This window comes from Elephas maximus, chromosome 23, assembly GCF_024166365.1.
Source record: "Elephas maximus indicus isolate mEleMax1 chromosome 23, mEleMax1 primary haplotype, whole genome shotgun sequence".
Classification (NCBI taxonomy): domain Eukaryota; kingdom Metazoa; phylum Chordata; class Mammalia; order Proboscidea; family Elephantidae; genus Elephas; species Elephas maximus.
Window position 1 is genome coordinate 14,220,517 of NC_064841.1, and position 121,896 is coordinate 14,342,412.

The 121,896-nt window shown below is 36.7% G+C and overlaps 1 long non-coding RNA gene across 1 annotated transcript; it reads left to right on the forward strand.

The window, feature by feature from the left end:
* Window positions 1-29,459: 29,459 nt before the first annotated feature.
* Window positions 29,460-114,562, forward strand: LOC126066293 (uncharacterized). Its single transcript, XR_007515055.1, has 3 exons — window positions 29,460-29,498; window positions 106,034-106,098; window positions 114,480-114,562. It is a non-coding gene; the product is annotated as an uncharacterized LOC126066293 (long non-coding RNA).
* The last annotated feature ends 7,334 nt before the right edge of the window (window positions 114,563-121,896 follow it).

Below are 121,896 nucleotides of genomic sequence, written 5' to 3' on the forward strand. Positions count from 1 at the left end.
AAGTTCCTCAGAATTGAAATATTTTAAAATAAGGATGAAATGACGTATCACTAAATAAAATTATAGATTAAGTGGAGAAATATTATTTTAAAAGATGAGGTAGATATTCATCTCTTAAATAATAATGTTCAGTGATCTAACACTATATTAGTCCATAAAATGATATCTTGCAAATACAAGTCAAAACATGTAATATTTTGAAGCATCTTAAGAACTGGTACAGTTACCTTCTCTTTTAACTTCAGCTATAATTAACTTTGCTACATATTTTCTTTTTTAATGACCTAATTTAATGTTGAATGTCACATTCCTTATACCTAGAGCGTAAATTATGATAATCCAATTAATGGAACAAAAGTGAGATTTATGATAGTGAAATCATCCAAACATACAGTGATTCTTATTTTTTCATATTTAATATAAAATAGAAATTTTGGAATTACTGTCAGACTACATCCATTTTAGAAGAATGCAATAAACACAAAGTGAAGATTAAGAAACAATAAAGAATCCTCAATGAAATAGGAAAAAAGGGAAATTGTTCAACAGAATAAATGGCATCTATTATATGCAAAACCAAAAAAAAAAAATTTTTTTTTTTATACAAAACCAACAGCTAACATCATTCTCAACTGACAGAGACTGAAAGCATTCCCCCTGAGAATGGGAATAAGACAAGGATGCCCTTTATCACCACTCATATTTAACATTGTATTGGATCTCCTAGCTAAAGCAGTAAGGCAAGAAAAAGAATTAAAGGATCTCCGAATTGGAAAGGAAGAAGTAAAAGTATCCCCAAAGATTCCACAGGAAAACTACTGGAACTAATAGCCCCTAAAAATATAAAATACTTAGGAATAAATCTAACCAGGAACGTAAAAGACCTAATACAAAGAAAATTACAAAACACTATTGCAAAAAACCAAGAGACGTACATAAATGGAAAAACATACCATGCTCATGGATAGGAAGACTCAACATTGTGAAAACGTCAGTTCTACTCAAAATGTTCTATAGATATAATGCAATCCTGATCCAGAAACCAACAGCAATCTTAAACAAGATGGAAAAACTAATCACCAACTTTATATGGAAAGGAAAGAGGCCCTGGATAAGCAAAGCATTACTGAAGAAAAAGAACAAAATAGGAGGCCTCACACTGCCTAATCTCAGAACCTACTTATACAGCTACAGCAGTCAAAACAGCATAGTACTGGCACAACAACAGATACATAGACCAATGGAACAGAATCAAGAAACCAGAAGTAAATCCATCCACTTACGATTGACTGATCTTTGACAAAGAACCAAAGTCCATCAAATGGGGAAAAGACAGTTTTTTAACAAATAGTGCTAACAAAAGCAGATGTCCATCTGTAAAAAAATGAAATAGAACCCATACCTCACACCATACACCACAATTAAAAATTAATCAAAGACCTAAATATAAAACCTGAAATGATAAAGATCATGGAAGAAAAAATAGACACAAGGCCATGGGCCCTAATACATGGCATAAATTCAGTATAAACCATAACCAATAATGTACAAACAACAGAAGAGAAATTAGGTAACTACAAGCTCCTAAAAATTAAACACTTATGCTCATCAAAAGACTTCTCCAAAAGAGTAAAAAGAGAATCCACAGACTGGGAAAAAATTTTTGGCTATAACATATCTGATGAAGGTCTAATCTCTAAAATCTATAGAGTACTTCACATCAATAACAAAAAGACAAATAATCCAGTTAAAAAATGGGCAAAGGATATGAACAAACACTTCAACAAAGAAGACATTCAGGCGGCTAACAGACACATGAGGAAATGCTCATAATCATTAGCCATTAGAGAAATGCAAATCAAAAGTACAATGGGATACCATTCTCCCTGACATTACTGGCACAAATAAAAAAAAAAAAAAACAGAAAACAACAAATGTTTTAGAGGTTGTGGGGAATTTGGAACTCTTATGCACTGCTGATGGGAATGTAAAATGGTACAACTACTATGGAAAACAATAAAGCACCTCCTTAAAAAGCTAGAAATAAAATTACCCAAAGATCCAGCAATCCTACTCCTAGGAGTATATCCTAGAGAAATAAGAGTTGTCACACGAATAGACATATGCATTGTTGCAATGGCCACACAGAACTCACAGACCATACTCACAGTTACAGGGTTTATTAGGGAAGTAATACATTGCAATTCAGGTTCAGGAATGCTCAGGATATAGTTCTTTGATCTGGACAGCCCTTGGCCCCTCGGGTCTGATGGGCTGGTTTGGCTTCCACCCTTCTTGGGCAAGTGTCACAAAGTTCTTTATCTCCACCAGTAGTGCCCAGAGGCACCCCACTCTACAGGTACTCCTTGGCTCAAAGGTGCTCAGCTCTTTCACTTCATGGGTTGCTAAGCCTAGCTCTGAAGACAAGTGCTCAGAGGTACCCCACTCAGTCAGCAAGCCTCCTGCCTGAAAGCACTCAGCTTTGTTGCTCAGTAGACCAGGAAGCTCACCACATGGTCTCCTGCTGTTCTCCAGGTTCTGCTGCTGCCATTTCTTTGCTGTTACTTCTTGCTGTCTTGCCATCTTCGGTGTTACAGCTCTTTGTCTCTGTCTCCTGGGTCTAGGAGGGTCTCAGTGCAGGAATTCTGGTTCCAAAGGATGCACTCCACTCCTGTGTCATCTTCTTGGTGGTAATCAAGTTTCCCTCTGCTCTGGGTTTGCTCCTTTTTAAGTGCAACGGGATGGCAAAACTGACCAATTCCCACATAACTTATTTGCATGGTCCAACCCCACAAGTGTACCATGCACCTTATTTACATTACTAGCAAGCTGTCCAATCCCCTTCATGGGCCATGAGTGCCTCATTTGCATAGTTACTCTCAGTCATTTGGTGGAAGTTAATAAAGACTAAGGCTAGAAGGACCACATTAAGTAATCCACCGCACCACACATAGCAAAACTCCTGTTCTTTGGCAGGTTTTCCACTGGAGACTGGCTTTCCAAAAAAGACTGTGCTCTTCCACAATTTTTTAAACTATTTACTGCAGACCACATGTGTTATAAGCACATGTGGGCTGCTGTAAATAGTTCAAAAATCTGAATATGTGGAAATTGAAAAATCATATAAAATGGGAAAGAACTTATTTTGATTATTATCTGTATACTCCATAATGAATCTTTTGTTTAACTTATAAATCAAATTTCTGTTAAAAATATACTTTAACCCTTCAGCCAAAGATTAGGCAGGCCCATAAAACAAAAAGAGACTAAATGGGCACACCAGCTCAGGGGCAAGGAGGAGAAGGCAGGAGGGGACAGGAAAGCTGAGAATGGAGTACCCAAAGGGAGAGTGTTGACGTGTGGTGGGGTTGGCAACCAGTGTCACAAAACAATATGTGTATTAATTGTTTAATGAGAAACTAATTTGCTCCGTAAACCCTCATCTAAATTACAATTAAAAAAAAAAAAAAAGGCTCCTGGCCTAACAAATGAAATTGTGTTGTGTCATTTAAAACTGAATTTTCTCAGCAAGAATAAAGAGCATGCTCCCCAGTTAAAAAAAAACAAAACTTTACGTCCATTTCTATAAACACACAGAATTTGTTTCCTCACAACTCACCTTATTCTCATATCTCTTGGCTGACTTTGGCTTACATTGGAGCACTGTTGCTCAAATGCATATCTCAACTTATGTATAACATAAGTTGAGATATGCAGTGTATGAATAAGCTTGAAAACAAAGAAATATTAATCCCGAAAATGACGTCAGAGTGAACAATTGTGAATCACTTTCTCAGCATCAGGTGCTGTGCTAAGCAGTTTGCCCACATTATTTCATTCACTATATTAACAAAGTAAAACAAATACCTTAATTTAATAAATTATGCCTAAGAATCAGTGCCCTTATTTGAAATCCACTTTATACCACAGTGTGATAACGGGCTAAAATGTTTAATGAACATTTACCCTGATGGTATTTTCCAACTCATTTACCCTTATAAATAAAAGAGTAAGACGATTTTTCACCACAAGTGAAAATTTTCGAAAGCTCTAACATTTACATCCTTCATCATGTTAAGTGATCAAAATTACTTACATATTGCTCCTGTATTACATTTATAAAATGACTTAAATGAATGCTGTTTTATTTAGATACCTCAGGGAGAAGCATTAATGAATTAGGGTTAATTTGAATACACATTTACTTTAAAAGCACTAAGTACTCTGGGTGCTTCCACACACGCTACGCCCCTGCAGAACGCATGTTAACTGCACTCCACGAGCTTTTTCTGGAAACAAGCAGGCATTTTAGAGTATGGTGCCTCAATTGCTTCCTGCCTGGGTTGATCTGGGTCACTTTCCTTTTATCCTAGAGGAATGTGGAGTGCCTACCAGAAAGTTTAATTAACAGAAATACAAAATAATGTAAAAAGGTGCCAGAGCTTTAATCATTAAGCTTCATAAGGAGAGAGAGCAAGAGGGGGAAAAAAAAGTAATAAAAGGCTGCTAATGAATGTTTCGTATTTGAAGCCAGCTCTTAATTGCCTCTGCTAATGAATGGGATTTGGGTGGTAATAAGCAATAAAAAAAATCATTCATATTTGGCTTTGGAATGCCATTTCTTAGAGCAAGCTAGCATCCTCAATTATGTTTTGCTATGTATGACTTAAAAATTGATTTGTTGTCCGTAAACGCTCAGTTTATAATATCAGGAGGAGGCTGAGAAACATCCTGAAGGACAACAAGGTAATAACCTAAACTCAAAGCTTTGCTGCCAGTAGTAGGCAGACTGCTCAGACTGTGGGAGGCCTGGGTTTGATTCCGCCAGTACACCTCAAAGGACCCACCGCCCGTCTGTCAGTGGGGGCTTGTGTATTACGATGGTGCCGAACAGGTTTCAGTGGAGCTTCCAGACTGAGAGTAGGAAGAAAAGCCTGGAGATCTACTTCAGAAAAATCGTCGTATAAAAACCGTGTGGATCACAAAGGTCCAATCCTGTTGTGCATGGTGTGCGTCACTATTGCAAAGTTGCAGTACAAAGAATGGAACATGGAATGTGAAGTCTAGATAATGCAAGTTCGCATGATAACCAATAATAGGGTATGTAGACATATGGGGTTATTTTTTGTCTATTAAAGATAGGTAGATGAGATAGATAGATGCGTTTAAAAAAATCATGATTGAGTCAATTCTTTCTCATGAAAATCCCATGGGATACAGAGTAGAACTGAGCTCCCTAGGATTTTCTTAGCTGTAATCTTTTTTTTTTTTTTTTAAATAATTTTTATTGAGCTTTAAGTGAACGTTTACACATCAAGTCAGTCTGTCACATATAAGCTTATATACGCCTTACTCCATATTCCCACTTAATCTCCGCCTAATGAGTCAGCCCTTCCAGTCTCTCCTTTCGTGACATTTTTGCCAGTTTCTAACCCTCTCTACCCTCCTATCTCCCCTCCAGACAAGAGATGCGAACACAGTCTTAAGTGTCCACCTGATACAAGTAGCTCACTCTTCATCAGCATCTCTCTCCAACCCATTGTCCAGTCCCTTCCATGTCTGATGAGTTGTCTTCGGGAATGGTTCCTGTCCTGGGCCAACAGAAGGTTTGGGGACCATGACTGCTGGGATTCTTCTAGTCTCAGTCAAACCATTAAGTATGGTCTTTTTGTGAGAATTTGGGGTCTGCATCCCACTGTTCTCCTGCTCGCTAAGGGGTTCTCTGTTGTGCTCCCTGTCAGGGCAGTCATTGGTTGTGGCCGGGCACCATCTAGTTCTTCTGGTCTCAGGATGATGTAAGTCTCTGGTTCACGTGGCCCTTTCTGTCTCTTGGGCTCATAGTTATTGTGTGACTTTGGTGTTCTTTATTCTCCTTTGATCCAGGTGGGTTGAGACCAATTGATGCATCTTAGATGGCTGCTTGTTATTGACTGTAATCTTAACAGAAGCAGATTGCTAGGCCTTTCTTCCGTGGTACTGCTGGATGGATTTGAACTGCCAACCTTTAGATCAGTAGCCATATAAGGGTTCCATATGCATTTTTGTCCAATTCATGCCTCTGTTTCCATAGATTGGTGTATCTATGCATGCACAGATTTCCAATAGTTGTAAGATACATTTTAACATTTTCAGCATATTCCTGTTTTTCTTTTTCATAAATGCCCTTTTTTCCAATGTAATTTCTCCAGAACTGCAGCACCATTATGTCTAATCCTAACAGATAATTCAATACACTTTTTTTTTGGTGGCTAAATTTATAGATTGATTTAGGGACAATAGATACTTTTATAATATTCCTACTCAAGAGCGAGGATTGTCTTTTGATTAAATTAAGGCTTCCTTTTTTTTTTTTTTTTTTAGGTCACTTGTATAGTGTTACTATCTTATTGGCAAAAATATCCTGCACACTTATGGTTAAATTTATTCTTAATTATTTTAAAATTTGTACTGCTGTCATAAATAGGATCTTTTATTATATTTTACTTTAAATTTTGTGCAGAAATGTACTTATTTATTATATAGTAATTTGCTCCTTGTTACTAAGTGATTTTTATTATTCCCTCCCCAAATTTTTCTAATGAATTTTCTGCTTTTTAGTTTTAAAATCATGTTAAATGAAAATATTGATTCTTGTCTTCTCTTTTCTAAGTTTTGTATGCCATTAATTTCTTTAATTGCATGGGTACTACAGAGCCCTGGTGGCACAGTGGTTTTAAGAACTTGGCCACTAACCAAAAGGTTGGCAGTTCGAATCCACAAGCTGCTCCTTGGAAACCCTATGGGGCAGTTCTACTCTGTCCGACAGGGCTGCTATGAGTTGGAATCAACTCTACAGCAGTGGGTTCGTTTTTTGGTTTTATGGCTACTACTTTCAGAAAATTATGCTATACTAGGGATGAGAAAAACTATTTTTTAATTGCTTCTACCTCAAAGGAAGTATTTCATTATCAAATATATTAATCCAAGTAAATTCTTTATTAAATGGTATATTACATAGAAAAAGTGTAGAAAGCAAAAGTATGCATCTTCCTAAATGTTCATAAAGTAAATGTTGCAATACATAGTACCCAGATTGATGTCGGTTCCAACTCATAGTGACACTATCTATGTACAACAGAACAAAACACTGCCTGGTCCTGGGCCGTCCTCATGATTAGTTATTATGCTTGAGCCCATCGTTGCAGCCACTGTGCCAGTTCATCTCCTTGAGGGTCTTCCTCTTTTTTGCTGACCCTTTACTTTACCAAGCATGATGTCCTTCTCTAGGGACTGATCCCTCCTGGTACCATGTCTGAAGTGATGAAGTTTCGCCAAACGCAGTTCTAAGGGGCATTCTGGTTGTACTTCTTCAAACACAAATTTGTTCATTCTTTTGGAAGTCCATGGTATATTCAATATTCTTTGCGAACACCATAACTCAAAGGTGTCAATTCTCCTTCAGTCCTCCTTATTCATTGCTCAGCTTTCACAAGCATATGAAGTGATTGAAGAAAACACCATGGGTACCCAGATTAAGAACGAGAAAATACCTAGCACCTCGGTAGCCCACTGCATGCTCCTTCCCAGTTACTGCCCATGACAGGAGTATTCACTATTCTAACTTTTAATGTCAAAGTGTAGTGTGCTTTAGTGAATGAAATCACACAGGTTTTCTTTTGTGTCTGCCTCATTTTGCCCAACATTACCTTTGTATGATTTATCTGAGTTTTTGTGTGTAATTACACTGTGTTTAGTCCCACAGTATAGATCGTATTATATGAACTAGGTTTATCGGGCTATTATGAATTGAGCAGTTATAGACGTTCTTATACTTTCCTTTTTGGTGCATATGTTTATATGTGTACATATCATCTGTGAATAGTGAAGGTGTTTTTTCTATCTTTTTTTAAACCATTCAAATTTTTATTTTTCCTTGCCTTATTATACTGACTAGAACTTCCATGAAGTATCTTGTATGACAGTGTGATGGCAGACATACTTGAGTTATTCGTGTTCTCAGGGAGGAAACTGTCAGTAATTCTCCATAATTCATGACACGATGAAGGAATTTTGTAGATACTTTTTATCAGAGTAAAGAAGTTGGCTTTTATTCCTAATTTGCTAACAGTTTTGTCGTGAAATGGCATGGCACTTTATGTAAAATATTGTGTTGTTTGGTTGTTGGGTGCCATTGAGTTGGTTCCGATTCATAGTGACCCTGTGTACAACAGAATGAAACACTGCATGGTTCTTCACCATCCTTGCAATCATTATAACAATGATTGATCCCGTTGCGTCAGCCACTGTGTCAGTCCATCTCATTGAGGATCTTCCTCCCTTTCACTGACTGTTTACTTTATTAAGCATGATGTCCTTCTCTGGGGACTGGACCCTCCTGATAACTTGGCCAAAGTACGTGCGACAAAGTCTCTCCATCCCTGCTACGTCTAAGGAGTACTCTGGCTGTACTTTTTCCAAAACAAATTTGTTCATTTTTCCTTTCAGTCCATGTTATATTCAATATTCTTTGACAGCATGATATTTCAAGGGTGTCAATCCTTCTTCAGTCTTCCTTATTCATTGTCTAGCTTTCACATGCATATGAGGCAACTGAAAACACCTTGGTTTGGATCAGGTGCACCTTAGTCCTTAAAGTGACATCTTTGCTTTTTAACAGTTTAAAGAGGCCTTTTGATGCTGTGTTCTTCTTCATGTAGTCCAGCTTCTCAAAAATGCCAGTATTCAAACTAGCTCACACAACCAGCCTATTTGGGCATATCATGGCGACCCTGTAGGGCAGAGCAGAACTGCCCCATAGAGATTCCAAGGAGTGCCTGGCGGATTTGCACTGCCAACCCTTTGGTTAGCAGCCATAGCACTTAACTTATATGCCACCACGGTTTCCTCCAAATCAGAACAAAACGGAACAAGAAGCTGGGACACGGTAAGCAAACATAAAATAAATAAATATAATTACTTATTGATGGCTCAGAGACAACAGTCAATATCAAATCACATAAAGAGGCAGACCAAGATGGCTTCAGCAAGCAACCAAAACAAAGAACCAAGACACCTCCTGGAGGAAGAAAAATTCTTGGAATTACCAGTGGTAGAATTCAAAAGATTAATATACAGAGCTCTTCAAAAGATGAGGAAGGAAACTGGGCAAAATGCAGTATATAGGTGATGTTTATGTTGTTGAAAAATATACTTCCAATGAATAAGTTGTTGGTCTTGCAAAATTCTGTTATGTGAGTTCCTGTGTCATTTCTGTCACCAAGGCCATATTTTCCTACTACTGATCCTTCTTGTTTCCAACATTTTCATTCCAATCACCAGTAATTATCAATACATCTTGATTGCATGTTTGATCAATTTCAGACTTTAGAAGTTGGTAAAAATCTTCTATTTCCTCATTTTTGGCCTCAGTGGTTGTGCATAAATTTGAATAATAGTCGTATTAACCGGTCTTCCTTGTAGGTGTATAGATGTTATCCAATCACTGACAGAGCTGTAGTTGAGGATAGATCTTGTAATGTTCTTTTTTTGATGAATGCCGCACCATTCCTCTTCAAGTTGTCATTCCTGGCATAGTAGACCATATGATTTTCCAATTCAAAATGGCCAATACCAGTCCATTTCAGCTCACTATTGCCTAGGATATCAATATTTCTGCATTCCATTTCTTTTATGACAACTTCTGATTTTCCTAGGTTCTTATTTTGTACATTCCACATTCCCATTAATAATGGATGTTTGCAGCTTTTCCTTCTCATTTTGAGTCATGCCACATCAGCACATGAAGGTCCATCCACTTCATTAGGCCAATTTTACTTTGAGGAGGCAACTCTTCCCCAGTTGTATTTTGAGTGCCATCCAACCTGAGGGGCTCATCCTCCAGCAGCATATTAGACAATATTCCATGGCTATTCATAAGCTTTTCACTGGCTGTTTTTTTTTTTTTTTTTCAGAAATAGACTTTCAGGTCCTTATTCCTAGTCTGTCTTAGTCTGGGAGCTCCACTGAAACCTGTTCACCAAGGGTGACCCTGCTGGTATTAGATATAACGGTGGAATAGCTTCCAGCATCACAGCAACACACAAGCCCTCACAATATGACAAAATGACAGACAGGTGGTGGATAAAATATTATATAGATCTGTGGTAATAGCTTCAGATTTTCAGAATATTTGTTTTAGAATAGAACCGGAAGGATAAGGGTGGCAAAAGAGAATGTAAGTGGAAGAAAGAGCAGAGAAGTTTGAAAATAGAATAAGCTTATTGATTAGCTATTATAAGAGCTTGAATTCAAAGGATTTAAATTAGATAAATCAAGTAGTAAAAGTATAAATGCAATTGTCAATACAAAGGTACACACTAAAATATATACTGTTTATTTTTTTAAAAAATTTAACGGAGGAAAAGGAAGGAGAAAAAAACGGAAGAGTATACATGATTTTTATGTCATTATCCATACTACAGATCTAATGGATACTATTTAAAAAATGGAACTTTAAAGTGCTAGTTATAGAGGCACTTTTTAGAAAAAAAATAAAGGCCTTAATAAATATCAGAAAAGCTATAATCAAAATGCAGAGAAAATTGACCACACAGTGAAAGAACACAGAATAGATGAAATAAAATGGCCTTTAACTGGAACACTAAGAACATATAATTATAACAAATACATTTTTTTACTAAACATAGAAACCTAAATCAATTTACTTTTTATGCTCAAGTTAATTTCTAATTAACATGTGAATACATATTTGAGAATTAATCATAGTATCATATATTCATTTTAAGTGGCATAGTGATTAACTGACCATCTGTCTGTTTTTCAGCAGAAAATATATTTTACTATTTTATTGGCCTTTAATTTAAATGGCTGATGTCCAGTTAGTATGACATGTTTTTTCAATGATTTATGCACTACCATTCAAGCCTTTAAAAAAAAAACAAAAAACTTGGGAACAAAAAATATATAATTTGGGGGATTTTATGAGTAGGTCCAAAATTACAAACATGATTTGCCTGATTTAAATTATGAACAAATAATTAAATCGACTAATTTTAAGAGTAAAAATAAATTGCATTATAAATCAAAACATATAAGTTTTTTTAGCTCTTCTGTATATGACAGGTAGGTAGATGGACAGATAGAAAAATAGATGACAAATGGGCAAATTTACAGATTTAGAGGATCTCTTAATATTTAAATAAGACTGAAATTTCAATCATTTAGATATTCTCTAAATTTCACTACTTCCTCTCTGTGGGACCAGTGACAGTCTATTTGGTCTATGTAAATCTCAGGTGCCGCATATATAAAATGGAAATAGTAATAAGCTCAAAACCTGTTGTGGTCATGTTGGTTTCAACTCAGAGTGGCCCCGTAAGACAGGGTAGAACTTCCCCATAATGTTTCCAAGGCTGTAATCTTTGTAGAAGTAGCCTGTCACATCTTTCTCCCATGTAGCTGCTGGTAGGTTCGAACCACTGACCTTTCAGTTAGCAACTGAGAGCTTAATGACTGTGCCACCAGGGCTCCTGTAATACCTACCCCAAAGATAAAATAGTACACACAATAAATGGTAGTTGCTGTTTTAATATTATTAATCACCATATGAAATGACTAACTTATATTCCCTATTAGAATACACACACAACACTGACATATTTGTTCATAACAGCTGTAAGAAGTTAAAACTTTAACATTAGAATTTAATTTTAGGTATCTGTTTAAAAGCTGGAAGTTCTGGTGGTGCAGTGGTTAAGAACTTGGCTGCTGACCAAAAAGTTAGCAGTTCAAATCCACTAGCTGCTCCTTGGAAACCCTATGGGGCAGTTCTGCTCTGTCCTACAGGGTCACTATGAGTTGGAATTGACTCAACAGCAATGGGTTTGAGTTTGTTTGTTTAAAGGCTCACTTCACATCATATTACACTTTTACAAACATCTACCTGTGATGGAAGTAAGGCTAATAATAACATTATTAAAAGTAATAACTCACTGAGTATTCTCTATGTGCTATATTTTTTAAGTATTTTCCTTTTAATAATTCATTTCATTCTAACAGTGAAAGTCTATTATTTTCATTTTCCCTTACTGATGAGGACAGTGAGGAAAAAAGATATTGAGAAAATTTCCCAAAACTATTCAGAAATAAATAAACGAGAAACTAGTTCATGACGACATAAGTAGACTTACTGCAAAGCCCTCACCATATATGACCACGATCTATAGGAAGATGAGTAGATGTGTTTAACTTGAGAATCTCAGGTGTCTGAGCCACTAGTAGTACAATTAGGAAGTAGTGAAAAGAAGGTATGGAATAAAAAGGCTGAATACTTCAGGTACTTAAGGCAAGCTACATCAAAATCCTGTATTTGTCAAAAAATGTATGCCATATAATGAATATCTTTGAGAACTTTTTACTTTCATCTTTTTTTCCAAACTCAAAGTAATTTAGTTTCACAAAAAATGACATAGGAGAAAGAGGACTTAACTAAAAATAGCCAAGTATTGGTCTAGACACTCTTAATCCTGGCTAATTTATGGACTCTATGGACCGAGACTTCCTTCAACACACTCTCCCTTGATGATTTCCTTAATTTCTATGGTGTAGTAATTTCTCACAGAGTAGAAACTTTACAAAATAAATCTCTGTTTTAAAGACCAGGCCATGCAGCAAACTACTCATTGCCCGTAAACACCTCTTAGACATTTGAACATTTTTAAATCAGATACTGCATCAGATACTGAATGTAGAAACCATGCAAGTTATTTGCTCAGAAATCATTTAATGTATAATCATTTTTTAATTGAGAGTGATATTGAAAGACTGAAGGGGCAAACAGAATATTGAGGTATCGTAGAGATGTTAAGTACAATGGTAATGGAAATACAACTAAGCAGAGCTTTGAACTGGTTCGTCCACCCCTTGCTGAGAATTTGCCTTTCTAACAAGTTCCTTGCTGAGAATTTGCATTTCTGATAAGTTCCCAGGAAGTTATACGTAAGAATCACTCAGGGATCTTGTTAAAATGTAGATTCTGATTCAGTACGTCTGAGTGGAAATGCAATTTCAACAGGGAACTTGTTAGAAAGGCAAATTCTTAGCAGGGGGTTGAATTGAGCACACCAGTGAAAGCCCTGAAACTTAAGTTAAAATATATTTAGGAGGCGGAATCGAAGGAGGTTGTTATTTGTTTAGATGTGGGTAAGAGGGGAAGACATGGTAAGTAAAGAGGTGTTTAAATTTTGTCTTAAACAGCTGATTCATGGATTAACAAAAGAGGAACAGATGATTGTATTTGCTTCTACATATAAGGGATTCCAGATATTTAGCTTGGTCTGAGTCCACCCAGATGTCCTTATTCCAGATTATACTCTTTACATCCTAAATTTCACATGGATGCTAGAGAAGGCAGTGAATTCAACGTAAGTAATTCTGTACCCAGCACAATTAAAACTTGGGTCTGCTTTTCATTGAGTTTATGCCTTTTGTTGTTAGATGCTGTCGAGTTGACTCCGACTCATAGCAACCCCACGTGATGGAGTAGGACTGTCGCGTAAAGTTTTCTAGGATATAATCTTTATGGGAGCAGATTGCCAGGTCTTTCTCCCACAGAGAAGCTGGTGGGTTCAAACTCTTGCCCCACCAGGACCCTCTGTGTTTACAAGACAGAAACGATTATTTTACCACCATCAGGTAAGTTCTCTTGTTCTCTGATGTTTTAAGCTGAGAGTTTAAAGCTCTGGGCTGTTTATTTTCTTTCTATTAGTTCTCCTATGAGGTTAGGAACAACCATCCCCTTCCAGGCCACCAGATTTTACAAAGTATAAAAGGACCCCCTTCTCTTATGTAATTAAAAAAATATATAATCAGAGGAGAATTAGAGACTTATGAGAAAAGGGGGCTACAATTAAGGGTTGCAATTATCAACAGAGAATTATTTTTCTCTGAACTATTTGTATTTTTAGTAAGTGTTGATTCTTGTATCATGAATACCGCTAGATTAATATTTCCATTTTATTTACATACAAGTGCATGAAAATTTGAAATAATTGTTATATAATAGATTATCTCTTGAACACAATGCCACAAAAATCAGTGGCCTATTCAAACAGGCATGAGAGATGAGCCTGGTTTAACTGAGATCTGTGCTATATTTTTTCTATTACTGAGAAGAATTTCAGGGAAGTAATTTGTTAATTCCTGGTATCAAGACGATAGGCATTTATCATTTATTTTTTGTCTGATTTTTATGTTTTTGAGTAACCATGCTTATGTTTTAATTTTCTCTAATTACTTTCAGAAGTACGTGGTGTAAAAACTTTATGTATGTGAATATAGCCATGCGAATATTTTTCTCATTCTCTGTCTCTATAATTCATCTCACTAGAATGCACACGTATCGGTTCTTTTTAGAAAGGAATCAGTAATCAGCCTCTGTCTCTGGCCTCTTCCGTTTGATCACAAGTATGCTAAAGTCCCGCTTGTAAAAAAAATAACCAACATTTTCCTAAGTACTTAGTATATATCCAACATAGGGCCATGTGCCTCCTATATGATCTCTGTCATCTAACATTAGTTAGAGATACCAGTTGAAAGAAAGTGGTGTTGGAATTGGTTAGAAACCTAGTAAGGTGGCGAAAGTACAATTTCAGCAGTGAACGTAACCTTCACCTCTAAAGAATCACTGAGAATGGGTAGAAAAGACCACTAAGAGAAATGCAATAAAATTCTTTTGGAAGAGAGATGGTAGATCTGAACTATTACCTTAATTATGTAGCACTTTCCTCCAGAAAATCTCAGCTATTAGACTCTCATTTCTGCGCTTTACCCACTTTACTTAATTAAATATGATGGCATGGCTTTCAGTAGGTTTCAGGTACTACTACCCAATTGAGTAGAAAAGGAAATGGAAAGACAGAGGGCTGTATAACTTAACCAAGCTCAGGACATTTCAGTGGCAAGTCTGAAAATGAAACTCTCAACCCATTACCCCAGGTTCCTTTCATAAACCCAGAAGACAAACAGGCACTTTTAAAATATTTCCATTTAAATAGCATATCCAAGAGACAGTTCATATGCTACTTAAATGGGCTCTTAGTGCTTTTACTTGCTTTCTGTGTTTATGTATATATTTTTACAGAGATTCAAATTGTCAGATGCCATTAGCCTAGAAACTCATATCTGTGACTTATATGTCATCATGTGTACGTACGTACGTCAATTTGACTGTACTTTCCCTTTGTCACTGATTCTTCATGTACTTCTAGTTGCTTGACCCAATGTCGGCAGCAGCTTTTCAAAAATTCAAAATAACGAAATTAATTAAATTTCCTTTCAGGTATGTTATTAACTGATGCAATTCTGCTGGCATTTCTATTGGCTTGAGCTAGTTACAAAATAGTAGAGACAGAGAGGTTATTAGGACTGGCTGGCCTGCAGATTCATAAATATTAGCTTATTGGGTCAATAAATATAATTTTTTTCTGAAGGATCCTTTTAGGCAACAGTCCAGGTCAGTCAGTATTGCCTGTAGATAGTGAATATAGATACTCAGCAGTTAGGAATGGGAAACCTACTTGCTAGGTTAGAAGTTAACTAGAAAAGAAAGATTGTGGGGCTAATAACATTGTGTTCTGTCCAAAAATACCACCTAGAAACACATTTTGAACATCAGGAGAAAGAAGGAAAAAGCAAGGATTATTAAAGAATATAGAAAATTCTTACACACTTACTTAAAATAATGCAAACTTTCTAAAGCTGGATAGAATTGAGTGTAATGATGAAATGCAATATCAAGAGTAGAAGAAAAACTATGAAAAAGCAAGTCAACATTAAGGGAATGGAATCAAAGCTAGAAAGTACAAATGCCAGAAAGAGATTTTGAATGTAAATCTTTGTTATTCGTGTGTTTAGATATTTAAGCTTTCTCTCACCTAACCTACCACAAAGTAAATGAAAATCAAATATTTATAGCTATTTAATTGATGCTGAATTTCAAGAATTATATAAACCCTTGTAACTTTTGGTTTTAACAGAGAGTGATAAATAGGTGATTAACATTCAAACAGTAAGTCTTATGTTCATAAGCTTATTGAATATTGTTATAATTGTAATCAAAACGACAAGGTAGAGAGCTTGAGTCACTTGTTCTAGCAAGCCAGTGACTAATAATTACAGCATTATATGAATCACATAACATCTCTTCCAAGTGATTTATTTTGTGAAGTTTTCCTGCAAAGATATTTTTATATTTATTTATATTATAGAATATTCTGACAGCTAATCTTGTACAGTATGAATCAGAAGCAGAAATATGTGTGTCGTGTGTAAAATAAGGAGTTAGATATTATTAGTAAACAGAAGACTATAATTTAATACATTTCCAGGGTGCGTGTATGTATTACTAAAAAAAAATGTATTGTGTGGCTATGATTATATATACCATTGTATGATTGCATTCTTAAAACATCTAAAGACAAAGATTCATCATCCTATTTTGAGGGGTTAGTTAATGGGTTCATGATTCACTCTGAGGAAAACCTTATTTATAAGTGACTTATTACTCAAATGCCAAGTACTATGTCATGCTACTAATCCTGAATGGCACAAATTAAACTTTCAAAATATTTAATAATATTCTTGAGAGCTACTGCTTAGAGCAGATTGGATCATCTACTCTCTGACTAATGACTTAATATCTCCATATGTCAGCAGCATTAGGTACTGGTGTTCACTCCATTCTCTTTGATGCCCTCTGATTCTTGATTTCTCTTGGGCCATCTCGCCTGATATTCTTGCTTCTTCTCTTTCCATTTTTTTTTTTTTCTGCTTAATTTTTATTCTTTATTGCCTTCTGCTTGCTTTAGGCTTAAATTTCTCTTTTTATTTTTTCAGTTTTCTAAGTTGGAAATTTAGTTTATTGATTTTTAGATTTTTCTTCTTTTTTTAATATGTGCATTTATTGATATTTATTGCATTTTTTCAATCCTACATATCTTATTTCATTTTATTTTATGGTGAAAATATACACTGCAAAATATACACAATTTCAACAAATTCTACATGTACAATTCAGTGAGATTGTTTACATTCTTCAGGTTGTGTAACTGTTCTCATCATCCTTTTCCAAATTATCCTACCACCATTAACATAAACTCACTACCCGCTAAGCTTCTCATATAACCTTTAGAGACGCTGTTGTCAGTTTGATCCTATATGGATAATTCTTTGAAAGAGCACAGTGCTTAAGGCAGACATGCTTTACTAATTAGGTTAAACTATTGTTTGGTTCAAAGCAGACTTCAGTGCATAGTTTTGGTTTGAGGTTTAAGGTTTAAAGATTATCTCAGGGCAATAGTTTTAGAAGTTCCTCCAGCCTCAATGGCTCCAGAAAATCTGGATTCCACTGAGCATTTGAAATTCTATTCTACTTTTTTGTCCCTTTTGTTAGGGATTCTCACATAGAATCTTAAAACATTCGGTGATAGTAGCTGGGCACCATCCAGCTCTTCTGGTCTCATGGCATAGAAGGCAGTTAGTTGATTGTGGAGGCAACCAGGCATACATTTTATTTCCTCCTCTGATTCCTGACTCTCCTTCTTCCTCTGCTATTCCGTGGGAATGGAGACCAATTTTAACTTGGATGGCTGCTTACAAGCTTTTAAGACCCCAGGTACTATGCAACTGAACTAGGAGATAGAACCCAAACCCTTTGAGATAGAGTCGATTCTGACTCATAGAGACCCTATAGAACAGAGTAGAACTGCCCCATAGAGTTTCCAAGGAGCGCCTGGTGAATTCAGATTGCCAACCTTTTGGTTAACAGCCTTAGTTCTTAACCACTGTGCCAGCAGGTTTTCCAGGAGATAGAATAGTAGTATTGAAAAAACAGTATTAGGCCAATTGACTAGGATACCTCATAAAATCACGACCTTAAACCTCCAAACCAAGAAAATAAATTCTGTGAGCTGTTTGTTTGTACATAGGCAGCATTAGCGGCTACTTTTTTTTTTGGTAAAATGCAACATTTGCCGATTGAACATTTTTCTGGTATGCAGCTTAGTGGTATCAGTGATATTGTTTATGCAACTGTTACCCCTAATCTGGGCCAAGATTCTAGTCACCACATACAAAAACTCACTGCTTCTCAAACAAAGCTCCCCTTTACACCCTTCCTCCCAACCCTAGTATTGACCAATGAACTTTGGTTTCTATATACATTTGCCTGTTTTTTCATGTTCGGTAAGTGAGATCATACAATATTTGTCCTTTTGATATTTTCACTGTGCTGTGAATTCCTAACCCACAGAATATTTGAGCAAAACAAAATGGTTGCCATTTTATACCCTTATAAGTAGTGGTGCAATGATTAAGAGCTTGGCTTCAAACCAAAAGGTCGGCAGTTCGAATCCAGTAGCCGCTCCTTGGAAACCCTGTTGGGCAGTTCTCCTCTGCCCTATAGAGTTGCTGTGGATTGGAAATGACTTGACGGCAATGTGTTTGGGTTTTGGGTTATGAGTAGTTTGTAATACAACAAGACGTACCACAACTATAATTTTAAAGAATCATTGACTATTATTAACAAAAGATAAATATTTTCTTCTAGAGCAAAACGATTCAAATTATTCTCAGATGGACAGTACAGTTAAATTAAAAAAATAAGAAGTAGTAATTTAAAATGCATGAAGATGTCAAAATATACCTATGCCACAATGTAACAGATGCGTGTTTCCAAAAAAAAGTGTTTAAAGCCATCAGCTTCATAATCAATATGCAAAATCAATTTTTTAAAATCATTAAATAAGTTTGCTATTTATTTATGCTTATTTAAATAAACAACACTGGGCTATGATTATAAATTGTAATGGCCAAACTCCTTATGATCCAGGAAAATTGCAAAGTTCCTCTATTTCAGGAAAGACCCTTTTTCGATTTGATATGTGAGAATTTGAAAAGGACTTTACTAACTCTACAGTAAAATATTAGCTCAGTAAATTATCCTGTATAATTCCTAAGAAAACAAACACACACACTCACACCAAAAACAAAGAAACAAGCAAAAAACAAAAAACATAGTATATGCTCTAGAAATAGTTATTGGTAAGTATGAAATTACATGCTGCTCTGAAAAGAGGTCAAATGAGATCATTCATAAGATGAGACATTTTTAGATCAAAATTCTGCAGAAAAAGAATTACTAATATTTCATAAATAACCACTTTCAACATTGGTCCCTACAGGGCAAATGCTTTCCCTTAAATTGAGTATCAGAAATTTAATAAGCGAGTCAAATGATATGAATACTTTTAAAATATAACTATTGCCAAATTATTCTCTACAATGGGCTATACCATATTTTACTCCTACCAGTAATGTATTTATTTCTCACAAAATGATTATAAGCATTGAGAATTGGAAATTAGTTTTAATTTTTTGCCAAGTAAAAATCTAAAAATATATATTAATGTATTTATCCATTAATTAATTGCATGAGTACCAACCAGGTGTTCCAGGCACTGGTCTAACAGTTGGAGTCAAAGAGCCAGATTGATAAAAATTCCTGCCCTCACAGAGGTTGCATTCGGTTGGGAACAGATGAACAATATACATATTAGTTAAATTGTATGGTGTGATAGATGTGTTGTTATGGGAAAAATAGAAAAGTGTAAGTACTTCTGGTGGAGTTATGGAGGTTTCAGTATTAAATAGAAAGGTAAGGATAAATGTGCATTTAAAGATGACCTTGAGCAAAGGCTTGATGGAATTAAGAGAATTAACTAAGGAATATCTAAAGTAGAACATTCCAGATGAAGCAAAGAACCAGTGAAAAAAACCTGAGGTGGTAGTACATCTATGTATATTTCAGGAGCAGTGAAGAAACCAGTGAGCCAAAGAAGAATGAATAACAAAGTAGTAGGAGACAAAGTCAGAAAAGGAATAGGGGTGGTTGGTGTAGGGGCTGTAAACCACTGTAAGAATTTTGCTAGTATTCTCAGGGACATGAATAGGGTACCATTAGAGGAGAGTGACATGAGCTGACACAGTGATGAGCTCCATCTGGGTACTGTCTCGATTTTCATGGTAATTTATTTCACTGATTTTAATGAGTATTTCTTTTTGTGTGTATAGGTTGGGTAGAAAATTGCCTTAGTGCAATGGTGGTCTCCTAGTATGCTACCTAGTAAGCTATCCCAGGGGTGACCAAGCAATGAAGCTCATGGTCCGAATTACAATGCTCAAATCATACCAGTATTAAATCAATTTAAAATATATACTGATAAGCAAGGGAAAGTGGACGAAGTGGGTTAGCATTCTTAGGATAGGGTGCCAGCAGGGAGGAAGGGCCCCAATACCTGAATAAGGAGGTGCCCAACGTCCTCTGTTCTGTCTCACTCTGTGCTGCATCAGACTTCCCTGCTTAAGGTGTGGTTTTGAGGGCCAGAGCTGAAGTTTCAGCATGGGTGCTCAGCAAGCAGAAGGTGCTGGAACCCATACATGCTTGTTATATTGGGACACATAGGGACAAGTGTGCCTGGCTGGTAGCTGTAGCTCAGCAATGGCACTATGATCAGCTCTGGTTTTATTTGCGTTTCTTACATAGAGTATTCGTGGGGCTACAGTGGCTGACGCCATGAGGTAGCCAGTCTATTATCTCATCAATTTTGAGTGGCTCAATTAATATATTAAGTGTATCATGAATATTTGGGGACTTCTGGTTCTTCCATTCCTTTTTATCTGTGTTCAGCAAAGATATTATCTACTTAATTCATGTCTGCTAAACATGTCTCACAGATTACCAAATTAATTATGTCTAACATGTCTTAGGAAACCCTGGTAGCATAGTAGCTAAGAGCTACGGCTGTTAACCAAAAGGTTGGCAGTTCAAATCCACCAGGTGCTCCTTGGAAACCCTCTGGGGCAGTACTACTCTGTCCTGTAGGCTCGCTATGAGTTGGAATGTGTTTTTTTTTTTTTTTTTTAACATCCCTTATGGGTTACTAATTACATTATTTACGGCTATCTGCCTTGTAACCAACTTACTTTTCTGCACCTAATATGTTTAATGATTCTGCCCACATCTCACAAGTTACCTGCTTACTCTTTACACATATGTAATGCATTTTTTAAAATTTATTCAACAGTTTGTACATTACAATTCTGTGGCATTGATTACATTCTTTGAGTTGTGCACAAGGCTTCAAATTCGTTCCTCTTGGTTCAGTCATGGCTGAGAAAGTGAAACCAGAACAGACCCGAATTTTTAAAATTTGGGTGAACCAGAACAATAACCAGAATGGGAAAAATTATAGGTTGAAGCTCTTCTAGAAACCTAATCTCCCTCTTAAAAAGCAAGGGGAGCATACTCATTGCATAGCAACCAAATCTCTTGCCCGTCAGATTTTGAACAGAGTCAGAAATGGTAGTACCCCACTAAAAGATGGCAGCCAAACGTGCTGCTTTGAATGTATGTCATTCTCCACAGTCCTGCCATTAATTCAGTCACATGCATTAGGCTCCTGAAAGGGCTCACTATACCTCTTCCGAGTCTCCCATTCCAGGGCTTCAATCCATTATTTTTCCCATTCTGGCAATCATTCCAGATCACTCAAACCATAAAATAATTTGGTCTGTTTGGTTTTGCTTCATCAGCCATGACTGAGCCGGTTGAAACTGGTGCAAAGCCCTTTTTGTGCAGCCATTCTCACCCTTCTTTTCTGAGTTGTTCCTCCCTCATTAACATAAACTCACTGCCCCCTAAGGTTCCTATCTAACCTTTTGAGTTGCTGTTGTCAATTTGATCCTATGTACAAAAACCTGTAGCTGTCGTATCGATCCCGTGTAGATAGTTCTTAAAAGTGCGTAATACTCAAGGCAGATATTTTTTTACTAGTTAGGCTAACCTATTGTTTGGTTTTAAGAAGATGTCAGGGGATATTTTTGGTTTAAGGTTTAAAGATTATCTCAGGACAGTAGTTTCAGGGGTTCGTTCAGCCTCCATGGCTGTAATAATTCTGGTTCCATAAGAATTTGAAATTCTGTTCTGGATTTCCCCACTTTTCATTAGGATTTTTCTATAGACTCTTTGATCAAAATGTTCAGTAATGTTAGCTGGGCACCATCCAATTCTTCTGGTTTCATGACAAAGGAGACATTTGTTCATGGAGGGAATTAGCCACACATTTCATTTCTTCCTACTATTCCTGACTCTTCTTCCTTCGTTACTCAGGGGAACACGGACCAGTTGTTGTGCCTCGGATGGCTGCTTGCAAACTTTTAAAACCTCAGGAATTAGACAATGAACTAGAAGGTAGAACAGAAGCACTAACACATTATTAGGCCAATTACCTGGGATGTCCCATGAAACCATGACCCTAAAACTCCAATCCAAGGAACTAAACCTCATGAGGTGTTTGGTTGTACCTAAGCCATATTTAATGCATCTTGTGAGTTTCATCCATTCTATTTGTTTTTTTGTCTTTGATAGCAAAATAGAATATTCTCAAACAAGATATCAAATACACATTATAATTCATTTCCAGAATATTCAGATTTCTAATACATCTTACATATAATTTTAAAACTGTAAGTCACTAATATTGTATCAGGCAATAGAAAACCAGCACCTCAGAAGAATACCCACATTACCATGAGTTCAATCAATCCAGTTATTTTAAAAGGACAATCCAAGGGTAAAATCTGCAATCTACTTCTGTAAACCTCAGAAGACGTAGCTCCAGACACTAAGTATTTCTTTCGTCTATTCTAATTGACTTCCCAACATTAAAGTTCTTCTTTTCATGATGGCCATAATTCGTTCATTTATCTTTCATGATTACTTGTCAGAGGCATTATTCTTTATATTTTTGTATATGTCCACCTATTTAGACTAATCATTTCTTCTGAGAGGTCCTACTATCAGCACATTGAGACAGCACCATTCAAAAGTACTTAAAAGTAGGTAAATGAGTAGAGTTATGATTAATATAAATATTATGTTTATGACAAACTCTAACTTTTATTCTCTGAAAATATCAAGAAATCAAGACCAAGCGTTTTTATTAATCATGGCCAGGTCCCTGTACAGGGACTTTCTTATTTAGTATAATACATAACCACTGTCTTGTATATTTTTTTTAACGTGACTGTTATGGATTAAATTGTGTTCCCCAACAATATTTTTCAACTTGGCTAGGCCATGATTCCCAGTATGGTGCGATTTTCCACCATTTTGTCATCTGATGTGATTTTCTTATGTGTTCTAAATTCTACCTCTACGATGTTGATGAGGTATAATTAGTGGTAGTTAGGTTAATGAGGCAGGACTCAATCTATAAGATTAGATTGTGTTTTAAGCCAATCTCTTTTGAGATATAAAAGAGAGAAGGGAGCAGAGAGACAGGGGAACATCATACGACCAAGAAACAAGAGCCAGGAGAATAGTGTTTCCTTTGTATTCGGGGTCCCTGTGCTGAGAAGCTTCTTGACTGGGGAACATTGATGACAAGGACCTTCCTTCAGAGCCGACAGGGAGAGAAAGCCTTCTCCTGGCAGGCACCCTCAGTTCAGACTTCTAGCCTCTTAGACTGTGAGAGAATAAATTTCTCTGTGTTAAATTCATTCACTTGTATTTCTGTTACAGCAGCACTAGATAACTAAGACAGTGGCCAGTCAAACAATCAGTATATAGATACCACTTACAAGTATGTTAAATTACATACAGGCAGTCCCCGGCTTACAAATGTCCAACTTAGTACAACCTGTAGTTATGAACCAATCCCCATAAAGCCTATTATATTAAAAATTTGGGGTACACATAATATTTCATAGTAACAAACAGGCCCTGCTTTATGACCTGCATTGAAACATTGTTATTATTACTGTATTGTGTTAAAGACATTTTAGTGTATCTGACATGTTTCCTTAATGTTTTTTATGCATAGAAGGGTACACTATGTACTATATAGTAAGACAAACATTTGACTGACGTTAAATACAAATTGTACCTTAACTGTTCTGGCTTATGTACAAATTCGATTTAAAGACAGACGTAGGAACGGAACTCATTTGTAATCCTGGGACTGCTTGCTTGTATTAGGAAGCCATAATTAAATCATTTCATTTAGTCCTAGGGAAATTTTGGTTTTTGCATCTTGAGTTATGAAGTACTTTCACTACAAAGTTGTCGGCCTCCATACTGAGAGCTCACTTGATAGAATCTGACTGGAGGCTCTTTGTGCGAATGAGGTAGAAGACTTAAATGGTGACTCTTTTGCCTCTTCTTACAGAAAATACAAGTCGGACCTTCATTTTGTAGCAGGGACCTTTATTTGCCGAAAGGATAAAAGCAGAAACCACTTGCTGGTGACAAATATGAATACCTCTTGTTAGTTAGTTTTATCAACCCACATTGTTATAATAGAAAACAGTGAAAAGCTGCATTTGGGAATATTCAGTGAATGATTATCCTGAAAGCAGGAAGCATATGACCAAGGAGGGTGCTGTCTAATTTCCATGGCCTTTTGATTTATTATAAAGTGATATTATAAGCCTATTGCTGTCAAGTCAGTTCTGACTCATAGCGACCCTATAGAACAGAGTAGAACTTCCCCATAGAGTTTCCAAGGAGCGCCTGGTGGATTCAAACTGCCAACCTTTTGGTTAGCAGCCGTAGCACTTAACCACTATGCCACCAGGGTTTCCAAGGTGATACTATAGTCACCATGAATGACAAGGATATCTGTGCTTAGGAAAAAGTGTGTTTACGGCTGTGTGTGTGTCACTCTTTGTTCATGAACGTAAATATGGTCTATCCAACCCGGCAAGTACACAGTTGTTGGAACATATATGGTGATGACATTTACTTCTAATCAACCTAGGGAGGTTTACACTGTCTTTTGATTTGCAGTGATTTTTAAAAGTTGATAAAAGGGAAGAAAAACCATTGCGTAGAGCTAAATAAAGCACAGAATATTCATTTTATGAAGTAAGGAAAGAGATCTGCTGTGTGGCCCATTGCATGGGAATCCCGAGATATTTTTAGATGTAAATAGTATCTTGAAATTTTACCGTTTAGGATTTCAGACCTGTATTTGGAAAGGAACAATATCAAAGAGCTGCCAAACATTTTATTACGTCAAGAGATAAACATACATTATAGTTGTTCCAAGAAAAACAATTATTTATTAAACCTACTGCTGACTTATTAACTATCTCCTTATCTGACATTTCACATGTACAGACAATAGTAAAAAATCTATTTTGTGCATTAATGACCTCACTGACTGGCACACTCACGCTGCCTGCCACTCTTAAAGGATGTCTGGAGTGAGGAGCACCCCGCTAGGGTATTTAACGCCAGTCTGGAACCCATGGGGCACTGGACACTCTGGATCCTCCCAGTTTCACCTCCCCTCCCTCCTCCCAGTTGTCTCTGAGTGCTCCACCCTCTGCCACTGCTCCACCCTCTGCCACTGCTCCACCCCCTTCAGTGCCCCACCCTCTGCCACTGCTCCACCCTCTGCCACTGCTCCAACCTCTGCCACTGCTCCACCCTCTGCCACTGCTCCACCCTCTGCCACTGCTCCACCCCCTTCAGTGCTCCACCCTCTGCCACTGCTCCACCCTCTGCCACTGCTCCACCCCCTTCAGTGCTCCACCCTCTGCCACTGCTCCACCCTCTGCCACTGCTCCACCCTCTGCCACTGCTCCACCCCCTTCAGTGCCCTACTCTCTGCTACTGCTCCACCCTCTGCCACTGCTCCACCCTCTGCCACTGCTCCACCCTCTGCCACTGCTCCACCCTCTGCCACTGCTCCACCCCCTTCAGTGCCCTACCCTCTGCTACTGCTCCACCCTCTGCCACTACTCCACCCTCTGCCACTACTCCACCCTTTGCCACTGCTCCACCCCCTTCAATGGTCCACCCTCTGGTAGTGCTCCCTTCCATGCAGGCACCACCCTGCAGGTGCCAGGAGCGGGGTCCAGAGGGTGGGCGGGGCCTTCATCGGTGGAGCAGCCCCTGGCCGAGGCCGTTGTGTACCACCCAGTCTGCACACCACCCCACTTCTCGCATAGCATGCACCACTGAGCCTGAACTGGGACTACTGAGGGCGCCCCACCCGCAGCCCGTAGCATGGATTCGGATTCCGGAGAGCAGAGCGAGGGCGAGCCCATGATGGTCCCCATTACAGAGGGGCCGCGGCTGTCCAGCTGATTTTCACATAATGGACCTGGTCTTTGGAACCATGTCGATAAGTGAAGAGTGGGGGTAGAAGCTGTAAATTTTTTTTTTTTTAACGTGAGTGACATCTGTCAAAAGTAATATGAGATCAGTGCACACCTATAAATAAATAACATTCTTTCAGAAAAATTACCTTTTGGTGAGATAAAAGAATTCTCTTCTTCACACAGTACAAAGAACAATTTATTTCCTGTTATGGTAAGAAAAAACTATATTCAAAAATGAATTATTTTGATTATTTTTCTGATTATTATTTTTTCTTTATTTCTCAAAAGCTTTTTCAATGACCAAATTTACCATATTAGCTGAAACTTTCAGACGCAAATATGTTTCCCTTGAATGAAAGAATCATTAACTGAAACTAGGACATACATGTCATGAAATCAGAAATTTTTACTGTTTTGTCTGTGTACTTCTAATAGGGCATGGCCTGTAGTAAGTTCTCAATAAAATATTTCAAATGGGTGAATTTTTTTTAATCAATTAGTTACAGAGCAATTGAGAAAATAACACTTGAGAGAAGAGGACTTCAGCATTCATCTGTATACGTACATAAAATAATACATAAATAAAAGGAATGCACCTCGGGGGAAAAGAGTTGTCCAAAATAAGAAGAGAGAATTAAGGGACATCCACGTTTAGGAAGAGAGGACTTTAAAGAAACGTGATGTAGCTTTAATTGCAGTCAGAGAAGTAGTTTGAGAATCAGGTGAGTAAAATGCTACATAAGCAATGGAAGAAAGAATTTCAAATATCAGGTTGATTACATTATTCATAACTGTGATAAAGTTTGGAGCCCTGGTGGCATAGTGGTTAAGAGCTCGGCTGCTAACCAAGATGTCGGCAGTTCGAATCCACCAGACACTCCCTGAAAACCCTATGGGGGCAGTTGTACTCTGTCCTATAGGGTTGCTGTGAGTTGGAATGGACTTGACTGCAACTGGTTTGGTTTTTTTTGTTGATAAAGGTTTTTTTTTTAAAGGCCATGTTTATACAATGTTTTATATCTTGGGTTGTGGAGGCCGATTGTGAATTTTAAGAGTGCAGTTAAAATGCATATAAGCCAAAACCCAGACCCACTGCTGTTAAGCCAATTCTGACTCATATCGACCCTATAGGACAGAGTAGAACTGCTCCATAGAGTTTCCAAGGAGCGCCTGGTGGATTCAAACTGCCGACCTCTTGGTTAGCAGCCGTAGCACTTAACCACTATGCCACCAGGGTTTAGGGTAGAAAATTCAGTGTATGAAATTAAAGCATAAAAATATAAGGAGTTGGAGTAAGTATGCATAGATAACTCATTTGAAATTTGAATATCTGAAAATTTAATAATTCTGTAAGATGCTTTTATGGTGAATTATTAATTTTAATGCTCTCAATCAAGATTCTTAAGTATTCAAGGTGCGATAAAAGGCATTTTGATAATATTTTGTGAATGTGTGGATTTTCTTATCATTCAACACAATTGTTTGAGACTTGTTATATTTCTGTCCCTACGTACAGGCAACTAAAATTACAATCTTCAATCGCATGTCATATGATATTAATGTTTAAAATGCATGTCATCCCAGTCTGCTTTGGACAGAAGACATTATAGGAAGCTAGATATAATTGCTCTGTCAATATATGAAAATAATATAATTGCCAGCCAGCCCTACTTAATGTAACCTTTGAAGGGCATGTTTCTGTACTATCATCTCCAGAGCCTGTAGAAAATCTGTCAGCCTGTCAGTGCTTCCTCAGCCTGGTCTGTTCTTATTCTTTATTACATTTGAAATGTATTATGTAAATGAACACTAATATCTACCATGGGATAATTACAGTAAAAAAGATATGTAAATAACTAAAATTGTGAATTAGACAATTTGAAATATTCCTTGTTATGGATTGAATTGTGGTCCCCCAAAATAAGTGTTGTAAATCCTAACCCTTAAACCTGTGGTTATAATCCCATTTGGGAATGGGTTTTCTTTTTACGTTAATGAGGCGATGTTAGTGTAGGGTGTGTCTTGAGTCAATCTCTCTTGAGATATAAAGGAGCAGATTAAGCAAGCAGAGATGGGGGAAGAAAGATGGCATGCCACATGAAGATCACCAAGAAGCCAAGGAATAGAAGATGAAAAGAGACAAGGACTTTCCTCCAGGGCTGACAGAGAGAGAAAGCCTTCCCTAGGGCTGGCAGCCTGAATTTGGCCGTCTAGCCTCCCAGACTGTGAGAAAATAACTTTGTTTGTTAAAGCCACCCATTTTTGGTCTTTCTGTTATAGCAGCACTAGATAACTAAAATACTCACTAATATCTAAAATCTATACACTGTCAGTATAGTTGAATCTATGTAGCATTAAATTAACCAGTTATTTAATTGACTGCCCTTACAAAGACATGCTTAAGGAGATAGTGGAGATATGTGTGTTATCTAATTTAATTCTAGATTCTGTTCAACAGTTAAGGAGCCCTAGTGGTGCAGCGATTAAGCACTTGACTGCTCACAGAAAGTTCGGCAGTTTGAACCCACCAGCCTGTGGAAGAGTAAAAACTGTGCATTCTGTTAAACCTAAAGTAGAGGTTTATTAAAGGCAAGACACAGCTTAAACTGGGGAAACGTTAGATTTCACAGAGTAGAATTAAACGCTCTGAAGAGTTACAGGGATACGTGCAATATTTATATTGTTAAACCAGGAAGTAGCAGCCTAATATCCTGATTGGTGCTTGGTGAGGTAAGATAGTTCAGGGCAGGATATCTGGAAATGAGGAACCTTCTGTGATTTGTTTAAAGGCTGCCTGTGGGTTTTCTTTTGAGAACAGGTGGTAGAGATTGACTTGCATAAGGGAAAATTCTTTGAGAGCATTTTACACAGTGGGTTTTGTTAGCTTCCTCTGCCTGATTTCACATAATATACTTTTGACATTGGTAGCCTAGCCATGGCTTAGAGGAGAGCAGTATGTGCTCAAACATTATAAAGAAGAGAAAAACGGAAACTTTGAGAGACAATTGCAAGATCAGTCAGCCATGACTTTAAAACCTCTGGAGCCTTATACACTGGACATGTTCGTTAATCTTCTGTTGTTTTTTGAAAGAGCAAATTTCAAGTGCTTCAGCGAGCCTGATTACCTAAATACAATTATATGTGAAACTAGGCAAGCTGCTTCTAAAGGTTAACTGTTGCTAAGGAAAAAAGCAGGAAAAGTAAAATGGAGCCTTAAGAGACACAAGATGGAGTGGAGTTACACCTGAGCCAGTCCATTTTAGAAGTACCAGGTACCTTAATTTTAATATGCCTTACACAAGCCATTCTAAGAGAGAAAGATGTGGTGGTCTGCTTCTGTGAAGATTACAGACTTAGAAACCCTATGGGGCAGTTTTGGTCTGTCCTGTCAGGTCACTGTGAGTCACAGTTGACTTGATGGCAACAGGTTTGTGTGTATGTGTTCAACAGTTCGGTAAAGTAGTCATTACTCTTGTCTTATAAGTGAGGGGATTATGGCTTCCCCATGGTTGTGTAGACAGCAAGTGGTAGAGGTAGGTTTCAATCATATATCAGTCATTGTTGTTGTTAGGTGCCATTGTAGTGAGTGTATGCACAACAGAACGAAACACTGCCTGGTCCTGTGCCATCATCACAATTGTTGCTATGCTTGAGCCCGTTGTTGCAGCCTCTGTGTCAGCTCATCTTGTTGAAGGTCTTCCTCTTTTTCACTGACTCTCTACTTTACCAAGCATGATGTCCTTCTCCAGGGACTGATTCCTCCCCATCACATGTCCAAAGTATGTGAGATTCAGTCGCACCATCCTTGCTTCTAAGGAGCATTCTTGTTGTACTTCTTCCAAGACAGATTTGTTTGTTCTTTTGGCAGTCCGTGGTATATTCAGTATTCCTCGCCAATACCACAATTCGAAGGCATCAATTCTTTGGTCTTATTCATTGTCCAGCTTTCGCATGCATATGATGCGATTGAAAATACCATGGCTTGGGTCAGGCGCACCTTAGTCTTCAAGGTGACATCTTTGTTTTTCAACGCTTTAAAGAGGTCTTTTGCAGCCAATTTGCCCAGTGCAATGTGTCTTTTGATTTCTTGACTGCTGCTTCCACGACTGTTGATTGCAAATCCACGTAAAGTGAAATCTTTGACAACCTCAGTCTTTTCTCCACTTATTATGATGCTTATTGGCCCAGTTGTGGGAATTTTTGTTTTCTTTATGTTGGCATGTAATCCATACTGAAGGCTGTGGTCTTTGATCTTCATTAGTAAGTGCTTCAAGTCCTCACTTTCAGTAAGCAAGTCTGTGTCATCTGCATAACACAGGTTGTTAATGAGTCTTCCTTCAATCCCAGTGCCCTGTTCTTCATATAGTCCAGCTTCTTGGATTATTTGCTCAGCATACAGGTTGAACAGGTATGGTGAAAAGATACAGCCCTGACACACACCTTTCCTGACTTTAAACCGTGCATCATCCCCTTGTTCTGTTTGAAGACTTCCTCTTGATCCATGTACAGATTCCTCATGAGCACAGTTAAGTGTTGCAGAATTCCCATTCTCCACAATGTTATCCATAATTTGTTATGATCCACACAGTCGAATGCCTTTGCATAGTCAATAAAACACAAATAAACATCTTCCTGGTATTCTCTGCTTTCAGCCAGGATCCATCTGACATCAGCAAGGATATCCCTGATTCCACTTCCTCTTCTAAATCCACTTTGAATTTCTGGCAGTTCCCTGTTGATATACTGCTGCAACTGCTTTTGAATGATCTTCTGCAAAATTTTGCTCACATGTGATATTAATGATATTGTTTGATAATTTCTGCATTTGATTGGATCACCTTTCTTGGAAATAGGAATAAATATGGCTCTCCTCCAGCCAATTGGCCTGGTAGCTGTCTTCCAAATTTCTTGGCACAGAAGAGTGAGCACTTCCAGGGCTGCATCTGTTTGTTGAAACATCTCAGTTGGTATTCTGTCAATTCCTGGAGCCTTATTTTTCGCCAATGCCTTCAGTGCAGCTTGGACTTCTTCCTTCAGTACCATTGTTTCCTGATCATATGTTACCTAGTGAAATGGTTGAATGTCGACCCGTTTTTTCTGGTATAGTGGCTCTGTGTTTTCCTTCCATCTTGTTGTGATGCTTCCAGTGTTGCTTAATATTTTCCCCGTAGAATGCTTCAGTATTGCAACTTCAGGCTTAGATTTTTTCTTCAGTTCTTTCAGCTTGAGGAATACTGAGGGTATTCTTCTTTTGGTCTTCTATCTCCAGGTCTTTACACGCATCATGATAATACTTAGTCTTCTCGAGCCACCCTTTAAAATCTTCTGTTCAGGTCTTTTACTTATCATTTTGCTTTAGCTACTTGATGTTCAAGAGCAAGTTTCGGAGTCTCTTCTGACATCCATTCAGGTCTTTTCTTTCTTTCTTTCTTTCTTGTCTTTTTAATGGTCTCTTGCTTTCTTCATGTATGATGTCCTTGATGTCATTCCACAACTCGTCTGGTGTTTGGTCAATAGTGTTCAATGTGGCTAATCTATTCTTGAGAAGGTCTATAAATTCCAGTGGGATATACTCAAGGTCATACTTTGATTCTCATGGACTTCTTCTAATTTTCTTCAGTTTCACCTTGAACTCGTATATGAGTAATTAATGGTCTGTTCCACAGTTGGCCCCTGGGCTTGTTCTGACTGATGATACTAAGCTTTTCCATTGTCTCTGAGTTGTTCCTCCTCCATTAACATAAACTCACTGCCCTCTAAGTTTCCTATCTCCTCTTTTGAGTTGCTGTTGTCAATTTTATCCCATAGAGATGGTTCTTGAAAGAGCAGAATACTCAAGGCAGACCTTCTATACTAGTGAAGCTAAACTGTTTAAAGAAGACTTCTGGGAATATTTTTGGTTTAAAGTTTAAAGATTACTCAAGGCAGTGGTTTTGGGTGTTCATCCAGCCTCCATGGCTCCAGTTATCCTGAATTCTATAAGAATTTAATCTCTGTTCTCTATATCCACCCTTTTGATCAGAATTTTTCTATAGAACCTTTGATTAAAATGTTCAGAAGCTAGCCAGGCATCATCCAGGTCTGGTCTCATGGCAAAGGGGAAGTTATTCATGGAGGCACTTAGCCACACATTCCATTCCCTACTCCTGTCTCTGACTCTCCATCTTCCTCTGTTGCTCCAGGTGAATAGAGACCAATTTTTGTGCCTTGGATAATTGCTTGCAAGGTTTTAAAACCCCAGGCAGTACAGAACAAACTAGGAGGTGGAAGAGAAGCACTAAACACGATAGGCGAGTTAACTGGGACCTCATAAAACCACAACCCTAAATCTCCAAACCAAGGAACTACATCCTGTGAGGTGTTTGGTTTGTTTGTACATAAGCAACCTCAACAGCGACTTCTTTTTTGTTTTTGGTTGTTCTTGTTGTAAATATACCTATTGCACAACATTTGCAATTTTCTTTTTTAAATCTCCCTAAAAAAAATGTTCCTGAAGTTAAATCTTTGTGTGTATGTGTATAGATTTAATATTTGGATGATTCTATTTTTTATTTATCACATATAACAACACATATAGGAGTATATTATATGTGTACTTGCATTTTTTTTACACTTAATATATCATGGGAAGCACTGAGTATTGCACATTAAAATCTATTTCAAATCATATGTACATTTTGAATTTTGGTAAAAAATGCCATATGGCTTCCTAAGTGGTTTTTGCAGTTGACCTTTTAACCAAAAATGTAGGAGAGGTCTTGTTTACCCATACCCTGGTTTACACTATGGATTGACAAGAATTTAAATTCTTGCCAATCTAATATTCCCAATGTAATAAAATATGTATAGTATATCAAATTAATAAATGTAATTTTTATATGCAATTATATATGATAGGCTTAAGTATTTTTCATATGATAGTCAACTATTTGTGATTTTCCTGTGACTGTTTTGTATGTCTTCCCTTTATCTTGTTTTAATAAAATTGATGCATGGAAATCATTTAAAAAATAAAATTGACCAATGAACTTATAATACAATGCAATAGCACAGTGTCCCCATACTTCCCTTACCCATTTTTAGTAATTTATATTTTTAGGGTCTTTTCTGTGGTTATCTTACTTTATATTGCATCTATCATACTTTACGCATGAATTAGGCATTTTTTAGCCAATGTTTTAAAATTAATGATATGACAGAAGAAGATTTAGTCTGTCTCACAACTTTCTTCCCTGGTCTCTTCAATATTGCAGTGTAACTATTCTCATTTGCAATTCCCATAACCAAATTACTTTCCTAAACCACTATTTATTGTTTCAGTATATTTGGATGGTGATGAAATTACTCTTCCCATATTTACACTAATTCTCCTCCCCCTAATTTTAACTGCATTATTTTTATCTGTCAATAAGGCTTATCTTTGCGCTTGCATATGCATTGTCAATGTGGGCAGAACAAATGCTAATTTTGGCAATATAATTTTTCAGTGTATTGTCTATAAATTAATTTCCCAGGGAGGAATGAACTGGAATTCTCTTCAGTTCTGCTCAAATTTCACAATTCCCAAACTGCTTAAAGGAGAATTTGCTGGAATTATGTTTGAATGGCTTTGTATTTTATGCTCCAGTAATCACTAGTCATGCAGTGTTTTGTTTCCTGGTTGCATCAGACCTTTATTGGTTGTTTTATTTTGCCACTTTTTTCTTGCCTTCTAACCCTTTATTGTGTCCTCAAGTTTCACCAACATTTAGCTCGTTATTTGCTTTATTAAATCCCTGTTATTCCATGGAATTTTCTCACCTAAATTCCTCTGGTATCTAGTTCTGATCTGGGCAGAATGTTTTCTAAATATCCTTTGCAGCTGGTATCCTAGAAAAGTTTTCAAAGACATGTTTGTATCCTGTGTTTTCTTTTGCCTGGTTTACTCCCTGATTTTACTTTTGGAGTAAATTTCTAAGGAGTGCTTGAGTGCAAATTTTCTGGGTACTAGCATGTCTAAAGGAAAAAATACATATTTGTTTAGTCATCATATGTGATCGATCATTTAGTTCCAAATAATTCTCACTCAGAACTTCGAAGAGATCTGTTTTCTTCTAACATGCAATGTTGCTGAAGCGAATGTGTCACCCTCCTGCCTCCCAGATGCCACCAGGATATTCCCTTGTCCATGCGGTTATAAAATCCCATCAGGCTGTGTGAATATGAGGGATTTTTACATTCATCCTTCCGTAATGTATCCTTAGCTAATTTTATCGCTCTCACTTTCTATTTCATTTTTATATAATCTTTATTATTTGTTATGGTGGTTGTTCCCTTAGTGAAAGTTCTTTGGTTTCAATTAAGGAAAACAGACCTGGCTGTCTTAAGTAATATGTGAATGTAATGAAAAAATAAAGGGTATATTGCTGGGAAACTTTTGGAGTTGAATGAAGATTGAAGAAGCTGGCTCAGAAATGACAGAAATCATCCTGCTCCATGATCTTGTTCAGTTGCCAGCATAGGAATAATAAAAAAAAAAAAAAGAGGAAAACAAAAACATTAATTATTGTCACATGTGTGTCCCTTTGCTCGTGATTCTTTTACTAGAGGGGAAGAATTAAAATTAACTTTGTGTGGAGCTCATGCCCACCAGTTGTCTAGACAAGGGCAGAAGAAGTTACTTAGGGGTCCCACCAGCTTGTATCCAGTAGCAAATGTAGGTAATTCCACAAAGATGAATGAGAGTACAAAATTGCCAAAATGAGGTCGAATGGATGATGGTAGCCAACAATCAAGTAACCCTGGTAAAAGCCCATCAAGCTCTTCATAGGAAATGTGTACCGACCTTCCTTCCATGTCTCCTGTGTTTTCGTTCATACTTTCCATTCCCTTCTCATTTGGTGCAGCATTTTGATAGATTTCTTTTTACTTTCTTTTCTAGTCCTTCTATTGTTTTGTCTTGTTTTATTTAAACAATCATATTAATTTATAACTTTCTTAAACTTTAATATATATTAATTAAACAAGTAATACACAAATAATGTCTCCTTTAAACATTTAAAGTATAAAGGATTAGGCCGATTCATTTGACTACTGCTGTCCATGTTAACCCATTATCTTAACCCCCACCATAAATTCTAACCAATTTTTTAAGTTTATAGGTCCTTCACATCATTTTCTATGCAGCCTTAGCAACTATGTAGTAGTATTTGGGGGAAATATTTTTACATAAATGGAATCATACTGTACATTATTGTTCTGCAAGTTACTTCTTTCTCAAAATTGTTTCTTATGGAAACCATACTAGTTTATATATATATAATTTTCATATTTTAATATATTTCTATATTGTATAACTATGTATAGTCATATATACTATATATGTACAATATATATGTATTTTGGCATATATAGTTATATATAAATATATATATTTTGGCATATGTAATTATACAGGTATGTATATAATTTAGTATATATAGTTATATATATATATGCCAAATTTTTAGTATTTTTAAAATTGAGTTGTAACCTATATAATGTGAAGGGCATAGATCTTATGTGGAAAACAAAAATTTGTAATTACCCCAAATTGAAATATACAACATTTTCATCACCTCAGAGATTCTGCATTTATAGCCCTTGTACACACACCTCTCACGCAGAGGTAACTGTATTCTGATTTCTGTCATCATAGTTCAGTTTTGCCCTGTTTGAATATAGTAAGTATAGCATCATGCAGTGTGTAGTCTTGTGCGTTTGGCTTCTTTCAGTCATCAGTTTTACTCTGAGATTCACCCATCTTTTAAAACAAATAACTGTGTATATATTACATGGAATGAATATACCGCAATTTTGCTGCTTTTGTGGATGTACATTGGTAGGCCATTATAGTTATAATTTATATTTCCCTGATGACTGATGATGTTAAACATATTTTTCCAAAATCTCGTTGACCATATTTTTCCCCATTTAAAAAAGTCTTTTTAATTTTTTCTCTCATTGACCTATAGGATATTCTAGATATGATTATACATTGAGATATATTAATTGTGAATATCTTCTCTCAATCTATGTCTTAATTTCATTCTCTCAAATCATCTTTTGATGAATTCCAAACTCCAAAACTAAACTCTTTACTGTCCAGTTGATTCTGACTCATAAAGACCCTATAGGACAATGTAGAACGACCCTATAGGGTTTCCAAGGCTGTAATCTTTATGAAAGCAGACTACCATGTCTTTCTCCCACAGAGCAGAGCTGGTGGGTTCAAACCACAGACTTCTTGGTTAGCAGCTGAGTGCCTTAACCACTTTGCCACCAGGGCTCCTTCTTTTGATGAATGGGTCTTAATTTTAAATAAGAGCAGTTAATCTATTCTTTTTATGCTTAATGTTAAAAAAAAAAAAATACTGATCTCAATTTCATGAATTTAGTAGCATTTATTTCTTCCAGACATTTTATTTTTAAGTTCTACAATAAGGTCAGTGATCCATTTTAAATTAGCATTTGTGTATAATGAATAGTAGTGATCTAAGTTCATATCTTTTCATGTGGCTGTTTGACTTGCAGTGGGCCACTTTGTTGTAAATTTGGTTATTGAATATATGTGCGACTCTGTTTCTTGACTTTATATTTATCCCAATACTATTCTGTCTTCATTACTGTAATTTTCTGATTCTTTTAGTATAAATTTAAATCTTCTTAAGATTGTTTCATCTAGTCTAGATTTGTCCAATTTTATTTGGATTTAAAAATCTGATTCACAATTTCCAGAAAATATTCCTGCTACGATTTTGATGAGATTTGCACTGAAAAATATACTACTTTTAGGTAAATGAGCCTTTTGGCATTATGGAATCTTAAATGTTATCAACACAGTGTATGTCTTCATTAGTTCTTTACTTCCTCTCATTGTCGTTGGTATTTTATAGTTTTAACTGAAGTGATCCTGCATATGTCCCAGTGGATATATTACTGGGTATTCAATGGGTTGTTCTGCTAATATTAAGCTGTCTGTAAATTTATATCCTAAGTATTTGTTGCTAATATACAGACACAATGGTATATAGAAGCAATTAAAAAATTGTATATTGATCTAGTATCCTGAAATCTTACTAAATTCCCTTGCTATCATTGATAGTTTTTAAAAATATTATGTGGATTTCCTATCTATACAATCATGCCCCCTGTAGATTATGAGGTTTATTTTATTGCTTTCCAACTTCCATATGCTGTTACGGTTTTCATGTTGAATTTTTTTTTTTTTTTAATCAAAGGGAGATGTCCTTTCTCTGTCTTAGTAATACTTGCTCAAATTCTTTTTATTTTTTCTATTATTACAGATGAAAAACTTTTTTTATAGGTTAGGACTCCATGGAACATATTTTCTGTTGTTGTTAGGTGTCTTTGAATCAGTTCTGACTCATAGCGACCCTGTGTACAACGGAACGGAACACTGCCTGGTCCTGTGCCATTTTCACAATCTGTGCTGTGTTTGAGCCCATCGTTACAGCCACTATGTCAGTCCATGTCGTTGGAGGTCTTCCTCTTTTTTACTGACCCTCTACATTTTCTACACATTTCCTGTCCTTTCATATTCAACCTACCTATGTCCTTTTTTAGACTATTTCTCTTGTAAACAACACATATTTGTTAGGTATGAATCCAGTCTATTAATGTTCTCTTTAACTCGTGTATTTAGTTCTTTCACATTCAATGCAGTTCCTGATACCTTTGGATAAGTTTTTCTGTTTATAATCTTGGCCTTTATTATTTATCTATTAATAAATGGTTGTCCATTCATATTAAGCAATGTGGTAGAGGGACGCTGTGTATTTGTCTGGGGCATTTCCACTGGAGGGCATTGTAAGAGAACCAGGCATTATCCCGAGGCTTACTAAATACTCAAATGCAGACACTAAGCCCCGTATCAGCTATCCTAGTTAAACTCATCCAGTTAAGTTCAGTTTTGGGGGAAGCACTTGTAATTTCCTTTCTCTTTTGGTCCACTGATAAATATCTGTATATTGACTATTATTGTTGAAGGAATGGTAGAGACAGGAAAGAATATCAACTGTTTTGTATGTAAATCTTCAAATTATGCCACTGATATATGCTATGTTTCTCAGTCTTGTTCATTGATGACTGAAGTATTCCAGCCCTAGGGTTCTCCTAGGTAGGAGATCTCAGTCCCATTTTCATCAATATTTGTGGTCTGTGCCAGTCTTATTTATTTTTCAGTCGTATTTCTTTGTAGGAGTTATTTCAGTCATACAGTGTTTAGTTATTTTTATTTAGTTATTTATCTGTTTTCAGTCCCACACCAAATATTTATTGCGTGCCTTTCAATGAACCAGGTTTAAATAATAAAATAATAACAAAGAAACACAAACTCTCTGAGCTTAGTAATGGAGAACATAGATAACAAATTAGTAAACAAATAAATATTTGCCATTTGAATAGATCATATGTGAGAAACTATGAGGATGTATGGTGAATACTATGAAGATTAAAACTGGTTAAGAAAATACTGAGTGATAAGGAGGGCATTTTTTATAAGGTCGTCTTAAGGAAATTAAGAAAACACCTTAAGGAAATTAGCTGTTGAACAGAGACTGAAATAAAATGAAGAGAGATATAAGGATTTTTAAATCGAAGAGGATTTAGGTGTTGAATCATCAAATGTTCCATAAGCAGTCCTTCACTGTAAGTCCAAGGATGGCGAAGAAATAATAACATCGTGTAACAGTTCTTTCAGCCCCACTCTGTTCTTCAAAATTATGTATTTTTAATGTTTGGGTCAGATGTATTGGTCATTTAGAATTCCTTGAGAAGATTTAAGTGCATATTTGATATGATAACTGTCTTAGTTATATAGTGCTGCCATAACAGAAATACCAAAAGTGGTGGCTTTAAGAAACAGAAATTAATTTTCTCCCAGTTTAGGAGGCTAGAAGTCCAAATTCAGGGTTCAGGCTCTGGGGGAAGGCTTTCTGTCTCTGTTGACTCTGGGGAAAAGTCCTTGTTTCTTAAGTTACTGTTTCCTGGTTCTTTTGGGGTTTTTTTTGGACATCTTCATGTGTGTTTGCATCTATCGTCCCCCATCTCTGCTTGCTTAATCTGCTCCTTTTACATTTTGTAATTTTATATGTTGTGTATAGAATTTACAACACATATTTGTGGAGGACACAATTCAACCCATAACAATAGCTTAGCGTATTCACCCTTAGCTACGTCATTGTCTGATATAATTATTTTTAGTGTTCTTACTGACTTAAACAGTTTATATAGGAATTTTTAATGATTGTTTCCATTAGTATTTTAGATATTTCTACCCCATCTCAACAGATTTTATTTTAATCTGAAGGATTTGTAAGTATTAATTGACTCATTAATAAAATGGCATGAATCAAACAATAACAACCCATTGCCCTCGAATTGATTCCGACTCATAGTGACACTATGCCCAAGCCAATAAGACACTATAAAACAGAGTAAGGTTTCCAAGGCTGTAAATCTTTACTGAAGCAGACTGTCACATCTTTCTCCCATGGAGTGGTGGGTTTGAACCACTGACCTTTTGGTTAGCAGCCAAACACTTTAACCACTGTGTCACCAGGGCTCCTTGAATCAAACAATGCATAAAAAAAAATCACTGTAGTAAATATTATGCAAAAGTAGACAATTTGCATATTGTTTTAAAAGTTAGCATGAAAGTATTTTGTCATAGCCAAGATCAGTAGGACTGCAGTTTGATATATTATTTTTTAAACTCATATTCTTGCAGAAAGCATCAATGTAAAAATATTTCCCTATTTCACTCATTCAGCAGAACTTCGTGTTGTTGCATATTTCATAGACTTTCCCAGAGGTCAGTTCCCTGTCGTACTGCTGCAGCTGCTTTTGAATGATCTTCAGCAAAATTTTACTTGTGTGTGATATTAATGATATTGTACGGTAATTTCCTCATTCAGTTGGATCCCCTTTCTTGGGAATAGGCATAAATATGGATCTCTTCCAGTCGGTTGGCCAGGTAGCTGTCTTCCAAATTTCTTGGCATAGATGCATGAGCACTTCCAGCGCTGCATCTGTTCATTGAAACATCTCAGTTGGTCTTCTATCAGTTCCTGGAACTTTGTTTTTTGCCGGTGCCTTCAGTGCAGCTTGGACTTCCTCGGTCAGCACCGTCGGTTCCTGATCATACGCTACCTCTTGAAATGGTTGGACGTTGACCAATTCTTTTTGGTATAATGACTCTGTGTATCCTTTTCATCTTTTTTGATGCTTCCTGTGTCATTTAATTTTCCCCCCATAATATCCTTCACTATTGCAACTGGAGGCTTGAATTTTTTCTTCAGTTCTTTCAGCTTGAGAAACGCCGAACGTATTCTTCCCTTTTGGTTTTCTATCTCCAGCTCTTTGTGCATGTCATTATAATACTTTGTCTTCTTGAGCTACCCTTTGAAATTTTCTGTTCAGTTCTTTTATTTAATCATTTATTCCTTTTGCTTTAGCTACTTGATGTTCAAGAGCAAGTTTCAGAGTCTCTTCTGACATCCATTTTGGTCTTTTCTTTCTTTCCTGTCTTTTTAATGACCTCTTGCTTTCTTCATGTATGATGTCCTTGATGTCATTCCACAACTCGTCTGGTCTTTCATCTTTAGTATTCAATGCATCAAACCTATTCTTGAGATGAACTCTAAATTCAGGTGGGATACTTAAGGTCAAAGATTTATTCTAACTTTCTTCAGTTTCACTGTGAACTTGCGTATGACCAATCGATAGTCTGTTCCGCAGTCAGCCCCAGGCCTTGTTCTGACCGATAATATTGAACTTTTCCATCGTCTGTTCCCACAGATGTAGTTGATTCGATTCCTGTGTATTCCATTTGGTGAGGTCCTTGTGTATAGTTGCCATTTATGTCGGTGAAAAAAGGTATTTGCAATGAAGAAGTCATTGGTCTTGCAAAGTTCTATCATGTGATCTCCAGCATCATTTCAATTACCAAGGCCATATTTTCCAACTACCGATCCTTCTTCATTTCCACCTTTCAAATTCCAATCACCAGTAATTATCAATGCATCCTGATTGCATGTTTGATCAATTTCAGACTGCAGAAGTTGGTAAAAATATTCAATTTCTTCATCTGTGGCCTTAGTAGTTGGTGCCTAAATGTGAATAATAGTCATATTAACTGGTCTTCCTTGTAGGTGTATGGATATTACCCTATCACTGACAGTGTTATACTTCAGGATAGATCTTGAAATGTTCTTTTTGACGATGTTTATGAGTTCCATTTCATTTTTGATTATTTTCAATTTTCCTAGATTCATACTTTGTACATTTCAGGTTCCTATTATTAATGGATATTTGCAGCTGTTTCTTCTCATTTTGAGTCATGCCACATCAGCAAATGAAGGTCCCAGAAGCTTGACTCTATCCATATCAGCTCTTGCCTGGTCGTCTTTTGGGGGTGTCTCGTTTTCCGGCACTGTATCAGACAGTGTTCTGCTGCTATTCATAAGATTTGCACTGACTAATTCTTTTCAGAAGTAGACTGCCGGGTCCTTCTTCCTACTCTCTCTTAGTCTGGAAGCTCAGCTGAAACCGGCCCCCTGTGGGTGACCCTGCTGGTACCTGAATACCAGTGGCATAGCTTCCAGCATCACAGCAACACGCAAGCCCCCACAGTATGACAAACTGACAGACATGTGTGAAGAATTGCTAAGTACGTGATAATGTTTATGTATATAAGTAGGATTGGTGTAGGACAATGATTCATTTCAATGTTAAGGGTAATGAATCTGGAGAATTTTTAGTTATGAATATATGTAGTTGAGGGTATCATGGTAGTAATTGGTAGAGTTAAAATATGTAACTCTTCACAAAAATTGATGTATGCACTTCTGAAAATACTTCATATGTACATTTTTACTGTGATATAACACCATCACTATAATAGATACACATTGATTCTTCTGCCTAATATCTTATCCTCTTCTTTTGGGAAATTTCTCTTTTCTCTCACTTGCTGATTATAGTTACAGACCCCTGAGCAAGTAGGTGGCAGTGGGGTAGGTCCTATACCTGAGGAATTTCAGATTGGAGAAGGCAAGGATAGTCCCTTTCCTTTACTTGTCCATATTCTAGATTTAACCCGACAATCTGCTGCAATTGTGTTTGCTTCCAAATGGAGAACGTACATTTGCAGCACAAAGAAATGGAGGTAGTAAGAATCAGAAATGGGTTGAACAGGAGAGAAAAGAGAATTGATTGATGTGATTTAAGTTCTTGGTGTTCTCATAGTGAAAACCACTTTCATTCTTGTCTGCTCTCTTCATTTGAGCCTATATTTTCTTTTTGGCTTAAGTAATTTTGATGTGTAGTTCTGATGTTTTTTTAAAGAATGAGCACAAATAGGAACTAACTGAGTCATAAACATATACTTCATTACATGGCAAATAGAGCTTTTCTTGGCTTGTTAACCCTTCCCTTTGTAGTATTTTCTGGTGTTATTAGTTTATTATTTTGGTGTCATGAACACGGGAAGCATGTATGATGCCCAAACTTTCAACATTGAGGATTACTCTTACAAGTAGTATGTCCTATAAAACACAGGTGTAAGCTAGCTACGCAGCACTGATGCCAGTAACGTTGATGTCTTGAGATAGATGGCCCTCAGAGTTCTCATGAGATTTCTGAGAGAATATCTAGTGATTCCTGTCCCATTCTCTAACTTCAAAAAGCTTGAATGCAGGTTGTAGCATTAATTTACAGATGTATTAATCAGTATTTGCTCTGGACCAGAACTGTGGATTATATTTTCCTGGAATTGTGTTCATGAAAAGTAATCATCTGGTGGGGCTAGAAGGATTTCTACTATGGTTCCAAATAAAAAAAAAATAAGTTGAAGATAATTAATGAGAACTTGCTGTGTTTTAATCACTGTCCTGCAGTCAGTAAAAGGAGCCCTGGTGGCACGCTGGTTAAGTGCTCAGTTGCTAACCGAAAGATTGGAGGTTCAAACTCACTAGCTACTTCATGGGAGAAAGATGTGGCAGTCTACTTCTGCAAAGACTGTACAGCCTTGGAACGCTACGGGGTCACCCTCCTCTGTCCTACAGGGCCACTATGAGTCGGAATTGACTCGACAGCACACAGCAACAACTTCAGTAAAATATAGTAACTTCCTTTAATGAGTTCTCAGACTAGGAGAGGAGAAAGAAAGGTACAGAGATCATTATTGTCCAGGGCCATAATTATCCAAATCAAAAATATAAATTGACTTCTCTCAGCATAGAGAAGAGGTAGACAGACCATGTGTATGAATTCTGCACAAAACTAACTGAAGGTAACAGGGGTGGCACATTGTGCATTGTCTCCTATGATTTATCGGGTTTGATACACATTCCTTACCTTATAGATCAAGTTTCTAATCATCCTCATCTTGACTTAAAAGAATACGGTCTATAGATCCAGATGGACATGGGTTTGAATGTCATCTGTACCACTTAGTGCTATGAAAGCTAACTATCTTTCCTAAAACTCATGTTTCTCATTTCTGCCATGGATAGAGGCAGACTTATCAGCAGCTAAAGAATCTTATGTTTCAATGCCACTTAATTGCATAGGCTGTTTTTTTTTTTTCTCTACAAAATGAAAAAATAAAAAAAGCATGGCCACACAAGTTGTATGAACTTCAGGTCCCACAAAACCTGGATCTTCAGGTTTGCAATGTAATTAAATGTAATTGTCTCTGAGGATTACATGGAAGCCATGTCAAATGGCTGTAGCATAGGACCTGGTGAATGACAAGTGGTTAATACTAACATCTTCTCATCTCCACTCTCAGGTAGAGCTATGATATTGTGGGTATGAATATCTGACAATGGGATAACAATAAAAAAAAAATGAGATAAATGCATTTCCAGAAGCTGTCTAGACAAACCAGTTAAACTCACTAATCTTAATTTTCAAAACCCTTTTACTCATAGAGAAAGATAACTTGACTCAATCTTTTTCAGACATTGTGTGAAACATGGTCCTTGACAACCGTTTATCTTGTTGTTCAGAATTTCTGAAAAAAATTCTTAATGCCACCTCTCATCCTCACTATTACCCTCAGGTTGGTTGTAAATTGTCTTCCAAATACATTTTTCCTTGTGTTTAGGAAGTATTCTGCTGGTCTCAGAATATGTTACACTTGAACTGTGGCATGCCATAAAAAATGATGCTCATAAAATTTCAGGTGGCTTGCAATTTTATGTATCCGATACACATGCTTCAAAAACACAAAAGGGCATCCTCAGCAAACCTAATGCTTGGAAAACTGGAATTAGGATGACATTTCTTACATGCATTGCTGAACAGAAAATGTAACTTATGCCATCCTTGTAAAGTACCTTTAATATTGATTGAATCACTGTGTGTATTTTAGAACTCCCCAACATCTGTGTGTTAAATTGGAACAGCGTTTCCACTTTTTTCATCAGCACCCTGGGGAAGGGAGAGCTGCAGTTTAGGTAACTGAATTTTGAAAGCTAATGCATGCATTGTCTGTCTGGTAGATTGTTACTTCTCTAAAGTTTTTTTTATCTTCTTTACAACTTGGTTTCTCCAAGGTCCACCAACCAACTACAATGTTGCTTCTACTCTGGAATGGAATCAGAAACTATTATGTGTAATCTTACTGGAAATTTATCTAAAGCAAATGTGAACAAAGACCCTGAATTTTCACTCAAAAGCTAGGGCACATGTATGCATCTGATGTGAGGGCTTCCAAGTGCTCATTTACTACTTTGGTGTTGATTGCTGGTGTCTCACAGTTTTGACGATTAAACCAGAAAAGATTGTTCCTTTAAGGAACCAGACGCAAGCACAGTTGAGTCAGATTCAACGATTGGATAGAACCCTAGGTTGCTCCCTTCTTCTTGCCTGTTTGGTCATAGCATCATTCAGAGCTTATCTCTATGCATCATCTTTTCTGTGAAATGTTCTTCTGGCTTTTACTGTGAAAGAATTAATGACTCTCTTTTCAGAATTCAGAGAAGAGATGGTGATAATATTCCTTGTGCAGAAATAAGGGTGTAATGGATATTCGCTGACCAGGAAGTCATCCAGGTGTATAAGCTGGTTAGATACTCATCCGATCTGTTTCTCATGGTCCTGGGCACACACAGACTATATTTCGCTTTCTGCCATGTAGTTAGTTATGGCCATTTGAGTTCTCGCAAAGGAAATGAATAGCACTGATGTGCACCACTGCCAGATCTTGCCAATAAAAAGTGATTTTCCAACTACTTCTGCTTCTGCTATCTGGGTGTCTGATGGACCAGGAAAAAACAGGAAGTTGTGCCATATTGCAGGTAACACAGCCTCCATCAGCCTGGAACCTGGAATGATTCTGAGGAGCAGAGATCTCTTACCACTCTTCTTCTACCTCACCAAAAACAACAACTGGGAACCTCTGTGACTATGTGAGTGAGGAATAAAGTTCTATTATCAACAGTCATTGGATCTGGGGATAATTGGTTACAGCCACCAACATTGTGCTCACTTATACATTATTTACTTTGTATGATAAATTACTTGTTCATGTATTTTCCTGTTAGTGCCTCAGCACTGTATTGCATGAACTAAAATTCCAGCATAAACTAAAATTACTTCCTGTCATGCATTTCAGAATTAGAACTTTCTTTGTTTTCATTCGAGAGTATGGTCATGTGCTATGTTGAGGAAAAATCACTGTTAGGAGTTAAATCCAGATTTAAATCCCATCTTGAATACCCATTGCTGTAGGTCGATTCCAACTCATAACGACCCTATAGGACAGAGTAGAACTGTCATATAGGGTTTCCAATTCCTGAATATTTACTCCAGTTCTCCTTAATGTGACTTTACTTCTCTAATCTCCCAAAAGGTCGTTATAAGGATTAGAATGATGTATCTAAAACGTATGTCAAATAAAGGCACTGAAGATGTTAACCATTGTTTTTTGCACAGCAGTTAATTTGCTAGAGCCAGAGATATGCTTCCACTGCTATTCATAAGGTTTTCACTGGCTAATTCTTTTCAGAAGTAGGCTACTGGGTCCTTCTTCCTTGTCTGTCTTAGTCTGGAAGCTCAGCTGAAACCTGTCCTCCATGGGTGACCCAGCTGGTATCTGAATACTGGTGCCATAGCTCCCAGCATCACAGTAACATGCCCCAGAGCAAGACAAATTGACAGACATCATCTTTAGACCGTCTCAAGAACAGATTTGATGCATTGAACACTAGTGACCAAAGACCAGACAAGTTGTGGAATGACATCAAGGACACCATACATGAAGAAAGCAAGAGGTCATTGAAAAGACAGGAAGAAAAGACCAAAATGGATGTCAGAGGATGCTCTGAAACTTGCTCTTGAACGTCAAGCAGCTAAAGCAAAAGGAAGAAATGATGAAGTGAAAGAACTGAACAGAAGATTTCAAAAGGTGGCTCCAGAAGACAAAGTAAAGTATTATAATGACATGCACAAAGAGCTAGAAAACCAAAAGGGAAGAACATACTTGGCGTTTCTCAAGCTGAAAGAACTGAAGAAAAAATTCAAGCCTCTAATTGCAATAGCGAAGGATTCTATGGGGAAAATAATAAACGTCACAGGAAGCATCAAAAGAAGGTGGAAGGAATACAGAGAGTCATTATACCCAAAAGAATTAGTCATTGGTCAACCATTTCAAGACATAGCATATGATCAGGAACCAATTGTACTGAAGGAAGAAGTCCAAGTGGCTCTGAAGGCAATGGGTAAAAACAAGGCTCCAGGAACTGACGGAATATCAATTGAGATGTTTCAACAAACAGATGCAGCACTGGAGGTGCTCACTCATCTATGCCATGAAAGGTGGAAGAGAGCTTCCTGGCCACCTGACTGGAAGATGTCCATATTTATGCCTATTCCCAAGAAAGGTGATCCAACCGAGTGTGGAAATTATAGAACAATATCATTAATATCACCTGTAAGCAAAATTTTGCTGACGATCATTCAAAAATGGCTGCATTAGTATATCGACAGGAAACTGCCAGAAATACAGGCCGGTTTCAGAAGAGGACTTGGAACCAGGGTTATCATTGCTAATGTCAAATGGATCCTGGCTGAAAGCAGAGAATACCAGAAGGATGTTTACCTGTGTTTTATTGACTATGCAAAAGGATTCGACTGTGTGGATCATAACAAATTACGGATAACATTGCAAAGAATGGAAATTCCAGAACACTTAATTGTGCTCATGAGGAACATTTATATAGATCAAGAGGCAGTTGTTTGGACAGAGCAAGGGGATACTGTTTGGTTTAAGTCAGGAAAGGTGTGGGTCAGGGTTGTATCCTTTCACCGTACCTATTCAATCTGTGTGCTGAGCAAATAATCTGAGAAGCTGGACTATATGAAGAAGAACGGGGCATCAGGATTGGAGGAAGACTCATTAACAACCTGCGTTACGCACATGACACAACCTTGGTTGCTGAAAAAGAAAAGGACTTGAAGCGCTTACTATTGAAGATCATAGACCACAGCCTTCAGTATGGATTGCACCTCAACATAAAGAAAACAAAACTCCTCACAACTGGACCAATGAGCAACATCATGATAAATGGAAAAAAGATTGAAGTTGCCAAGGATTTCATTTTACTTGGATCCACAATCAACAGCCATGGAAGCAGCAGTCAAGAAATCAAACGGTGCATTGCATTGGGTAAATCTGCTGCAAAGGCCTCTTCAAAGTGTTGAAGAGCAAAGATGTCACCTTGAAGAGTAAGGTGCGCCTGACCCAAGCCATGGTATTTTCAATCATATCGCATGCTTGTGAAAGCTGGACAATGAGTAAGGAAGAGTGAAGAAGAATTGACGCCTTTGAATTGTGATGTTGGTGAAGAATACTGAATATACCATGGACTGCCAAAAGAATGAACAAATCTGTCTTGGAAGAAGTATAACCAGAATGCTTCTTAGAAGCGAGGATGGCGAGACTGTGTCTTACATACTTTGGACATGTTTTCAGGAGGGATCAGTCCCTGGAGAGGGACATCATCCTTGGCAAAGTACAGGGTATGGGAAAAAGAGGAAGACCCTCAACTAGGTGGATTGACACAGTGGTTGCAACAGTGAGCTCAAGCATAACAGCTATTGTAAGGATGGCTCAGGACTGGGCAGTGTTTCTTTCTGTTGTGCAAGGGGTTGCTATGAGTCAGAACTGACTGGACAGCACCTAACAACAACAGCAGAGATATGCTTCACCAGGAAGTCGCAAATATGCTCATGATCCCCTTAGTGGGGTAAATGTTGTTAGGAGGAAGGCATAATATGACTGAAAATAGAATCACTAGTTCTTCCACAGTGAGCATTGAACATTTCCCAGAAAAGATAGTAGAGGCAGGTTCTGAATGATGCTTATGGCCATAACAGGCAAGGAGGGAGAAAAAATCATTTCCTACAAAGTGTTTTGAAGTATTTTCATAAATATTACCTCATTTGTTTTTATAATATCCCTCCACTTTACAACATGAAGAAAACCAACACTAATCAAAAAATAATTCAGTATACCTAGGCACATTAAAAACTTCCATCTTAAGGCAAAATTTCAGGTCTAAGTAAAACCAAAGCGTTTCTGTTATTTACAGTCCTTGGGTTTGCAACCTGCTTTTTTTTTTTTAAAGGAAGTACCCCATGGGCAAATTGCCTTCCCAGTGATTAGAAAATTAAATGAATCTTTTAATCTTTAATCTCCCCACACTGCTGCTCATGTTAATGTTCTATTTAGGCAATCTTTCTGAGCCATATTAGTGCACAAACACCCTGGAAAATCCCAGGGTGACAATTAGTCACTGGAAAAGAGTCAGCTTTGATAGTAAGAGATTAAAGAGTGCCATAATCAACCAGATTTTTCTTAAATTGATTTGTAATGTAGCATGACCTGGCTTGGTATTCAAAAAAAAAAAGTGATCAAACAACCACTTCTGTGGTCTTGTTCATTTCATGAAGAAAAACAAAGGAGACTTTAATCACAAAAGGGACCCCATCACAAATTAGCAGAGTAAGAAACTCTAAAGGTCAAACCCTCCACCAAAATGATGACTGAGTTAGAAAAACAATTGGAATACACGATTTTGAAAGTCTGGAATCTGATTAAAAAAAAAAAACAACAACTACAACAACTAAACCCATTGCTATCGCATTGATTCAAACTCATGGAGCCCCATGTGCTATGGAGTGGGACTGCTCCACAGGTTTTCTTGGCTGTAATCTGTATAGATGCAGACCCTCAGGACATTCTGCGATGGTGCCTCTGCGTGGAACCTGATAGGATGCTTGTATCGACCAGGGGAGTACTTGATGCAGAGAGTTTGCCCATCTTTTGTGGGTGAGCCACATGCACAAACCAGCTACCTTCCCCCGTTCCTCAGCCCCTCCACCGTGGTGCAGACAGCAGCCTGACTTCCTAGAATGGCTGGTGCCAGGGTGGTGAGCGGGACCTTGTCCACATATTTGGGATGGTCTGGTGGTGCCCTGAGTGCCTGGGGCAAGTGATTGTCATGGTTTTGGCTTTCTGACAACACTGACTTCTCCCACTGGAACTAGCTTAAAACACCATTGAACCCTTATGTGTTTGGTTTTCTTTACTTTTTAATCCAAACTAAATTCATTCTAAGTATGATAAATTGATAGATTAGTTTATTTTATGTTATATTAATACAAAGTGACTGGAAAAAAAAAAGTTTCCTTTTTATACTTGGCCAGGTCACGCTTGTGTGTCGTATTATGCAATTGGCTGTGATTGTTTTTGCATTCTGCTTATTACATAATATTGAATGTTCTAAAAATTACTAAAGCATTCTCTTATTCTTGAACATTTAAAATGGTTCCTCTTCTTTGAAACACAGCACAATGAATATTACATGCTTACAGTCTCCTTTTCCCCTAATCTGCCTAATATTTAGTATTATTTCACACACTTAAAGGTTGAATCATAGCATTAAAATTACATTGTCAAAGTGTAAATACCTTTTATACCTCCCTCCCTGTTGGTTTTCTTCTATCAACAAACGAGTCTTCCTATCACTGGCAATATATTGTTGACCATTTTTATTCATCTGCACTGAAAAAAAAAATAACTATAATGCATATTTATATATATATCATCATACTGGAATGTAAAACAACCCTGGAAGATAAACTTTATTATCTTCAGGTAATATAGGAGCAAAACAGGGCTTAAGGATGTTTAGAAATTTGCTTAAAGTTACAGAAGATCACAGAGCCAGAATACTAGATACTCTGAATTCATAATCAAAGACGCTGCTAGTATATTGAGCTCTGGCACGTACCAATGATGAAATCACAGGCCAAAATGCTTAAATCGCATGACACAAGCCACAGAGCGCCTAAGTGGCAGGCCTGGAACCCAGTTTGTTTGACATCTTCTCCGTTTCTGTGTATGCTTTCCATAGCACTAAAATATGGGTGGGGGGTGGGGGTAAAGGTGGGGGAGGAGAGTTAAGACCACTATAGGTTCTAAAGGAGACTCACTTACCTCTCTTTTATGAAAGAGTCCCCTGGGGAGTCATTTTTTCTGAAAAAAATTCCTACATTATTCAATTTAAAGAATAAAACTCTACAAATAAAATGGAACCCTTTTTAAAACCTTTTCATTTAGAGAGCCTAGAGCTTAGTTAGCATTCACTACTACAAGCTGTTTATTCCTAACAAATATGTTTTAATAAATATTGTTTTAACTGATTGAAACATTCTAAAAATCACTCCCAGTTTTTCTTATATGGCAAAGAGTCAATTATTTAAAAGCACACTGTATTTATAATTTGCCAACACTAGCACCTGCGATCATATCATTTAAATTGCATAAGGTGCTAAGTTGTTTTTATTTTGCTTATTTGCTTGATTTTTTTTAATCTCTTTGTTAACGCTCACAGTCAAGAAATAATAAATTAAAAAAAAAAAGTTATTTTCAGAATATATCATGTTTCTGTGGCAACGTCTGAGCACACTGAATAAAAAGCATTTTGAGAACCCTATCTCCAGAAATACTCTATATGGATTTTTTCAAGTCCAACACCGACATACTATGAAATCTGACTTGATATACTCAATTTTGCTAAAAACAGAGACATACGACTCTTTCAGTGCTGAAAATGTAGTAGAATTTATGAGAGAATATAGTAAAAAATGGTAAAAGTTGTACTGTTTCACTGAATATCTATTTTTTGCTTTGGTTATGTAGCTAAGTGAAAGCAGAGTAGGCTGTAGCTCAGAGAATCAGAGTGGCATTAGAGGGCGTGAAGTTGGGACTCCTCTTGCCCACCAGGCTAGAATATAAGATAAGCTATGGCATACTCTTGAGTATTCAGTGATTTTCTTCACCATTCCCTTTCTTTACAAGAAGTAATACTCAAAAGAAAAGAATCTGATCCCAGGTTTGTCTGTGCTCAGACAAGCTGGCCTAGTTTCTTCTCTTAGTCTTGGTTATGGGTCTTGGGGCTCAAAATAAAACTTACCACACTCTCCAGCCAGAAACCATTTCTTCTAGGAACACAGAGGGTGATAGTCGAGCCTTTGAAGTCATCATTTTTATAAGATTTACAGTCCGTGAATTTAAGCTCTAACCTCTCAGGAGAGGGTGGTAACCTATGTAGATGATAAGAATGAAAAGTACCAGGTTCAAGTCAAGTTGGTGTCAACCTGATATTGTATATTCCCAAAAATAGCACACCTACAGGAAACACCTTTGAGCAGAATGAGCAAGGAGTTGATATTCAGAAAACAAGGTTTGAATACAATAGCTGGTCTTGGGCTAGTTATTTAGTTCTGAAGGCTCGGTTTCCCCTTTATAAAATGGGCATAATACTGAACACATACAGCTGCAAAAAAGCTTTCATGTATATAGTACTTTTGCATTGTTCTATAGTGTATAATTACCCGTGTTATTTTATGGATCAAATACTTAAAGCTTAGTTCTCTGTTGACAAAGCATCTGTCAGCTTGTTGTATGAAGCAATATGTGGCATAAAATGTTTTATCAAATGTTTTGAATTAGGCAGAGTTAGAAATAAATTATTTTATTATGTCTGAGATTTAGAGCATAATTTGTTACTAGAACATAACTCATCCTGTCCTGATTAAGATGGGATGGTGTTCCCCAGCTCAGAACACTGACATTCCCCTCCTTCCTTCTGGCAATGAAAATGAAAATATCAAAGTTCATCTTAAATTTTTCATCTGTGGTCTTTTCCCCAGGTTTCCAAGTAATTCTATTGGGCTTCCTTAAAAGATTTATGCTTCCGCTTTCCTAAAAGGCTAGTGCAAACCTTTTCTTCTCCATTCTTCCTGATATCTTCTTTGCTTTCTTCATCCTCAGCTGATGACCTTGCCTTCCTTGTTCACTGAAAAATTCGAAGCAGTCAGAATAGAATCTGATCCCAGGACCTCTCTGTCAACTGCATCTGTAGAACTCTAATCTGCTTTCTCTCCTGTTACCATACATGAATTCTCCATAGTGCTCTCAAAGGACGGCTCCTCACATACATTGGGTCACAGCACATCATCTCTGCTCAGAAACTTTCCTTCAGGATGTCTTCAAAAATCAACTTCAGATTTCCTGCATCATCTATTTTTCTGTAACAAATCATTTTCATGAACGTAAAAACTTGTAGTTTTGCCGCCATCTTAAAATCTTTTAAGGCCATGGACCCCCCTTTACACCAATTTATTTCCCTGTTTTACTGAAAACAAAATTTCTTAAAGTGTCTTCACTCTTTGGCTATCATTTCTCTCCTCCCATCCTTTTTGAACCCCCTACTATCAGTTTTTGAAAGGCCCTGGTCATGCAGTGGTTAAGCACTTGGCTGCTAATCAAAAGGTTGGTGGTTTAAATTCACCAGCTGCTCTGCAGGAATAAGGTGTGGCAGTTTGCTTCCATAAAGATTACAGCCTTGGAAACCCAATGGGGCCATTCTACTCTGTCCTAGAGAGTTGCTGTGAGTCGGACTTGACTCCGCGGCAATAAGTATTTATGATCGGTTTTTATACATACTACTATTTTGAAATTGCATATTAAAGTCACAAGTTACTTTCATGTTCCTAAAAGCCACGGTCAATACAAATCTAAAATTTATTTGACATCTGAGCAACACTAAGCATTTTGTTGATTACTTTCTATTCCTTAAGATATTTTCTATACAGGGCTTTCAGAACACCACAGTCTTGACTTTTCTCTTACTGCAGGTACCATTCTTTCTCAGGCTCCTTTACTGGTTGGTACCGCCTTAGATCCCTTGCTTCTTTGAGTGCCTCTGGGCTCAGTCCTTACAGCATCTGTTTTCTTTAATTGCCTGATGTGTCTCTAGATTGGATCTCTACTCTAGACTATAAATTCAAATTACTACTTGATATCTTCACTTCAATGTCTAATGAAATATAAAACTTAACAGTCATTCAGGTAACCAGGCCAATGAACTCTGTCCTAGTGTAGATGCACCACATGGAAAAATGGACTTTAGCCCACCGGGGTGATTCAAGAGAGAGCCGAAGGATCACATTTCAGTTTTTAAGTGATTTGGTCTGAAAATATCACAAATTACTTCTAATCACACAGCTCATCAGCAGAACTAATCATCTGGACCTGCTTAAATTCAAAGAGGTTGGTATATTGGGGACTACATTAGTATTGAGTCAGCAGGGATTATCTCAGCCACACCATCTACGTGCTCATAAATCCCCTATCTCTATCTGTTGAGCTCAACTTTTTATGAGACCTTCTCTGTTTTTTATTTTTTTCCAATGACCATTGTGATATTTTCACATACTTTAGCCATCTCAAAGATAACAAAGAGTGATGTCCACCACCCCCCTCCTTAAACGTGTGTCTCTTCCAGTCTTCCCCATCCTAATAAATTGCAGTTACTTGAGCCACAAATCTGGAGTTAGCTTTGATTCCTTTATTTTCCTCACTTCCTCCCCTCCAGTTCATCATCCAGTATGCTTTACCCTACCTCTTACATATATACTTGCTTCATTAATTTTTATTAACACTACTTACACCCTAGGTTAAGCGACCATTAACTTATAACCAGACATTTGCAGTAGCTTTCCAACATGTCTCCTTTTTTCTCCTCTTCCTAGGCAGTATCATCATAATAAAAATAAAATTACAGACTTTTATTTAAACCAATATATAAATATCTCCCATAGAACTGATAACAAGAGCCTAAAGCATTCCTTGACCTTTCATAGTTATAAACATTAATTTTATATGTATTCATAATATAAATAATTTATAGAATAACATTTAGGTAGTTTAAAAGCAGAACCAAATAATAATACTTCTTTGCCAGCCAGTCCATTTTCTAGTGATGAGAATTTCTGTAGATTTTTTTGTCAAATTGTTCACTTGTTCATTCAATGTAGGAGTATGTTTTCAGAGACAAATGGTCTGGATACTTGACTAAAAATTCAGCAAAAAAGAGTAGGACATAAAGATAGAAAATGTGCACATTTTAGAGGGCATGTTGGGACCTGATGGGGCAAGGGTTAAGCGCTTAGCTGCTAACCAAAGGGTAGCGATTGGAACCTATTCAGCAGCTCTGCAGGAGAAAGACCTGATGATCTACTTCCATAAATATTACAGCCAAGAAAACCCAACTGGGCAGTTCTACACTCTTTCACATGGGGCCCTATGAGTCAAAATTAACTTGATGGCACCTAACAACATACACAAAGACACACACAATGTTAGGTTATGTGTAATATCCTTTGGCAACAGTGAATAGCTACATGCCACACCTGGGTTGAGGGTGGAGGGAGATGGGATGTTGAGGACGGTTTACAGAGAAAGTGAAATTTGTAGGCAGCGACAGTGTGCTAAGTTGGTGAACCAGTTTTTAAGCATAGGTTTAAACACATTCCAAAGCATGGGGACACATAGGACATTTGAGGAAACTGCACCAGAGTGATAAGGCTAGATAATAAACACAGCATGGGGCCAAAGGAGATGTTTTTCTATGAAGCTACTTAAGGGTAAGAATAGAAGGTTAAATACAACCAAAAAATGTTAGCCATTTTCATGAATGTGAAAAAAATCTGTGATAATTAACAACTTTTGAATAGTCAAAACTTCAGTGAGAAATGACAGGATCAGTATGTTCTCATACCCTCAGCAAGAAATAAGATTTCCCTTTAATTTCCTTCTAAAATTTTGTGTGTATCTCCTTTTTGGAACTGACCCACTGCTGTGGAGTTGATTCCAACTTATAGCATCCCCATAGGACAGAGTAGAACTGCCTCATAAGGTTTCCAAGGCTGTAATCTTCATGGAAGCAGACAGCCACTTGTGGTGGGTTTGAACTGCTGACCTCTTGGTTAGCAGCCAAACGCTCAACCACTGTGCCACCAGGGCTCTGTTTTTTTTTTTTTTTTTGGAACTACTCACTGTTTACATATATATATATATATATATCCTTTACTGAATAGTAAGTTCTATAAGAACAAGGATTGAAGCCTCTGTGTCTTTGTTTCTAGGGATTTCTGGGCACTAAATAATGATTACTTGTCAAACAAACGATTTCATCTGTTAGAACATCTTCTAATAGTTGTGCTTGCTAGGTCTAACTGTGAAAAAGAAGTGAATTTTTTCTTTACCACAGTCTTCTTCCCTTTTTATGGATGTAGTCTTAGCTTCTGTGATGCTCTCTTCTCTATTCTCAATTCTTTTCTTCACTTCAACACGCACACATACACACACCCCACAAATAAAATGCTTGATTAAACAAGGCAAAACCTAATATCATAGAGCCATCAGTTTGCCAGTGATCTGATAAGAAATTTCCACCAGGGGTGAATGCTTGATAAAGTTTAATGTCAAAAGCCTCCCAAAAGGTTCTCATTTTAATAATGGATATAATTTCAACTCAAGAGAATGGTGCTGACTTTGTGGCATTTCAGAAGCCAGCAGCTAGATGTTGGAAAGTAGATATTTGGGAAGCAGACAAGCATATCGATGCCCCTCAAATATCACCATGAATATAACCTTTCTATTCTTATGACTAACCAGATTCAATTTATAAATTACATGAAATGGCAAAAAGAAATAAAGTATCCATCTTAAAGATGCAACCCCCTGGGTTGTATTTAATTTTGAATTCATGTGATATAAAAATAAACATTCAGATCTTTTTTTGGTAAACTGTATCAGTCAGATTCCAATAAGGAGACAAACTAGACAGTAAATTGAATAAGAAAGTATAAAGTAAAAAATTTTAAAAGGAGATTAGAATAATAGGGAATTCATTAATAAGAGCTAAAGTGAAATTTAAAGAAGACAAAAACAGCAGATCTCTGGAGCAGACACTACCCCTAATGTCAACCTAAGGCTACCCAAAGAGGAGATACTACCTGCATCTCTTCTCCACACCCTCACTGGAGAGGATATGACCAGGGTTCACTGAGTGGCAGAGAAGTAGCTGAGATGCTTCCCTGGTGGGACTCGTCACAAATTTGTGTAACTGAGGGAAGTCATCCATGGGGAGGAGTTGTGCCTCAACACTTGCTGCAAAGACCCTTGAAGGGGCGTTGAGGGAGCCTGTGCATCAGGAGGTGCCTTGCCAGTTGAATTCCATTGTGAGACTGCTAGAAGTTACTAACTTCTCAAAAGTCCTGGCCTTTTCATGGTATAGTAGGAGTTGGAGAAATCACCTTCCAGGAGCCGGGTGCTAGAGACAGCTTTGCCTTGCTAAAGATTAGTTTGGAAAAAACCAAACTCTGTGGACGTGGAGAAAACTACAACCTGCATGAGCCTAGCGAGGATAATTTCCATGTTCTCAAGAGGCAAGCTTTGGAGAAATCTGGGGCTAACAGGAGCCTAGTACAGGATAAACCGCATATACTCAGGAGCCGATAACTAGAGAAAAGACACTCTATGGTGGCCCAGTGAACAAGGAAGGATATTCTCCAGGGGCCTCACGAAAAGTATATACAGGAACCTGGAGGAGGGCAGCCCTTCCTACCTCTTGTCCTTCTGGAAGCCTCTATTCACTGGGCTTAACATCCTACCAGTTGACAAAGCAGAAATATTTACAAAGGCTAACTCCATTACCACAGAGCAGACAAATAAAGGTGAATTTGGAGCTGGGAGGCAATAAATTGATATTCAGCTTCTATATATTTTTTTTTATATTCATCCTTCTATACTCATTCAAACTTTTATACCGCAAGAGCACAATGCTATATTTACAACTAACAAGATATACTTATTTTTCTTATAATTGAATAATTTCTCCCCTTGTCTCCCAAATGAGAGGACATACAGTTCTAATATTGGATGTACCCATATCTGTGGTTGTATTAATTACTCTTAAAATTTCATCACAATTTCACTGCATATTTTGGCACATAGTTAAAAATTAAACACACACCTGAGATGTGATTCAACTATTCTATGCCTACATTTACCTACAGTAAGAAATGAAAACATATGCCCCTATAAAGATTTTTACCTGATGTTCATTAACACGTGAACGAATAAAACATTTGTGTTATATCCGTACAATAAAATACTACCCAACAACTAAAAAGACGGAAACCGTTGATATGATAACTACAAAATACCTACAGAATAACTGAATCCCAAGATGATAATGCTCAGTGAAAGAAGTCAGACAAAGAAAATTACATATGATGCATGTTCATTTATATAATATTAAAGGAAGTAAAAACTAATGTGTAGTCACAGAAGGCAGGTCAGTCAGTGGTGGCCTGGCGACAGGATTAAGAGGGGCAGAGAGGAGAGGAGGGACAGTAGGGAAGGATTACAGAAGGGCAAGAAGAAACTTTGGGGGGCAATGGGTGTTTATTGACTCAATTATTGTAATGGCTTTATAGGTGTGTGTGTATATATATATATATGTATATCTCCCACGTGTCTTGTCAGTTTGTCATACTGTGGGGGCTTGTGTGTTACTGTGATGCTGGAAGCTATGCCACTGGTATTCAGATACCAGCAGGGTCACCCATGCAGGACAGGTTTCAACTGAGCTTCCAGACTAAGACAGGCGAGGAAGAAGGACCCGGCAGTCTACTTCTGAAAAGCATTAGCCAGTGAAAACCTTATGAATAGCAGCAGAACATTGTCTGATATAGTGCTGGAAGATGAGCCCCCCAGGTTGGAAGGCACTCAAAAGACGACTGGGGAAGAACTGCCTCCTCAAAGTAAAGTTGACCTTAATGACGTGGATGGACCTTCTGGGACCTTCATTTGCTGATGTGGCATGACTCCAAATGAGAAGAAACAGCTGCAAACATCCATTAATAATTGGAACCTAGAATGTACGAAGTATGAAACTAGGAAAATTGGAAATCATCAAAAATGAAATGGAACGCATAAACATTGAAACCCTAGGCATTAGTGAGCTGAAATGGACTGGCACTGGCCACTTTGAATCAGGAAGTTATATAGTCTACCATGCCAGGAATGGCAACTCGAAGAGAAATGGTGTTGCATTCATCGTCAAAAAGAATATTTCAAGATCTATCCTGAAGTACAACGCTGTCAGTGTTACGATAACATCCATATGCCTACAAGGAAGACCAGTTAATAAGACTATTATTCAAATCTACACACCAGCCACCAAGGCCAAAGGTGAAGAAATGGAAGATTTTTATCAGAAAAGACCGAAAAGACCAAGATGGATGTCAGAGGAGATTCTGCAACTTGCTCACAAACATCAAGCAGCTAAAGCAAAAGAAGAATTGATGAAGTAAAAGAACTGAACAGAAGATTTCAAAGGGTGTCTCGAGAAGACAAACTAAAGTATTATAATGACACGTGCAAAGAGCTAGAGAAGGGAAGGGAAGAACCAAAAGGGAAGAACACGCTCAGTGTTTCGCAAGCTGAAAGAACTGAAAAAAAATTAAGGCCTCGAGTTGCAATAGTGAAGGATTCTATGGGGAAAATATTAAACGATGCAGGAAACATCAAAAGAAGATGAAAGGAATACAGAGAGTCATTATACCAAAAAGAATTAGTTGATATTCAACCATTGAAAGAGGTAGCATATGATCAGGAACCCATGTTACTGAAGGAAGAAGTCCAAGCTGCTCTGAAGATACTGGCAAAAAACAAGGCTCCGGGAATTGACAGAATATCAATTGAGATGTTTCAACAAACTGATACAGCACTAGAGGTGCTCACTCGACTATGCCAAGAAATATGGAAGACAACTTCCTGGCCAACTGAATGGAAGAGATCCAAATTTATGCCTATTCCCAAGAAAGGTGGTCCAACCGAATGTGGAAATTATGGAACAATAATATCATTACTATCACACGCAAGCAAAATTTTGCTGAAGATCATTCAAAAATGGCTGCAGCAGTATATTGACAGGGAACTGCCAGAAATTCAGGCCGGTTTCGGAAGAGGACTTGGAAACAGGGATATCATTGCTGATGTCAGATGGATTCTGGCTGAAAGCAGAGAATACCAGAAGGATGTTTACCTGTGTTTTATTGACTATGCAAAGGCATTCGACTGTGTGGATCATAACAAACTATGGATAACACTGCAAAGAATGGGAATTCCAGAACACCTAATTGTGCTCATGGGGAACCTTGACATAGATCAAGAGGCAGTTGTTCGGACAGAAAAAGGGGATACTGATTGGTTTAAAGTCAGGAAAGGTGTGCGTCAGGGTTGTATTCTTTCACCATACCTATTCAGTCTGTATGCTGAGCAAATAATCTGAGAATCTAGACTATATGAAGAAGAATAGGGGCATCAGGATTGGAGGAAGACTCATTAACAACCTGCGATATGCAGATGACACAACTTTGCTTGCTGAAAATGAAAAGGACTTGAAGCACTTATTAATGAAAATCAAAGACCACAGCCTTCAGTATGGATTACACCTCAACATAAAGAAAACAAAAATCTTCACAACTGGACCAATGAACAACATCATGATAAACGGAGAAAAAACTGAAGTTGTCAAGGATTTCATTTTACTTGGATCCACAATCAACAGCCATGGAAGCAGCAGTCAAGAAATCAAAGGACGCATTGCGTTGGGTAAATCTGCTGCAAAGGACCTCTTCAAAGTGTTGAAGAGCAAAGATGTCACCTTGAAGACTAAGGTGCCCCTGACCCAAGCCATGGTATTTTCAATCTCATCATATGCATGTGAAAGCTGGACAATGAATAAGGAATATCGAAGAAGAATTGATGCCTTTGAATTGTGGTGTTGGCGAAGAATATTGAATATACCATGGACTGCCAAAAGAATGAGCAAATGTGTCTTGGAAGAAGTACAACCAGAATGCTCCTTAGAAGCAAGGATGGCGAGACTGCATCTTACACACTTTGGGCATATTGTCAGGAGGGATCAGTCCCTGGAGAAGGCCATTATGCTTGGCAAAGCACAGGGTCAGCAGAAAAGAGGAAAACCCTCAACGAGGTGGATTGACACAGTGGCTGCAACAATGAGCTCAAGCATAACAATGATTGTAAAGATGGCGCAGTTCTGGGCAGTATTTAGTTCTGTTGTGCATAGGGTTGCTATGAGTTGGAACAAAGTTGATGGCACCTAACAACAACAAATTATATATATATATATAAATTAAAAGTAGCAAATTTTATAAATATTACAGTTTTTTATATCAATTATACCTCAATAAAACTGTTAAAAATATTCTTGGTAGTAATACAAGATTATAGGAGTTGTATATGGCCGAGGTCTAAATTAATTTAAAAGTTTTGCCAGAAGTTTCTTCTATAAGGAGAAAACCGTATCCTGGAAGATTGACAAAAGGAGAAAAACAATGCCATTTGTAAGACTCAGATGAACTGAAATTCCGCGTGGAGATTATATTTCTCCTAAGAGGAATAGAGCATAAATAAATGTAATGAAAAGCTAGGATAACAAAAAGCATGAAATGTATGTGTGTTAACAGATAGACGTTGAACTTTAAACAGTTCTCCCTTCCCTTTGACAAATCACAAAGCTAAAACATTTTCTAACAAAACTGCATTATAATAATATTCCTTGATGAACTAAAGTCTGGTTCCATGGACCAATACATTTTTCCAACCTTATCACTATGATTGTGTTTTGTGTAATACTGTTATGGACAAACTATTTCTGACATAGAACTTTACCATAAAGACATATTCCGCATCAAGTATAAATCATGGCAATAGACCTGCCAGTGTTTAAGTATTTCAGATGTTATTTATTCTGGGGTTTTATGTATTGCCTAAGGAAGTCACAAGGAAAAAACTAAGAGTTCACCTCCTGAGTTAATTCCTGTTGACAAGGAGCACTGTGATACTAAACAGAAACATGGCTAAGTCTATGCTATGGGGTAAACCAAAAAAAAACAAAAACCCACTACCATCGAGTGGACTCACAGTGATCCCATAGGGTTTCCAACACTGTAAATCTCTACGGAAGCAGACTGCCACATCTTTCTCCTGTGGAGCCACTGGTGGTTTCGAACTGCTGACCTATCGTTCAGCAGCCGATTGCTTTAACCGCCGCGTTACCAGGGCTCTTTTGTGTTGTGGGATAGGAGGGTAGATATGGAGAATGATAATACAACTTTTATCAACAGAGAACTTTTAAAAGAGATTATTTTTTTCCTTTGTGGTGGTAATATTTAAAGTATACTTTCTATAATAAAAAAATGAAGATTAGATGAAATCAAGTTCATGAAAATACTTTGTAAAATATTTTGTGTCGTAAGTATTGTATTTATATGGCACCATTTAAAGAGCCCTGGTGGTGTAGTGGTTAAGAGCTTGGCTGCTAATCAAAAGGTCAGTAGTTCAAATCCACCAGCTCCTTGGAAACCCTGTGGGGAGTTCTAATCTGCCCGGTAGAGTTGCTATGAATCAAAACTGACTCAGCGGCACCGAACAACAACAACAAATTAAAGAATTTGGACAAGTATCTGTATTTTCCCTTAAATGAAACTCAATATGATTAAAATGTTTATTGCATTAATGTTTACTTATTAAGCTGAAAAAAGATTATCATGAGATGTTTAAAGAGTTTAAATACTGCACTGTATGATAAAGTGGACCTTTGCATTACATAGATGGTTAACATTTATAACTTCGTAAGATTCTTCCAATGATCATGTGATTTTTCTTCAATAAGTAGGCAAATAAGTTTGTAAAACCAATTAATAGTTTTTTTTTCTTTATAGTACATAAGAGTAAAGTATAGTACACAAGAGATCCACATGAAAATAAATGCTAAATGTAATTATTTAGGCAAGAGGAAAGTGATACCCACATGGAAAAACGAAAATGAAAGAAGAACTAATAAGCAATGGAATAGTGAATATATGAGAATATAAATTAATATGGACTAAAAAGAGTGCAATTGTGGAGGACTAGAGAATTGCTTGCTCCCATTCTGTCTTCTGCATGGTCTATGAAAGTTAAGAACCAGCTTTGGAGAGATGTCAACTCACCCCAAATCAATGTATGCATTCAGAACAATTACAATAGAAATCTCAACATAGATTGTTGACCTTCTCAAGCAGACACTAATTCTTAAGGGAAAAGAGTTTGAGATAAACCAAGATTCTTTTTTTTTTTTTTTTTGGAAAATAACAAGGTGGGTGAGTTGACCTACCAAATATCAGACTTAGTACTAAAGCTATCATAATTAAAAGAGTTGGAATATGGCACAAGGAATTAAAAATAAACAGTAGAAAATAAAGTACAGAGAGAATCTCATGAAGATATGGAAAGCTGGTATGTGGCAACTTTAGTACTACCATTCTGTGGAGAAAAGATGATGCTGGGAAATTATATTCAAAATTTATATTAGGATTGATATCACTCATTTTATAATTAATTCATATATTTAATAAGTAAATTATATATAATTAATTTAAATTATATTAAAATTTAATATTTTCAGTATTCAGATTTATTAGAAGTACTAAAAATAAGCTAAGAATAATTTTGTTATATATATGCATATTGTAATTTTGAAATTATCAATTTTGTCTTCTGAATGTGGTATGGGGGGTGTATGTTTTTGTTTTTGTTTTATTTTTATATAGAATTGTTAGCAAACTTACTTGAATTTTCAAGCTCAAAGTGCTGGTGCCTGTAATTGAAGCTGGAATTGACTCGATGACAACCGGTTTGGTTTTTGGTTTTCAGTATTTTTCAGTAAAAGAATATTCTTTCTACAAATGCCTAGTGTTAGTTAAACCTGGAAAATATTCTCATAATTGAAGGATATCTTCAATGTAAATTTTACTGAACTGTGCAATCATTTTAGCCCAACTTTTTATACATAACTTCTTTCCCCCCGTAGTCTGCCTTCAAAGAATATGTTTCAAGAAATAAATTATCTAAGTTTATGTTTCTTTTGAACGTTTTTACTCATTTAGATGCTACAATATTGTAGGCCTTCTCAAATTCTTTCTATTTTGGTTCAGAATATTAATTCACTCCCTCTCCAAAAGAAAGCTCCATGATGAAAAGATTTTTCCCACAAGCTCAATGACTGAATTTAGATATATCATTTCAGTATTCATTGTTTAATGTTTTCAAGTTCCTCCACTGCTTTTAAATAGATAATATTCAATGGCTTCCTCTTTTTATGCTTGTTTTCAATAATTGCAGTTCTCTGAAAGCTTCAGAAGCTGAAATGTTTTTGTAATCAACTAATAGAATATAGTCATTAAAGAAAACTTGATTTTAAGCATTTCACAACATAAATTTGGAAAAAATTCTTTATGAAATGATTCACATTTTAGGACCCTTCAAAAACAACCAAACCCATTGCCATCACATTGATCTGGACTCATAGTGAGCCTACAAGACAGAAAAGAACTGCCCCATAGGGTGTCCAGGAAGCAGCTGCTAGATTCAAATTGCCAGGCTTTTGGTTAGCAGTTGTAGCTCTTAACCACTATGCCACCAGGGCTCTTGTAGGACCTTAGGTAGTAGTTTAAATAGTAGTTTAATGGAGTTTCAGCCATTTAAAAAATCTGATTGATGAAGACCAAAAATAAGAATGCTGCTAAGCTGAAATTATTATATATTATTAAATATTATCTTTGCAACACATTATGTAAATTAATCTCACTTTATATTCATAAAAATTTTTATGAAAATTGTATATTTTGCTACTCATTCCTATTCGGTGTTTGAGATCCTTGATAATTTTGTCATTTTCATATTAATTTGATTTTGTGGGTAGGATGGTGCTGGGGACAGACGGAGCATTCCCCCATCACCCCCTCACCAGACCTGTCAACCCCATGCACCGGCTATGAAGCCCCCTGCCTTGCGGTGCCAGGGAAAAAGTGCCACTCAGGGTGTGCTAAAAGCCAGGCTGGCACCCATCGCTAAGAGCGAGCCTGGGAAGAGGATGCTTAGGGAAACCCAAGTCCCAAGTTCTCCAAGACCCTGGAAACCACAAGGACATACAGAGGTCAGCAATCTAGGACTTCCTCCCCCCCATATCCCCTTTCCAGCCACCGAAAGGCCATGAACCGCTGCAATAGCGAAATCCCACCTGAGTAAGGTAGGGGAAACAAGCCCAGAGAGATGCTGCGTGACCCAGGGCTGCACAGTACGAAGGGCCTAGTGGGATGGGGTGGAACGGAGATGGATAAGCGGGTGCCGCAGAGGCCCAGCGATGTGCTCAGAGCGAGGCACTGGCTGGTCGTACTCGGAGAGCGCATAGAGTGCTGCGCCCGCATCCGAGCCGCTGGTCGCCAACACCTGCAAGTCCTCCATGCTGGGGCACAGGACAGAAGTGCCAGCCCTTCCCGAGCTCAGAGGCTGGTGTATGTGAGCGCTACACTCTGCGGTGGCGCGTGCTGCGGGGCACACCATGTTGTAGGGTCCCACCTGCCACCAGTGACCACCCATGGACCCGCTGAGGCACCTGTGCGGCCGATCGTGGGAGCCCATGGGTATGAACATTAAATCAGTGTTTTCCTGATAGGCTTTAGGGGGTTGGTTCATAAACTACAGGTTGTATGTAAGTCGACGTTCATTACCCGGAAATTGCCTGTATATCTATTTTTGTTTTTTAACCTTACAGCATCTAGTTAAAACACTGTTTTCCAAAGTTAAGTAAGTTCAGCTCCTTTGCTCCCACTGTTTCCATAGGGTTGTGTCATGTATTATTAGTACGGTTATATTCATTTGTCACAGTGTGCGTTCCTTCCTGGGATAACCCAAAACGCTCATTAATTTTGTTCTGCTTTTCATGCAATAAAAGTCATTCTTTGTCACATATGGTTCCATATTTCTGGCAAATCTAGAGTCAAATATGCAGTTAGAGTCATGAATCTGCTACCACCGTTCAGAACAGTCCCATACCCTAAACGCTTCTTTGTGTAACACCTTACTCATTCCTCCCAACTCCTCTACTGTTCCAATACATTTGCCTTTTCCAGAAAGTCCTGTAAATGGAATAACACAATATTAAAATTGTTTCTAATTCTAGGCAATTATGAATAAAGCTTCTGTGGACATTGGCTTACAGGCTCTTGTGTGAACACATTTTCATTTTCCTTAGGTGGATACATAGGGGTAGGATTACCAGGTCATATGGTATGCATTTATAAGAAACTGCCCTTTTTTTTTCTTCTCACCATTTAATGGTACCATGGGTGATATGTGAGATTTCCCATCTTTCTACATCATTGTCAGAACTTTTGTGAGTTTCCCCCCCATTTTAGCCATTTAAGTAGGTGTGCGGTGGTATGTTATTGTGAATTTATTTTTTATTTCACTGATAACTAAAGATTTTGAGCATCTTTTCAGGTATTTATTGGCAGTTCCTGTATCTTCTTTACTTACGTGCCCAGTCACAATTTTTGTCCATTTTTAAATGGGTTGTTTGAATTATTGAGTGGTATCATTTCTGTGTATATTATAAATATAAGTCCTTTGCCAAAAAATGTTTTGAAAATATTTTCTCCCGGTCTGTAGACTCTCTTTTCAAAATATTGAGTGTCTTTTAGAGAGCAGAAGTTTTTAATATTGATGTCAATAATTTTATCAGTATTTTTCTAAAACAGTTTTTGGATTTGTGTCCTATCTTAGAACATTTTGCTTAACGAATAGTCACACATGTTTTCTGCTATATATCCTTCTAGAAGTTTTACAGTTTTAATTCTCAGGTGTAGACCTATGGTACATCTTCACTTAATTTTTAGTACAGTGTGCATAAAGAATAAAAGTTTACTTTTTACTTATAGCTAGCTATCCAATTTTTCTAGAACTAGTTTTTGGAAAAAAAAAAAAGCTCTCCTTCCCTATTAAATAACTTTGGCACTATGTCAAATATCAATTTACCAGATATGTTTGGGGCTAATTCTGGACTCTATATTCCATATTATGAATCTACCTGTCTAACTATTTGCCAGTAACACATTATCTTGATTTTGGTTTTACAGTAATTCTTAAAATGAGAGAGTGTGAGATTTCCAACTTTCTTCATCATTTTAAAATATGTTTTGACTATTCTAGGTCCTGGCAATTTATATGTAAATTTTAAAATCTACTTGAAAATTTCTAATAAAAAAAGGCATGCTGATATTTTTATTCAGATTGTACTAAGCCTACAGATCAATTTGGAAAGAATTGAATTATACAGTAGTTTTACGATGTAGGACATACATTTTTCCCCCCTTTCAAGGGCAAATAAAGAGTTGTAATTAGTACTCAAAAACCATGTGCTATGTCCAGAGAGAGTCGTCCCGTCTGACTTCCATAACTTTCTGTAGCTGCTTCTCAATTTAATCTTTCCTAAAGAGACCTTCTACTTATCTCACCTGAGTTTAGAATGTCCATGTCATCAGTGTTCACTCACCACTATGAGGAGAGTCTAGCATATAATTGTGGCTGCATTATTTCTAAGGCCCACCACCTGGATTGTGAGGCTTAAGCCCAGAATCTAAAAATGTCAAAGGGAATACAACCATGAATGTTAAAACCACAAACAAAATGCCTTGCAAAGCATTTCCTTTTCTCTCCATTTTTTCCTGTGTATGTTATTCCTCATTCAGTTATTCACATCTTTAGTTTTCTGTAAGAAGTTAGCTATTTTCTTTTTAATAATATTTTTGGTGAAAATATACAGAGCAAAACATGCACACATTAATTCTACACATAGTTTAGTGATATTGGTTACATCCTTCACTTTGTGCCAACAATCTTGACATTTCTACTCAAATTGTTTCATCACCTTTAACTTAGACTCACTGCTCCCCTAGTTTGTAGATTTTCTATTGTTCATTTGGCCTCATATATAAAACCAAAATGGAATCTTTTAAAAGTGCCATACTCAAGGCGTATGTACTTTACTAATTGAGCTAAACTGTTTAGTCTAAAGATGACTTCAGAGATAGTTTTTGGCTAAAAGTTTAAAGGATATCTCAGGGCAATAGTTTTGTGGGTTCCTCCAGTCTCAGTGGGTCTAATAAGTCTGGAATCTTTAAGAATTTGAAGTTCCGTTCCACAATTTTCTACCTTTTTTTCAGGATCCATTTATCATGGCCATGATCAAAACGTTTGGTAAAGGTAGCTGCGCACCATCCAGTTCTTCTGGACTCTTGACAAGAGGAGGCAGTAGTTCATGGAAACAATCTCTTACTTGGATTTCTGAGCCTTCTTTTATAGCTGGTTTTGGTGAATAGAGACCAATTGTCGTGTCTTAGGTGGCTGCTCGCAAAAAGAAGTTAGCTCTTTCTTAAGCAAGACATTTTTAGAGGGTGCCGATTATAATATCTTGCACCAATTACCTTATAAATTTAGTTATCCATTTACATTCAGTAAATTATGGTATGGTTTTCGAAAATGCCAAATGACGATGTAAAATTAGGATCCATATGGTTGCCTAATTATCTCATGTTTAGTTGCAAAACATCAGGGGAAAGTAAGGATATTGTGCAAGAAAATGTGCTATCCATAGCATCTCCTAGTAACGTTTTAAATCCTTGCATGTTACATACGCCGTTTAAATATAACATATTACCATTTGAGTATTACATCTCTTATTTGTAGATTAAATAGGATTATAAAAGTGTTAGCTGCTCATTTCCTACCTATGATGTAGGTAGGAAAAACAAACTTGCTGTACTGTCTAGCTTATTACCTAAGTGCAGAACACACGGATTTCAGTTCAAAAAAGCTCATAGATGAGTTTTCCCTTGGAATAATTTTCTCTACATTCAGGTTTGAAATACATTGAATGAATGTCAGGGAAATTTATAGCAACTTAAAACTAATTAAATAACGTTCATGGTGCCACTGCTCTCAATTTTTACTGCTTAACAAACAGCTTAGAAAGTGACTTGAGCGTTCATGCCTGTATTCAATATGCAAACCTTGCTTCTCAGCAGCATTATAAAATCAAATCGTTGGCAGATTCTTGAGAATTTTTTTTCTCATCCTATCTTTTTATTATTGGATAAAGTTTAATTTCGATTTTATAATATGATCTCTAGGTCTATCATAAATTTTATACATACTGGAGTAGTACTTCCTGTATTTTATCAATACTTTACTTGAAATACAAACCGTATACATTTTTAATTCTATTTATTTAGATGGGGGAGAGAGAGAGGTTGACAATAATAAAAATTGCGAATAAGGAGACATGGGTTCTCGCTTATCCTTATATTGGAATAAGCTTACACAAAGCACGTAACTTCATTGATTCTTATTTGTTTTATCTGTACAATGATCATATTCCAATAAATATTTTCCCAGCTCCAAATACGTGATTTATATATATACTTACACATACTGTTTATTTATATTCAAAATTAATATCATTTTAATATTATTAGTATCTTCAGATTAATGTTATTATTTAATCATTATCACTTAAATGATTATTAGCTCATATAAATTTTCTCCAATGTATATTTAGGCTTATGCTCAGAAGATTTTCGAAATAGTTCTCTGTGTGTGTATTTATGTTTGTGTCTGTGTGCATTTTAAAATTCTGCTCAGTAAAGTTTTTAAACCTGTTTACAGAAGAAAATAATTCCTAAGGTTCCTGTGTATGATTTTTAAGAAACATTTTTAAAACTATGAGCTATAAGAGCTAAAGGAAAGTATAAACGAGGATACTGTTATTAAGAATATAATGCATCCGCTTCAACAACAGTTAGTTCTACTTCGGCCATTGTTTTATAATTCTGAAACATGGCTCTTCCTTTTGGCTGGGTGCACTATGAGACTGCCATGTATATAAAACGAGTGCCAGAATTATTCTTGTGTGTTAATTAAAAGTATTTCTTTGGCTGGCCTGTTCTCCGTATTCAAATGACTGCATGGAATTTTTAAAATGTAGTAACTGGAGACTATTTCAAAGCTCATCTCTTCATCCATTCAGGAAGCATGCATTGTGTTCTGTTAATGTCCACAACAGAGAATCAGATACAGGGAGAGACAGCAAGCATTATAAGTCACGGTTCCTGGCGTTTAAAGAAATGAAATCTATGGAAATAGAAAAAATGCATAGAAAAATAATTAAAAAAAAATTCTACAAGCAACATGTGCCAAACCTTTTAATAAAAATAATAATAAAAAGAACTCTGAGATGGGAAAGCAACATGAGCAAAGAGGATTGATTTCAGGACAGATGTATCATTATGGGACTTTATAGAAGATCTCAGATTGATAAGGAAGGAATGAACGAGTCAGAAAAAGGATATGGCTAAACTGAGTACGTTGAAGAAAGATACTGAATGGCAGTAAGCAAAGAAATAGGCAACTGGAAACCCATGAAAGAAATCAGAATTGTCAGCAATTATAAGACCAGCTTTATGTGCTGAGTTGATTGCAAATCAAATTCTCCTGTAAAAGGACAAAATGACATGTCACTAGTAAAGACTTTTGGTTGCAAGGCTTCTAAGCAGTCACCTAGAAGAGAAGTTAACTGTACTGTAAATGCTACTCAATGCACTTTAAAGTTAATGAAATGGAAGCAGCAAATGCTATTTGACCATCAATCACTGTCAGTCTTTCCCACTCCTTCCCTCATCCCACATGCTGGAAAGTTAGTTTTTACACCAGTAAGTTCAGGTGAAATTTATGTAACATGTATTGAAATATCCACCAAAGAGGAAAGGAAAAATAAATCTGATAACTAAATTGACAGGACTCCTTATCATGGGATTTTTTTCCGTATAGGTTGCATTTTTTTTTTTCCTGTAGATACTTTTAGAGAAAAGATTGAAGATTGTTAGCTTTATTTTCCATATTGCTATATTGTGATAAATAAGGTAATATATTCTTAGGGACTCAGAATTTTAAAGTTATTAGAGTCTGTATTTGCCTCACTCCACAGAAATTAATACATTGCTTTGTTATTATTCCCAAAGATAAATTGTGTGGGTTTTGAGATATAGTTAACATCTACATATAAAAGGAACAAAATCATTTTAGATTAAGAAACTCAAAACAGAATATCTGTCATTAAACAAGTTGAAATACTAAAACACAAATTTAATACATACATATGTACATGATTAGAACCAAACCTATTTACCAACTGAAACTGACATTTTAAATCCCTAGAAAAAGAAGTAATTTTGGTAAATCAGTCTTAATTCTCTTAGGCATGGATTAAAAATAAAAAGAATTTTCAAAGTAATTAGCATGCCATTTCAACTGATATGTTTTTTTCTTGACTGAAAATAATTTTAAGTCACTCCAACCCAAATCTTACAGTTTGGAAATTATAATTTCAAAAGAAAATATGGTTTGGCATTTTACAATTTATTGTTATTAATATCAGCATCAAGTTCATGTGTGTGTGTGTGTATGTGTATGGAATACCAAAACCAAACCCGACCCGGGGCCGTTGAGTCAATTCTGACTCATAGCGACCCTACAGGACAGAGTAGAACTGCCCCATAGAGTATCCAAGGAGCACCTGGCAGATTCGAACTGCCGATTCTTTGGTTAGCAGCCATAGCACTTAACCACTACTCCACCAGGATTTCCATATATGGAATATACATATGTAATTTATATATATATTTATAAGGTGTATATATATGCACCTTTCAGTTGTACATAGGGTTGCTATGAGTCTGAACTGACTCGAAGGCACTTAACAACAGTGTTTTAAAATAATCATAATTGAAAGTACTTTGGGTGTGGGATATAAATAACTTACATGGTTTCCTCTGCTTGTATGATATATTCAGGAGCTAAATTTTGAAGGCTTTGTACAGACAGCTAGAAGTTCTTAAAGAACTCTCTTAGTTTGGAAAACTTCATATTCAATTTAGACATTTGATTATATCCCTTCTACCTTAACATACTGCTCAACTGTCTTAAGAATTGGATATTTCACTGATCTGATATTGCAGAAGGAATGGCCTTCTGTGGTTTTCTTTGATAATATGTTTGTATAGTCATTAAAAAAAAAAAATTTTACTAATGCATAATTAATCAATAATGTAACATCCACAAAAATGGCATTATTTTAGCCAATGACACACAGTCAAAAGTATTTGCTGTTTGTATTAAACCCTCATAAATATCTACACTGACATAGTCAGTCCTATTGAGTAATTTGGAAACCCTGCTGACGTAGTGGTTAAGTGCTACAGTTGCTAACCAAAAGGTTGGCAGTTCGAATCCACCAGGCACTCCTTAGAAGCTCTGTGGGGCAGTTCTACTTTGTCCTATAGGGTCACTATGAGTTGGAATCGACTGGACAGCAACGGGTTTGGTTTTTGGTTTATTAAGTAATTGGGCAATTATTTAAACATTCTTTTTCTAAAACTGTGCACCCAGTCTATTTCCAGCTGTGAGTTATTGTCAGGAGAAATATTTAATATTTGTACAGCTCTTGTGCCTGAAGTAATACAAGGCAGAACAGATGCAAAAATTAGTAGAAATCAATAAATATGAGACAAACTTGTAATCTAGTCTTTAGATAAGGCTTTATTCATATGGCCTCACTAATATTTGTGAAAGCCCGCACCAGAATTATAGCCCAGGAAGTAATTTAAGAATAAGGAACTGGAAATCTGGCGTTTGTATATGATGACTTTGGATTTAGGTTAGGGATTGTAAACTTTTTTTGTAAAAGGCCAGATAGTAAATATTTTAAATTCGGTATGCCATGTGTGGTCTCTGTCACATACTCTTTGTTTTATTTTACTACTCTTTCAAAATGTAAAAAGCAAGCTTAGTTTGAGAGCAAGAAAATAGCAGACAGTAGGTCGGATAGGGCTATCATTTATATACCTCCGATTCAGGTAAAGTCTCAAGTCCTGAACACTATCTTGAGTCAAAGGCAGAAATGGAGAAGACTGTGCAGTGCTGGCTCCATACCAGTGTCTCAGAAATTCAATCTGACACTACTCTGCGGGTATATGTTTAATTAACAACTGGCTCAAAAACAGCCCAACCCAACCGTCTTTGCCATCTAGTGCTGCTATAACAGAAATACTGCAAAAATAAAGAGGTTTATTCTCTTATAGTCCAGTAGGCTAGAAGTCAGAATTCAGGGTGCTGGCTTCAGGAAAGGCTTTCTCTCTCTGTTGGCTGTGGAGGAAGGTCCTCATCATCAGTCTTCCCTTGGTCTGGGAGCATCTCGGCGCAGGAACCTCAGGTCCAAAGGACGCGCTCTGCTCCCAGCACTGCTTTCTTGGTGGTATAAGGCCCCCCACATTTCTCTGGTCACTTCTCTCTTTTATATCTCAAAAAAGATTGACTTAAGACACTATCTAATCTTGTAGACCTCATCGATATAACTGCCAAAAATCCATTTTATTACATCGTAGTGATAGTGTTAACGGCACGTAGGGAAATCACATCAGAAGATAAAATGGTAGACAATCATACGAGGGAATCATGACCTAGCCAAGCTGACAGATATTTTGGGGGGACAAAATTCAATCCGTGACACCAACTCAAAACAAAACACATACACACACATACCCCAAAACAAAACAAATATCTTGCACATCAAAAAATCAGTGGGATACTGGAGCCAACTCTTGCCAGCTCGCAAGAGCCAGTTGTTAAATTTTCATGGTTTTTATAAGTCAATTCACTCACATCTGTAGCTTGAAATCAGTTATGCTGGAAATACGTATACCATGGCAATTGTCAAATGATAAAAATTGGGTCTTCTTCTTCCTCCCAGATAATTAATGAACATTTACCAGTGTACCACTAAAATATTCTCACTGTGGGTGATATCAAGCTATGAAATTGACATCATTGAATGTGGAGTTGGGGTCTATGCACAGTAAAAGCATTTGCTGTCAAATCCACTTCGACTCATGGTGACCCTATATGTCAGAGTAGAACTGTGCTCCGTAGGGTTTTCGGTAGCTGATTTTTTGGAAGTAGATCACGAGGCCTTTCTTCCAAGTCACCTCTGGGTGGACTCCAACTTCTAACCATTTGGTTAGCAGCTGAGCATGTTTAACTGCACAAGCCAGAGACTCCATGCCATTATATAGTATTTGTACAATATAGGTACAATGGACATAAATAATGTTGACAACATAAATAATATGGCACAGTGATTAAGAGCTCTGGTGACCAAAAGATTGGCAGTTTAAATCCACCAGCCACTCCTTGGAAACCCTATGGGGCAATTCTACTCTGTCCTATAGGGCCGCTATTAGTTGGGATCAATTAGAGAGCAGTGGGTGTGTTTTGAGTATTTATTGCCATATTTTAAATATAATTTATCTTAGTTTGGAGTCTCTGAGTGGTGCAAATGGTTAACATGCTTATCTGCTAACTGAAAGATTGAAGGTTCAAGTCCACCCAGAAGAAAGGCCTGCCATCTACTTCAGAAAAATCAGCCATTGAAAACCCTGTGGAGCACAGTTCTACTCTGAGACCCTTGAGTCTGCCATGAATTGGAATTGTCTTGGTAGCAACTGACTATTTTAGTTTAGTTTATATAATTTAATTTAATGTCTATTAGTGGCCATGTTTAACACCTGACTCACAAAAGTCCTGGAAATTTTACATTGGCTCTAGAGAGTTGATATGAGCTGCTCCAGCATACCACTAAATTTCTGACATCTACAGAGAGAATAAAAGGGCTCTTCACAAGAGGCTTTGAGAGGACAAAAGTAAAGATAGAGTTGCTTGGGGACATAGGGTCAAAAAAACAAAACAAAACAAAGCATGTCTTTAGCAGATCAGAAGTGACTAGAGATAATATTTGAGGGTAGCCACAGAGATGGCAGAAACAAAAAGAGAGGCTTTTTTTCCTGAGAAGTAATTGGAAGAGAAGAGATTTGGGAAGGAGAAAGGGTTTTAGGAGGTTCCAAAAGATGTTCACTTGTGCAGGAGGAGGCTGTAGTCAGCAACGTTAGGATTTAAAAAAGAAACATCTCAGATGTTTACAGATATTTGGATTCTATCTGAAGAGCATTTACAGCTTAGACAGAGCTTTTACTTACATATTTTTGATCCCTCTTTGGTGAAAATATACTTAAGGAGGGCTAAGTGACATGTGCAAGCCAAGAAAGTTGTATCTTATGGGAAACACAACTTGCTGCCAACTGCTCTTTTAACTAGTCTTGTCTTGAAATTTAATTTGAGGTATTACAAACTTAAACTGATGTTATTGAAGTCTCTCAGGCAATTTTGATGTTTTACCTTTCACTTTTTTTCTCCTGCATATTCAGTCAAACCTTGCAGCAAAGTTCTTTCAAGAAATTGGATGCAATCTAAAAAGGCTAAATACAATAGAGCAGTTCAGAAAGGAAAGTTGTTTCTTGCAGGCACCATGTGGAATGCAATCAGATTATTGACATTCTCTGATTCGATTTGATAAGATAAGCTCTGGAAATGACCTGGAGCAAACAGCCGAAAAGCTGGCATCTAAAGGCTCCCAGTTTTTTCTATTAAAAAAAAAGGCAAAAATATATATATTAAAATTGAAGTGAACACAGACATTATATCCTGGAAAATTGGATGGTGGACAGTGAATTTTGTTGTTAGATGGCGTCAAGTCGGTTCTGACTCATAGCAATCCTATGTATAAAAGAATAAAACACTGCCCAGTCCTTCGCCATACTCACAATCCCTGTTATGCTTGAGCCCACGTTGCAGCCACTGTGTCAGTCCATCTCATTGAGGATCTTCCTCTTTTTCGCTGACACTCTACTTTACCAAGCATGATGTCCTTCTTCAGAGACTGAATCCTCCCGACAACATGTCCAAAGTATGTGAGATGTAGTCTCGCCATCCTTGCTTCTAAGGAGCATTCTGGTTGTACTCCTTTCAAGTCAGATTTTTTATTCTTTTGGCAGTCCATGATATATTCAGTAGTCTTCACCAAAGCCACAATTCAAAGGCATCAGTTCTGCATTCTTCCTTATTCATTGTCCAGCTTTCAAATGGATATGAGGCAATTGAAAACACGGTAGCTTGGGTCAGGCACACCTTATTCTTCAAGGTGACATCTTTGGTTTTAACACTTTAAAAAGGCCTTTTGCAGCAGATCACCTAATGCAATGCATCTTTTGTTTCTTGACTGCTGCTTCCATGGCTGTTGATTGTGGATCCAAGTAAAATGAAATCCTTTACAACTTCAATCTTTTCTCTGTTTATTGTGATGTTGCTTATTGGTCCAGTTGTGAGGATTTTTGTTTTCTTTATCTTGAGGTGTAATCCGTGCTGAAGGCTATGGTCTTTGATTTTCAACAGTAAGTGCTTCAGGCCCTCATCACTTTCAGCAAGCAAGGCTGTGTCATCAGCGTAATGCAGGTCGTTAATGAGCCTTTCTCCAATCCTGATGCCCCATTCTTCTTCATATAGTCCAGTTTCTCGGATTATATCCTCAACGTACAGATTGAGTAAGTATGGTGAAAGGATACCACCCTGACACACACCTTTCCTGACTTTAAACCGTGCAGTATCCCTTTGTTCTTTTGTATAGTTTTCTCGTGAGCACAATTAAGTGTTCTGGAATTCCCATTCTTTGCAATGTTATCCATAATTTGTTAAGATCCACACAGTCAAATGCCTTTGCATAGTCAATAAAACACAGGTAAACATCTTTTTGGTATTCTCTGCTTTCATCCAGGATCCATCAGACATCAGCCATGATATCCCTAGTTCCACATCCTTTTCTGAATCAGCTTGAATTTCTGGCAGTTCACGGTTGATATACTGCTGCAACTGCTTTTGAATGATCTTCAGCAAACATTTTACTTGTGTGTGATATTAACGATATTGTTAGATAATTTCCACATTCAGATGGATCACCTTTCTTGGGAATAGGCATATAGATTCCTTCCAGTCGGTTGGCAAGGTAGAAGCTGTCTTACAAATTTCTTGGCATAGATGAGTGAGCACTTCCAGCGCTGTATCCATTTGTTGAAACATCTCAGTTGGTATTCCATCAATTCCTACAGCCTTGTTTTTCACCAGTGCTTCCAGTGCAGTTTGGACTTCCTCCTTCAATACCCTCAGTTCTTGATTATATGCTACCTCTTGAAATGGCTGGACATCGACCAATTCTTTTTGGTATAGTGACTCTGTGTATTCCTTCCATCTTCTTTTGATGCTTCCTGTATTGTTTCATATTTCCCTCATAGAATCCTTCAATATTGCAAATCAAAGCTTGATTTTTTTTATTCAGTTCTTTTAGCTTGAGAAATGTCAAGCATGTTCTTCCCTTTTTGTTTTGTAACTCCAGGTCTTTGCACATGCTGTTATATTACTTTACTTTGTCTTCTTGAGCTGTGCTTTGAAACCTTTTGTTCAGCTCTGTTACTTCATTTAAGAGCAACTTTCAGAGTCTCTTCTGAAATCCGTTTTGGTTTTTTCTTTCTTTCCTGTCTTTTTAATGACTTTTTACGTACTTTGTTGATGTCATTCCACAACTTGTCTGGACTTTGGTCATTAGTGTTCAAGGCATCAAATCTATTCTTGAGATGGTCTCTAAACTCAGGTGGGGTATACTCAAGGTAGTACTTTGGCTTTTGTGGACTTTTTCTAATTTTCTTCAGTTTTAACTTGAACTTCTATATGAGCAGTTGAAGGTCTGTTCCACAGTTGGTCCCTGGCCCTGTTCTGACTGATGATATAGAACTTTTCCGTCATCTCTTTCCACAGATGTAGTCGATTTGATTCTTGTGTATTCCATCAGTGACTGCAGCATGGAAACAAATAGTAGAAATATAATGAATCAACTGTATCAGGTGTAAATGATGCTGTTACATGTTAAAAAAAAAAAAATCCAGAGAAATGAATTCACCTCCCTTTAGTAGACAATTTTAATATTTAGCACTTCTCCTAGTAGAAAGTTCTTCCTTTAATTTATTCAGTTGTCTGATGAAAAGTGCTTCATTCAGCCTCAATAGGAATAATGAATATTTGTTGGTTAAATATGCATTTCTCCCTTTGAAAGCCATTATTGTTGCTGTTGTTGTTGTTAGGTGCCATTGAATTTGTTCCAACTCATAGCAACCCTATGTACGATAGAACAAAATGCTGCCCTGTCCTGCGCATTCCTCACAATCATTGTTATGCTTGAGCCCACTGTTTCAGCCACTGTGTCATTCCATCTCATTAAGAATCTTCCTTTCTTTATCTTGCCCTCTACTTTACGAAGCATGATGTCCTTCTCCAGGGATTGGTCCCTCCTGATAACATGTCCATAGGACATGAGACAAAGTCTCGCCATCCTTGCTTCTGCCTGTACTTCTTTCAAGACAGATTTGTTCATTCTTCTAGCAGTCCATGGTATATATAATATTCTTTGCCTACACCATAATTCAAAGACATCAATTCTTCTTTGGTCATCTTTATACATTTTCCAGCTTTCGCATGCATATAGGCAATTGAAATTGCTGTGGCTTGGGTCAGGTGCACCTTAGTCCTCAAAGTGATGTTTTTGCTTTTTAACACCTAAATATGGCAGTATTTGTAAATAATTCCATTTTATGTAATGGTAGTAGGTTTAGCCAGAATTTGATTTCACTGACCCTTGTCTTTGGCTGGGTTCTCTAGAGAAGCAAAACCAGTAAAGTATATATACATAGAGAGAGAGAGATCAAGGAAATGGCTCACTTGGTTATAGAACCTGGACTGTCCTGAGGCGGTGGATCTGGACTTCTTCTGATTCACAGAGCCACAGGGGGCTGGAGAAGCCAAGATTGGCAGGTTAGAGAGCAGGGTTGTTGCTCAACAGCCTCGAAGACTGAGGAATTCCCAGATTGGCAGTGAAGACAGCAGGTAAGCTGCTAGCTCAAGGTCCAAGAGCTGGAGGTCAGATGAACAGGAGCCAGCTGCAGGATCCAGAGTGATCAAAAGCCCTCAAGCCTTGTCAGAAAGTCCATTTATGTACCATGCAGGCCACACTCCCAAGGAAGTTCCCTTTCAACTGAATGGTTATTCAAAGCAGATCCTATCATGGAGGTGATCACATTACAACAGATCTCATCATGGAAGTGATCACATCGTCATATGAAGGCCAAACTACATCATAACTCCCAAACCATTGAGTATCATGGCTCAACCAAGTTGACACACAACCTTAACAATCACAAAGCTTTAAACACTCCCAAACATAGGGTTAAATACAATTTTGATACAGTCTTAATTTTATCATTTTTTGACTATACCTAGGCAAATTTCGTCTTCATTTTTCTATGTAAATATTTATATGTGTGTGTATACATATATTATATATATGTAACAAAACCAAATGTGTTGCTGTCGAGTCATTTCAGATTCATAGCCTGTGTGTGTGTGTGTGTGTGTATGTATATATGTGCATCTGTGTGTGTATAAATGTTCAATCTTACTTTCCTATTTATAAACAATTACTACTTCATACAGCATATTTTATTAGTTGTCCTCATCTCTTATCCCACTTCTTTAGAGAATTGAATTAATCGTGTGACTTTTCTTTTTTACTTCAAATACATTCTGCAAAGACAGAGACTCTAGGGAAAATAAAGAAAACAGCTAATACTCAAAGTTTTAATCTGCAGCATTTTTAGGTACTCATGAGAGTATAAAGAAATATAGACTTTTCAGCACCTATAAAGCAACTTTCCACAGAATTCCTGAAAAATTGGCTTCAGCACTTGCATTTTAATCTCTATATAATGACAACATTTAAATAGTATTGGCTGCTTCATGCAAAATTATTTTAAATCTGGATAAAACATGTTTAAACAACCTGCCAAGTATATAGCAAGTTCCAGCGTATTGGAATACTGTACATTTTTAATCTATTGTGCACAAAGAAAAATTGCTGTAAAAAATGTAGTTGTATGCATCGAGTCATACTTTAAGTGAACTAGGGACAGTTGCCTGTGTAAATCATATAATCTATTCGTTTATTCAATGAATACACCTTACGTAATTATATAGATTAAACCAAAAAACCCACTGCCTTCAAGGCAATTCCGACTCACAGTGACCCTGTAGGACAGAGCAGAACTGCCCCATAGAGTTTCCAAGGAGAGTCTGGTGGATTTGAATTGCCGACCTTTTAGTTAGCAGCCAAGCTCTTAACCACTAAACCACCAGGGCATCTATAGATTAACTATGCAAAATTGGATGTTTTACAGTGGCTGGGGTTTGGATGGTTAGTAGCAATATAAAAACTTTTACATAAGTATAAAACTATGGTTTATTTAGGAGAACATGTCTGTCTTTTAAAATAAAGGCTTTTTAAGGTATTTTGAGCGTATTTTCATCAGAAAGAGTACATAGTTAAACCAAGTATTCCCAAAGTAAACTCCCAGAGTTCAAAATTATTTCAGAACTCTTTTATTTGGTCTTCTTTTTTCTCCGTCAGTCTCCAGATAACCCACAGGGTTAATGGTTTTACCAATTTTCGGCAACAGTGATAAAACGAAATGCCTTATTTGCAACATTTTTTAAAGTGTTCCTAATTAAAAAAAAAAAAAAAAAAAAAAATTTTTTTTTTTTTTTAATGGAAGTTAGATACCAAAGTAAAAAAAAAAAAAGTAGGTACTCTTAATTTGGACTTCTGGAAAACTTGGCAGAAGATAGACTTTGTTTTACTATTTTTATAATAATAACAACAACAAAAAACTCGTTGCCCTCGAGTCGATTCTGACTCATAGCTACCCTAAAGGACAGAGTAGACTTGCCCCATAGGGTTTCCGAGGAGGGGATAGTGGACTCAAACTGCCAGTGTTTTGATTAGCGCCGAGTTCTTAACCACTGTACCACCAGGGCTCCTTTAGAACCAAGAACCTAGCTCTATTTATTACATGTATAATATGTATTTATAATATGTAATGAATATATGAATATAAAGCACAAAAAGTATCAGATATGCTAACAACACTGTATGCTGTTGGTTGTGTTTCAAGTCATTTATATAAATAAGTTTCCTAATACGAAACTGATTTAAAAATTTTTTTTTTTTTTGGTAAGGAAATACCTTCCCAATACAACATCTGTATAAAAGTGTTCATTTTCAGCTTAGATTTATAATAAATGTGTAGCTCCTATGAACATTAAGTAATTTGACTAACTTTTAATAAGATCTGTGGGAATTTAAGTTAAACTATCTCAGATAGATAGATAATTAAATAAAGTATTTTTTTTTCCATTTTAATAAATATGAAGTAGCTTTGTAAGGAACTTTTAATTATGAAGCTTTTCAATATGGCTATTCCACAAAGAGAGGGAAAGTATTTTTCCTCTTTCATGGTGCTCAAAAACTAGCTATTCTTATAAATATTTAAATCTTATTTTTTTCATATAACGATCATCTTATTTCTCCCAGTAGCCTTTGTATTCTTACTATGTAGTTAATGTTTCCTCTACTATTACTATATTTTTTGAGATGCCCTAATCATAAACTGAAGGAACCCTGTGGCACAGTGGTTAAGCAGTTGGCTGCTAACTGAAAAGTTGGTGGTTGAAACCCACTAGCCGTTCTGTGGGAGAAAGATATGGCAGTTGGTTCCATAAAGATTTAAAGCCTTAGAAACCCTATGGGACGTTTCTACTGTGTCCTATAGGGTCAGTATGAGTTGTAAGTGACTCAGTGGCAGTGGGTTTGGTTTTGGGTTAATCATGGAACTACTGTATCAATCCATTTGTCCTGTACATGGAAAACAGTGGATAGAGGGAGGCACACCTGAGTGTACTGGGCCCAGCAATGGACCTGATGACATAAGTGATGTACGGAAAAGCCTCAAAGCTTAGCCATGATCAAAGAGAGAAAATGTAAATAGAAGTGAATAGAACAAAATATATTAAATGCCAGTGGATTCAGTCTGTCAGGGTTATTTTAGCTAAAACGATATTGGTTGATAGAGATAAGGACAGTCAAGAAAGATTACTGACGGAGACCATATTAGAGGTGATACCCTGTAAAGGAGAAACGCTGAAGCTCTCTTGGACAGAATAAAATAGCTGAACTAACCCAGGCTCCTGAAGCATTCAGCAAAATTAAATTGGATAACCATGGGCAAATAAAGAGCTGTTTCTCTCTGATAATGTCAGGATATGGAAGGTCTGCACCCCAAGGAGGGGGTCTTGATGCTAATACATTTGTGTAAAATGGCCTTGAGAAAAATTTCTTTCATGATAAAGATGTGAAACAATGTCTCAAGATAAAAAAAACAAACAAAAAACCTTTTCTCCAACGTTATATGAGTGTCCTAGGCACCTGGGAAGGTTTCGCTTGAGTAAGCTATTCCACCGCCCCCCCGTCCCCCCCCCCGTAGCACCTTCTTACCTCATCTCGCCACAGTTATCACCCTGAGGGTAACACATGTGTACTCTGAACCAATCCTTTCCTTGCTCCCACTTTCAGTATATTAATCTAAATTTGTAACCTCCAATCAAATGATGCATTTTATGTTCTAACCCCTTAAATATGTTTTTACTGACTCTCCATTTTGGAAGTATTTGTTTCACTCCATGAAATCAGATGTTTTTCCTGGTTGATGCTGTTTCCTAACCTTCAATAATCTCCTTGCTTTTATTATAACAGAGTGTGAGTTATCACTCTTGGACACCCATAAAACAGAAGGAATTTGAAAAGGGAGAGGAGAGTGGGATGACTTCTTATGTGTGAAATTAAACAACCTTTCAGTTGGCTCTGACTCATGGTGACCCCATGTGTGTCAGGGTAGAACTGTGCTCTATGGGGTTTTCAATGGGTGATTTTTCAGAAGTAGACCACCAGGCCTAATTGGTTAAAAGCGTATGACATAAAAAGGTGACTAACTTGAATACTGGGTGGGGGTTCTTAATAAGTCAATGAAGTGTGTGAACCCTGTCCTTGTTTATAAACTTGAACTCAAATAGGTGCATAAGAATTAAAAGCCCTATTCACTGAAGAACCATTAGATGTGCTTGAAATATAAAATCATAGAAACACAAAAAATAAAGAGTAACCATCAAGTGGATTCATGCTAATGGTGACCCCATGCGTTTCAGGCGTAGAACTGTGCTCCATAGGGTTTTCAATGGCTGTGACCTTTTGAAGTCTATTGCCAGGCCTTTCTTCTGAGTTGCCTCTGGGTAGATTCAAACCTCCAATCTTTTCATTTAAGCAATTACATCACCCAGAGAGTGCTTGAATAGAGGATCATAGAAACATAACACAGAAAAGTTGCTGTTGAGTCTAGTCCAATTGATGGTGATCCCACGGAGTGCTTTTAATGAAACCTTGTCATTTCGCAGGCATGGAGAGTGAGACCTTGTAAGATAATGAACGTACTTCTCCCATTGTAATCCTGAGGGTTTATACAAAAAGTCTGTAACTTGTGCAACAGCCCCGGGAGGAGCTTGAGAACATGGGTTCAGGAGCCATAGGGTTGGAAGCTGTGGTCAGCTGAATGATGGATCCCCAAAGATGTCCACATACTAATCCCTGGAATCTGTAAATATGTTACACGGCAAAAGAGACATTGTAGATAGGAATAAATTAAGGATCTTAAAAGGGAGAAATTATCTTGGATTATTTGGGTGGGTCCAGTGTAGTCGCAAGGGTCCTTATAAGAGTGAGGCAGAAGGGTCAATCAGAGCAGGAAGTGTGACGATGGAATTTGGAGTTGTGCAAGGAAGGGGCTGAAAACCAAGCATGTGGGCAGCCTCTAGAAGCAGAAAAAGGCAAGGAAATGCATTCTCCCCTGAAGCCTCAGAAGGAGTGCAGCCCTGCTAACACCTCAATTTTAGACTCCTGGGCCCCAGAACTGTAAGAGAATAAGTTGTGTTGTTTTTAGCCACAGGAGAAATAGGAAGCTTGTACGAATTCCAGGTTGGCCTCTTTCTTAGCTGTGTGATAAGGACAAGTTACTTAACCTATTTTGTGCCTCACTTTTCTCATCTGTAAGGTGAGGGTAATAATAACTTTCTCAAATTTTTGTTACAATTTTTTAATAAATTATTTTTTGGAAAGCACTTGGGACTGTATACGCCTTCATAAAATGAATGGACATTTTCTGATAATTAGTGGGTCCATTTCATTTTTTAAAGATATAAATTGAAGTAATAGCACAAAGTTACTGCTTTCTTAGCCTCGAACCAAGCTGTTAATGAAGTGATACTTCGCTTCATCTGCCCCATCTGCAGAACCCAGATTAAATGAGATTCAAGCTCTGGTAACCTTCCTGTCTCTACTGCTGTCACAACCCCCGCTGATGGCCAGTGATTGCTGTTTTGTTCTCAACACAGTCCTAAATTATTGAAAACAATTGTTTCACAGTCTTATCTAATTAAATTTTGTACCCTATACAGGGATAAGGGAACCCTGGTGGCGCAGTGGTTAATTGCTCAGCTGCTAATCAAAAAGTCGGCAGTTTGAATCCACCAGCCTCTCCTTGGAAACTGTATGGGGCAGTTCTACCCTGTCCTAAAATGTTACTATGAGTGGGGATCGACTCGACAGCAAGGGTTTTGTTGTTGTTGTTGGTATGTTGAAATTAAGGAGCCTTGATGGCTCAGTGGTTAAGTACTTGGCTTTTAACCAAAAGGTCAGTGATTCAAAGCGCTACCAGCCATTCCATGGGAGCAAGATGTGGCAGTCTGTTTCCGTAAAGATTACAACCTTGAAAACCATATGCGGCAGTTCTGGCCTGCCCTGTATGTCACTAGGAATCAGAGTCAACTCAATTCCAATCAATTTGGCAGAGATAAAGAGTAGGAGTCCTGGGGTGGCACAGTTAAGTGTCTGACTGCTAGCATAACCGTTGTCTGTTCGAACCCATTCAGAGGCTCCTGGGAGGACTGGCCTGACTTTTTGCTTCCAAAAGGTCACAGCCTTGAAAACCCCGTGGAACAGTTCTGTAACATGTGGGGTTGCCATGAGTTGGAATCGACTAGACGGTAACTAATAAACAGGGATAGTCTTTGAGGCCAGTCTTTGAGGTTTGTTTTGACCCTAGCTATCATGTCCCTGGTTCTCTCTGGTAAACTAGACAGTTTATTGTTTAGCCTGATGGTTTCATGAAGCTACCAGCCTCCTCTTAATCCCTTATCACCAAAATCTCCATTGTTTTCAAGACAGCTTTAGGCTTGAATTTTTCTAACCTCTATTCACAATTGAGAAGTTCTGGTGGTGTAGTGGTTAAGAGTTCAGCTGCTAACGGAAGGGTCGGAAGTTCGAATCCACCAACTACTCTTGGAAACCCTGTGGGGCAGTTCTACTCTGTCCTGTAGGGTCACTATGATTGGAACCGATTTCACGGCAATGGGTTTGGTTTTGGTTTGATTCATGATTGAGCCAGTTTCCTTGTGAAGAGCTTCAGAGCTTTTTCTTCTTATGACCTGCCTCTCACTCTTGGAAAAACCTCTGTGCCACTGCTCCAGAGCTGGGGAGGAGACAGTGACACACTTCTCCTACAGTGACACAGTTGTGTTATGAGCAGGGCACTCACTGGTTGGGGCAGTAGCCTCTGGTTTTTTCCACTTGCCTCTTTGGTATGAAACCTTCATCTTATGAGTGATCTGGGGCAAGAGTTATCAGGAGCCCTTTGTTCTTGACTGCTGTGACTGGAGTAGAACTTCTGCCCTGAGTGTGGGTTGGGTGGAGGAAGAGAGTCCTAGACTTCTCAAACTCTTGCTGAAATCTGGCTTCTGCCTCATAGAGAAATGAGATGAGAGATACTGGTGGTCTACTCTTCCCGGGTAGTTACCATAGCCCTCTACTGGGAGCCGTGGGGAGAAGGAGCTCTGTTTTCTTGAATGTACCCACTTAGAGTAGAGTTGCCATCACTCTGAGCTGGGGGGGGGGGGTGGGGAGCAAGTAGATTGGGGCTCAAATACCATAGGCTTTGTTCTTACTGGGTTTTGGTATACCCTCTTGAATAAATATTTCTTCATTTGTTATATGCCCTAGTATAATTTCTTGAGACTTTTTAATGGTTGTTTTCTTTTTAAAATTTTACTTTACCAGTTATGATTGTGTTTCTGGGGAGAAGCTGCCAGGGGTCCTCATGCTGCCATTGTGGAAGTTATCTCACATTTTTCTGTTTGTTTTCTAAATCATTTTATAGAAGTATTAAATTTACGAATGTGACTTTTCAACTCCTAAGCGTGTATGAGATCTTAACACTTACATTTGTTTGGAAAAAAATACGTTGATTTAGTTAAGAATTTATCTAGGAATTTGATAACAAATATATGGACAAAATGTAAAAGTAGTGAGAAGAAAGCCCCAGAGCAGTGAAGAATATAATGGATTTAACTGTTAATGTAGATAGACAAATTTATATTGTCATGTGAAAGTATGATCTATATGGTCAACAAGTAGCAGTTCCAGTTTTATCAATCCAAATCAAAAGTAGTAAGACGTTGTTGAGAAGTACACCAGTGATAAGCTTTCAAACAACATTTAATCTCAATTTCTATGTTTAAGTTTTAAATTCTGTGTTCAATGTCTATTTTCCACACTTACACTCTTCCAGGACCAGGAGTGCTGAAGGTTAAATTGCCAGAGATTAACTCAAACTTCCTATGATTTCCAGATTTACGTTCATTCTATTGTTCTAGAAGTGGTTTTCCAGGTTAATAACTGTTTGGAAAAAAAATTAAAGAGACGTATTTATTTGATAGGCAATTAGTGAAGACTGTCTGAATATGTAGAAGATTAGGAAAATTCAGTGACCAGGAGGTGTGTTCAGTGCAGAATTTGCCTGAAGTCCATGGGGTTTTTTCCATCCCCAAACTGTGTTCTACCATGAGGCATGCGTAAAAATGATGCATTGACAATTTCCATAGACTGCTACACTAGCTATTTATTATTTTGATAAATATTTTATCCTACTTATCTGTTGTTTCTTTATTCAAATTTCATTTTCTCGATATTTGCCTTGTAAAAGTTTAATGTTCTCATTTTCTCCTACCTACCAAATCAGCTGTGTGCATATTGTATTGCCATTTATTTCCTGAGTTCTCTACTATCTTCAAATTAGACTGCATTAATTATTTTCTACTTAAAAGAAGATTAGTTTTTCTCAATTCTCCATAGCCCTGTGAATAGCATGTGTTGCATCAGCCTGGCAATTTATAAGTTCTACCTGTTACTTCTAGTCTTTGCTCATGGATTGCAAATACTGGATTATTTATCTCACAGGGAGCATATGTGGTTTTTGTTCTTCTATTTCTTAAATCTTTATTCTCAAGACAATTTCTTTATTGGTACAATGTATACATTTGAGAAATTGTTCTACTCTCTACTAAAAACACTGCATATGACCTGTAATATAAGCTAGTGAAGTTGCATTGGAACAAGCAAGCAAATAAAAGGTATAGTTTTAAACACTGTAAATTGATATTCTAATCCTAATTAGTTAATTGCTTGCAATGATATTTTTCAAAGTGCTTTTTTTTTGAAATAGAATTCAATAGATACCTTGATAACTCCATAAATACCTACTATGTTTTGTTTTAAAGTAAATCAATAATTTTTAGTATTAAGAATTTACGTTTCATAACAAATATGCATTGAGTGCTTAATATAAGCCAACACAGTGCAAAACACTTTATGTATTCTAATTAATTAGCCCTCGAAGCAACATTATAAGGTAATTTATTTATTAATAATTTTTATTGTGCTTTAAGTGAAAGTTTACAAATCAAGTCAGTCTCTCACACAAAAACCCATATACACCTTACTACACACTCCCAATTACTCTCCCCCAATGAGACAGCCCACTCTTTCCCTCCACTCTCTCTTTTTGTGTCCATTTTGCCAGCTTCTAACCCCCTCTACCCTCTCATCTCCCCTCCAGGCAGGAGATGCCAACATAGTCTCAAGTGTCCACCTGACCCAAGAAGCTCACTCCTCACCAGCATCCCTCTCCAACCCATTGTCCACTCCAATCCATGTCTGAAGAGTTGGCTTCGGAAATGGTTCCTGTCCTGGGGCAACAGAAGGTCTGGGGGCCATGACCACCGGGGTCCTTCTAGTCTCAGCCAGACCATTAAGCCTGGTCTTATGAGAATTTGGGGTCTGCATCTCGCCGCTCTCCTGCTCCCTCCGGGGTTCTCTGTTGTGTTCCCTGTCAGGGCAGTCATCGCTTGTAGCTGGGCATCATCTAGTTCTTCTGGTCTCAGGATGATGTAGTCTCTGGTTCATGTGGCTCTTGCTGTCTCTTGGGCTCATAATTACATTGTGTCCTTGGTGTTCTTCATTCTCCTTTGATCCAGGTGGGTTGAGACCTATCCATGTATCTTAGATGGCTGCTTGCTAACGTTTAAGACCCCAGACACCACTCTTCAAAGTGGGATGCAGAATGTTTTCTTAATAGATTTTATTATGCCAGTTGACTTAGATGTCGCCTGAATCCATGGTCCCCAGACCCCTGCCCCTGCTACACTGGCTTTCGAAGCATTCAGTTTATTCAGGAAACTTCTTTGCTTTTAGTTTAGTCCAATTGTGCTGACCTCCCCTGTATTGTGTACTGTCTTTCCCTTCACCTCAAGTAGTTCTTATCTACTATCTAATTAGTGAATGCCCCTCTCCCCCCTCCCCCTCTCATAACTACGAAAGAATGTTTTCTTCTCAGTTTAAACTATTTCTCAAGTTCTTATAATAGTGATCATATACAATATTTGTCCTTTTGCAACAGACTAATTTCACTCAGCATAATGCCTTCCAGGTTCCTCCACGTTATGAAATGTTTCACAGATTCCTCACTGTTCTTTATCGATGTGTAGTATTCCATTGTGTGAATATACCATAATTTATTTATCCATTCATCCATTGATGGGCACCTTGGTTGCTTCCATCTTTTTGCTATTGTAAACAGTGCTGCAATAAACATGGGTGCGCATGTATCTGTTTGTGTAAAGGCTCTTATTTCTCTGGGATATATTCCAAGGAGTGGGATTGCTGGATCGTATGGTAGTTCTATTTCTAGCTTTTTAAGGAAGCGCCAAATTGATTTACAAAGTGGTTGTACTATTTGACATTCCCACCAGCAGTGTATAAGTGTTCCAATCTCTCCACAGCCTCTCCAACATTTATTATTTTGTGTTTTTTGGATTAATGCCAGTCTTGTTGGTGTGAGATGAAATCTCATTGTAGTTTTGATCTGCATTTCTCTAATGGCTAATGATCGTGAACATTTCCTTATATATCTGTTAGCTATCTGAATGTCTTCTTTAGTGAAGTCTCTATTCATATCTTTTGCCCATTTTTTAATTGGGTTATTTGTCTTTTTGCAGTTGAGTTTTTGCAGTATCGTGTAAATTTTAGAGATCAGGCGCTGATCAGAAATGTCATAGCTAAAAACTTATTCCCAGTCTGTAGGTAGTCTTTTTACTCTTTTGGTGAAGTCTTTGGATGAGCATAGCTGTTTGATTTTTAGGAGCTCCCAGTTATCTACTTTTTCTCCTGCATTCTTTATGTTTTCTATACTGTTTATGCCATGTATTAGGGCTCCTAATGTTGTCCCTATTTTTTCTTCCATATCTTTATCGTTTTAGACTTTATATTTAGGTCTTTGATCCATTTTGAGTTAGTTTTTGTGCATGGAGTGAGGCATGGGTCTTGTTTAATTTTTTTGCAGATGGATATCCAGTTCTGCCAGCACCATTTGTTAAAAAGACTGTCTTTTCCCCATTTAACAGTTTTGTTGCCTTTGTCAAATATCAACTGCTCGTATGTGGATGGATTTATGTCTGGATTCTCAATTCTGTTCCATTGGTCCATGTATGTGTTGTTGTACCAGTACCAGGCTGTTTTGACTACTGTGGCGGTAGAATAGGTTCTAAAATCAGGTAAAGTAAGGCCTCCCACTTTGTTCTTCTTTTTCAGTAATGCCTTATTTATCCGGGGCCTCTTTCCCTTCCATATGAAATTGGTGATTTGTTTCTCCATCTCATTAAAGAATATCTTTGGGATTTGGATCGGAATTGCATTAAATGTATAGATCGCTTTTGGTGGAATTGACATTTTTATAATGTTAAGTCTTCCCGTCCATGAGCAAGGTATGTTCTTCCACTTATGTAAGTCTCTTTTTTTTTTGCAGAAGTGTACTGTAGTTTTCTTTGTATAAGTCTTTTACATCTCCGGTAAGATTTATTCCTAAGTATTTTATCTTCTTGGGGGCTACTGTACATGGCATTGATTTGGTGATTTCCTCTTCAATGTTCTTTTTGTTGACGTAGAGGAATCCAACTGATTTTTGTATGTTTATCTTGTATCCTGTTACTCTGCTGAAATCTTCTATTAGTTTCAGTAGTTTTCTGGAAGATTCCTTGAGGTTTTCTGTGTATAAGATCATGTCATCTGCAAATAGAGATACTTTTACTTCTTCCTTGCCAATCTGGATGCGCTTTATTTCTTTATCTAGCCTAATTGCTCTGGCTAGGACCTCCAACACAATGTTGAATGAGAACAGTGAAAAAGGGCGTCCTTGTCTGATTTCTGATCTCAGTGGGAATGTTTTCAGGCTCTCTCCATTTAGGGTGATGTTGGCTGTTGGCTTTGTATAAATGCCCATTATTATGTTGAGGAATTTTCCTTCTATTCCTATTTTGCTGAGAGTTTTTTTTAATCATGAATGAGTGTTGAACTTTGTCAAATGCCTTACCTGCATCAATTGATAAAATCATGTGATTCTTGTCTTTTGTCTTATTTATGTGGTGGATTACATTAATTGTTTTTCTAATGTTGAACCGTCCCTGCATACCTGGTATGAATCCCATTTGGTCATGGTGAATTATTTTTTTGATATGTTGTTGAATTCTATTGGCTAGAATTTTGTTGAGGATTTTTGCATCTACATTCATGAGGGATATAGGTCTATAATTTTCTTTTCTTGTCGTGTCTTTACTTGGTTTTGGTATAGGGATATGGTGGCTTCATAAAATGAGTTTGGTAGTATTCCGTCCTTTTCTATGCTCTGAAATACCTTTAGTAGTAGTGGTGTTAACTCTTCTCTGAAAGTTTGGTAGAACTCTGCAGTGAAGCTGTCTGGGTGGTACTTTATTTTCGAAAAGAATCATTTGAGGTACAGAGAGGTTGTATAAATTACCCAAGTTTGTACAGTCAGCAAGGGGAGGGGTCAGGATTTATTCTAAGAGGGTGACTGTGAATTAATTAAACCTGTTAACAACATTATATTTGAACATAATTTAGCAAAGAGCCTAAGACTAATTATCAGTTAAATATTTCATTTTAAAAAAGCTTGTGATTGGTAAATGTATATTAAAAAAGAAAATTGAAACTTAAAAAATTTTGTGAGTGTCTGAATTGAGAATTTAAATGAAAGATCTTCAGGAAAAAGCTTAGCATGCCTTGAGCCACTAGCAGGAAAAGAAATCCAAGGAGAAGCCTGAGAACTGGCCTAAGAGGTTCATTTCCACCACCTTGCAAGGAATTCCTTGCTTCCTGTACAGGAAAATATGTCTATTTGTATGGTACTAGAAAAGGTGAATGCGAGGATATGTAGGTTAGAACATTCTAGAAAAGTAGAATCTGAATTAGGAATGAGAAAAATTGATCAGCATTGTAATCACACATAGTAATATTTTGTGGGATTTTATTTTAAAATAAGTAAAGAAATACTCAAGTTTATCATGTATAAACTCATTAGTTTATTGTAAGGTAGTCATGGGCAAGGCACACAGATATGACACAAGATATTCAATTAGGACTGGAGAACCCAGGCAATATAAGTTAGTGTCCAAATCTTTTGATTTTAGGCATTTACTTTCAACGAATGGTCTGGGAAAGAAGTCTTGACCATGGCTTATGCTCAGTAAAGGTCTCTTGTGCCTGGGGTCCAAGGTCGGTGGCAGAGAATGTCAGCCTTAGTCTTTGCTAGGCTCTCAGTCTTTGGAAAATATCAAAGCCTAGAGACAGAGATTCTGCCTATGCCTTCTCTCATTGAGTGAGCATAAGTCCAAGGTTTATACATGATGTTCTCACCTTGGCCTCACACGATAAGGACCAGGTAATGTCATGCTTAACAACGACTAGTGTGTTACACTTTTTCTGTAAGAGATTACTTGTATGTTGCATCTTTTCCTTAAAGAGAGTAAGAGGGTTGTTTATGAAATTCATGTCTCAAGACCAGTGTCTTAATTATCTCGTGCTGCTATAAGAGAAATACTACAAGTGGATGGCTTTAAGAAACAGAAATTTATTTTCTCATAGATTAGGAGGCTAGGCGGCTAAATTCAGGGTGCTGGCTCTTGGTGAATGTTTTCTTTCTCTGTTGGCTCTGGAGAAAGGTCCTTGTCTATTATGCTTCTGCTCCTTGGCATGTCTGTTTCCCCATTTTTTCTTCTCACTTGCTCAGGACACACCCGACACTAAACCTGTTTCATTAACTTAAAAAAGGCAACCCATGCCCAAAGAGGAGTATAATCACAGGCATAGAGGTAAGGATTTACAACATATTTTGGGGGTACACAGTTCAATCCATAACAGCCAGTTTACAGAGATTTAGTTATATGTTAAGCATTTTCTTTTTCCACACCATTCAGGTGCAAAGCCAACTTAGAAAGGCTATTTATGACACACTTAACATAGTTTTATTTTCTATTTCTAAATTCAGAAAGTTTGCTTCTATCCTCACATTGTGACTTACTTATACACGTGTAGTTTGAGAGCATTATAGAAGCATACATAACACCTGTGACTGTCAAGTCTATTCCAACTCATAGCTGCCCTATAGGACAGAGTAGAACTGCCCCATAGGGTTTCCAAGGAGTGCCTGGTGGGTTCAAACTGCTGACTTTTTGGTTAGCAGCCAAGCTCTTTAACTACTACACCACCAGGGCTCCATACATAACAGAGTGACTCATACAAAAGTGCATTATACAAAATTATACAAAAAAAAGAGCGTTAAAGAAGTATACGTAACAAACTTGATAGAAATTCATCAGTTTGTATTCCTTGAAAGCTGAGTTGCTAAAAGGATTCCATCCCCTATTCCTAGTAATGCAGCCTGTCAATGGTCCTACATATAATAAATTGCTAATAAAATGTGACCAAAATATTATTGACTTGGTAGTAGTAATGAGAGACACTAGGAAAGAAAGTAAAGATGGGGAGATTTCTTGCTTACAAAGAAGCAAGCACCTCTTGCTTTGTGGTCTTGTTATTATTCCTGGCAAAGATGTTAGCCCATTGTGGGGTGATTGGAAAAGGGTCTTCTGGAAAATTCAATTTGGTGCTAACAATATGGTATCTTTTAATAGTGAACAGCTTAATTTAAGATTATTAGAACGGTTTTAAGTCATGGGAGGTTCTTAGCTGATTACTAAGCAAAGGCCTAGTCATACTTTCACATGGGATAGCAACGTTGTTGGCAAAATCATTTTTAGACTGAGAGTACTCTGTATTTCTCTGCAGGTTTTTTTTTTTTTTTTTTTTTTTTCAATATCATAGTTGTGCAGTATTTTGAAAATAGAATGCACTTTGTATCATTATAATAACTAATTCAGAAGCACATGTTTTCTGTAAATAATAAGATATGAAATAAGTTTCCCTTCTGGTAAACACATTCAGTTGTATTCTCATTTATTCATATTCATAAGAACATGTATATAATCATACATATGTAAAGTCTATTTGAGGATTGACATAACTAATTAATGCTCATGTAGTCCATATGTACATTCTGAAAATAACAGTAATATTTTAGTCCTGAATTCCATTAACTTTTTTTTTTTTTTACTCAAACATAGCAAGATGATGAGTGTATTTTGACCGAAATGGGAGAGTTGGGCTTCTCTTCTCAGCATCTGCAACCAGTTCCCAAACTCTGTTTCACTGGTGTTCTAATAAGTTATTTTATTTCTCCACTTCTGTATCAATTCAGTGAGAAAAATATTGGCATTTCTATCAGTTCTCCTTAAAATGTATTGGCATCAGTGTTGATACTAAATGAACCTAAATGATTCATTTGCAGATACAGACATGAGCTTATTTGCAAATTAAATTATTTTCAATTGTTTCAGCAGAATTGCGGTTGAAATTTAATACTTTGATTTAGAAGATTTTACTATGAATTCCATGAACCTTTTTAAAAAAGATATTTAAATAGCAGCCTTGAGTCACACCAAAATATCTGTAAAAACAAATTACCATTAAGCAATGATAGATAGAATTTTGAATTGGCTTTCATCTAGAAAAATAGATGCTTTGTATAATGAAACAAAAAGGCTCACCTATTGGAAAGAATGTAAGAAGATAATTCATCTCTCACCAACTCTCCACCCTTTAGTTCAGAGTATCAGGTTCTGTAACCCAGAAAATCTCAAAAGTATTCAGGAGACATTGAATTAAATGTCACGTGCCACTTTTTCAAAGGAGTTCCCTGGGTAGCGCAAACTGTTAAGCACGTGGCTCCTGACTGAACAGTTGGCATTTTGAACTCACCCAGAGGCGCTTCAGAAGAAAAGCTCTGGTCAGGAGCTTCCAAAGGGCCACAGTCATGAAAACTCTAGGGGGTGCAGTGCTACCCTGCAACACATGGGGACCCCATGAGCGGAAATCAACTTGACAGCAAATGTTTTTTTTTCAAATTTCACAATGACTGTGGCCATCTTTCTTCTTCCCCATCACATCAATACTCCCGACACTAATAATCAAAATTTATTTTAACTTCATACCATCAAGAAAAGTGGGAACAGGAGAGGAAACTGGTTGTGAGGCACCACATTGTAAAATGTGTGATTTTTATTAAGTGCTCCCTTATAAGGATTAGAATGCATATGTCTGCCCAAGTGTGTGTGCATATACACACATACACACACAGGTACAAATGGAAATATATGCTGTTGCTTCAACAAAAGGAGACAGCAATCTAAAGATTAAAAGGAGCATGGCTATCAAAATATACTACAGCAAGAAATAGAAGAAAAACATAGAAAACCATATCCATCTCTTCTCCCTGTTGTCATGGATTGAATTGTGTCCCCCCAAAATATATGTGGACTTGGTTAGGCCATGGTTCCCAGTACTGTGTGGTTGTCCTCCATTTTGTGATTGTATTTTTCCTTTGTGTCGTGAATCCTAATCTCTACCTATGGTTAATGAGGCAAGATTAGATTACGTTAAAGAGGATTAGAGTGGAATTGTAACACCCATACTAAGGTTACATCCCTGATCCAATGTAATGGGAGTTTCCCTGGGTTGTAGCCTGTACCACCTTTTATCTCACATGAAGAAGAGAGGGGGACCTCATACCACCAGGAAAGTGGTGTTGGGAGCAGAGCATGTCTTTTGGGCTCGGAGTTCCTATGTGAATAAGCCCCAGACTAAGGGAATATTGATGACAAGGACCTTCCGCCAGAGCCAACAGAGAACTCCTTCCCCTGATGCTGACGCCCCGAATTTGAACTCCTAGCCTACTAGACTGTGAGAGAATAAATTTCTGTTTGTTAAAGCCATCCACTTGTATTTCTGTTACAGCAGCACTAGATGACCAAGGCCCCTTGGTTGGTGTTTAACAAAACAGTTCAAAACTGAGTGGTTCAAAACAACAACTACGCATTTTCTCTCATGATTCGTATGTTAAGTTGGATAAGCTGCATAGTCTTTCTCTTCCACGTGATATCTTCTGGGACTGTGTTCAACTGGAGCCTCAACTGAGCCTAAACCATTCAAGATTCACTAACATGACTGAGGGTTGTCGCTGGCTAGTCTGGGGGCTCCAGTGGGGCTGGTCAGCATGCCTTTGTTCTCCTCCATATGAGTCCTTCACCAGCTCATTTAGGTCTCTCACAGCATGGTGGTTCCAAAAGGAAATATTCCAAGCTCTTAAATCAAAACCTGCAGATTTCTTAAGACCCCATCTCAGATGTTACACATCAGTTCTGCTGTGTTCTGTTAGTCTAAACCACTCATAGGACCATCCAGATCCAAGGGAAGGAGAAATAGCCTCCATTTCTCAGTGGAAGGTTTAAATTGCAAAGAATTGGTAGCCATTTTTGATCTACCACAGGTATCTTCAGTACGATGGAAAGAGACATTTTCTATAAAATTTATATAGAAGGAAATGAACCAAAAAAAAAAAAAAAAAAAAAAGAAACAAAACCCAGTACCATCGAGTAGATTCTGAGTCATAGCAACCCTATACGACAGAGTAGAACTGCCCCATAGAGTTTCCAAGGAGCGCCTGGCGGATTCGAACTGCCGACCCTTTGGTTAGCAGCTGTAGCACTTAACCACTACGCCACCAGGGTTTCTGGAAGGAAGTAAAGAAAGAAAAAAAGATAAAAAGAGAATTAAATGAAAAAAATAAGAAAGGATTGAAAAAAATTATATTTTGTATTTGCCCAATTTATACTGCATGTAATATCCTTTTGTTAAATTACCTGTATGCAGTTCTTTTTTTTTTCTATTTTTTTAGGATGTTTATATAATTTTAAGTATTATTAATGAAACCTAAAGAGTTTAAAAATTTTCTAGATTTGTCTGTTTAGTTGTAGTAATTTTTGATTTCAGTTAACTTCTTAGCTGAGGGTATGGATTAGACTCTAAAGAATCTATCAGTTGAGGGTAGAAGCAAATTTCAAAATGTACATGGCTTTACTAAACACAACTACTAAATAAAAATACTTTGCTAAATGCACATACAATTGCCTTATAGTAAAAAAAAATAGAAAGCAGAGAATACTTTAAAAAAAAAAAAAAAGGTCAGGTTTTATTCCATGTAAATTCTATGGTATCTGTCTAATCTTGGCTGGCCATGCCCCAAACTCAGTATTTGTCCAAACGCTAAAGTATTTGGCCCTTCCCTCAAACACAGATATGAATCCAAATCTCTTCTAGAACCCTTAACACAACATCGGAGAGCCCTTTGTGCATAATTTATTATGGCTCCTATTATGTTATGTTATAATTATTTGTGAGACCCTGTGTCTCCAAACCTAGATTGTGAGCTGTCTTATTCTTTTATGAAATTACCCCAGGGCTTAAGATAATTCCTGGCATAGGATTTGTTGAAAGCTGAATGAATGAGTTTAAATATTAAATTTAAAACTAATAGATTCTTTCTGTCCCTGAGATTATTTTATTGTATTTAGAAGAAAATGTGACTTTTTATGATTATTTTATTTATACTTAATAAAGTGACAGCTGTTTATGTCACAATCCTGGAAAAGATAATCCTATCACTTTGTATAATTAGCTATAAATCATTATAGTAGTAATTTTCACAATGATACTGGCTTTATGATAGCAGAAAGTATGTTTTTCTGAACGTATTTTCCCACATTGACTTAATGTGTTTCCCCACAGATTTATGTTTAAAACATACTAAAATTTAAAAATATGAAACTGAAGTTTATACTCTATTATATTAGATTTACTACTGAATTATGTTTGGCATTGACTTTGAAAATTTGATATCTTTTAGTATGACCTCTATATTTATTTACTCAGCCATACATTTTTTTTGGTGTACATTCCCACTCCTGTCCTTGTAGAATTCTCTTGGACTTTAGGTCTATAAAGAGAATAAGACATGGTTCCTGACTTCAAGGAGCCAACATCCCAACCAATCAATATGCCGACTATATGATAGACTTTGGTTTTCTTATGCAATATGAGGGATTTTCATACAGCATCAAAATGTTAGTAAAAAAAAAAAAAAAACTGCTGTCGAGTTAGCAGTAGTAATAAAATAATAGCTAGCATTTATTGAATCATGCCTTTTCCCATGTTGCATTAAGTGCTTTATACTTATTAGAACAAACATGTTTTTTAAGGTAGATTTTATTATTATCCCTATTTTACTGATGAAGACACTGAGTTTTAGAGGGGTAAATTAAGGCAGGAGAACCACTAAGAGACTAATCCTGTATTTTAACCAAGGAAGTCATTCCATAGCCCAGGCTACTTTTACTATGTAAGCAATTTAAAAATGTGCACATGGATTTTGACATAATTGCAAGAACATGACAGGTAGGAAAGGGGAAAGAGGAGAAATAATCAGTCCAAGTTCTATAAAAAGCTGTTTGGCATTTAAAATCTTGATGTAGCTTTAATTACGCAGCCATGCTAGATGAACTCCAAAAATCATTAAAAGGGAGATTTGAAACTAAGTAGCAGTTAAGGTTTTTTTAATAACTCCATATGTTTTGATGGCATACAGGGACACACACACACACAGACAGAAAGAATCTCTAATAGTAGTCAAATAAAGAGATTGAAAATATACTAAGCATAGGATAAAAGTAAGATTTTTTTCCTTATCCTCCGAATAGAGATTTTTATCTCCTGTTTAGCCTGTAAACATTAATTCGGTGTTGTGATCTCAAAAAGTGGACATGACTGACTACGATAAATAGACTATAAATGCTGAACCAAAGAATAACTAATTAGATAAAATGTCAGTGCATGATATAAATGCCAAATGTGTGTGCATCATTATAATAACTTTATGTCACTTGGTAAAGAGGAGGATCAATCAATAGAGCTCACTTTACTATAGTAATATATATCAGCTAAATCTGCTATTTCCCCTAAAAGTCTAAAATAGCATGCATGGAGCGCCTACATTAATTCATATAAATGCCTGCTAGTTTATTACCCCTACTTTCTGCTTCAAAGAAAACCAACAATATAATTTAGAGAATAAACTTTCTCATTGTAAAGTATTTGAGATTTACTGTTTCTATGCTATCATTTTTGTGAAATGTTTTTATATCTTTTAGTATTTTAGAGTTATATTTTTCAAAGATTATATACTTTAGTTCATAGATTTCTTCCTAGTTTCTTTCATAACATGCTAGCAACAGAGTTCTGAAATAGGACTTGGTATATTTTTCATGTTCTTGGCTTGGGAGTGAAATATGTACATTTTTCAACTTCATATCTCAAATTTTATTACATTTTTTCTTATTTAACAAACAGTCCTTCCTTCTTCCTTATTACTTAGTCCCTGTAATTCCAGAGATGAAAAGGAGTAACATTGAAACTCGTGGATCTAACTATGAATATGATTTGCTTTAGTGAAAACCCAATAAGAGAGAGTGGAGTTGTGGAATGAATGTTGAGTACAGGAGTCCCCTCTTATCCACAGGATATGTTCCAAGACCCCCGTGAATGCCTGAAACTGCAGGTAGTACTGAACGCTATATATACTGTGTTTCGTTTTATACATACACACCTCTGATAAAGTTTAATTTGTAATTTAGATACAGTAAGAGTTTAACAACAATAACCAATAATAAGGTAGAAAAATTATAACAGTATACTCTAATAAAAGTTATGTGAATGTAGTCTTCTGGCGGGAAGCACAAGATTTCATCACACTACTCATTTAACATTTTCCAACCTTAGTTGACCGCATGTAAATAAAACACTGGAAAACAAAACCACAGATAGAGGGGGACTACTGTACTTGAATGAGAAAAACGCTTTTTTAGACAAGACCACAAAGATATATTTTAGACTAATAAAAACTAAACAATGTCTCAAGGTCACACACCTATCCTTAGCTTTCAGTTACACTAACTGTACATCGCTAAGTGTCAGCACATTCACATAAGAGAGGCTCAATAAATTGTTAAAAAGATGATGAAACATAAATAGCCTTCATATATAACACTTGGAATATCCTTGCTGAATGAATAATGAGTTTTCATTACATTGTTGGAATATGAGATAAAGGAATGTATTGTGAATTGATTTTTCACGAAACTAAAACTTCCCCCTTAAGGACTCGTTTACTGTGTTATTGCTTTTGTGTTTTAAATGTTTAAATTTATATGTTGATTATAGAAAATTGGAAATACAAAAACATTATTAATATGTTTAGCACCAAGGATAATCGCTGATAACATCTTCGTACCAGTCACCAAGATGCTTTTATCTTCCATTGCTAAGCTTATATTTTTATGCTGGTTATTTAAAGTATCCATGTTCATCTATATTAATTTATATTTTACATATCTTTCAAATATCATTTCATCAGTCTAACCAATCTATTTCTCTCTTATTTAACTGTTTGTCTCATTTTAATGCTGTAAAGTTGCCAACCAAAGAATTAAAGTGATCATGATAGAGTTTGAATGGGTGTGAATAGTTTCATGTTTCACAAAGTGCACAGTCATATAATTTAATTTTAAACAAACAAATGCATAGAGTCCTGTTATATAAGCAAGTTTTCTTGCTGTTTTTAAATCCAGAGTTAAAATATAGGCATTAAGATTGTTACCTGAAAGTCTCAAACTTTTTTGCATTTCACATTATTTCATTGTATTTGACTTATCAAAAATAATTCCATCATTGCTTCAATTTTGAGACTTTTTTAAAAACAGAAAAGTGACAACTTTCCTAGTGAAACATATGCAGTGCTAATTTTTTTTTTTTTGGTATGGTATAACTTTTTTTATCACTTTACTTTCAACCGATTTCTCTTTGTATTTTAAGTAATTTTTTTAAAAATAGGTTTATTGAGGTATAGTTTCTATATCACAAAATTTACCCATTTTAAGTGTATAATTCAGTAAAACTTAGTATATTTACAAAGTTGTACAATCATCATAATCTAATTTTAGAACACTTTCATCACCTTAAAAATAAACCTTATGGTTATTTCCAGAAAGACATCGTAAGTTGAAAATTGCTTTGCCATTTAATGTGAATATCTCTGCCTTTTAATTAAGGTGTTTAGTCTATTTGTATTTAATGTAATTATTGATATGTTTATGTTTAAGTTCTCTTCTTGTTATTTATTTTCTGAATACCCAGTGCCAGTGCCGTCAAGTCGATTAAATAGGCCTAAATATATTAAGTAAATGACTTTAAAATAAATAAATAAATAAAAATAAACATACAAACAATAAAAACCTTCCCACCATGGAAATTCCAGGCAAAGGTCATTTCTCTGGTGAATTCTATTGGACATTTGTGAAAAAACATAATGGAAACATTAACTACTTTCTGAAAATACAGGGAGAGAGGTCATGTTATCAAAACCTGTTATCAAGACCTGACAGAGATATTTCAAAAAAAAATTATAGACCAATATTCCTCATGAGCATAGATTGAAAAATTTTAAAGAAAATTTTGAGAAAAAAAAAAATGAGGCAGGCATTACATCCAAAAAAGAATACATCATGGCCAAGTGGGACTTATCCCAGAAATTTATAGCTAATTTAGCAACAGAAAATAAATCGATAACATTAACAGCTCAAGGAGTCAAAGCTCTCTCAATAAAGTGAGGAAAGACCGTTGGACAAAATGTGATACACTTTCAGGTAAAATCTGTCAGCCCTCTAGGAATAGAAGGACACGTCTCCAGCCTGACTGAGGGTATTTACGAAAGTCCTGTGACTAGCATAAAATTTACTGGTGGGTTATTGGGTGCTTCTCCCCTAAGATTTGAAAAAATTCTGGGTTATTTGATTATACATTTTCTAGTAATCTTAGAACTGGATATCCTAGATAGTTTAATAAATAAAAAAAAATAGAGGCCATGTAAGTGGAAAGCAAAGAATTAAACTGTATTCACAGACAAGATGATTGCATATGTAGAAAACTATTAAAAACCTACAAAATGCCCTTTAGAACTACAAAAAAAAAAAATTAGCAATGTCAAATAATAAAGATCAAAACACACAAAAAAAATGTTATACCTGTTGTCGTTGTGGTAGAGGTGGCACTGACTGATGGTGACCTTATATATAACAGACCTAAATGTGCCCCCGTCCTGTACCATCTTCATAATCGTTGATATGTTTGACCTCGCTGTTGAGCCTATTCTGTCAATAGATCTCGTTGAGGGTTTTTCTCATTTTTGCTGACCCTCTACTTCACCAAACATGATGTCCTTTTCTAACGAGTGGTCTTTCCTGATGTGTCCAAAGGAAGCAAGACGAACTCTCTTAAGCCCGTTTCTAAGGGTGCATTCTAGCTGTACTTCCTCCAAGACTGATTTGTTTATTCATCTGTCAGTCCGTTGTGTATTCAATTTTTTTCACCATCACCAAGATTAAAATGCATCAATTCTTCGTTCTTCTTTTTCACTGCCCAGCTTTCTCATGCATGTTAGACAATTAAAAAAAAAAAAAAAACAAAAAAACATGGCTTGGGTCAGCCTCATCTTAGTCATCAAAGTAATATCTTTGCTTTTTAACACTTTCAAAAGGTCTTTTGCAGTAGATTTTCCCAATACAATACATAATTTGATCTCTTGACTGCAGTTTTCCATAAGGCTTAATTGTTTAATCTAAGTAGAATGAAATCCTTGACAGTTTCAGTTTTTTTTTTTTTCCCTTTAGTGCTGTTGTTTATTGATGCAGTTGTGAGAATTTTAATTTTCTTTATGTTCAGGTGGAATCCATGCTGAAGACTGGGGGATTTTACCTTCATCAATAAGGGCTTCAATTTGTCTTCATCATAAGGAAACAAGGTGGTATCATGTGCATATTGTGGTTGTTAATGAGTCTTCCTCCAACCCTGATGCCATGTTCTTCTTCAATTAATCTGTCTTCTCAGTTTATTTGTTCAGTACGCAGATATGATAGCTACAAATAGTAAATAAAATATAATTCCAAAATAAGAATGCCAAATACTTAGTACTAAATCTAATGAAATATGTACCAGATCTCTACACTGAATGCTACAAAAGAAAAACTAAAGAAGCCATAAGTAAATAGAGAGAGACTTGCAATATCCAGTATTATTAAGGACACAGTTCTACCCAAATCATTCTGTAGATTCAAAACAATCCCAACGAAAGTTCTAGTAGGCATTTCAGAAATTGACAAATTGACTAAAACTTACATAGAGTGAAAAGTATCTCTTACAGCTAAAACAATTGTGGTAACAAACAAAGGTTGGAATGTCTGACTACTAGAGTCGTACTAAAGCTACTATAATCAGAATATTGTGATATTGGCATTTGGTTATCAGTCAATTAATTTTTTAAAGATGTTCCAAGTCAGTTTATTGGGAAAAGGTATGTATTTTTAACAAATGGTGTTAAAAAAAAAACTGAATCTCTTTATGGATGAAATGAATCTCAAGCTCTTATTCCATATACAAAAAACTGCCAGAAATTCAGGCCGGTTTCAGAAGAGACATGGAACCAGAGATATCATGGCTGATGTCAGATGGATTCTGGCTGAAAGCAGAGAATACCAGAAGGATGTTTACCTGTGTTTTATGGACTATGCAAAGGCATTCTACTGTGTGGATCATAACAAACTATGGATAACATTGCAAAAAATGGGAATTCCAGAACACTTAATCATGCTCATGAGGAACCTTTACCTAGATCAAAAGGCAGTTGTTCAGACAGAACAAGGGGATACTGATTGGTTTAAAGTCAGGAAAGGTGTGCGTGGGGGTTGTATTCTTTCACCATACCTATTCAATCTGTATGCTGAGCAAATAATCTGAGAAGCTGGACTATATGAAGAAGAACAGGGCATCAGGATTGGACGAAGACTCATTAACAACCTGCTTTATGCAGATGACACAACCTTGCTTGCTGAATGTGAAGAGGACTTGAAGCACTTACTAATGAAGATCAAAGACCACAGCCTTCAGTATGGATTGCACCTCAACATAAAGAAAACAAAAATCCTCACAACTGGACCAATGAGCAACATCCTGATAAACGGAGACAAGATTGAAGTTGTCAAGGATTTCATTTTACTTGGATCCACAAGCAACAGCCATGGAAGCAGCAGTTAAGAAATCAAAAGAGGCAATGCATTGGGTAAATCTGCTGCAAAGGACTTCATCAAAGTACTGAAGAGCAAAGATGTCACCCTGAAGACTGAGGTGTGCCTGACCCAAGCCATGGTATTTTCAATTGCATCATATGCATGTGAAAGCTGGACAATGAATAAGGAAGACCGAAGAAGAGTTGACGCCTTTGAATTGTGGTGCTGGCAAAGAATATTGAATATACCATGGACTACCAAAAGAACGAACAAATCTGTCTTGGAAGAAATGCAGCCAGAATGCTCCTTAGAGGCAAGGATGGCGAGACTGCGTCTTACATACTTTGGACATGTTGTCAGGAGGTTCAGTCCCTGGAGAAGGACATCATGCTTGGCAGAGTACAGGGTCAGCGGAAAAGAGGAAGACCGTCAACGAGGTGGACTGACACAGTGGCTGCAACAATGAGTTCAAGCATAGCAATGATTGTGGAGTGGTGCAGGACCGGGTGGTGTTTCGTTCTGTTGTGCATAGGGTTGCTATGAGTTGGAACTGACTCAACTGCACCTAACAACAACAACATTCCATATACACAAAACAAATATTTTTAGTTGAATCATAGATCTAAAATGCTAGAATCTTGAAACTTTTTGAAGCCAACTTAAGAGAACTTGGTGTAGACAAATATTTATTGGGCAAGATATATAAAACAGAAACCATTAAAAAAAATTATACTTTCACAAAATTATAAAATTTTTGCTCATCAAGAGAGGATGAATCAGCATGTTACAAACTTGGAAACATATTCTCAATACCTCTACCTGACAAAAGACTTGTATCTGGAATAAATTTAAGAGCTCCTATAAAGACAAAAATAAAATTAAGAAAACGGGCAAAAACTGGGGTAGACAATTTACAAAGGAAGATATAAGCGTGACTGATAAGCACATAAAAGATGTTCATTATATTAGTTGTTATGAAAATCTACATTAAAATCACCTTAAGGCATTTTTTCATACTTGTGGCTAAAATAAAATAGACTGGCACTACTGAATACTGTAGAGGATTTGGGACAGCTGGAATACTCAGTCATTGCTGATGGAAGTGTACAGTGGTACAGCCATTTTGGAAAAGTGTGGCAATTTCTTATAAAGTTAACATCTTATTCAAACTAAACCAAACCAAACCCATTTCCATTAAGTCAATTCCAACTCATAGCAACCATATAGGACAGAGAAGAACTGCACCACAGGATTTCCAAGGAACAGCTAGGGGGTTTGAACTGCCGACCTTTTGCAGCCGAGCCTTTGAGTATCGTGCCACCAGGGCCCTGCCTTGTCAAGTTAAGGTTTATAAACACCTGTGAGTAAGATTGCAGGTAAAATTGTTTTAGTATGCAAGGAAAATGCAATGGCTTCTCCAAGAAGGTTTATAACGGTCTTGCCCATAACAACCAACACGTGTAAACAACCCAACTGTCTGTCAATAGGGAGTACTGATACATACGTTTTGGTAAATTCATACCGTGGACTACTTTTTTCCGTGGACTACTACTCATCAATAAAAAGCCAACGAGTGATACAGGTGACGTCATGGATGAACCTCAGAAATATTATTCTAAGTGAAAGAATTTGGACACAAACAAGTACATACTGAATGATTTGATTTATATAAAGTAAAAAAAAAAAAATTATAGAAATCATACAGTCTTCGTAAGTGGGGAAAATTCAGTACAAAAGATCAAAAGAGAACTTTTCTGGAGAGACGGACATATATTTTATCTTGATTGAGGTGGTGAGTACATGGGTGTATACAATTGTCAGAACTCATCAAGGTGAACATTTGACACCTATGCAGTTTATTATAGTAAATGATACTTCGAGTTAAAAAATTAGTCAGCTTTGAAACTAAACATCTGAGAACACTTTTAATCTGAATTCCATTGTGTTCATCCTGATTTCAGGTATGAAAGCCAAGGCCATCTTACCTGCTGCCTAAAGTTAATTTCATGGAGCAAAAAAGCATTTAATTGGATAATAAACATAATACTGATAAAGGAACTATGGGGATCTAATTACACTGTAACAAAAAGCAAGGCAGAATTTTGGAAGAAAATATAGGTGTGAAGGAAATAAATATGTGCATGTAAGAGACAAATATTTATATGTACTTTTCCATCCCTAGACAATATATACACTTTGTAATTGTAAATTAGAAAAATACGTTTGTTAAAGTTTACTACTCCTCATACTTACAATGGCTTGGCTTTGAATGCAATTAAAATATAATTTGATACACAGGGTGACATGACCCTTATATATTTGTTGTGAAGTGGAATTTGTAATAATACAACATGATCCTCCCTGCCCTATTGAGTGGTTTTTCAGGTACTCACTAAAAACCCACTGCCTGGAGTCGATTCCAACTCAAGGGACTAGGAAGTCAAACAATGTTAGCTATTCTGCCAACTAAAACACTTAGCCCCTTTTTGACTAATTAGGTGGTTGACAAATATTGATTTAATACTAATAAGGCTTAAAACATAGGGCTTTGATGTTCTTCCCTTGGGTATGTCAGCTGAAGGGTTGACTTTTAAAGTCCTTCACTGATTTTAGATTAGGCAATTTGGAAGACTCAAGAACTTGAGAATTTGGGACCCTTTCAAGCTATCAGTAATACATAATATTCATCCGCAGGAGTATCTGCCCTTCTGTGCTGCAGAGGTGATGTGTCTTTATCCCATGGTGATGCTCAGGAAAATGTGAGTACACTTGCTCTGCGTCTACTTGGTAACAACTTGGTAACGGCTGCCACTTATTTCCTTAATCTACATACGCATAATGGTGCAATGGTTAAGTGCTTGGCTGCTAACCAAAAGATTGTCAGGTTTGAACCACTCAGCAACTCCATGGGAGAAAAAACCTGGCAGTCTGCACCCATGAAGATTACAGCCTGGAAAACCCTATGGGGCATTTCTGCTCTGTCACACTGGGTCGCTATGAGTCAAAAATCTACTGGAGGACATGTGACAACAACAACATATGCCCATGTGGCCTTTTTAAACAGTATGCCTGAATATTTCTTTGTTTTGGTTTCTGCTTTGTTTCAAAATAAAACTTCACTTAATTATAGTCTAAATTAGCTTTGCTCTCCAGTTCTGTTCTAAGACTTACTTCATTACTCAATTTCCAGAGTAAATACAGATTGTGGTAGTACAAACTATTACTATTAATCCTTACAAGTACAAAATATTCTGGGAAAATATTGAGGTGACATTATTATATCTATTTCCACCTACGGCTGCTAACCAAAACATCGGCAGTTCAAATCCACCAGGCGCTCCTTGGAAACCCTATGGGGCAGTTCTACTCCATCCTTTAGGGTCACGATGAGTCAGGGTCACTATGAGTCAGAACTGACTCAATGGCAATGGTTTTGGTTTTGGGTTTTTTTTTTTTTTATCATGAACACTTGTGCACAATATTGCACAATCATATTGATTTTTCTTGTCATGGCATTCAAGTAGTTAGGATAAAAGAAAGAAAAAAATCATACAATTTTGTATTATACTATACTTACAAAGGACATGAAGTTTACTTATTCTGCATCTTAAAAACGTTTATATTTTTATTGCACAAGTAATGCAGGTTCACTTTTTTAAAATAACAATGAATGATGTGGCAGATATTATGACTTGCTTGACTGTCAACCATCCCCTCTCATTGGTGTGATTTACTTGGGATGTTTAATAAATCCCAGACGTCATAAGGAAAAGACGGGAGTTGGCATCAAAGGACAAAGGATAGCAAGTTTTAAAACCAGCAGGCTTGACTCTCTCAGCGGTGAGTTCTTCTTTACTCTCTGAGTTGAGATGATGGGAGTGGCTGTAATTTTGTGTGAGGTGCAAAATGAAATTGGGACCTTATAAGGCTATGCTGAGGGCATCTCCTCCTTATAATTGGCATATGTATATTAGAGATTGTTTACATTGTTTTTGTAAGTTTGTATTCATAGGTACTATATATATATATATTTTTTTATATTTGGCATGTAACTTACAATGAACAGAAGGCAGACAGGTTCTCTGCCTTCATGGAGATTACAGAATAATGAGGCAATGACAATACTGTATTAATCAAATAATGCAAATAAATATTAATGAACAATCAGAATAAATGTTATTAAGTAGCAACCATATCTATTCAGAAATGTTCCAAGTAAACACTGGTTTGTTAAGGCCCTGCTTTTTAACTACTCATTTTTTTTAAGAGTCACCTAAATATCATATTTAGTATTTCCATTAACCAGTGTTTTAAAAAGCAGTAAAGAACATTATGAATCACATACTTTGAGGCAAAGCTGAGACTATACTATGTGTTTACAAAAGATATTAGACTTTTCCCATAGTGATTTCATTAGAAGCAATCTTAGGGGTATTAATTAAAAAATAACCACTAAAATAAGCATTAAAAACCTAAATAACATTTTAGACAGTTCATTGGAGATGTAATTAGATCTGTTAGCTCACTAATGTTTGCAATTATGTGATGTAATCCTTCAAATAAAAGACAATAAACACTAAACCTATTTCTAAATAATAACATGAACACTTCTGACGGCTTCTAAAGCAAAAGATAGGACTAAAAAGAGAGTACAGATGGATACAGAAATCACGTAAACCATGTACACCAACATCATGGGCCTGGTTTGATGTATATAACATATTTAGAAAACAAAGAGACCATCTGATCCAGTCACTCAGCTGATCGAGCAATAAGTTAAACTAGGTTGTGGCACGACGAATTAACTTACAAGTTTAAAATCAAAGAAGCTTAGAGTTAGGAAGGACCATAGAGATTTCCTTGTTTCATCATCTTGCCAATTCCCATTAATTTATTTTCTCATAAATTAGAAGATACATAGAAGATAATTTTGTTTTTGCAAAATATTGTTCTCATTTCATTTTCATTGTTAAAAAATGTAATTAACTCAATATAGTCAATGCTTTCTATTTTAATTATTTTTTCTTTCTACTTTGTGATTTTTGTCTTTAAATCCACACCACTTTATATTTTAGGCAAGAATTCTCGGTTTTTCATGGTTGATAGCATCCTTAATGTCACAATATTTTTTTTCCCAGATGTTCCAAGATTGAAATAAATACCTAATAGTATTATTTATTAAGGTGTTAGGGCCCAACTAAATACTCATGTCCTAACAGTAGCCATATGAGAAAGAATACACATAAATAAGTACATATATTTCATTCGAAAATAACTGCAGTTATTTACCAATGGGAGGTGTGTGCCTGTTGGACTCTGTATGAAAAAACCCAGTGCTGTCGAGTCGTTTCCGACTCATAGCGACCCTATAAGACAGAGTAGGACTGCCCCATAGAGTTTCCAAGGAGCGCCTGGTGAATTTGAACTGCTGACCCTTTGGTTAGCAGCCATAGCACTTAACCACTACGCCACCAGGGTTTCCATGGGCTTCATATACCTTCTCAAATCTTGGAATCACATTGGACAAGAACACTTAATTTCCTATTCTCCACTGATGATTGTACTTGCTTTATCTCACAGAAACTGCTGAAAACCCAATTTGCAAATATCATAAAAATGTGTGCCTGGCCTCAAAAATCACTGTGTTTCCGTCAACAATTTAAAAAATCCTGAAGACTGCTGAGAATTCATTGTAACATCCAGAGGTACCATGCACAGTTTGAGAATGATGAATTCAGGTGTTTCTTTTGACACCTAAAAGTAAAAAATGGTAACTACAGATTCTTAAAATCATTTTTCGTATTTACCAAGTTCGTTGAAAACATTAAAGGAATATCCTCAGTTTCCAAGGCAACCAGGAAGGTAATATATAATTTCACAAATATCCATTCTTCTTTATTAAAAAAAAGCATAAATAAAACACTGTTGATCAAAAAAAATTTCTATCTTGTAATACAGTATCTTTACTGTCAGGTGTCACAGCCAAGTCAAAGGAAGCAGAGCTGGAATTGATTCTGTTACTGTCACATTACTTTACCTTGATCTCAGCCTAGGAACTATCACCTGCCTCTTCATGATCATCTTGACTGGAACAATAAATACCTGCCAACAGTATTGGTTTACATGAAGAAAAGATATTCTGATAGGCATGGCTTTTTCATAGTTACTCATAAGCCTTAGAAAAATCCAGATCAAATATCTTCTCCCCTAAATCATCAAAATTTTATTATTAAATTCTCATGCTAAATTATTCATTATCTCCCACCATTGCTTGAGCTTCCACTACATTATGAGCAAGAAAAGAAAAGGAGATAAAAATATATGTATAATCATTTCCCCAAAAACAACCAAAGAATTTAACTCTCTTTGAGTTTCCCCTCACTTCCAAATAGTGGAATTGTATGTTTCTTATTTTAGAATATTTTTCTTCCAATATTCTAATTTCCCCTTTGAATTCAGCATTATATGCTTTTTTAAAACCATAACGATTAGACTTCCATTTTCATCTCTGAAATGTAAACAGTTCGGAAGTTGTGACTCCTGTCCTAACAAGAAGCTGAACAAATTGAAAATTAAGGACTTCCTGGATTTATCTGAGAGCTTTGGTTGCAAGGCAAACAGGGGCAGATGCCAGAGATGGTAAATTTGAAAATAAATATATTCTGTAGGAAGGCGCTGTGGGGTTGGGAGACAGACAGATGCCAACCATACCTAGAAACAGAATCTTTGATGTGATGAAAAAACGTGGAATTGTTCACTAGAGATTATCTGGTAAGCAACTTAAGCACTGCCTATTAGATAAACTGCCCCTGAAGGCAAACCACAGCCCCCAAATCTGGAGAGAACCAGGTAAGTCCAGAGATCTGATTACTTGGCAGAGAAGCTACAGGTAGAAACACTTAAATGGTAATTTTGATGAATTGATGGAGACTGAGTTTGGACTAGGTAGAGCATGAGAAACTCCTGGGGGCCACAGTTCTAGAGGCCCATGTTACATCCATGGGTTTTACCTCTGGGAAGTCCATTAATTTCTCAAGGTAGAAATCTGCGTAAGATCCCTTAGTGGCTCTGGCAGGTCAGGGGGTGGGGGAGGGGGAACAAACTCATCATTGCTGTCAAATAAATTCCAACTCATAATGACCCTATGGGACAGAGTAGAACTGCTCCATAGGGTTCCTAAGGAGCAGCTGGTAGATTTGAACTGCCAACCTTTTGGTTAGCAGCCATAGCTCTTAACCACTGCACCACCAGGGCTCCCTGATGGGGGAAGAGGAAAAGTAATCATTGTGAAATAAGCCAAATTTTCTAGAACAAATGCCTGCTTTCCAGAGTAGAACACTTTACCAGATTCTTACCCCATTTGTAGAAAGGGCGTTCTTCACAAACTAGCCTCCTCTAGTTTTCCCGTCACAGCTAAGAGGGAAAGACACTTTCCAAAATGTCAGGTAATTGGAATCATACACTGTGTTGTTTTTTCAGACTGGCCGATTTTTCTTAACATGCATTTAAGATTGATCCATGTCTTTTGTTGCATGGTAGCTCATTTCTTTTTATCCTTGAATAATATTCCATTTAATGGATGTGCCACCATTTGTTTCTCTATCAACTATTCAAGGACATCATAGTTGCTTCTGGTTTTTGGCCATGATGAATAATGCTACTACAAACATTTGTGGGCAGGTTTACGTGTGGACGTGTGTTTTCACATCAGCTGAGTAAATACTTAGGAGCATGATTTCTGAACTGTATGGCAAGACTGTGCTTAATTTTGTAAGAGGCTACCAAACTGTCTTCTAAAGTGACCATCTTGCCTTCCCACCATCAATGAATTAGAATTTTTGTTGTTCCTCATCCTTATCAGCATTTGGTATGGTCAGATTTTTTTTTTTTTTTTAGCCATTTTAGTAGATATGTAGAGGTATCTCATTGCTTTAACCTGTAATTTCCTAATGGAAAAATATTGCTAAGGACTTCTTATATGTTTATTTCTAATCTGATATATCTTCTTTGGTGAGGTATCCTTTAAAATCTCTCACCCATTTTTTAATTGGGTTGTTTATTTTCTTTCATATTGTTGAATTTTACATATTCTTTATATATTTTAGATACTAGTCCTGTATTGGACATGAGTTTTGCAAATACTTGCTCCCAGTCTGTGACTTGTCTTTTCATTCTCTTAACTGTGCCTGTTGCAGAAGAAAGGTTTTTAATTTAATAAAATCCACTTTATACATTTTTTTTTCCCTTCATGGATAGTGTATTTGGTGTCGTATCTAAAAACTAATCACAAACCCAAGGTCACTACATTTTTTGCTGTTTTCCTCTGAAGGTTTTATATTTCACATTAAGGCCTTTAATCCATTTTGTGTTAATTTTTGTGAAGGACGTGAGGGCTGGTTCTAAGTTCATCATCTTGGATATGGACATCCAGTTTTTCCTGTACCATTTGTTGAAAACACTACCCTTTCTCTATTGAATTTTCTTTGCTTCTCTTTCACCATCTGTTGACTCTATTCATGTGGTTTGATTTCTGGGTTCTATTTTGATTCATTGATCTATATATCGTTTCTTTAACTGATACAAAACAGTCTTTATAACTGTAGTTTTATAAGAAGTCTTGAAATTGAGTAGTTTTAGTTGAATTTTGATCCAACCTTCCATAGTAGGAATAAATCCTACTTAGTCATGCTACATAGTTCCTTGTATACATTTCTTAGATTCAATTTGCCAACATTTTGAGGATTTTTGCATCTATGTTCATGAAAGATATTGGTCTTTTTCCTTTCTTTTTATGTCTTTTGGTATTATTATAATGCTGGGCTTACGAAATGAGTTAGGAAATATTCCCTCTGCTTTTATTTTCTGGAAGAGATTGTATAAAATTTGTATCATTTCTTCTTTATGTGTTTGATAGACTTCACCATTGATATAATCTAGGCCTGGTACTTTCTTTTTTGGAAGGTTATTAAATATTAATTCAATTGATTTACTAGGCATTGGCCTGTTCAGATTATCTGTTTTTCCTTGTTTGAGTTTTAGTAGGTTATGTCTTTCAAAGAATTGGTCCATTAGATCTAGGTCATCATTTTGAGCATATAAAGTTATGCATAGTTTTCCTTTATTATATTTTTGACATCCATAGGATCAGTAGTGATGACTCCTTCTCATTCCTCATAGTGGTAATTTGTATCTTCTCCCTTTTATATTGGTTAGCTTGGATATAAGTTTATCAATTGTATTGATATTTTCTAAGAACCTGATGTTGGTTTCATTGATATTCTCTATTTTCCTATTTTCAATTTCAGTAATTTTGTCTCATTTTTATTTGTTTTCTTCTGATGGTTTTGGCTCAAATTGCTCTTTTTTCTCTAGTTTTCTAAAATGGAAGCTTAGGTTATTGATTTTAGAACATTATCCTTTTCCAGTATATGCCTTTAATGATAAAAAAAAAAAAATTCCCTAACAATTGCTTATGCTACATCCCAGAAATTTTAATGAGTTGTATTTTGATTTTCATTTGGCTCAAAGTACTTTTTAATTTTTCTTGAGCCTTCATTGAGTGATAAATTATTTAGCAGTGTGTTGTGTAATTTCCATCTATTTTGGGATTTTCCAGCTATCTTTCTGTTATTTATTTCTAATTTAATTCCACTGGATTTTGAAAGCATGTTCTGTATAATTTCTATTCTTTTAAATTTAAGTTTTTTTTTTTTTTTTCTTAAACTCAGAATGTAGTCTATTTTGGGGAATGTCCTGTGTGAGCATGAGAAGAGTATGGGTTCTATTGTTGTATGGAGTAATCTATAAATAACAATTACGTCAAGTCGATTGACATTGGTGTTCATGTCATGTATATCCTTACTGATTTTCTGTCTGCTTGATTTATCAATTACTGATAGGTAATGTTGAAGTTTGTAATTTTAATGATGACTTGTCTATATTTAATCAGTTTTTGCCTCACACATTTTGATATCTCCTCCTAGATCCATAAAAGTTTAAAATTGTTAAGTATTCTTAAAAAACCTTCACATATTTACATAATGCCATTCTTTATCCCTAGCACTGTTTCTTATTCACAAGTCTGCTTTGTTTGAAATTAATATCCGTTAATACAGGTTTCTTTTGATAAACGTTAGAATGCTATTTCTTTATCTCTTTACTTTTAACCTGAGACATTATATTCAAGGTGGATTTCTTGTAGACAATGTGTAGTTGGATGGTTGGGTTTTTTTTTTATCTGCTTATGATTCAATTTTACCACCTGTTTTAGAATATCAATTATCGATGCACTTGTTCAGAAATATTTACTGATTGCCCTAGAGTTTCCACAGTACATTTTTAACTAATCTGTGTCCTGCTTCAAATAACAATATTCTGTTTTCATGTGCAATGAAGATACCTTATAATAGCATTCCCAGTTTCACCCTCCCATCCCTTATAATGCTGTTGTCAAACATCTTAGTTATCTATATGCTATAATCACTCAATACATTGTTATTATGACTACTTAAACAGCTTTCTTTTACATCAATTAAGAATAATAAAAATAAAATATTTTGTCTTTATTCATTGCTTCTCTGTTGCTTTCCTTTTCATTGTGTAGAATCATATTTCTGCCTTATATCATTTCCCTTCTCCTTGAGGAACTTTGAACATTTCCTTCAGAGAAAGCTTGTTGGCAAAGAATTCTGTTTTTGTTTGTGAAAGTATTTACTTCTTCACTTTTAAGGGAAAAATAATGTTGTATACCAAACTCTAGATTGTTTTTTTTTTCCTTTCAACACTCAAAATACTTCACCCAACTCTGTTCTTGCTTGCATGATTTCTGATAAGAACTCTGCAATAGTCTTATTCTTTTTCCTCTAGAGTGAGCTTTGCTCGCTGGCTTTTTCAAGATTTTGTCTTTGGTTTTCTGCACACTTAGTATGATATGCCTAGTTGTATATTTTTGGTATTTACCCTATTTGGTATCCTCTGAGATACATGGGCATGTGGCTTAGTATCTGGCATCCAAATGGAAAGTTCTCAGCCATTATTTCTGCAAATATTGCTTCTCTTCTGTTATATCTTTCTCTTCCTTCTGAGAGTCAGTTGTGTATATTAACAGTCCTTGGGTAATCTTTTTTTTTTTTTTTTTCAGTTTGGGAAGTTTCTGCTGATATATCTTCAAGCTCACTGATTCTGCCCTCTGCATATTCAGTTTACTGATGAGACCAACAAAGGTATTCTTCATTTCTATTATATGATTTTTTATTACTAAAATTTTCTTTCGATTCTTTCTTAGAGTTTCTATTTCTTTGCTTACATTATCCATGTGTTCTTTCCTGTTTTCTACCTTTTCCATTAGATACCTTGACATATTTATTATAGTTATTTTAAATTTCTTTATTTTTAATCCCAAAATGTTTTTCATATTTGAGTGCAGTGTTGATTCTTGCTATGCCTCTTCAGACTGTGTGTATGTGTTTTGTTTTTTGCTTTTTGGTGTGTGTTATGGATTGAGTTGTGTTACCCAAAGAGATATATTGAAGCATTAACCCTTATACTGGTGAATGTGACCTTTCTTGAAAAGGTTTTTTTCTGAGCTAAGGAGGTAATATTGGAGTAAGGTGAGTCCTAATCCTAACTGTTTCTGAGCTTCTGAGTGGTGTTTCATAAAAGGGCAAGACAGACACGGAGAGACATATGGAGGAGTACGGACGTGTGATTATGGAGACAGGTGACTCCACAAACTAGATGCCAAGGATTGTTGACACTTACTAAAGCTAGGAGAGGGACATGGGAGAGGTTTTTTTCCTCAGACCCCTCAAAAGGAATCAGTGCAGCTGACACCCTGAATTCAGACTTCTAGACTCCAGAAATCTGAGACAATAAATATCTGTTATTTTAAGCCACCTATTTATGGTATTTTTGTTAAGGCAGCAGTAGGAAACTAGCAGATTATACCTTGTAATTTTTTGTTGAAAACCAGGTGTGTTGTATCAAGTAATAGGAATTCAAGTAAAGAGTATTTTAGTGAGAGAATTTATGTTAATTTGGATAGGATTGGGCTGTGTTTAGTGTTTGCTGTAGCTGTAGGTGTTACAGGTTTAATATTTCTCTGCTATCCTTGTTTTTTTCTTCCGTGTTGACTTTGGGTTCTGCTAAATTCTCCTTCTGAGAAAAAGTCAGTGTCTTGCAGCTCTTTTTAGGTGTAATTATCTGTTATTAAACTGAAACTCTTGAGTGGTAGTAAAATGTGTGTGGGGTGTTGTTCTATAATATTAAATCTGAGTTTTCTGGTGGGCCTGGGTCCTTGGCTGTGATTTTCACAAGTATTTTTACAGTGGTACAGCCATTTTGGAAGACGATTTGGAAGTTTCTTACAAAGATAGATGTGGTCTTGCCTTATGATCCAAAAATCACACTCCTGGTACTTACCAAACTGATCTGAAAACTTATGTCCACAAATAAATCTGTGCATGAATGTTTATATCTGGTTTGTTATTCATAACCACCAAAAACTAGAAGCAAGCAAGATGTCCTTGGATAGGTGAATAGATAAGCAGTCGCATATCCATCCAATAGAATATTATTCTTAGATAAAAAGAAATGAATGTGATGAAGAAACAAATCACCAACTTCATATGGAAGAGAAAGAAGCCCCGGATAAGTAAAGCATTACTGAAAAAGAAGAAGAAAGTGGGAGGCCTCACTCTACCTGATTTTAGAACATATTATATAGCCACAGTAGTCAAAACAGCCTGGTACTGGTACAACAACAGGCACATAGACCAATGGAACAGAATTGAGAACCCAGACATAAATCCATCCACGTATGAGCAGCTGATATTAGACAAAGGCCCAGTGTCAGTTAATTGGGGAAAGGATAGTCTTTTAAACAAATGGTGCTGGCATAACTGGATATCCATTAGCAAAAAAATGAAACAGGACCCATACCTCACATCATGCACAAAAACTAACTCCAAGTGGATCAAAGACCTAAACATAAAGACTAAAACGATAAAGATCATGGAAGAAAAAATAGGGACAACGTCAGGAACCCTAATACAAGGCATAAATAGAATACAAAACATTACCAAAAATGACGAAGAGAAACCAGATAACTGGGAGCTCCCGAAAATCAAACACCTATGCTCATCTAAAGACTTCACCAAAAGAGTAAAAAGACCACCTACAGACTGGGAAAGAATTTTCAGCTATGACATCTCCAACCAACGCCTGATCTCTAAATCTATATGATTCTGTTAAAACTCAACCACAAAGAGACAAACAACCCAATCAAGAAGTGGACAAAGGATATGAACACGCACTTCACTAAAGAAGATATTCAGGCAGCTAACAGATATATGAGAAAATGCTCTCAATCGTTAGCCATTAGAGAAATGCAGATTAAAACTACGATGAGATTCCATCTCACTCCAACGAGGCTGGCATTAATCCAAAAAACACAAAATAATAAACGTTGGAGAGGCTGCGGAGAGATTGGAACTCTTATACACTGCTGGTGGGAATGTAAAATGGTACAACCACTTTGGAAATCTATCTGGCATTTTCTTAAAAAGTTAGAAATAGAACTACCATACAACCCAGAAATCCCACTCCTCGAAATATACCCTAGAGAAATAAGAGCCTTTACACGAACAGATATATGCATACCCATGTTTATTGTAGCACTGTTTACAATAACAAAAAGCTGGAAGCAACCAAGGTGTCCATCAACGGATGAATAGTTAAATAAATTATGGTATATTCACACAATGGAATACTACGCATCGATAAAGAACAGTGACGAATCTGTGCAACATTTCATAACATGGAGGAACCCGGGAGGCATTATGCTGAGTGAAATTAGTCAGAGGCAACAGGACAAATATTGTATAAGACCACTATTATAAGATCTTGAGAAATAGTATAAACTGAGAAGAACACATTCTTTTGTGGTTATAAGAGGGGGGAGGGAGGGAGGGTGGGAGAGGGTTATTTACTGATTAGTTAGTAGATAAGAACTACTTTAGGTGAAGGGAAGGACAATACTCAATACATGGAAGGTCAGCTGAACTGGACTGGACCAAAAGCAAAGAAGTTTCTGGGATAAAATGAATGCTTCAAATGTCAGCGGAGCAAGGGCGGGGGTTTGGGGACCATGGCTTAAGGGGACTTCTAAGTCAATTGGCAAAATAATTCTATTATGAAAACATTCTGCATCCCACTTTGTAATGTGGCGTCTGGGGTCTTAAATGCTAACCAGCAGCCATCTAAGATGCATCAATTGGTCTCAAACCACCTGGATCAAAGGAGAATGAAGAACACCAAGGTCACACGATAACTATGAGCCCAAGAGACAGAAAGGGCCACATGAACCAGAGACTTACATCATCCTGAGACCAGAAGAACTTGATGGTGCCTGGCCACAACCAATGACTGCCCTGACAGGGAGCACAACAGAGAACCCCTGAGGGAGCAGGAGATCAGTGGGATGCAGACCCCAAATTCTCATAAAAAGACCATACTTGATGGTCTGACTGAGACTAGAGGAATCCCGGCAGTCATGCTCCCCAAACCTTCTGTTGGCCCAGGACAGGAACCATTCCTGAAGACAACTCATCAGACATGGAAGGGACTGGACAATGGGTTGGAGAGAGATGCTGATGAAGAATGAGCTACTTGTATCAGGTGGACACTTGAGACTGTGTTGGCATCTCCTGTCTGGAGGGGAGATAGGAGGGTAGAGAGGGTTAGAAACTGGCAAAATTGTCATGAAAGGAGAGACTGGAAGGAGGGAGTGGGCTGACTCATTAGGGGGAGAGTAAGTGGGAGTATGGAGTAAGGTGTATATAAGCTTATATGTGACAAACTGACTTGATTTGTAAACGTCCACTTAAAGCTCAATAAAAATTATTAAAAAAATAAAAAAGAAATGAGCTATTAAGCCATGAATAGACATGGCTGAATCTTACATTCATATTGTTAAGTAAAATAAGCCAGTCTGATGCAAACTGATACAAATTCTGTGCCATTCTAGAAAAGTTAAAATTATAGAGATGCCAAAAAGATAAGCGGTTGTCCATGTTTAGGCATAGGGAAGGAAGGTTGAATAAGTAAAGCAGAGTGAATTTTTTTAGAGTGGTAGAACTAAGAATACAGAACTCTGTTACTGTAATGGTGGATACATGACACTCTAAATGGGGCTCCCAGGATGGAATACAGAATATGATAAAACTAACTATATTGCAAATGTATGAATCAGTCTCATCTGTGCAAATGGGGAGAAAATGTGCTGACCTACGTAACTTTGGGAATGAATGGAGTCTATAAGAGTAAACCCAAACTGTACATGAGCACTATATTTTTAGTTGAAAAAAAATATTTCCCAAGGGGTGAGAATTAAGAATTCTAAATCGTTATAGTGGTTAAGGGAAACCCTGGTGGTGTAGTGGTTAAATGCTATGGCGCTAACCAAAGGGTTGGCAGTTTGAATACAGCAGGTGCTCCTTGGAAGCTCTATGGGGCAGTTCTACTCTGTCCTATAGAGTCACTATGAGTTGGAATCGACTCGACGGCACTGGGTTTGCTTTTTTTGTTTTTATAGTCTTTAAGAGCTATGGCTGCCAATCAAAAGGTCGACAGTTTGAATCTACCAGCCGCTCCTTGGAAACCCTGTGGAGCAGGTCTGTTCTGTCCTGTAGGGTGGCTATGAGTCAGAATTGACTCAACAGCAGTGATTTTTTTTTGTTTGTTTTTTACTACATGTGTACTGGAATTGAACTATTAAGTAAATTGATGGTGGATGGTGGAAGCCAGGTTTCTCACTGTTAGAGTGGGAATATACAGATGATCAAGGGAAAGAGACTAGAAAGGTCTGTATTATAATGGATTTGAGTTGGATACATCAGTATAGATTCATCTTTAAATTAATATAGATACAGATAAGTATATACCAGTATATTTATAGATATGCACACATACATGGGTTAGTATGTGAACATGTATTTACTTGTTCTATTCGCTGAGAGTAACTAGAAGCAAAGATGCCCCAATAGTGGCAAGCACATGTAGTCCCTAGTGATTGTTTTCTAATACTATTCTCCCATAAAAGGAACTAGGGTTCTTTGAAGAATTGGCTGATTGTAAGGCTAAGACAGGAAATGTACTATATAAACCTGGAGCGTCTTGTAGTATCAGAAAGAAGTGCTAAAAAACAAAACAAACAACAACAAAACCCAGCAATGATGGAGTTATATCAAAAGGAACTTAGGAGTCACTTGAAAGGGATCCCAATGAAGAAATGTACAATAACTTGAGTAAAAAGATAAAGTAGTATTACTTTATAACCCAAAATATGAAATAAATACCCATGAGTCTATAAGGATATAAATGAATTATTGAATGAATAAATAAATGGGAATGGTAAACAAACCTCACACGTAGAAGAATTTAAAATAATTTATGTAGACACTCCACTGTCAGTGAGGGAGAGCATAACACCACACGCTTTAAGTGCGGGCCATGCATAGTGACTTCCTTCCATATAGTACAATATGGAAAGAGGGAAAAAAAGTAATCTTATAGTGGAGAAACCTGAGAAACACTAACTGAGCCAGGTGATCAAGGTCAACCTCAAAAGTGATAAATCATGTTCGTAGCGTGTACCCTTCATATGATTTGATAAAAAATCGCACTTTGTCCCCGTGGTCTTCTCTCAAAAGCCTATAACCTCAGTTTAACCATGAGAAAAGCATCAGTCAAATCCAAACTGAGGGACATTCTACAAACTATCTAACCAATACTTCTCAAATCTGTCAAGGACATCAAAACCAAGAAATTCTGAGAAGTCGTCTCAGCCAGAGAAGCCTAAGGAGACATGACTATTAAAAGCAATGTGGTATCATAGATGGTTTCATAGAATAGAAAAAGGGTGTTAAGGAAAAACTTGGAAATCTGAGTAAAGTATGGAGCTTAGTTAATAGTAAAATGTATGAATATAAATTTTGGTTCATTAATTGTAGCAAATTACCATACTACTGTGAGGTGTTAATAACAGAGTAAACCGGGTGTAGGGTATGCGAGAACTTTCTGAACAATTGTCACATTTTTTTTTTTTGGAAATTTAATCCTGTCCTAAAATGTTTACTTAAAAATAATACTAATGATTTGCAATCTTAATTAATACATCAATAATATTGCATTTGAATGAGGGTAAAAACACAGCTATTCGCACAAGATAATACAAGTAAATGGAATATTTCTCTTCAGATGAAGAAAAGCCAGAATTAGCAGATGGACAGTAAGTTCATTTTCAATAATATGTATAAACACTAAGTATTCATTGGAAAGTGTTTTCAATGACAGGAATTAGGACCAAAATTCCCAGTTGGCAAACTTTTTTCTGAAGTCATATTTTCTAGCTCATTCCGTGCACAGAAACCATTGCTTGTAGAGTAAAACATTGTTCCAAGAGTGACCATGAGGAGTTGATTCTAAATGGAGAACAGACTTGGCCTTGCTCATAATACACTTCTATATGGATTTTTATACTGTGGTTCAGAGGATGAACAGAAACTGCTTGTATAATTGTCTCATAAATGTCAGCAGGAAAAATAACAACAATAAGTTCCAGTACCACTGTTCATTTTTCATAGCCCCAGAGAACCTGAACATAAAAATAATAAGGTATTCTCAAATGGTTTACCCAAAGGGTCATTAAGATAAAGATGCTCCTAAAAATGTGCCCTTGAACTTGAATTCTCCTGTAAGTTAGAGGGCAGCATCTGCAAATAGACATGTTTAAAGCATCATCCATCTAATGAACATACCTAGCTTGTAATGATAAAATTTTATTTGACAAGAACATAGAATGAGCTGGTATCTTCACAGAGTTAAACCTTTTAATAACAGTGCATATGTTGTTAAACTCTCTACTCTAACCTGGGGAAATCGCAGAAGCCCCAACTGCTGACATATGTATTTTTACTTTTACGGTGAATTATTAAATTAGTTTGCTTTTACAGTGAATTATTAAATGATTTGGTCACATAGTCCTGGTGTCCCGAGACTTTATTGGTTTTAGTTTATAATGGCTCAGTGCAACTCTTTATTGAATTCCTTCATTCTCTATATTATTTCTGTTACCTTCAGAATCCTAGAGGCCTCCCAGGACATTAGGTACTTCCAAGTAGAGGTGTCTTGGTTTCCCCTTCAGTGACCTCCAAACACAGCAACAGCAAACAGGCAAACAGCAAAACCAGTTTTCACTTCTTTTCCAAATTTATTTGTTTTTATATTTGATTTCAGTATGTTGGGGCAGGGGAAATGGTCTGTATAGGAAGATGCAGGAGGTTAGAACTTGGAAAATCATCAATTATTTTAGTGATCCTGGTCTGAAAACAAATTGAAACTCAAGTTATGTATGTTCTATGGCTTCAAATTCTCTTGAATTAAAAACTTTAAAATGTACTCTTTGATTTCAAGCCCTGATATGAAGGATACTTAGAGAGGAGAAAGTATAAAAAAAGAGAGTTAATTTACCCTTTTTCTCCTTATTATCTTAGTGACCT